The sequence below is a fragment of the Synchiropus splendidus genome, chromosome 2, assembly GCF_027744825.2.
Source record: "Synchiropus splendidus isolate RoL2022-P1 chromosome 2, RoL_Sspl_1.0, whole genome shotgun sequence".
Classification (NCBI taxonomy): Eukaryota; Metazoa; Chordata; class Actinopteri; order Syngnathiformes; family Callionymidae; genus Synchiropus; species Synchiropus splendidus.
The window spans coordinates 18,910,733-19,054,911 of NC_071335.1; the positions used below are offsets into that span (position 1 = coordinate 18,910,733).

General features: G+C 42.7%; 7 protein-coding genes across 8 annotated transcripts; 4 read left to right on the forward strand and 3 right to left on the reverse strand.

Moving 5' to 3' along the window:
- Positions 1-8,860: 8,860 nt before the first annotated feature.
- Positions 8,861-28,335, reverse strand: LOC128754886 (E3 ubiquitin-protein ligase RNF38-like). 2 transcript variants are annotated; one of them, XM_053857844.1, is made up of 13 exons: positions 28,214-28,335; positions 26,777-27,467; positions 18,515-18,576; positions 13,848-14,050; positions 12,956-13,355; positions 12,537-12,680; positions 12,182-12,352; positions 11,838-12,014; positions 11,665-11,768; positions 11,507-11,591; positions 11,302-11,423; positions 11,134-11,233; positions 8,861-10,481 (listed from the first exon to the last, which is right to left on the reverse strand). In XM_053857844.1, the coding sequence occupies exons 2-13, from the start codon at positions 27,375-27,377 to the stop codon at positions 10,419-10,421; spliced, it is 2,232 nt and encodes a 743-aa protein (XP_053713819.1). In that variant the 5' UTR covers positions 27,378-27,467; positions 28,214-28,335; the 3' UTR covers positions 8,861-10,418. The 2 variants fall into 2 exon arrangements, with proteins under 2 accessions (XP_053713819.1, XP_053713820.1); XM_053857845.1 differs by having other exon boundaries at positions 8,863-10,481; positions 11,507-11,588.
- Positions 28,336-39,574: 11,239 nt separating this feature from the next.
- On the forward strand, positions 39,575-42,409 carry zgc:195282 (uncharacterized protein LOC100192223 homolog). The gene is made up of 4 exons (XM_053857208.1): positions 39,575-39,712; positions 41,591-41,685; positions 41,772-41,826; positions 42,307-42,409. Exons 1-4 carry the CDS (start codon positions 39,670-39,672, stop codon positions 42,315-42,317), a joined length of 204 nt encoding a protein of 67 aa, XP_053713183.1. The 5' UTR covers positions 39,575-39,669; the 3' UTR covers positions 42,318-42,409.
- A 2,993-nt stretch (positions 42,410-45,402) lies between these two features.
- On the forward strand, positions 45,403-55,111 carry LOC128754032 (phosphatidylinositol 4-kinase type 2-beta-like). The gene is made up of 11 exons (XM_053856338.1): positions 45,403-45,910; positions 50,517-50,668; positions 50,783-50,863; positions 51,161-51,280; positions 51,389-51,520; positions 51,656-51,809; positions 51,887-51,948; positions 52,679-52,784; positions 52,852-52,985; positions 53,054-53,113; positions 54,179-55,111. The coding sequence occupies exons 1-11, from the start codon at positions 45,577-45,579 to the stop codon at positions 54,350-54,352; spliced, it is 1,509 nt and encodes a 502-aa protein (XP_053712313.1). The 5' UTR covers positions 45,403-45,576; the 3' UTR covers positions 54,353-55,111.
- Positions 55,112-71,124: 16,013 nt separating this feature from the next.
- On the forward strand, positions 71,125-73,833 carry LOC128754486 (G-protein coupled receptor 26-like). Its single transcript, XM_053857141.1, has 3 exons — positions 71,125-71,890; positions 72,877-72,990; positions 73,167-73,833. The coding sequence occupies exons 1-3, from the start codon at positions 71,214-71,216 to the stop codon at positions 73,411-73,413; spliced, it is 1,038 nt and encodes a 345-aa protein (XP_053713116.1). The 5' UTR covers positions 71,125-71,213; the 3' UTR covers positions 73,414-73,833.
- Positions 73,834-75,705: 1,872 nt separating this feature from the next.
- On the forward strand, positions 75,706-82,813 carry LOC128754007 (carboxypeptidase Z-like). Its single transcript, XM_053856281.1, has 13 exons — positions 75,706-75,865; positions 76,144-76,176; positions 76,822-76,873; positions 76,943-77,265; positions 77,337-77,552; positions 77,767-78,002; positions 78,690-78,851; positions 79,965-80,123; positions 80,185-80,320; positions 80,394-80,533; positions 81,349-81,448; positions 82,188-82,333; positions 82,396-82,813. The coding sequence occupies exons 1-13, from the start codon at positions 75,772-75,774 to the stop codon at positions 82,597-82,599; spliced, it is 2,001 nt and encodes a 666-aa protein (XP_053712256.1). The 5' UTR covers positions 75,706-75,771; the 3' UTR covers positions 82,600-82,813.
- A 44,913-nt stretch (positions 82,814-127,726) lies between these two features.
- On the reverse strand, positions 127,727-129,340 carry LOC128754549 (homeobox protein HMX2-like). The gene is made up of 2 exons (XM_053857253.1): positions 129,052-129,340; positions 127,727-128,861 (listed from the first exon to the last, which is right to left on the reverse strand). Exons 1-2 carry the CDS (start codon positions 129,239-129,241, stop codon positions 128,299-128,301), a joined length of 753 nt encoding a protein of 250 aa, XP_053713228.1. The 5' UTR covers positions 129,242-129,340; the 3' UTR covers positions 127,727-128,298.
- Positions 129,341-130,723: 1,383 nt separating this feature from the next.
- On the reverse strand, positions 130,724-132,100 carry LOC128754528 (homeobox protein HMX1-like). Its single transcript, XM_053857220.1, has 2 exons — positions 131,716-132,100; positions 130,724-131,497 (listed from the first exon to the last, which is right to left on the reverse strand). The coding sequence occupies exons 1-2, from the start codon at positions 131,954-131,956 to the stop codon at positions 130,902-130,904; spliced, it is 837 nt and encodes a 278-aa protein (XP_053713195.1). The 5' UTR covers positions 131,957-132,100; the 3' UTR covers positions 130,724-130,901.
- Positions 132,101-144,179: the final 12,079 nt, after the last annotated feature.

Sequence of the window (144,179 nt, forward strand, 5' to 3'; positions counted from 1 at the left end):
AATTGAGTTGATCCGCTTATCTACTGTGACTTAATGGAAATGCAGTGAAGTGCTGACATGGCAGAAGTTATTAAGGCTAGTTTCTCGGCGCGTTTCTAACTGCTCTGACTTGTACGTTTAAATGTTGAACTCTTCACTTGCTTGAAGTGAAATTGACCCTGGTTTTGTTTCCGTCCCTGATGCCAGAACTTCTTGAGAATCACAGAGACTTAGGTTCAATATCATATTTTGAAACATATTTTTAAGACAATAAAACGCAGGGATGGTCATTGATAGGGCAGTCTATAGATTCATTTTTAAATTGAAAATAATTTCTTAAATTTTTAAAAATAATCGCACGAGTTAATCGTTGAGTTAACTACCGTCAATTGCAAATAACTGTTGCTTAAATCGTCCTTTAAGTTGCAGGGTTTTCACTGCATGACAGTGATCATCCACCATGCTCTGCCTTCATTTCACCCATATTTATGCATGAGCAGTACCACCATAAAAACCATGGGGACAGTGTTGCTGTTACTACCCGACACATAGCTCTGATGAGACACAAAGAAGACAGAACAATGGCAGAAATTTTCCATCCTCCAGTTGCGATTTATTTAACAGCCTCACTGACCACCGCTTGCTACAATGCTGCCTCTAGTTCGTCTTTTGTGCAAGAGATACACTATCAATACTTCCTTCCACAGTCGCCATGTTTGTTCTGGAGTTTGTTCTTGCCATAAACTTTTGACTAGGGGCTGCTCCCCCTGGTGGATATATTGGTGAACAGCAATACCAACGTACAGAAGGCATCGAAGCGCGTGGTCACCTACAGCAACAACATTTGAAACGGATGGGTAGCTTTTCGTAGGTAAAGGGAGCAGAAATGGGCCTTTAAATAAGAGCCGCCACGCCTTCAGAAAAATGGTGGCTTTTCAAAGATGAAATATCTTAAGGTCAAATGTACTGGATCAAAGTGGAAACATTGAAACAAGCAGATAAGATGTATCACGTCATGGAGGTGCACATGATTATGATGGTTTACGACGTGTTTTTTACGGGAAAAATCCAGAGAGAAACCTCATAATGACTTGAAGCTTGTGGACCGGACTATTGCTGACTGGAGACATTTAACAGTTTCAAAAAGTCTTGGCAGAAACTTTGGTTTACATTTAGAAGAGATACAAAACCTGTGGTTAATTTCCCATTAATCGTGAGTTTAGTGCGACTAATTCAGATTTTAAAAAATGTAATCTATATATATCTGTACTGGATGCACTTTAAAGTTCTATGGAGTGTTTTCTAAAAATGACCTCTTTGTGGAATACACTGTTTTTAAAGCCTCTTTAATGTGAAAATTTAAAAACCCTTTGTCAGCAAACTTAGTAACAAAAAGCAAAGTAAAAGCTGCTGCTCACTAAGTTGCCAGTGCTCCTGGCAAATTCGAAGAAAACTTTTCTGAGCTCTGAACATCATCTCAGGTCAGAGATGAAGAGATTTTTAAGAAAAATGTAAGAGCCTTCTTCTTTTTTCAATTCTAAATCAGTATTTAATGTGATTTGGACTGAACCTCCAAGTGCAGCTCCAGTGTCCCGCAGGCTTTCAAAGGAAAACAAACACTCACAACATGTTAAAAGCGACCGTGTGCCGTCTTGGCGGATCACATGGCTAAATAATTCATTTAGGATATCAGCAAAGCTCTGCTTAATGGATGGATGCTGTAGAAGAGTGCTCCTCTGTTTTTTCCTCCATTTTTCTCTGCCATTTTTGCCGTCCTCTCATTCTCATTCTAACAAGTAATCCTCAGTGAAGTGTTTAAGAAGCCTTGCTTTCAGATAATAGTGTAAGTAGATCATGACCACACTTTTGTTTTGTCTGAGCTGAAGCAATAGGATTCAACCATGTACAGCCACAGGTCATACATGATATTTGTGAAGTGCATGTTAAGCAATTGTTCATAGTAAAACTCTTTTAATAGTGCGTACAAAAACATCCCTGCAGTCTGCAATCACATTACTTCTGCTGCGTTTCTTTTTTTTTTTTTTTTAGAAATAGAAAAAATCTTGAAATGTTACCTTCATGATCAACTATTTATTCTTATATACAGTATCATTCCCATTAGATCACAAGATATTGTACAAGAGAAAACATTTTTTTTATTGTATTTATTCATTTATTTGGGAACTACTGTATATTTACTGTCATGCTGTTTAATTTTTAATTTTCCGTGAAATCATTTCAGTATACAGCGATAGACAGGACATTCGTTCATTCTGATCAGCATGACTGAATATTTTTTTGCCATTGAAAGGTGTTTATTTTGGTTTGGTACACACCCGATGGTTGCACACTTCCTCCAAACAAACAAAAAAAATAACGTTGTTATGGTTATAAATGTCATTTAAGATGCGTGTAGTATACAGTTTTAGGTCCACACGGGACGAGATCAGTCAGATCTTTTGACATAGTCACTAACTTTGCTGCAAAACAAATGGAAAACTCGAGAAAAATAAAGGACCGCTTACTTGACGAGCAGAGGACGCAGACCAGGAGGAGAGTGTGGGTGCTCATCTTTGGTGGTCAACTTCAAATCCCGTCCTTCTGGAACAGTTTTTGCTAATTCTCCATCACGTTTCCACTGATACTTTCACAGTTCTTAAAACATGTGGTTTTACCAACCTTCAACTGACACATCCCTGCGTCGCATTCGCACCGTAACGTTCAGGTTTTCCCGGGAAAAAAGTAGCCTCGCGCTTTAGGTTTTAAAAAGCTGCAGGAGATCGTGAAAGTTTTACGGAGCAAAGTCCGTCTGTGACCCGCAAAAATGCAGAGGAAACTCAAGTGGCGCTGCTCTTCACCGGACGCGTTCAAAGTCCTCCGCTTGAGCAGCGGATCCTGGAGAAGTTTGGAGCCCATGAAGAAGACGCTGGCGCTGCTCCATTCATGCTCGCAGATGGGAAGGCGGACGATGGGGTGGCGTGGGGAGGTGAGGTGGGTGGAAGAGCTCTGCTGCGATTCACGTCACTTCAGCTGATGCAGTGGAAGTGGCGCGTTCACGGTCCGCTTTTAGAAGAGTCATTGGAGATTATAAACATCATTTAATATTATATTATTTATAGTAAACGGAGCGACAGAGGTCTGTAAAATGAGCTCTATTCTTGCTTTTAGTTGTGGTTGATACAATACCATGACAAAATTGTATACTGACCACTGTGCTCAGACCATTATAGTACAGTGTCATATTGTGTTACTATACTATAATATAGTTCACAGACCATTGAATAGCAGCTGCTTAAGCCAAGAAAGAGCACCTATTGTTATTATTATTATTAGTAGTAGTAGTAGTAGTATGGAATAAATCACAAATCCTTGCCTTAAGAGTATTATTATTATTATTACAGTGGTACCTCGGTTTTCGAATGTCCCGGAATTCGAACAAATCAGAGTTCAAACTAAAATTTCGAGATTCTTTTACTTCAGATTTCGAGCGAAAATCCAGAACTCGAACGCCCCCGAAAAAAGCCGGAAAAAACATAACGGACCGATCAGCTAACCCGCGACATGCTTTGTTATTGTGTATAACGCAGCGTCTGTATGCAGACGTGTCCCGCTAGCTACATTTACTGGCTGTTTTGTCTTCATATTGAGGTGTAAAACCTTTCCTGTCTCCACACTGGACCGTGGTAGAGTGTCACAGGGGAGGTGCTCGCTCTCCACACCACTCCAGGGTTTGATGTCCTGTTGTGGGCTGGAGCTGGGACAGGGATGAGGCGAGTCTGGGACAGAGCGTGACTTGGTTTATGACTTTGTCACAGCCAAACTGCACAGAAGCGCACATTCAGAGCTGGACACGCACCGGGCACCTCTTCACTTCTGGAGAGACATCACTCACTCGGCAACCCCTCCCACATGCAGCGGCCACACACATAGAGGAACAGCGCACCTGCAGCAGACACTCTACATTCACTCCTACAAAAGACTATTTTAAGGCTTGGAACGCATTATTTATTTTTTCATTCATTGTAATGGGAAAAATCGATTCAGATTTCAAACAATTCGCTTCTCGAACGGCCGTCTGGAACGGATTGTGGTCGAGAACCGAGGTACCACTGTATTGTTATTGTTCTTCTTATTATAGAATAAATCACAAATCTTTGCCTTAAAATTATTATTATTAATGTTGTTGTTATTATTAATATTATTATAGAAGAGTGAGTTGCCTGCGGCTAAACTGCATGAGGGCTCTCTCTGCAGGGGTGCTTTTTTTCATGGCGGGAAAGAGCACTGGATCACCACTAGGGGTCTTTTTTGTGCACACCTGATAGTACGCCACACTGTAGTCGTTGGGATAGTCGTGGGCACCTGGTCAAAACTGACTTCAATGCAGAAGCAGGGCATCTCCCCAGCGCTGTGAGACACCAGGCTGCCCAGAGGAACCGTGAGTAAAAGGTGCTTCAGAAAGCTGTTCAGGGTTTCAACAAGAACATTTCTTCTGCACACACACACATATATATATATGTGCAAACTCGAGCCATCACACATTGGACTTGGTGAATATATGATGATGGCCATCAGAGTAAAAGGGGAATCGTGTCATGGGCCACCATCTTGAAGAAAAGCCTCCAAAGGCGATAAAGAAAAGGAGACAGGAGACATTTTTCAAGCTTGTCTCTGCTGAATAATCCATCGCAAATACAGTGGTGAGAAGAGATTGGTGTTGAAAAATGTATCACAATCACAAAATGTCCGTGTAAATGGTGAAAAAATTGGGTCAAGGAATCTCACACTAGCTTAATGTAAAGACAGGAACAGCCAAGAAATATGGATTTGGAGGCAGGTTTATCGGCATTGTTGATGGCCTTGCGTGGACGTAAATCCATCAGAGTCGCGGCCATATTTGTAACACATTACTCCCTTCCACGGCCCAGTGGAGATTTCAATCTAGGTTAATGGAAGAACGTGTCTGCTTCAGTCAAGTTATCCGCCACAAGGTTTTTTACTGCGATTGATAACACCGTCACTCCAGAGTCTCCATCAGTGTTAGTCCCCCTTGTTTATCACACGCCGCTGAGTGAGCAGCGCAGCCATACCTGCGGTATTTATGCGCTTGTAGTGGCCTGTTAAAAGAGGCTGATATTTCAACACGCTCAGAGGGCCGTGCGCTTAGCTTGAGCTTATTCGAACGAAGGTTGTTGAGCGCGTGCAAGATCAAATGCCGAGTTCGCCTCCTGTTGACGGACTGCTGAACCAATCGGTGTTTTTTGTGCTTTATTTGTTATTCACATCCTGGAGAAGAGGGGAAAACACACCTCTAAATGGAGTATTAACGTATCGATGCTTGACTTTATCGGTTGGACCATTTTCTAGTTGGCTTTTGCCTCCAATGTTTATGAAGAAGTCACCCGTCCGTGTTCCGTTCCCCTTCCCGCAAGACGTTCCCAAGGGAAGGTTCAGGATGCACGCGGGATCATGCATGCCACTGAGAATAGAATCATTTGACATGCTATATATACACAACTCTAACTACACTACTAACACAAATGATTATACAGAGTGATAGAGCGCCACCTCATGGCTTACTCCTGACCCCAAGCTCCACCTTCATTATATATATATATATTTATATATATATAGTCATTGCAGGATAAAAATGTTCATTTGAAAATAGTGACCATTTGGTGCCTGAGGAGTGAGAATAGGTTGGTCTTGACTTGGTCTCCGGCCATGTGGTCTGGACTAGAACACTATAATCTGTCTGTCTGTTTCTTGAGGTACATTCACACCAACCACAATTGGCGCAACAAAAACGAATGGTTTGTATGTAAAGTCAACGCAGAGCCGTGATGTCATGCGTCAATGTGTCAGTTTCAAGCGACTCATTTCAGGCGCCAACTGATAAACTAAACGTTCTTATTTGAAAAATCTGAATTCCGATAACAGTTGAGGCATCTAACCAATGCGGGCCTAGAATTTAAGATGATGCACATGTAAGAGAAAAATCATCACCAAACGGCGAAATGAAATGGAAGAGAAGTAGCGGTTGCTGCAGTCGACTGGCTGAGGACCATGTGGCGCATTCATTTTGATATACTCCCACAGAAGATACAAACGTTCCACCCATCCGCCACAGACCTTTAACGCCCTCTGCTACCTTTTTAAACATGACTTGAGAGGTGGAGGGAAGCCACTTGGTGGCAGGATTCCAGTGACTACTCGAGTGCAGCCAAATCATATATGGTATGAACCTAGAGTTAGCATAACAATGTTCCGAAGGTCAGCACCGGTAAATAAAATACCCCACAACCAACTGACTGACTGAGTGACGTGACCATCTTCAGAACTGTAGACATGAAACACCTTGGTTTTCGAGAACTATCACAGAATATATTGACATCCTTAGTAATAGAAGTCCTTCCATGGGATAATGAAATTCCTTCTGATCTCTGGAAATTCCGGCGGTCACCCTCCACGGATTGTATGATAATGTCTGCGCACCACCGCGTGATGATGGAATCTGTTTGAACATCATGTGAACCAGTGAGTGAATGTTCATGTTAGACAGGGAACACGGCGTGTTGAAACCAGACGTGACACATCATCCACTTTGTGTACCCTGGTGTTCGAACGGCGCTGCGTAACATCCCATCATTCCTTGCTTTAATTACAGACTGTCTCTTGGTGTTCAGCCATTGAAAAAGTTCTTCTGGAACACCGGAGGTAAACATCTTTATTCCTGCTTTCATTATTCTCTGATCTCGCTCATGATGCTGAAGGATGTTTGGATTGGTGCCACTTTGTTTGGGAGGATTTATTAGCCGAGTCTCATCGAAAAAAAAAATAAATAAATAAAAAAAAAACAACTCCCACACTGGTTTCACAGCAGGCAGGAAATGTCTCAGGATAAAAGTTATTAAAATACATCTCTTCTCTCTCTCGAATCTGCTGACTGGAGCATGACAACAAAGACTGTTCACTGACCCAAATCACAAACAGACCACACTGTTTTCTAGCATCAACTGTATCCAACTGTATCTGTGTATCATAGCTATAATAACTAATCTGTCTATAAAACAGTTTTATGTATTTAACATTGTATATTTATTTAATTTCACCAGGAATTACTTTCTTTTTTTATTGTGATCTTCATCTTTAATTTATGACTCCCTACCCCATTAGTAATTGTATTGAAATGTTAAATTAAATAAAATTCCTTTCAAGATTTATTTTATTCAGTAAGCGTTCTACTTGACTGTATTAATTGTCTTTCAAAATAAATAAATTATTATTTTAAAATACATAGTTAACTGTTCTTGATTCATAAAAAACGTCCTTGTTCTATGATAATTTGTTTTATAATAATTATAAGAAATTCATTCAAAACAGATCATAGTTATGTGGTTCATCCGATATATTTAATAACAAAATTCTCACAATATTCACGGATTATTTTGTGAATCTTTGAACAAAATGTATCAATAAATGTATTAATATGTCATTTTAAAAAGCATTTTTAAGCATGTGATGTGGTGTCATCACGCTTTATTGATCTTTGGTTAACAATATTTTAGTAACAAAATTTACGTTAAATTCAAGGGGGAAGATACATATTTTATCATCTGACGACCTTTCACAACAATAACGTTAAAATCGTGACGGGTGAATCAAAATCGAGATAAAGCAATTTCAAATACAAAAAAAAACTTTCTCAGTTTTCCAACTGTGATTTGTTTCACCTTCACAGAGACTCGTCACTCCAACGTGACACTCATGTTAAAAGCTCAAGCTCTTCGCGACTTGCTACAAGCTGAGCGCGCAACTGTGCGGCCACAGAAACCGACACAGCGGCTCAACGTGACCGCGCGACCCGGCATCCCTTCGTATCAGCGTGAACTGCTTGGCAGTGACCTTTGCTTTGGCTGTGACTAGGATTTGTGCTCCTGCTGAAAATATCCATGTCACTTGTTTCATAATCGCCAAACAAAGACATCACAGTTTCTATTTATTTCACTTAACTCGATTATTCCTTATATTTTCATAACTGTAACCTGCATTTTGAGCGACTATTACTTTACGTGACGCGTGCGTGGTTTGATCTGCTGGCCTCTGCTGGAGATGTGGTGCAATTGCATGCATGTGGACGTCTTCTTTCCGGAATTTCCGGTTTGTATTTTACTTTTTGTTGAATTTAAGTTAATAATCCTTGTTGATTTAGCTCGTATATTTACTTCCTCACTTTGATTTTTTGATAACTGTGTAACGTAAGAAACTACCAAGACGCTGCAGTTATAACTAGAGTCCAATAGATGGCGCTCTAATTTCTGTGAATTAAAAAAAAAAAAAAAGCGATATATTTGTATCATTGAATCATTGTTATTATTATTATTGGTAGCAGTAGATGTTGCAGCGGTATTGTTGTTGTTATTTCACCAACTGGGAAAGTTTATTATAAAGCGTATGAAATATTTATTGCATATATTCACAAGCAGAATACATGACAAATACAGACTTCAACATAATTGAACCGTCATCCACTGTTCAAATGGTCGCCCAGATGTTCCAGAAGTTACTTCCGGGGGTTTAACGTTTAGCTTGCTTTTGGCGTCCTCTTTCGGTCATATCACGTACTACCTTCCATTTAAATGTAGTGTTTATTGACTGCATTTCTGTTTGTGTTTAAGAGCATACTAGCGTGATAATCCCTCTATTACGATACGATATTTGCTGTTTATTTGGTCCATCATATTAACTGAAACAATATCAGTTATGGAAAAAAAAACATTTATGACCATTTAAAGTGTGGTGCAGTTTTTCTTCTCCAAACTAAGAACTCATTTGTGTGTAATTGTCGAGTGACTTTCCGGTTCTAAAAGGTGCACTTGCCGCCAGAATATTTTTTGAGAGTCACAAATATATAGGCATATGTGAGATTCATTGGTGTTTTTGAGCTTTGTATTTTCTTTGTAGTATCATATGAAACTTTGATCTCTTTACCACTGAACATTCATGAAACATGACGTACTATTTTACCAGATCATAAATATAGTGAGCAATAGTTGAATACAAATGGATTTGATGACGTTTCAGAGTCTTGAAGCTCGACAGAACAGGGAGCCATCTAGTAGGCTTAGAAAACGCCGACACTGTATCATGAAGCCTCACCGACACGTCACTAACAGAGCTTCACTGCCTTCAAAGATAAACATGTTTAAACGCTTAAACACTTGAGAAAAAAAAAAAAAAAAGACTCACTTCTGAAGACTTTATACATTTATTATCGAACCAGCTCTTGTAATCCAAAAGACAGGATAAGGGATTTAAAAAAAAACATTGCACTACTTAATAAAAGTTTCACTAGTAATAACTCTCATACAAAATGTACAAATGTCTTTTAAAAACTCCATCATCACAAGCCTTCAGATCATTTTGGTTACAGATATATTACATCGCACTGAAAATAAAAGCAGGATGAACAAGGTAACTTTTTAAAAGGAGATAAAATATAAATAGTGGGACTGAGGTAATTGCTAGTGTACCAAGCAACAGAAAACTGCCCAACGAAAAACATAACTTCCCTCTAAATGGGTGATTTTACCCAAATCAATTTCAAACAGATGATTATCCTGACGAAGATATTTCAGAAAACCATGATTATTAGGGAGGAATGACAAGGCATTTTTTCATGTAAGACATTGCAGCTGACTTCCGTGGTAGTGAAGTGATCCGCCGACCTCGCAGTGAGCCGTTCCTCTCCGGTTCCAGAACGGAATTTTGAACAAACCGGCGAGTTCAGACAGAGAAAAGAACTGGTTCGGAACTAAAACCGTGTTGGTGTGAAAGGGCTCGCAGACTCTCTGGAGGCTGCTGAAGGAGGAACGCACAAGTGAAGCTCCGGTTTCATCCCTGCACATTCATTTTCATTAATCAGGTAAAAGTAGCAAGAAAATTTGGCACCGACTCAAACGGGAGTCGCTCCTAAGAGCTGTAAAGACTCACACATGACGGCGAACTATAAACACTAAGTCAGACATACGACTCATTCAATTATGACCAAAACCAAACCAGTGAAACAGAAAGGATTGAAGTGACGACACTAAGGATTTGTTGTTGTATCAGATTGACTTGTGTTGATAGGGCGAGTCAGACTAAAGTAGATCGAGTGCGGAGATGACGATGAAACATGCAAGTTCGCTTCGCTGCTTACAATTGTCGAGGATATGAAGAAAACGTGTTGCGTGTAAAAGTGCCCCAGAAGCGACCCCAAGGTCGTCTGTATATAAGGAGTAACAAAAGGTCCCGGCTCTGTCCAGCCCTGTGAGAGCGGCACTGAAAAAGAAAAAGTCCTGGTCCCGATGGTGTGTCGGTGTGCGCCAGACTGAGAGAGGTTCTGCGTTTGGTTGGTGCGTCCACGAAGGTGGCAGGAGGGGAGAGGCGGCCGCCAGTCACTCGGAATCCCGCTGGACCTCGGAAGCATCGGCTCGACAGATGGGACACGTGCGGTTGGACTGCAAACAAAAAAGACGTGTAAGACAACTTGTTTTTACAGTTTCTATGGATACACTGCATTCAGAATTATTTGTATAATTTCTCCCCAAATGGCCCAAAAAAGACAAAACCCCTTTACTAGACTTTACTAGACTTAACAAGTCACCTGGGACGACGTGGTTTTTATGACTGTAGAAATTGCCAAGTGCAACTGTCTCTTTCAATATCTGGCAGTTATTTGACTGCTTAGAAATCAGTTCAATAAACAAAAAATTGTATTTCTCAACTTAATAACACGTTAAGAACTTAATAATGATTGGAATAAGCGAACCGAAAGGACAAAACTGAACCATCCGACATGTTTACAAAAACACTAACCAGCACCGAGCAGCCTGCTGGTCTCACTGGCCTGTTTAAGAGTAAGATCCTTTAGCTTGTGAAACAACACACCGGGAAATAAACTAAAACTTAAACCACATTCAACTCTACTCTCCACCTCACTCCCCCCTGACTCTGTGCCTTAAAATTAGGTTTGGGTTTTTTTGGATGGTAAACACTTTAAAATATGGAAGTCAAATCGAGTCCTGAAGGTCATGGTGGTAGCTGCCATAGCAGATACAGTTGAGATGTCGCTGCAGCAGCTACGACAGGTTTTCATCGCTGATCACTCACCTTCAGCCACTTGTCGACACACTTGGCGTGGAACTCGTGACTGCAGGGCAACACTCGGAGGAGCTGGCGAGACTCGAAGTCACACATGCACACTACACACCTACAGGGCAAGCACAACGTCAACAAGCGCGTCCACCTTGTGAAGGACGACCCGGCGCGGCGGCTTACATGGTCTGCTCTGACTGGTGGTTGTTGGGGTTGAACCTGTACGACGGGAGCTGCTCTATGTCTGCTTTGGTGAGGCCGCGAGGCTTGGCTTCTCCCAGGCGCTCGGCCAAGTTCAGAAGAGCCTGGTGGGTTTCCAACACAGACAGTCAGTACTGCAGTCGACATAAGAGGTGACCTCAGACATTCTGAATTCATGAAGTCTTACCTCATAGTTCTCCACTTCCCCATCGTCCACATCCAGCTCCAGGCTGATGGTTGGGGTCACATTCGGGACGGGGAGCATGGACCTGCTGGTGGACGGGAGGATAATGAGTGGACTGCATTTCCTGTCAAGCTACAAAAACAGAGATGTGTGGCACTTACAGGAAGTAAGGCAGGAAGCTGGGGTGATACGGCGAGGGGGGCACAGCCTGTTGGGATCTGTAGCGCCGGCTGGTGAACCGCCGAGGCATGAAGTGTGGGTACGGCTGAAGAAGACAGATGGATTAGTCCAGCACACCTATGAAAGTGGTGCGACAGCAGGCGTGTGCACCCACCACGGTGAAGAGCTCCTGAGACAGCGGGTCGTGGTGGGACAGGAACTGGAGTGGATTTGAAGGCGGCAGCGTGGACGGAGGCTGGTGATGTTGATGGTGGTGGCTGTAGCCAAAGCCTCCGCCCACCGAGAGCTGCTCCCCGAGAAGCTCCACCTCGTTCTCTATCCTCTGTAACGGCTGCCAAGAAACACCCCACATTATTCATCTCCCAACCATTATTTACTCCAACTTCAATCCGAATTACTTGAATGAAATATCTTTATTTAAAGCTGCAAACTAGGAAATAACTGGAAAGACTGTATCATGGACCCATTATATGATGCCTTGTTTTGGCAAGTACATACCGATCTGGGCTGTTGCGTCTGGAAGGGAAGGAACTGTCCGTGTGCGGGGAGGTGGGGTGGATGATGAGCGATGTGAGGGGGAGGGGGCAGGAGGAACTGGGGCTCACTGGACAACAAAGAGGGGAAGGCGTACGGCACCGGCAAGTGCTGCATGGAACATGCTTGGAGCATCTGAAAGCAGAGCGAAAAACAAAAAGTTATTCTCAGTTTGCATGTCATTTTAAATCCGTCCAGCAGGTGGAAGCAGAGACTAGAAAACTGCTTCTGACTTGGAAACAAATTTCCCTGAGCCTGGCGAGGGCGGCACGACATGTACTTTCCATTGCCTCAGAGACAGAACATATCTGCGTCTCACCGGGTGGTAGTGTTGTCCTGTGCTGAACACCACACTGCAGGGGGGTACGTGCTGGGACGAGCAGTTTGGGGGGAGGTGCTGACTGCTACACAAGGGTGCTGTGAGGCCATGAGGGTAGGAGACTGGCACAGTGGTCTGCTGGAGCTGGAACAAAGTCACAACCAATTACTTATCGGTGACACTTTTGAGTGGCGTTACGAGGTCATCTTTAACACACAGACTTTTTTTTGGGAGACACAGAAACTGAAGAACATGTGGAATATGAGAGGCAAATCTGATCTGGAACATTGGTAACAAGTTCTTTGATAAAATAGCAGTACAGAACTTAAGTGAGACCAGAATGAAGTAATATCAAATATCAATATCAAAACATATATATATATTTTTAGATGCAACAAAGCAGGTGACCAGTCCGTTACCTGATCGTGCAGGTCCATAACAATGGCTCCCTGCTGCTGTGCCGTTGCCTGATGATGTTGCTGCTGCTGCTGTTGTTGTTGGTGATGATGAGGAGGAGGAGGAGGAAGATGCTGGTGATGGTGATGAGCAGCTGGGTGCAGCAGTCGCGGGGACAAGGCCGGCGGGTGGAAAGCTCGGGGCTCCTCTGGACCGGTGGCCCCGTGACTTAAGGGCTGGCCGTAGGCGGTGGGTATTGGGTAGGCCTGGTGCGTGGCAGGGTGAGGGTTTTGATGGACGTTCTCATCCTGGAGTTCTGTGGGTGAGGGTCGTGGTGCCGTCCCGTGGCTGGAGACATGGTGCTGCGGTGGAATGTTTCGGGAGGGACGGGAGAGGCGGCCTCGCTGACGCCTCGCGGGAGGGCTGGAAAATATTTTGAATACCGTCAGCAACTGTAAGTGCCGTCAACGTTCCTCACAGACAAGGTGATGAGTATTCATGAAACAGTGTTCTATATTTAGAGAGGAGAGAGCCATTTAGTGGGCTCTGAAAACCGAGACACTGTTTCATGAAGCCTCATGAATCAATTCCATGAACCCTAACGCCTATAAAGTTCCAGTGGCAAACCAGTCTGTTTACGTGACGATTTTTACCCAGAACTACAGCAAGCAGTACCAGTAAATGTTAGTCGTTTATGAGCGTGACTACATCTGGGTGCCATTATCCAATTACCCCAGGTCCCAACGTAACAGTTATCCAGTGTGAAAAGGGTGTTGGCCTGTTGCCTGTGATGGACAATATTACAATCACTCACTGTTTATCTACTTAACTTGGGCGGGTACTTGTGTTTTATTGTTGCAGTCAGTCCCTTTCTTCATTTTACAACAAAAAAAGAAAAGTGTGAATAAGCGTTACCTCCGTCTGTGCCGGGCCGGAGTGAGGCATCTCTCCTGGTGATACTGTGCGTGGGGGTGCAGCTGCCTTCGACTTGGAGGTCCTGACTCCCATGGCCGGATAGGGGGAGAAGGGGTGGATGGAGGGGGGGCTGATGAGGTTATCTGCTCCAGCACGGACTGGCTGGAGAGCCTCTGGCGCTTCGGACTGGGGCTTTCCTCACTCTGAGATAAAGGAGGGGAGGGAGGGAGAGGATGGTATTGCGGTTACTGACCCATAGCGCTCGATTCAAATACATCTATTTCACTGTCCCCCTGGCTAACACTCGGCTGTAGACACTCGCCTCCTTTGTGACTCGTGGCATTTCCTGTATGTGTGTGCTTATGTGAGCGAGTGTTTGTGTGAGTGAGAGCATGTTATACTGGCAGAACTCAGAGGCCCTCAGGGTTCACAACCACTTCCTCCCAGACTGAGGAAATGTGAACGCAAGACAAGCACTTACAGGCCCGTGAAGCAGTCACGCCCTCCACACGTCAAAAAATGGTGGTGGCAACTTCACTTTTTCCACCCAAACAAACAAACAAACAAAAATATAAGGAAAAGTCATTTGTAAAGCATAAAAGAGAAGCTACAGAGTAAAAACAAAGTACTTCCAGTAAAAAGAAAAATACTGTCGAAGAGTGGGAAGTGTTATCCAAGAATTGAAAAAGAAGTCTCACCCTCAACTTGATCCTAACATCCCAAGAATCAGCACAGACTCATTGATAGTCACATCATCTGATTCATCCAAGTTCAGGTTAATCACAGTCTATGTTGCAATGCTATCAACTCATCTCTGAGTCACCTTACTTACCGTCAAGCAGTGACTTCGGCTTTTGGCACTCAGTGTGCCGTGAAAACACACACATACAGACACACACCCATGTGTCACTTATTAGTCACTCTCCCAGAGTGCGAACCTTTGCTGGCCACTCAGGAACTAACTGGTTGCTACAGAAACACAGTCTCCTTCCCTTCGCTCTGAACTTCCAACGACCAGACGGCAAGTTTGGTAATAAAAAGGTGACTCAGTGGCAGTGACTCGCACACATGCGGCTCACGAGCCGTAAGAGCCCTGCGATAGCTTACAGGAAACAGCTGGCGACCGAGCAGCAGAGAATCACACATGCAGTTATGGAAACTGCCTGCAGATATGCACCAATTGACAGTCACACACGGGCAGCTGCCCCGGTTCCACTTCTGGAAGTTAAAAAGAAAAGCGCAACTCGCTTTTTGGCACGGCGCTGTTTCAATAAATGTCAACTTCTTTTTTTCTTCTAACATCAGGGTCAGACACCCTGCGACTATTGATGAAGACACATGGCGTGCTTGATAAGACAAAATAAATCATGAGACTGACAAGGGCTGGAACAAAAGAAGAACTAACAATCGGAAGCCCAGCTTGCTTAAGCCCTGAAGCAAAGGTCTGTGTGAGTGCTCAATGTTCAACTCCATTTCTGGTCTTCTGAGCCACGGCATGCTGGGAGAGGAGAGTCCAGGCTAAGAATGGTCAGACGCAACATTTAACTCTACCTTCCCATCTGAGTAAACCATGCCAATGTGCCGTCACTTTTTAAATTTTTCTCCTAGAAATAACAGAAACAGAAATATTCAAATCTTTCTGCCAATACATGCAAACATAATTTCCTTTATCAAGATCCATACAAAGACAATCCCAGCTGCAATAACTTAGTAGGCTTCAAAATTAAATTAAAGAAAGTTAGTTGCAGTACAGTAAAATCCAACATGACTTCAACACCAATATCTGATCAGTTCAGGACTATTTTGAGGCATCACCATGAAAACTGGGACTCTTTCCCTTTAATCCTGGATCAGGGTTTCTGCTACATGCATACGATTGCGGTGCACCGCCACGACTTGCTGCCATGTCTTCAGAATAATAGTCTTTTTAAGATGAAATGTCACGTGATCAAACGTATTAAAATGAAGTGAGAACATCGAGTCAAGCGGGAAACACAAGTAAATAAATGATGGGAACCTGTCTGTTTCTCACGGAACTAAAGTGGCACATTCGGCCAGACGTGAAGAGATGGACTGGGTGAGGACGGCTGCAGATTGAGGAGAGATATGACGTTTGTTTTTCTGTCGGATCTTGATTGGCTGCATTCCTTTTTCCTTCCTGGTGGGGGGGAAGCTATCGGGGAGACTGCATCACGGTTTCCAAAAATCCTAGCAGACACCCTGTCTATCCAAGACTCGCATTCCCATCCTGTTGCCATGTTGACGACCTAGGTATGCGTTATGGACAGCACACCTCTGAACTGAAATTTGGGTTAAAGATGGGTGAAATTGTTGGATAAGTTGGATAAGCAAGTTCTGCCAAACTTGCATACAATCCAAGTACATTGCGGTAACACAATGGCAAAACAACTGAGCTCCATAGAAAAACCAATCAGTGGCGACAATAAAAGTCACATTATAGGTAACAGACAGTAATAGATGAATGACTACTTGTCATATGTACCTGCGTTTACAGTGTGTATTTCATAGTGCCACTGACAAACTTAACTTCAACATCATCTGAAGTCCCCAAAATAGTTGATATATTTCAGAAAAAAGAGACAATCTGCTTTTTAAAATGAAGAATAATAAGATACCATGTAGAAAATAGTGGTAGTTATGACCACTACCTGCTACTGCTAATTTAGACAAAATGAAAAGTAAAGGGAAATAAGATAAGCTCAAAGATTAGTGCAGAAGGCACCACATGGGGGAAAAGGAAAAAGGAAATCTGAAAATCTGACTTCCTTCTGCATAAAGGTAAGGACAGCAGGACGACAGAAACGGAACAGTTAAAATGTTTCTTAAATATTTAAGAAGGAAAATCAGTGAATAGAGCAGGAAAAAACAGCACTACAAAGCATTTTAAAAGTGAAAGTAATATTTAGACTGTGTGAAAAAACTGGGGGAATTCTTTAATAAGGAAACTAAACAGGGAGTGGCACTCAAGAAAAAAAAAAGTTTCAAGTTTCAGTCTGTATTTTAATATTTGACATTAGAATGATCAAATCAAAGCTTCCATTTCCCCCTCCATCATGGATGTTATGGTGCATTGAAAAGTGGCAGTTTAAACACGATCAAGTAGGGTTATTTTGATCAATTAATTCATCTTTTAAAGCCCAACAAAAAAAAAAAAACATACACTCTCCTGACAACACAACTGAGTCCAACCTGTGGTAGCCATCTTTACAGGAAACCTCTAAGTTAAACTCCCAGACCACCAGAACTGGCTCTTTTCTACCTGCGGAAGTGGTACAAAGCAGGTACTGGGGCTATAAAAACAGAAAGGAGACATGTTTTTAGCTCAACATTTTGATGAGACAAACTACAAGCTGACATCTAATGCACATACCAACCAAACTAGCAGGTTAAATTTGCATCCAAAAAAGGTTAAACCTGAGGCCGAACTAAAGCACACACATGTGCTTTGTCTCACAGGTACACGGTGTGTGTGTGGGTCGACAGCTTGATTCTCCTCAAAGAGAAGCATGCTTGAACAAGAACAGACAGAGAAACATACGACACATGCGCGCACACACACACGCGTGCGCACACATGATCTAGAAAATGTTCAAGTAAAGTCTGAAGAAACCTCCTGCTGACAGAAGCTCAGCACACACTGTGACTTCCAGCGGCCCTTGAAACATTGTGAACTGTGTCGTGGCTGATATTACAGCACGCTCTGCCCTGCTTATGGTGTGAAGACCACACACACACGACATTCAAAGGAAGAACACGCCGGGCATATCACACACGGACACACACGCAGAATTGAAGCCACACCCATCACGTTCCATCCCTCAGTGTCCAAGCTTGGGACATGGATGCTCTCACTCTGGCAGTCAGCTGTTGTGCCGTCACCGCTGGGGAGCAAAAAATAAAGCGCAGCACCAACCTATTGAATGCTCTCTCTCTTTCTCTCTCTCTCTCTCACACACACACACTCAGGCAAGCTGCCTACCCCAGGTTTTCTCTCTCTGCTGGGGCGTCAACGCAGCGGATTCATTAATATTAGCAAGAAGCAGCTCCTCCTCCCCCACTTGTTTTCTTTCCATCAACAAGATTTCAAAGCTCATTTCGCTTTCTTCACCACGGTTCTCTTTCCCTTCCCTCCCTTCTTTTCTCACTCCCACCAAGTCCCACAGCTGGAGGTGAACACACCCCCCTCTCCATTCCAGCTTCCTGCAACACCTTCTACATCTCACTGCTGACACAGAAGTGAAAGTGGTGATGATTATGGTGAGAACCATATGATGTGTAGAGGACAGAGCCTCAGGCCTGAAACTCACATTTTTTTAAAGGAATTTGATTCGCTGCTACATTTACTATCAGATATACATTTAAAAAAAACATTCTGACAGCAATACCAGTGAATAAATGATTTTGTTTGGGATAGATCTGGAAGAGGAAGAGGAATTTACTGTTTTTGTGCCTGTGGGTATAGTTATCGGGCGATCCTTCTGATTCCACTCCTACCATTTCTTCCTCTCGCAACTTTTTCCTAAGTAACTCTGGTCCCAAGTTGCAGGCTTCACAACTCAATACAGTGTTAACATTGTTTATCGGCATTTTTGGACAGGAACCAGTGAAGCACACACAATTCATTTAGCCTTATGAATAATGGTTACCTTATCACTCTCGTCTCCGTACGCGTGTTCCGGATGGCAGTGGTACAACCCGCCAGAGGCTCCTGTCAGGAGATAAATTAAAAGGTTAGTCTTTGAAAACTTCAAGACTTCAACAACACACACCCAAGATGAACACGAAAAAAATGTTTATACAAAAAAGTATTGCAACACAGAAGTGTAATTCTTGCCATTAAAATATATATGAAGTGTGTTAAATAAATAAATACAAGATCTCACAGGAGGTTGGACCGTCAGCCCTTATGCTAGCCAACATGATAGATGACAAATTTTGCTATTTGCTAGCTGTGCCACGCTCCCTAACAAACTGTCCAACAAAGAGACTTCCTCCCCATGTCAAGATTTTCCGGGCATAGTGGGAGTTTTCTGTTCTTTTTGTCAACCACCTCGCAGTAAAGGAGGACTCTTCCCCTGAAGGAGGGCTGTTAAGGACGTACTCTGGACGTACTGTTCTCCTTATGTCTGTTCGTAAAATAAAATGTTTTCTGTATTACGGCATTTTCCCTCAAATAAAGTCTTCCGGGTTTTCAGCAGGAGGAGTTTTTCCCAGTGTAGAGGGTGGGGTATAACTCTGGGCGTTAGAGACGCAGACTCAGCACATTGTACATCTTTCATGGCCCTTAACAGTCTGCCTTAAAAGGCTCAGTCCTGCTCAAGTGATGTGAGGGAGCGCAAACACTGCAAGTCACATCAATTGCAATATACCGAGAGTATCGTCGCATATATCGTACGCTAGAGGGTATTCACCAGGGTTTTTTGAAACAATGGCAGAGCCCAAATAACCCCATCCTCTCCATCGGCCTAGGGGCCCCCTACACGAGGAGTTTGATCCGCTACCCTGAGATTTTCCCAGGGGAGTTTGTCAATATATAGTGAAGTATCACACGCCATGTTTGTCACCATCAGTCGAGGAGGACTCCGCCTGTTAAGGTAGGTCATTCTCCTAATTGCCCTACCTCCAACCCCCGACAAAAACATCCCCTATGCTGACGGGGGAGAACCCTACGAAGTGATGATTTTTATCTTTTCGGGAGAATCTAGTCAGTGGGGAGCCACTTGACTAAACTCAGCTGTCGGAAACCTGGCAATATACTGTATATATTGCTTTATCTAGAACAGTGATATATGCACCAGGGGGAGAACACTGAAAAATATTTCCATTCTAAATATGTTTTTCTATCTTCCCACACCGGCCAAATTCTTCATCATACTATTTAAAATGTCATAGTTCTAACTTAAACTAGTTCAAGCCAGACAACGGGCAATTCCAGTTTTTCCAATTTACACAGCTCAAATGACAATGTGGAGTCCATTTTCAGTGTCAAACCGGAAAGTTCCACGTGCAAATTTGATGCAGCCTCCACAAACCTGTCATTGGATTATCTGGATTAGCGCCCGCGACTGAAGATACTTATCAGATACGGCAATTATACTCCTGAGTAGAAATGGATCACACCATGAGATCCCTGATTATCTACATGAATCTAATCTGCTTGTTGTCTCTCTTTCAGATGATAAACATGTTTTCGCAAAACATGTTCTGACCATGTGTTCGCAACTAAAGCGAAACACATGGCACAGCCTGGTGAGAGATGCTACTGTGTGTTCACACAAACCAACAAAACAGAGACAATAATCCTGGATTAGAGAAGCATTTTGATCATGGGCCCCCCGAGCTCCACGCTTGAGACTCATACTCTTGTTTTTGCCACAATCCTTTCATTTATATATCGTACTCTTAACTGTTGTTTTCCCCCTCCGTCATGGGCTTGGATTCAGTGGGGACGTCCTCACCACAGATGGTGTCAGCAGTGTACAATGCAAAGGGAAGCGCTCCCAAGGGCACAGCAGCCACGTCTACCTTCACGACAGCAATACCAAAGCTCAACTAAAAAGGAATAAATGATAAAAGAACAGCTTTTTCAACCCTGTTGTTTGTTTGCAGTATTTTTTCTGCTCTCATCCTTCCGCTTTGAAGAAAAGCTGTGATTGACAACAAAGTAGTACCACCGCTTCCTCGTTCTTAACCCTTTCCAACCCAGGGACTCGTAAAATAAAAGGATGAAGGTTATGCTTACAGCAGCAAGCAAAGTAGTGTGAGTAAGAGGACTAGTATACATGAGACAGACAGCACAGTTCTCCTCTGTGCAACACACACTCAACAGTCACAAAAGGCAACAATCCGGCTTCCATGCTGAATACGGTCTCCTTTACACATCACCACGTCCAGTAAATTGATTCAGGGCCGAGTCATTCAGTTGGAGTCATTCGCTGGAGCTACTGAACAGGTTTAAAATGATTCAATGACATCATGCTGGCTGTTGAAGCACCAGACTGGACACAAAATCGTCTGTTCCTCTAGGCCCGATGGAAAGTTGTGGATGATTGTGAGAAGAGTCCTGTGGTCTCTAGCAGACCCATTCTTTCGAACGCAGACGAGTCTGTGTACATTACATTCCAAGGAAAACTACAGTGAATTCGGGACAGTTCTCGTGGAGCAGCTGCAGAACTAGGACCACAATTTTGAAACCACAAAAAGAAAGAAAATCATGGAAAGGAACACAACCAATGGAGAAGCAATACAGAAACAAGGAAGCAGAGGGGACAGTTTTGACATTTACTAAATTGGCGTCAAAAACACTAAGAACTAAGTAAATCTCTCTCCAATCTGCAGCTGTCCCACGTCGTCCATCTCTTTTTTACTTCAGTCATGATGTTTCTTTCAGGAGTTTCCCTGAAAACCAATGGGTATGATACAAGTTGTGAACGCTGCTCTACTGTACGCTTAAAATGTTTTGGGAGGAAACGGGTTAAGAATAAGCACATAAATAAGTAGTGAATAACAAAGAAAATAGAATGATGATTGGACTTGAAAAGCATGGCTGGGTAAGAGACCAAGGGTGAGAAGGAAAGGGGGACGGATAGGGGGTTGCGGCTTCACCCTCTTGACTGGTATTGATTTTATGCAAGTCTCCGAGAGCATCAGCTATTTCTATCCATTTCCTCTACCTCTCCACCCTCCACACTACTCAGACACCCTACTTGCACATTCTTCGTCCCCTCCTCACACTCACCATTGCTTCATCCCCCTCCCCTCCCTGCCAGCAATCCATTTCCCTATCTGGCGGCCTGTCTCTTCCCCCATAGATCCTGCAGCTTTATCTCCCAGCATCCACGTTTCCTCGCTTCCTCTATCTTATCATCTCTCTCTCACCAATTTCAAACAGACGACTTTCTCTATTAAACCACCTTTCCCTCTAAAGTGGCTTCAAAACAATGTGGGTGATGCGTAGCTTTTATAGGGGGCATTTAGGCGGACAACATGAGAACAGTGACAGGAATACCGACAAATGAAAAGCATGAGAACTGCTTTCAGCTTATTGTACTCAATCAAAAAGTGTGCATTTACAGTGCCTTAAATGGCTTCCTGCGCACTTCACACCTTGGCACAAAGTTATGTCAAGCAGTATGTTGGCACTGGAGCTTTTAAAAAGGCTTTCTTGTGACGCCGTGTGGATGACATCTGTCATATGGATCAAATTCTCTCAGGGCAATTAGCAGCGTCTTGACGGCTTTTAGAAAACGGCTGTGGAAGCCTTGGTGAATTTGAAATCATTTTCTGACATCCACATCAGGGTTTTGTGCGACTAACCTACCTATTGTACCTGTAAGTTGGTGCCCACAAGTGGGAATTAAATGTGTGGGTGAAGAACGACAGGAGAACAAAGTGGGGGAAGTGAAAAGAGTTTCTTTACAGTTTTCAGCAGTAGAATGGAAGGAGGTGGAAGTCGATGTCGATGATCTCTAAAAACACGACACAGCTGGTGCATTTGTTGCTTCTACGTTTGCTTTCTAAACTGGATGATCGCGTCTTCAATACCTCTTGGTTTCAAGAGTTGACATTTACCCTCCATAAAACGGCACTTTTCACCACTATTGTAGTAAATGCACCATTCATATTAAATGGATGCAGTGCAAGGGAAAGAGTTACCTTATCAGGTTTGCTCTCAGAAGCCGGGCTCCATTTTAAATGAATAACTGCTTGCATAAATTCTCACTCTCTCTGCCACTTCAACGTGAATAACATGACTACATAAAGTGGCACAACACATCCTTCACTGTATACAACACAAGTGCTTTTGTCTGGTGAGTCCTCCAAGACTTACTTCCACCCTGCATGTCATTCTATCCATCTAAATCAAAGAAGTTGTCCAGGGGACAAGACGAGAGGGAAAAACTGAGCGCATGTGCCCGCTCGTGTTGTGGACACAGAAGTAGTGGACTGTAGCAAAGTGGAGGGGTAAATGTAGAGTGGCCCTGGTGTGTGTCCCCTCTGCTGCTTTGGGCAATCCATTAAACCGATCCGTCCATTAGACCAGAGTGAGGGGAGGAGGATGGAGTGGGCTCACTGATGTATGGAGAAAGAAGATATGGCTGGGAGAGTGTTGTGCTGGGACAGTTGAGAGGCATGAGATATTAGAAGCTGTTCGATATTGCCACCAACATACCATGGCTGAATTGTTTCTGAAACAAAGACGCATCCAAATATGAATGACCAACATTTCTAGCCACAGGAGAAAAACCTGTCCGTTAACAGGAAGCCAGTACCCTCAGTCTTTGAAAGAAGAACGTAGCTGCTGAAACAAACCTCCCAAATATTGTGTCAGGAAAGCAGGAACGAAAGGCAGACTGCAATCAAGCTTTTTTGTTGCCTTCTTCTGGTTTGATTAGCTCCGAACCAACAGGAGTTCTGAAATTATATTTCCCTTCAACGGCCGACAAAGGTAATATTTTAGTTTTCAAAATCACAGGGACAATCAACTGATCAACCAACTGCCGAGTCCATGTGCACACGCTTGCATCTTAGTTTTCGCCACATCAGCAACACACTTTCTGTCAAAAAGCAGACATGACTTTCTCACAATCGACGAGTGGAGGCTGCACAAGCTGTAACGCTGCCAAGTGATATTAGAAGTCAGTGGAAGACACGTAATAAAATAAAAAAAAACTATATTCAACAGCTGTTTAACCGGTTGAGAATCATTGAGAAATCTTGCGACGCTTTATTTGAGCAGGACTAATTGTTCCTTAGTGAAAACCTGCTATTGAATATATTGTAGAAATATAAATAAACATTCTTTCATTTCAGGTGAACGTCAAATAAACAAAGCTTTCAAACTAAAGCAGAGTCTCTAGTCAAAGTAAACACTGAAGAAACGTGCCCAACCAACAACACAAACCTTAAACAGCGATTGGTGTATTAATACAACAAAAACATCTTCTTCATCCTTTTTCTTTTTAGGAACATTTCTTGGCACTGATGGGGAGATGTGATTTTTGCATAATTTCTTCAAAGAGCCATCCAAAATTAAAGCAGCAATATTTCAGACTGGCCCACTTTGACTAGTATTTACCTATTGCCTTCATTGAACATGATCAAATGAAATGAAAATACATTTTATCCAGCACTCGTAGTATTCCCATTAGTTTCAAGCATACTGAATGGACATTAGAACGTTTAAAAAAAGGGGTGAAATAAGTGATAAATTTCTGCTCTTTCTGCGTTTTCCACGAAAGGATGCCAACAAGTCACCCTCTTCCACCTTTGCCCATCTTGTTCAGCCATCCTGGTCACACATATCCTCTTCGCATCTTTAACAACAATGTCTTCCTTGTGTTTTTTTTTCTGGTGTAATCATCTCAAACATTCTTCCTCCAAGTCTTTCCTCTCCAGCAGGCCAAACCATCTCAGTCAGGCCTCTCAACTTGGTCTCCAAACATCTACATGAGCTGATCCTTTTATAAACTCATGGTGACCTTCAAAGTCACTCCCTCAGAAAACCTGAGCATCTTTAACTCTGCCACTTCTGACTCTGCTTCCTGTCTTTTCATCAGAGTTACTGTCTCAAAATCCATAACCAGTCAAATCAATCAGTCTCATATCAGTGACTTGGCCAGTCAATGTTTTCTACAAACGCATGCAGAAGACCTTGACAACTTTCTTGGCAAGTAAAGTGTCACGGATGATTGTCAGCACCGGGAAAAGAAGAGAGATGTACAGTATTCACCTGGGAAGCACAAGGATGTGTTGGTTGATCGTTGTACCAGAGAAGCACTGTCATAGTAGCCGTCCGCCTGAATCTATAAACAAATCCATCTACACATGAAGGAGATCTTGACTCCTACATTGGTCACTATACCTGTGATGATTATGATCTCATGATAGACAAGACCTCCAAGCATTAAACATTTATAGTTTTTGTTCAGCCATCGTTTTTATTTCAGCCAGTCACAGGATGATTTTTAAAGATTTCTAGAAAGCACTTATTCAAAGAAAAAAAACACATTTCATGTCTTTTAATTGAAGTCAACAGGAGGCAAATGCCCAAAGTGGTAACTGAAAAGCTTAGCGGGGGACAATTAGGTGAATAAAGCAAAGTCCTTTATCGAGGAACTCAGTTGGTTGAAGTCAACAGGGGTTCCTGTAGTCTCTGAGCGTGAAAATGGCTGGCACTGTGTACCTTACTGCATGTCTTCCTGGCAGTATTTCAGTACGGCTTCAATACAAACATGGTACAACTTTGCGCTTTTCGCAATACGAGCATTATGTGTCATGTATGTGCTTTGACATACTTGACATCCTTCAGAATTCAGTCTTCCTTTTGATCATCATCAAAACTATGTCAGTGTGTTTGCTTAACACAGACGAGCTAGTACATCAATATAGCGCGGACCCAGTTTAGAAGCGATCTACAGTGGCTTTCAAAAACAACTTGCCATTTAACAAAAATCAAAAATGAGTGTCTCTGACGTTTGACAATTCAGAGACACCGTGTGTTCAACTAGAAAAGGCCTCATAATTATAAGGCTGCTATAGTACAAAGCCATTAGCTTCATGGATTATTGATTGTGAACGCAATTTCTAGATCCAGGGACAAAAGAGCTAAAAATTATGGAGGCACACATAATACGCATCAATTTAAAAGGACAGCTATGCAGCTATATAGGAGCAGTTTTGAGGTTAATGAAAACAAAAAGACAAAATGCTTGCTTAGGTGATACGACAATTTCCTTCATTCATTCAGTCAGTGACACCGAAACATTAACATATTAGTTTCGATCCAGGAGCTACTAATCTATCAAAGATGTTGACAAACATGTTAAGTAGAACACATTGTTCTAAACTGTGACACACAATATCAGAATTCCCTTAAGTCTATTATATCTGTGGACTATACCAGAATCGTAATTTTATCTAAACTCTACATTGCTCATTTCACAGACTAGTTGTTCTGGTGGTATAGATATCTGCCAGTTGATAATCCCATCAACAGCTACCTGACTATTTACTGTACGGTGGCAACTTAACCAAATTATTCAGTTAAACAGCAAACCTGAGAGTATCAACAATGGGCTTTCTGCTATGTGTTGAGAAGCAGAGAAAACCAACTGAACCTATGCAACTAATCGAATGGGATCTGGAGCAGAGATGATGGACTAGGCAGGTCTGTTTGAGATTCTACAAGAGGGTGGCAAGTCTTCAAATAAGCAGACCACAGAGGCTCTAAGCAGAGGAAAACAGGCCTATCAAGCAATTTTATATATTATAATGCGTAAAATCAACTTGAAAGTCCTCAACACTCAGACTGTTTTGACTGTCCGCAGATTACTGAGGTTTAAAGCACTTGTGTCAACTCAAGGCACGTGGGCCAAATCCGACCTATTAAGTTAGTGTGAGCAGCTCGTATGAACCTTAAAGGTACGTCGTTGGCTCAATAAGGTCAACACTTATTTATAAGCGCACTGGTGCCTGTTGATATTGCGACTGATGTTGAGTGGTGGTTTCACTTGTAGTTGTCGACAACGATCCACAAACTTTCAACTGCAAAGTGTACTATCCATGAAAAATGGACTGTTTTATTCCATAAAGATAACTTGAGATGTAAGATGCAGAATAATAGCGTTCTATTGAGGGAGCCAGTAATACACTAATGCACATACAGTTTGTTCTGCCCAGAACTTGTGTGTATATTTTAGTAATATAAGTGGTTGAGTTTGACAGACTGGGTTCAAGTAAGGCCTTTAAAAAAGGAAAATATGGAAAGACAGATATTATCACCTTTGAAATATGTCATTTGCTATACTCAAAGTTATAATTTGAGCGTTATTGTTAATGGCAAAAAGGTTAAAACCTTGCATTGAATGCAAGCACGATCATTTGTAATGACAGGTGGGAAAATGTACCTGCAGCTGGGATGCGGTGAGCTCCAGGGACTGAGGGCAGCCTTTGAAAACCAGGAGAAGTGTTACTTCCTGGGGCTTGCTGCTGGTTCTCCGGGTGGTGGTTATTCTGAGCTCCGAGGAGAAAGCGGCCACCAGGCTGATGCTGAGAATGAAGTTGCTGCTGCTGCTGCTGGTGATGGTGGTGATGATGACTGTTAGATCCTATGACTCCATTTGCTGTTAATCCATTACTATTGCTCCCACCATACTGCTGGAAATATCCAGAACGAGAGCGTGATCGAGTCCTGGGGGGCTCCATGGCCATTTGGCTGGCGTGGAGTGGATGGAAGTAAAAAGAGGAGGACGCTGCCGGGGACTGCGGCGGGGAGGTGTTGGTGGATCCGGGCTGGGTAAAGCCCCTAGCGCCGCTGAGGCTGTAACTATAACCCCCGAGTCCTCTGCCCCCCTCTGCGCCCCCGTACTCTGTCCGCTCGGCCGACTCGGCCGCCCCTGCCTCGTCGAATAAATCAGCCCCTTTAGGACCGGGCTCCGGGGTGGAGGGCAGCCGGGGGCAAACTCGGGGCTCCTGAGTCGTGGGCTGTCCAGTGGCTGCGATTGGCATTTCCTTTCGGGGGATTTCCTCAGTTTCCTCTTTTCAGCTCTTTCTTTTCCTCCTTTCCTCTCACGCGGTGCGGACACACACGTACGTGAACTAAAAAGAAATGAATCAAAATGAAATGCACGCACGAGCGACTTCCGATTAAGTTCAATAACAAACTCGGTGGTTCAAAAACGATGTCACACACTACACCAAAACAGCGCTTTCATTCTCGTAACTTGGCGCAAACGTGTTCCTTTTCTTCCCGTGTTGTTACTCGACGAATTTAAAATAGACAAGAAATAAATTCCCGACTATTTCAGGTCGGAATCAACCGTCTGGCCATTAGCTCTCACGAAGCTATGGCATGCTAATGATAGTACAGGCAGAAATGGCTCGTTTTCGAGACCAAACCGCGCTATTTTAAAAACACCCGACGCCTCGTTGAACTCGAACACAAATGACAGGGTAAGTTTGCGGCACTTTAACCAGTTTAAGGCGTTTTATTCTTGTTTATCCAGTCAGTTTAGCGCCTTTCGCTAGCTTGCGGAGCCAACCCCTCCTCCGCCACTGCCGACCAAACAGGAAAAAAAATCTCCACCCACGCCTCGAAGCCTTTTAAATTATACCGACAGTGTTAACGAAAACATCAAGATCCACTCTGGTGAAACTTGCGCCTTGTTTCCATGAAGGAGCGAGGCTCGCCGGTCACCTCTCCCCGCTGAGGAAGACAGTCGGGAAGCGCACAAAGATTAAAAAAAAGTGCTAAATCTCTATTTAAAAAACGAAAAACGGGATGGACATTAGACACCGTGTCAATGTCGACCTGCTCTCTACGCCTGGTTGTTTTTTAGGCTTACCTTCGGAGCGCTTTCCTGGTTAGATTACGTCGATAACAGCGATCCTGCGTGTGTGCGCGTGTGTGTGTGGATGTGTGTGAGCTCTACTGTTCGCCTGGTGTCAGCGTGAAATGTGACAGACCGTCAAACGCTCAAGTCGGATTTCACCAGACCAAACCAAATGAACACCGAGGAATCCACAACCCTAAATACGTATCTCGTTCTTTCTCAATCCTGACCACACGGATTAGAAGTATCGACAGAACATTTCACTATTAGGCTGAGAACTGCGTATTTTTATGGCTTTAAAAATGCAACAGCATGTGTTGTTTGGCGCTGCAAATCGTTCGACGAATTAGTGTTTGATTATCTTTGCCTGTTAAAACAGCCACCGCGAGTAGCAGGGAGGCAGGCTGCAAGGGGCTTTAAATTATTTATTTACAAATACCAGAGCCTTTTCATTGCAGCTGTTTTCTCAAGAGCTAAAAGTTGCCCGTTTAAAGACGCGTGCTTTAAATTTATTCCCGTAAATAAAACTGCAAGTAAAACGGTACGCGTTTGCCGGGTATTTACTTTATAAAGGAACTGATGCAAAACATCGAGCATAGGGAAGTCGAATTAGACGGTAATTCCTTTCACACAAATGAAGAACATTAGTCATGAAAACGGACTTTGGTAGATTTTCATTCAAATAATTCACATTTTCAACCAGTTTATCAATATATGTATGAGTAAACTGCAAAAACGTGAAGTTGTATGATTATGAAAAGTTGAAATTTAAATGTAAATGATCAACTATTACACATGTCCAGTAGCTGAATACTTATCACTGATAACATTTTGAGACAGGAAAACGTATTCACACAGTTAAAACAAAATTACCATTTGGACTAAAAGGTCAAAGGTCTCGACTTCACACGTGTGATTGTCATTGAAACATCTATTGCTCGTCCAAATTCTGATACGCAGCTCTGCCTTTGCTCTTTTGTATTATACACATCCTCATCCTCTCCTTATTACACTCCCTTTACTACTTTGATCATATGCAAATACTTACCACCCCCCGCCCCCTTCACTCCTCCCTTCTCCCGCATAAGCATCAATTCATAGACATACACACACACACATCACACACAGTCTAATACAGTGTGGCAGTGGGCACTGACAAGTGAAGAGGATGCTCTCAGTGATCTTCAGATAAGGCCAGAGAAAAGGGAAAGAGAGTGAAAAGGTGGGCTAGGCGAGGTGTGGACCGAGAAAATGGTGAGAGGGTGTAATAGTGTCGAAGGCGTCAGATTAAACGGGTGTGTTGGTGGAGAAAAAGGGTGAGAGGTAAACAGAGACGAGAGAGAGAATGGAGGCTGGGAAGTGTGTAGACGGGTGAGAAAGTGGGGAAGTCTCGTGGGTGTGTGGAAGGGTGGAGGCAGGATGAGTAAGTGGGTTAGGGGTGGTAGGAAAGGGGGATGGGGTGTAGAGGGGGCTCTGGGGGATGGGATTGAGAATGGATGGGGTGGAGAGGGAAATGGAGAGATGGTGTGTGGAGGGGGGGTGTTATTTTGCTGACATGGTCTCTTATTGGTCGGTTCAAACGCTGGGGGAGGGGCAGCCACAAACCATACTCTCACCAGCTGTAGGGAAGAGAGGAGAAACAAAGAAGGAGAGAGAGGGGGGGGGGGCAGCTATGTGTTTTGATGTTGATATTCTGGTTTAATTAGATTCCTGTCTAAGTGGCGGAATGAACGGTGCTGATCTGATAGAAACGGGCATTGTGGACCAGGCAGCACCCTTTGTTTGAGTGGGATTGTTCTGTGGCAGAGCACATGCGACGGTCTTGATCTGTAATTCTAATTCACGTAAGGAAACGAGAGGTGTGAATCATCAACGCTGATGCTCACTCCTGGAGAATCCTCCAGGCCTTTGTCAGGGAAGGTCAAATAGTGTGAAGCGTTTGAATTGGGATTCCCAAGAAATACAGATTCCCTTTTAAATGATAATTCCCAACACTTATTTACATGGCTGCACTTCTGAGATTTGCCTAGAGATAGTGATGGTGACTCCACTTTTTGATCAATGCTATTTTTCTCTTTCCAAAAAAAAGTGCATTGTTCACTTAACGTACCAACACAAGGTAGGACTGTGCTGACAAACCAGCCATTCAATTAAGTGTCAAAAACTGTGCGAAAATAATTTGGAGCTCAAGGACTCAACACACAGATGCACTCAGTTTCACACCACATTTTCAGTCAGTCGCCGTGAATACTGGAAGTAAATGTGCCGTCTATTTTTGTCTTTGGGTGTAAAAAGCTATTCGTCAAGGTTAAATATAATCTGTCGCTATTAAAACGGCTAGTGTTTAAAAACAAATCTCTGACAGAAACCAAACCCAAAACAGAAATTTTCATAAAGATAGATAGATAGACAGACAGACAGACAGACAGACAGACAGACAGATAGATAGATAGATAGATAGATAGATAGATAGATAGATAGATAGATAGATAGATAGATAGATAGATAGATATAGTAAATATCTGGTCTCCAATCGAAATAGTAACCAAACTTTCACAATTATCCAGTACAATACGCAAGCTAAAAAGTAAGTAAAAGTAAGTTTTCATATATATATATATATATATATATATATATATATATATATATACACACACACATATATAGATATAGATATAGATACAGTAAATATCTGTTCTACTATCGCAATAGTAACCAAACTTTCACAATTATCCAGTACGATACGCAAGCTAAAAAGTAAGTAAAAGTAAGTTTTCATATATATCTATATATATATCTATATCTATATCTATCTATATCTATATCTATATCTATATATATATCTATATATATATCTATATATATACACACACATATATAGATATAGATATAGATACAGTAAATATCTGTTCTACTATCGCAATAGTAACCAAACTTTCACAATTATCCAGTACGATACGCAAGATAAAAAGTAAGCACTAAGATTTTCCCCTCTGAGTGATTCATTCCTGGTCAGTTTCTCTGATTGAGATGTTGAGTAGAGCAGACGCACCAGTGAGTGTAGTGTTGAGTGAGCATAGATTATGAGCAACAGATGGGACAAATACAAGTCAGAATTAACTCATTCAACTTGTGCCACTGAACCTCTCTTAATCAGACATTCAACTTTTTCAACTCCTTACTTAACTCATTGCAAGAATCTTTTACGTCAGTGAGGGGGATTTGTTGTTTTACCAGAAACCCATACCATTAAGGAGAAACCCAGTCTTGCTGAGTATGTTAAAAGATGTTCTGTTCACACGGTGTAAAGTGAGGATTTAGTGGAACTAAACACACACGCACACGCACACACACAAGAAGGCAGATCGGGAGCCATGTGTTTGTGGAGCCAAGTTGAACCCTGCTTGCTAAACCAGTCAGACTGACAGGCAGGAACATATAGAAGGAGGTTGTGTGTGGGTATTGTGCAAGAGCGAAACAGAGAAACACAAGAGAAAATTAAAACAAACAGTCAGCTTGACCAATGCTGACTGGAAAAAAAGAGAAAGACAGAAAATTAAAAGAAAACCAGATACAAAGGGAGAGGGGGTGTGCGGAGTCATACATGGAGAATTAGAGGGCGAGAGAAAGAGTGGAGGAAGCCAAGCTTTCTGTGGCTTAGCCCGACTGGAGCGGTGGGACTTGGCTGGCTTTGGACCCTTGGCTTCGCTATTAAGGTATTGAAAAAAAAAATCACAGTCAAAAAATGAAGAGGGCACAGAGCTATGCCAAGAATGCTCAGGCAAGAAGCAACACATTAGCTTCGTTCCTTCTGCCTGTGTTTCTGTTTTCTCAAACTGATTCAAACAATAGGTGGGACCCAGTCAAGCAGATACACACAGAACCGGCAGGGGAGCCTACTCTGGAGGCTAGAGACTGGATTTCAAAGGGGTTGTTAAAAGTTCAGTGTAACTTCTGTCAGATTTAAAAAAAAATGTTTTTGCAAATGCAAATGTCAGTCCTTGCCTGTGATATTTGAGTCGACCGAGTATGTTTGTCAAGGTTTAACACCCTTAGAACAAGAGGTCCCTTGGGTCAACGTTGCCTTGGTTTCAGTCTAAAACATGTCGTAAAGGCAATTAGTGTGAGACTGGAAGCCTGCAGTCCCTTTCTGCCTGTTGCCAGACCAAATCAATACCAAACGTATCAATAGCAGCTAATAATCCAAGCCATAGCTCATCTACTGATGAGAAATATGACTTGGTCGTCACTTCATCGATTCACCTTGAGCTGGTCAATGGTGAAGGTTTCAGGTTTTTCTTTTTTTTAGGGTTTTAAAAAAATGGCAGAGCCGCGCAAGCATAAGAGCATATATAGTAAACCAGGTTGTTATGGTGCTATTCTCGGTTTGTATTTGACAGAAATCCGTCCACAACATTATTGTTAATACAGCAGAAATCAAGTGCTTTATAAGCAAGCCATGTGCCGTTCTCCTTTTTAACCACCATCAGATAAGAGATAGATAGACAGACAGACAGACAGACAGACAGACAGACAGATAGATAGATAGATAGATAGAGCTTGTATTAAACATTTAAGTATGGATGGTGAACGAATTCTCTCAACATACTGCACCTTTAAGTGGTAAGAAAGTGAGCTTGTGAATGTCTCCCCCTGGGTCCTCATCCTTATCCAAACCACACTTTTGAATGCCAAGATATGAAGCGGGAGGAGAAGCAATAGTCCACCTGACTTTCGCTTGTATTTTAAACATGAGGAGTGTGTTGCTAATGGTATGTAAAACTGGATAGTTTTATCATAAATTATAGTTTTATGGAAAAAAAAGTACTAAAAACAGACAAGGATCAAGGGCATCATATTGACAATAAAATTAATAAAAAATAATGTGCTAAAAAAACAGGCTTTCACTTGACCTGCTAACTGTTAACTTGATGTGCGACTTTCCGAACATGGGGAAATGTTTTTGAAGACAACTATATACTTTATATTTACGATGACTTGTAATTCAGCGTGATTCAATGAACAGTTTTGATTCTTCAGAAAACATCGAAGAGCTCATGAAATGGACCACGCACAAGCCAGCGGTTTCACAGAATGACTTGGCGGCAGCCTCACGCAGTGTTGACTGTCTTTACACAAATGATTGTGCTGTGTCAACAGAGGTTTTCTTTTGTTCTTTCCAAGTCTGAGGTTGAGTCAGGTAGCGTGTGTCACTCATATTATGAGAGTAGTCTAGTAAACCATTGCATTGAAATGGCGGAAAAAAAAGTTTTTGGACACCTTAAAAAACCCTAAAAATGTGTAATATTGCGTGGTGGTGAACATCAAGCAGTGTATCAATGTGACAGTTAAGTTACAGTAATTTATTTTATTACAAATAATATGGTGTGATCTCAGTGCCAGTTTAATGGGCCATTTTATTTTAAGGACCTTCAATGCTTTTTATCGGCGCTCTCCGAAACAATTCACACTCAAATACAAACAAAACATTCTCACAAACACAGACCAAATAAAACGTCACTTCTGCCCTTCATATTTTCCATACAGAGCAGATGGCTGACTTTGCTTGGACAAACAAGAGTAGTCGGTAATACAATCTAAACGACCCATCACGCTGGGATATGGTCACGGCTGCGTCATAGCATCTATACAGTAAACTATTCGGATATTGAGGATTTTCCAGATTAACCATGGAAAAACAAGGACTTATTTTCCTAACTTCTATATCCACTGATAGCTTAAGTAAAGGATTATAGCATTTAGATCGTGGGCTCCAGAAATCCGTCACAGTGGGAGGTATACGTAAAAAAAAAAAAAAAACACCCCAATAGAGCCCTTCATGGACCAACATAATACTTTCCTTAGATTATTGATTTATTATTCCACCTTCTTGTCTGTACCAAACTGCAAAGTGAATTTCATGAACAAGAGATACATCAAATCATGTGTTGGGAGTTGAATTGACTAACAAGGTTCCCACAGTGTTTCCAGTCGTAGATTTGTAAAGATTTCATTCGTAACTCAATCATTTCTCTTTCATCATACAAGCCATTATTATCATCCAACCAGAAACAAAGGAGGACTTGTTTCATCTGCGCTGTGCTACAACAAAACAAATGTGTTTCTTTGGTTATTCTCCTCCGTCCAAGCCTTGAAATGCTGCTTTTGTTTTTCTGGCCATATGTCTGAGGGAGCGTGTGTACGCAGCTGAGATGCAACCTCGCAGCCGTGTCATATCCTGGGCTTGGATGAGAGCGCAGGATGCCAAGACCTGAAACGTGATGATGAGGGGGTGTGTGAGTGAGTGAGAAACCTTTCCAAGCTGATGTGAGAGTGTGCACTCACAGCGTACACACATGCAATTAGAAGCCCATTTACATGTGGGAAGGAGGACTCCATCCAGCTTTTTTTTTCTTTTTTCCTCTCCTCAATTTTCCAGAACCTCTTCCTGTGTGTGTTTGTGTGTCCCGGCATACAAATTCTCAAAGCCAGCGTGGTTGGGTTTGGTCTCCAAGCCACTAGAGGAGGGGAAGGAGACAAGCCAATGCTGCTCCCTCTGTCTTCACACACGTCTGTGTTTTAGTGTATTACATGCAACTTGGCAGGAATAAAACATGTGTGTTTGCGTGCCAGTGCAGAAATGTGTTACTTCAGAGTTTTCTCATCGCAGCTTTACCAAAAGATCCGCAGGGAAATGTGGTTTAACGCCCCCTCTCTTCTCCTCTCCAGCTTCCTTTCCCACTCTTTCACAATTACCCCTGTATCTCCAGCTCAGCTCCTTCACTTTTTAATTCATCCTTTGTTCTGATTTACTTTTCATTTCTCTTTCATTGAACCTGTTGGACTTCTGGCATACTGGTTTGCTTACTTGTCTTGAATTACCTCTGATGAAACCAGCCTCTTTCCTCTCCCCCCCCCCCCGTGCCAAGCACATGTTCGTAGACATCATAATTTATATCAGGGCCTATTGTAAACATGTAGCCTTCATATCCTGATTGGACATGTGCAGAGATCCATCCACACGCAGTGAATGCTGATGGAGAAACATGATAGGTTCGGCAAGAGCGGTCAGATGAAATAGCTACTTGGTATTCCATTCATTTCCAAACCGTGACACAGAGAGGAAGGCAAGGATGCAAATGATGAAGCACTTTGTATGTTTCTATTCCTTCTGACGTCCTTCTGATGGTAAACACATTTTGACATGTTTGGCTTTGAAAACTGGGCCAAGAAGTTACATGTTTACATGCATGTAGCGTGTAAGTGTGCAGGCCTCTTGCTCAAGATTAGTTTCAATGTAATAGTGCTTTAAAGAAGTAGAAGCTCTATTTCAGCATAGAACAAGTAGTGTTAGAGCATAGAACAACCCAGTACAAATGCTATCTGGGCCTAGTGCAGTCCTGAACCTCAGTTCTAATTCCTTCTGTGACTCACTGACAAGGCAGGGTCAAAGAAGAATTGGCTGGAATGGCATCTCATGTGAAGTACATTGACATGCTTTGTTGTGAAGTCTGTTTGGTCATGAAAAAAAAAGGTCAAATACATTTTTGGGGTTCACTCATTTATCCAGTGGGTAGCCGGAATTGAGAACTCAACAAGCTGAGAGAGACCCGGAGACAGCGTCATCCAAATCTTTTTTGCTTCTTCACCCACTTCCAGAGCAGATAATGGGCTCCAATTTTGTATATCTGGCCTGCCATGTTCCACTAGCTTTAGACTGTTTTTAACGTGACTTAAGTGAAGTTGCCTTGCCAACGTTTAGCCTGTACAGTGGTACCTTGGTTTTCGAAGGTCTCGGACTTCGAACAAAAATTTTGAGATTTTTTTTCTTCGGATTTCGAACGAAAATCCAGAACTTGAATGCCCCCGAAAAAAGCCGGAAAAAACATAACGTGTGCGGACCGATCAGCTGACCCACGACGCGCTTTGTTATTGTGTATAACATGTCCTGTTAGCTACATTTACTGACTGTTTTTTTTCATATTGAGGTGTAAAACCTTTCCTGTCTCCACACTGGACCGTGGTAGAGTGTCACAGGGGAGGTGCTCGCTCTCCACACTACTCCAGGGTTTGATGTCCTGTTGTGGGCTGGAGCTGGGACAGGGATGAGGCGAGTCTCAGACAGAGCGTGACTTGGTTTAAGCTGTAGCACCCGGACTCTCTGGACGTGGATGAAGAAGCAAAAAAGATTTGGATGCCACTGTCTTCGGGTCTCGATCGGCTTGTTGGGTAGTCAATTCCAGCAAGTGGCACCTCCTACTTCTCCTCCATTTCACTTCTTCATCTTGTTGAGGACTCTTTCCTCTCAGCATACGTCATGGTAATATCTGGGCTCTAATTGGTTAATTCGCTGCGACTTGTTTAATCTTCAGCATTTGATGTGAGCGGTGTCGCTTGAAGCAAGTTTGCGTGAAAGGTCGAGAACTCTAACCCTGTCACCGTCAGCATGTCCTATCTCTTCCATATTGTAGTGCGTCAGTTAGTTGCATGTGATCTTTATTGAATTTACTTGTCAATTTTCCGCGTTTCTGACTTATCTCATGTTCCGTGTGAACGTACGGCCTTTGTGAAATTTAGTGACCTTTAGTGACCATGTACACAAAACATGTCACATGGTGCAGTACGTTTGCAAAGGGGAATATGTTCCATCGCGGAGGTCTCCATCCTTTGGACCAGTGTTAAGGATTTTGTGGAAATTTCTTTTGGCTATGCCAGTTTGCAACAGACCACTGGAGACAGACAGCTGGGCTTGTCACCCAGAGGTTTGTCCAGCTGTTTGCAAAATGGTCAGGTCCACTTCTTGGGTCTTTTTTTTTCAAATTTAGCGTAAAGACTTTTGATTTTCCACAAGCACTGCTGCCAGGACTGTTTGATGCCACTGGGCCGAACTCCTTGGCAATTTCCTCGAACATCACTCGATTGCACGCATTGACCGCCCCCGCCATAATATTGATCAGTTCCATTGTCTCTTTTTTTGAGTCCCTGAGACCCTTCACTGCCCTTTCAACCGCCATCGCTTTCAACACCTGTTTGTTTAGTGGAACAGTTGCAGCATTTTAATCGCATATATGTCCACACGATATTATCTTTGGATACATATACCCACGTATAAAAGAGGCCTGGATTGGGTTTGAAATCATGAAAAATAAATTACAAAAAAATGTAAATTCACTTTTACATGAAAAAATCCGATACATGCCACGGGCAAAAGAATAGAACTGAGCGGCTGTGTGGACAAAGCCTTAGTTTGTTGGTGAACCTGACCCACCTTAACAATATATAATCTCCAAACGGGATTTTTTTTCATGTTCTTTTGATTGATCTATGTCCCAAATATGCTGGCTATTACAAAAATACTTTCACAATGAAAATGGCGCCTGACTCCCGGTTTGTGACGAGGGGCCCCAAGCAAATCACAGTGCCTCCCAGGATGCACAGGATTAGCCTCTATTGAATTTGCTTAGATTGAGCATGTTTAAACAGGAATGCAGATTTGATTTAAAGGTCCAACTATAATCAGATTAACTGTAATGAGAGTTGCCGTCATATATATGTGAGTTGGCCGTGAATTTCCCAGTAGATAAAATGGTGTAGACGTGTCGTCATAGACTCACAAATGTCCTTTTCTTCTCCAGTAAACACCCATTCGGGAAGGCGAGATTCCCCCCGGTCGCCTCTGCGCGCCTGCTGTTAAAGATACCCGACAGTATGATTCTAATGAATATCTTTTTACATGAATGGTACTTTGTGTTAGCAGTGTTGTGTCATGTAAACTCAGATTTGAAAGCGTTTGTTGGGATTGATGGCCCCTACTGTCGGAGAAGATTAGGAATTTAAAATTACATTACAGACCCGCTCTCAGTTTGACCATTCCACAAAGTGACTTCAGTGGCCTCATTCTGTTCAAGGAAGTTCAGCAGAGTTCATCCCTGCTGAACTGAGGCCAGCCACTGTCTCGTTCCTTGTCTCCTACATCTCTCCTCACCCCAGTCCCCTCTTTCACGTATCCCGAGGGGATCACTGGCTCAACTCACACATCCCCCCTCCCCTCTGTCTGTCCCAACCTGTCCTTTCCTTCTGCTTTTTTGGCTACATGATGTCAAGTGTGTTCAGGTAGAGAACGTTTGAACGACGGGGTGTCAGGTTTCTTTGCAAACTCAGAGGCTCAACCACTCGTTTTTAATCTGGAAAAGAGGCTAACAGAGAAGAAGAGAAGAGAAGATATCAGGTAATTTGAGCTGGTGACAGCTGCTTTTTTGTTTTCTTCTTCTTGTCATTCTTAGCTTCAGCTTCTCTCTCTGCCCCGTTAAATTTATACACTGAAGTCTGAAGACGGTCCCTTAATCTACCAATAGGCAAGTTTGACTTACAAATATTTGGGACTTGAATATGACTAGAAACTATCAAACATTTGTGAGTCATGTTTCAATGTGTTATTGTGAGATCAGATGTGTCATACATGACAACTGGATTAGACTTTAGACTGGGGAACACATATGAACTACCAACTATACTAAATACGTTTTATTTACATTTAATATTTGGTAGTAATGGTGTTTAGAGTGACGTTTTGGTGACTATTTCAGGGTGAAATCGAGTCAGTCGTCACAAGACACAAACCTTTATAATGACTAATGTACTGGTTAATATGCTGTGATTCACCTTTATTTTTAAAAATTATTTTTGACTATATTTCCAGGAAAAGGATGGATTGCTCTCTCAGGGTGAGGAATGAGCTCCTGCCTCAAGTGTAGAAATTCTTGGGTTCTTGGGGTCTTAAGGGAGCTGGAGATTGGTCGGCGAATCGGCGCAGCAGGGGTGTTATTGCAGTCGCTGTTCCGCACTGTCGTGTGGAAGAGGGATCTGAGCCAAAAGGCAAAGCTCTCTAGTTACCGATCAATCTCCATCCCGACCCTCGCTTATGGTCATGAGCTGTGGGTCATATCCGAAAGAACGCGATTCCAGATACAAGTGGCTGTAATTCTTTTTTTTAAGACGAGAGGAGGGTTTCTCTTTTCCACGTTGAAAAGGAGTCAGTTGAGGTGGTTCAGGCATCTCATAAGGATCCGCCATGGATGCCTCCTTGCTGTTTAGGACTTAAGATTTTCTCCCTCAGACTAAAAAAGTCTGTTACAGGAAAGATTGAGGTGGCAAACAGGGCCTGTACCGAATGATGCAGTTGTTTGGGATGTGGAACACCGTAAGAAATAAACCGCTCCTCGTAATCTTCAGCACAAATGAAGCCTCTTGTTTAAAGCTGTGATTAAAGGTGTCAAACCCTCCTCTCCTCTCTGACAAGCTGTTTTCATTTCTCAAATCACACTCTTCACTCTGCCTGTGACGTCCCCCTCACCACATCCTGGTGCAGACTTCAGAAGACGTCGGCATATTTACAGTTTAACGGTTCTCGCTTGACGCCTTCTCAGGCTTGTGTTCTCACTGCACCTACGTATATACTGTATAGCATCATGGTGGGTTACTGTCCAATCTGTGCAAAACCTGTCTACTTCGGTGAGTAGCTTCATGCGTGGCATTGTTGAAATGTAAATCTGACATCTGTTCCTAATGAATGAAAGCTCACTTTTATATTGATGAAAATGTTCTGACCCTGAATTGAATGACTGGTTTTAGCTTGAGTTATCGGAAATGTATTCTGTTTTCTTACAAAAGTCCCTGTCATTCAAACATCTATGGCTACAACAGGAAGTAGGTTTTACCTAACACATTTGCATAATGCTGTTTGAATTTTCATCACTGAAACATGACATTTGCTGAAGAAGAAGTGGCACCAAGGATGTTAGCAATAATGTCGAGCTGAAAATATGTGTGACTCATACTGTTGTTGCAGATATATTGAATTCATATTCATGTAACGCATGTTGGTGCCTGCGTGTTTCTCGGCCAATGAAAAAAAAAGACTCGTTGATCGATTTGTCTAAACCTTGCAAGCAATAAATAAAAAGCAAATGGTGAAATGCATTGAGGAAGAACAGGCATTTCACAAGCTGAATGGAAATGATTATCAGCCTACAGTGATGACTAATAACAGTGGAAATCATGCGATGTTTCGCTCAGATTTGTCAATGAGCAGCACTGTGAGCTCATCTTGACTGAGACACGTGACTCTGTACGTTCATATTCACTATGCGTGAATTGTTTAGCTGCACAAAAATCAAGTCCTTTTGATGAGCTGCTGTCAAATATTTTTGAAAGTCCAATCCACTTTCATGTTGTTGTGCACAACTATATTAATCATTATAATTATACTTTCACTTGCATTTTCTGGTTGTATTTGTGACATATCTTTATTGTATACTACATCAAACTTTTAGCGAACCTCAAACCAAGATGGCACATTCTGTCATCTGAGTGTAGCAGAGAAACATACTGTATTGTCATAATGTTGCCATTGATATTTTTATACTGAATGTACTGGAAATAATTATATAATTATTTTGATCGCAGACTAAGTGCCGACTACCGTAGTGATTAGTCGACTAGCCAGCATACGGCTCATATGAACTGATGGACATGTCAACATGACTGTAATGTTGTCAACATAAATTAAAATAACTAAAAAAGTATTTTCAGTGTTGTAAACAATAGTGTCATGTTAAATGTTGTCTTGAAACTTTGCATTTGAATTTTAAATTGTTCAAAATGTTTGAAAGATATGTGTCCTTTGATGTGTCCTTTGTGAAATGGTTCCATAGTTTGGGTCGCCATTGTCACTGACATTACTCCTCTTACTGGGGACTGTCCGACGAGAATGATGGCGTCACGACTAGTGGACCAATGAACCTGTCAGTGTCCAATTCATAGTATTTTATAGTTATTAATAGTATAAAATATGGCGGACTGTGTCGACTAGTCGTTGCAGGGAATCGCAGATGAGTCAACACAGCTTTTTCTCTTGCTCAGCCACTTCAGGAAAGACTGAAAATGAGTGGATGTAAAGTGAGGGCAGGTTGGCGGCTCAATGTTTGACTCAATGACCATGTGTACTTCATGTAGTACGATCAGCGAGAGGGAATAAATGAATATTAGGATTAGGGTAACATTTGGAAGAGAGCAATGGTGGAGTTGTGCTTATTAATATGAGTCATGGGCTCTCTCCAATGCGATTTATGCCAAGAGAAACTAAAGGGTGTGCCAAAAATAGGAATCAAAGTGGCAGAAAAAGCATTGATTATGTTGAATGCTGCTCAGGGAACAACATAAAATCAGACGGATGTCGAGAATGTTGCTTTTGCTGAAACATTACTGAGTGAATAAACATAAACGCACGACAAATCAAAGCAAAGTTTTGGTTAAAGCCTTTTCTCCTTGCATTCACCATCTGCATCAGTGCACGTTTAATCTTGATGCTCAAACATTTCGGCGGAGCAGGTGAGAAGAAACGATCGCTGGGAAGAGATTATCATCCGCTGTGTCTGAAGTGTCAGAAATGCAACCGGCAGCTCACAGCAGGGCAGCACGCTGAGGTACCGGAAACTTCAATTGTTGTGGGATACTAATTCAATGAAATGCAGGGATAAATGAGCCCAGCGCTGATTTGACTTTCTTTCAGTATGATGAGAAGCCCTACTGCTCACATTGCTACTTACGGATGTTTGGCCCACGAAGTAAGTGTTTTTAAACCTTTGAAATAACTGTATTTTTTGCTCATATGGCTCATATTAGTCCATTGAATGACTGTTTTTATATCACATATCACCCATTCATTTGGGTCAGAGGGGCACAGCACTGTCGGTTTATGCTGGAGGTTTCTTGTTTTTCAATCCAAAACATTTTAAACAACGATACATTACATTATTCATTTTCTAAGTCTATGGGTTATTTGGATTATTGTACCTAATGTTTTAACATTGTTGAGTGAAGACTCCTCTCTTCTTCACTGTCACTCGTGTAAAAATTGAAATACTTGTCTCTTTATTTTCATGCATATTTTTTTCCTATTATGTTGTGGACTCAACTCAATCTAGTTAAGGCTCAAGAACCCCTGAGCTTTATCATTTGTAAGAAGCATTGTTATAAGTTGTCATACATGACTACAAATATTCATAGCATCTTCTATAAAGGTTCTTTTTTTTCTCCCCTGATAGGTAAAAGGTGATGGATATTACCAAAACAAAAGAGACTTGAAGATTTGCATGTGCAGAGACCTCCATTCCCGATTCATAATGGTTTGGTGCCGATAGTTTGGTGAATGTGAATAAACCTGTTTCCAAATTCTTTGGTCGCTGTGGTCAAATATGAAAAGCAAGCACCTTGTGTGCTGGTCTGGATAAAATAAAGCATAAACAAACACATGGAGCAGGTTGAAATGCAGTAATGTATTAGCCCAACACATTTAATATTGATATATTTATGCATAATAATTCAATTTGAATCCACTGACAAAAGAAGTTGTTGCAAAGCTTGTAACATAAAACTGCGTAATAGAATGAGAACTAAGCTTGCCATTTTTAGAGATTAGATGCTTATCAGTTACTATGCACAAAGAAGGTGAACAGACTGCTATAATCTGAATTAGAAGTCTGCTCCTTGCATGAAACCCACAGAGACATCCACACTTTGGGAGCTCACTGTCAGTACATTGTTCTCCTCTGCCAAATTCTCAGCAACTGCAGACCGAGTTCTAACAATCCTGGAGTTGGCCCAGAGCTGCAGGCAGACAGAGCAGCCTTGGACAGAATAGGTAAGGTGACTGTAAAGAGCAGGCAAAGAAGGGGGACCTTCTCCTAAAAAGGGAATTTTAGGTGTTAAACGTTTGGCAAGACACATTTCTGGCTGCTGGTATGGAATAAAGCAAGCCTTTATTTTTGTTGTTGAATCTGAGACAGACGATTGGTGTTGCCATAGTTGTTTACTGTGTACAGAAAATTTGCCAGGAAGTTCCGACCTCCCTCAGGATGAGAGTTGATGGGACAGATGAATGCAATCTTGCTCATGGAAATGAGCTTTATGCCAAAAGCATTTTTTTTCTTGTCGTGTAGAGTTTACTTTTTTTTTTTTTTTTTTTTTAAGATCCATTTCTTGTCTTGTTTACTTTTAGTTTTTCAAAACTGATGATAATTCAGCATATTTCTTTTCTGTTGAAAATATGCAAATAATAATTATTAGTATTATTATTGTTGTTATGCCTCTCTCCATATGTATTTCAGATGCAGATTTGCATAGGCAGACTGTCCAATTATGATGAAGTGGGGAGGCAAAGGTTAGAGGGAAGTGTTGGCTTGGTCGTGCTGGCACAGTAGTAACCTTGTGTGCTTGCCAAAAGAGTTGAAGTCAGTTCAAGCCATGCCTGCTGCACTGCCTTCTCACCCACTGAAATGAGTGAAATTATCGCAAGAGTGAAAATGCTGAGGCAAACATATTTAATTTGTCCTTGAATGCTTCATATCACCTGAGAGCGTAATGGACAAAGACCGAGGGAGCATGGAATCCTTTTAGCATCAAGGAGGCCTCACTCTACTTTAATGCTTTTGAACCTGGAATTCACTCCAGATCTGGCCTCCATCCGCCCCTCCTCTACCCGTGTCTCCTTCACCCTCTAACCCCCTACCTTGGGAGATCACATGACTACTTTGATACCAGCTGTCTGACGGTTCATTTGCATGTGTCTCAGCTTTCACAGAGGAGATATGGAGTGCGAGGTGGAGCGATGCTGAGAAGTAGAGATGAGGATTGTGCTACGTTTGGCACAAGATTTCTCTCCAGGAAGCAGTCCTACGACAACATTCAGTAACTGGATTAGATTAGATTAGATTGCCTTTATATTTCCCACGGTGGGAATGATCATTTAGAAACAACATATCCAAGCATTCAACTGAAAAACTCCAGAGTACAATATGCTGCAGCTGCTCCTATCGGCTGCACCTGCAGAAGACTGGACCTTCACAGGAGAAAAGGTGAATGTAAAATGTCATGATGACCGTGGCTCTTCTGGGAATATTGGTCAATTAACACCTGACCTGAGTGCTCTGATGTATCGTCCCTCTCAACTGTCCAACAAAATTAAATACAAAATATCATACACAATATCTTCAGCCACCATTGAGCCAGCGGGTGGTTCACCACTTTGCCTTGGCTCCTCGGAGCGCTCCGACTATGTAATGACCATAGGGACACCCTCAGAGGCTGCTTTCATTCTGGCAAAATGAAGAGCCACTTGGAATTAAACAGACAAGTCGGTTGTCAGGTAGATGGATAGATGGAATATTTTATTCTGACTTTGATCATACTGTTTAATGGTGAGCAGTGATCTCTTAAAAAATATGAAACCTCGAATGATCTATGGTCGTTAACATCCATATACTGATGTGAGCTTCCATTCCACACACAAAAAAAAAAACAGGCGTCCAAAAGTGAAAGATTCTGCTGTAAAGGTTTGAGCGAATCGTTCAACCGGTCTTGTATTGTGAAGTGTTACCATCTAGTGGCCAATTCTGAAACTGTTTTTTTTTTCGGCTCTTTTTTTCTCCCTTCTCCACTGTCGCAAGATGGAAAATAAAAACAGAACAAAGCGCTGAAATATTTACCTGCTGGATAGCAATAAAACAATAGATAAAAGTGAACATTTTCCCACCCATTTTCAGGAGGGAAAGTGAAGAGAGCTGAAGGGGTGGTTAGGATCGCCTCATTGGGAAGTTCAGTAGCTCACCAGCCAAAACTCGTGAACACAGGTGAGAGAAGAAATGTAGATCGACCACCACATTGAAAGCAATGCCTTCCGGCTCAACAGCACTGATCCATTCGTTGTTTTCAACCTTCCCCCTTCCTTCATCCGTGACCCCAAGACACTTGCGTCATCCATCTACGGGCATCGACGTACTTTGGAAACAGTTGTTTCACCGTCGATTGTCATCAAACGCTAATTTCGTAAACTGTCATGGTTACGCTTTTAAAAGACGCAGAAATAGTCACAGTTTGAGAGAGAAAAAACAAAGATTAAAACAATTGATCAAAACAAGATCAATAAAATCAAGCTAATACAATTTTGAAGTTATTCGTACAATTTTACGGAAATTGACATCAATTTCACGCACAAAAATGTGCATTTATTATTGTTTTTTTTTGTGTGTGTGTGTGTGTGTGTAAAATGGTGAAAACGCCAGCGACTCGTTTTCCACAATCCGGGATTCACCGAGTTTACCTGAAGGCAACCCCAGCCAGCGGTTCGCTGCTGACGCGCATGCGTGCTGAGGTGACAAGGAAGCTAAGCGGATGTGAGCGCGCATATGTGGACAGATCGGCGAGAGGAAGCAGCTGTTGCTGAATTAAGCTGTTTAATGGGAGCCGTTCCGTTTGGAAATTAGCCGAATGTCGTCGTAGGTGTGTCGCGTTTAATGTGTCTCTACAAGTGAGCGAAGATGATGTCAGAATGCGACCCGACAGAGCCCTGCGAGCCTGCGGACTCAGCCGTCACGCCGCTGTCGCCGGCGGACTCCGGCTTCCAGCCCACGGAGCCTCCAGGTGACTCGTATGGCAGGAACGGTCCGGGGATTCTGGCGAAGCCGGGGGTCGCCGTGCGCTACTCGGACTCCTGTGAAAGTGTCCTCACCGAGCTGGAGACGGACGGATCCAGCGAGGAGACGCTGCTTCTCCCGTGCCTGACCGGAGGATCGGCGCCTCCGCGGGGAGAGAAGCAGAGCCGGCGGAAGAGACAAAGCTCGTCGTCGGACAAGGACACCGTGGCCTCGCCAGGTAAACACTCCGCGCACAGGTGCTCCGGAGCTTATGACGTGAAGTCGAGAGCTCAGTCTGTGTGGGACTACTTCCTCATCGCTCGGTTTTAAACGACTCGTAGTTTCCCGACATTTATAAACTTAGAAGAAGACATGGAAAAACTGTTTTGGACGACGTGTTCCGAATCAGCTCAACAAAGTGACAGCGTTGACATGGAGACTGTAAATGATGTGTTTGTGTGTGACGTCATACACTTTATAGTCGAGTAGACTACTGAGCAAACAGAGTTTTAACCTTGACAAATATCCTTTGTCATCAAGCGCACATCAAACGCGTGACCCGGGGGCCAAATCTGGCCTGTGAGGACTTTTAAGGACATCTGACCTAACCATGTATTTTTTTCTGATTGGTGACGTCATACCCTTAAGTCACAGGAAACAGTGTTTCTGATTCATTTCAAACATCATGCCATCATGTTCCATGTTACCAACAGAAAAAGTCGAAATAATAATAATAATTATTAGCTCATCTCAGACTTCTGCGATTAATCTTAAGCTACTGTTGCCATGCAAGCCTGTATTCGTGATTAAAGTTAGTTAAACGTCAGTTTTATTCATTTATTTATCATGCGTGAACGTTTTCGTTTATTTGATATGACAATGTGGAGGTTGGTGTGCCAAAAAAACAAAATCCAGACAATAAAAAAAAGATAAAAATAAATGAAAAAAGAGCCAAAACAAAGCCTAGTTGACAGCTTTATTAAAATGAAATGATGAATTTTGGTGTTTTTACATAAGTTAACCATGGAAAATAAATAAGAAGAGCAGGTCAGAATGTTTTGCTTCCAGATATACAGTAGAGCCAACTTTTGGAGCAAGAAAATGTGTCTCCTCTGCGGAAGTGAAAGCTTGATGTGATTATGCATGAAAACTTGCCACTTGATCTAAGATTAGACACGGCCTGTACCGACTGTCTTCTAGTTTGTTCAATCATCACTAACTTGTTCATGTCCGAACGCTAACTGAAAGGATTTGGTTGCTTGTAATATATGAGATTCAGTTGCCGTGGAAATGGCACACATATGCTGATTATGTCAGCTCTTGATCTGGGGCGCTAGGAGGTCACAGGTTTATGTATCGGCAAACAAATGCATGTTGTACAAGGTGATCAACATTAAGATTCAAGATTTTTATTATCAATTTCAAGTAGGGTGATATTATAAAACTGAAAATTACGTTTCCCGCTCTCTATTTACACTGAAAGAATAAAATGAAATGAAAATAAATCTATGTATAGTAAAATATCAGTATGTGTATGTACAATATACCTATGTGTCTGTACATGAAAATAATTGTTGGGTTTAAGAAGAATGTAGATTTCAACAGTAACAGTAGCATCTCAACTAATGTTTTGTTTTACTGTGAAAGATCATGCCTCCAGCGGTTTACATCACGAAGGAGAATTGCTTTCTGAATTGAGATCAAGATGTTTTTGTCCATTTCCAAAATGTTTTTTTTCCCCCCAAAGCTTTAACTAAGAACTCGGAATTTATTGAAGTATGTTGCATTTCAATCATTAAAATGTGTCCACCGTTTTTATTTAGAAGATTTAGAACATTGTCTGAACAGAAAGAAAGTTGGCTGAAGACCTTATCGAGATGTCATCAGAAGAAATGGCATAGAAATAAACTACGATTATTTTAAACCCGTTATTGCACACCCATTTTAAAACCGTTCTTCTCCTGGGGCAGGCATTTCCTGTCTTACACACATTTCACTTTCAACTTCCCTGCTGGTCCATCGCGATTGCTTTCAAAATCTTAGTTAAAATTTCAATATTGGGTTGCAGTCAACTTCAGTCTGGTCCCTGTAGGGGGTGGAGAGTGAGACCGAGCTGCTGTCCTGCTGTGAAACCTCTGCCGACTCCATTAACTGACCCAGAGGGCTTTCAGAGACTAGCGTTAAAAATGCATAAAGCCTGGGACGGCCAAACCCACACACCCATTCGACAGTCCAGTCCTCGGCATGCTGATAAACACAGAGTGAATATGGAAATATCCACTTGTGTTGTGCTGCAGAGTTTAAAAAGGCTCTCGATAAGATTCCATTTTTAACACTCTGAGGGTGGTGGGGAATAAAAAGGGTTTCATTAGAAAGCACATTAGTCTGTAATTGCAGGACACGTTGCACTCTCTTGTCTTCCTCTAATGGGTAGGTGAGTGGAAGAGGTGCCCTACCAGGTGTTCACGCATTCCACCTGTGCTGGGGAGGTGGAACTTGTCTGCACAGAGTGTCATTACACTCTGGTCACATGCTAAACAAAGACTTGCTGATGACATAAGCCATTCTCTTAATTGACTACAACCAGTAGTTCAAACAATATTTTGAGTTATGCTGTGGATTCAGCAGCTATGTGTAATAAACATGTTCATAGAGTCATTGTTTTATTTTTTTTCTTTGAGCCACGCAAAGTCAACCCATGACAACACAGTGATGTTTGAGGAAGTAGCTTGCATAACAGCAACAGAGATATTTCAGAATGTCGTGAACTTGGGCTCCCGCCCTGCATAGATTTGGTATTCATGATGCAACTTTTCAATGTAATCTGCCTATGAAAGCTGTCTCTTAGTCGCTTTAGCGCAAGTCTTCCTCCCTGTCGTAATTTGGCGCTCCTTTCCTCAGTTGCCCCCTGGCTTTGTTTTTGTCAGCTGACTCCACTGCTGTTGTTTCATGTCATGTGACGGATGGATTGCTAATAAGAATTTGAAACGGTCCACCATATAGTCCTGATTTCTTTTCGCATCATGTGCTCACTGCATGTTCTGTCACTTAGAAATAATTTGCATACAGAACAAATTAATTTGCATATGGTGGAGACAATTGACGCTTATGCAACCTACTGAGTTCAGTAGAATGGCACCTTTATTTAGTGTTTAGGGACAACATGAACCACATCAATAGAGCTATTCCTGATGGCAGGCATGTCAGCAAAAGACTTTAGAATAACAAGTATTATATAACTGCCCTACTTTTCCAATAATGGAAGCAATATTTATGTGACTGTCCACAAACAGGATCTACTTTTATAACTTAGTTTTTACTTGTCATCCCAAACAGTAAAACTTTTAAAAGTTCAAGAGGTTCATGCTGAAAATGAAGTGGGTAATAAGGAGCTTACACCTGTGTAACTACTTGTGCGGTCGATGTGAGAGACAAGTGACACCATTCTAATTCACTAGTTTTCTGGTGGAAAGGTGGTGACTAGTTTCAGGAGGTTTGAGTCTGTAATAGGAAACGATTGAAACGATGCTGTCCGAATTCCGACTGACGGGCTTGGTCACCCGATACATCAGACTACGCCAGAGAGCTGAGCTTTTCTGTGGACCTGACTCTTAGCTATGGGAAGAGAGTTGAATGACCTCTGTCAAAAAAAATACTTGCTTGTTTCAACGACGTTTTGAGCACTCAAACAGCGAGTTCTCAAGCAAGGCTTTTAGCTCAAACCACATGGGGTTGACCTCTTTTTTAAGAAGCCTATCAGAGCTTTTACTCACTTTGACGTAAAATTTTGGTTCGTTCCACTGAACTCGGAAGTTGGCCAGCCGAGCGATAGTTACTATTGGCACGTTCTGCATATATGGGTTGAACATTTAGAATTACATTGCAGAAATATGTGTCGAACAACCAGAATTCAAACATTATCTGTGGCGCAACTCGACAAGATATCAACAAGCTGGTTTTCACGTTTGGAAAATTATGTTTTGCGTTTTTAAATGCAAAAGTATGAGCTAATACTAGCCGACGTTTCGGCATCCATTCATATGGGGAATTTTTTTCAGTGTTTTTTTTTCAACCAAAGGTAGAAGCCCGTCCCATTATGATTTACGCCATGTTGGTGTGACTCCCAGTTCGACAGCATTACCGTCAGAAAATGTGCCGACGATTATAGAGAGTAGTACTACATGACTTAGACGACCAATCGGATACTTTTGGAGCTCTTCCATTTTTCATTTGTACACTTCTTAATCGAAACCCGCTTCACATGGGGCGTGTCGCTCGGGATGTTGGGCCCTCACTGACCCTCCAGACACAATTGTAATATATATCCCCGCTGTGCTCGCAGCAGGCGTACAATTACCATTCTGTGCCGAAAGAGTGTGGAGAAGTAGGAAATGTCCCATTTGCATCTGAAAAGAAAGCAGCCGAAGAAGCTAGTGATGCAGGTTGGGCTCCTGTTAAGAACCTCAAACAGGGTTAAGGTGACGAATAGTGTTTAGGTTAGGCATTCAGTTTGCTGTTAGAATTAGAAACGCCCTCAGCTAATATGCACATGTCAAAGCAAATGCGGATCAGTTCTAGGTCAGACCATGATAATAGGGACCTCTTCAATACAGGTAATAACGTTTGGCAAGCGCTGCTCTCACTGCACAAACTAGCTTGAAATGCATCATGGATCCTGTAAAGCTTTTCATGAGTCAAACCACGTACGTCAAACTCAAGCCTGGGGGCCAAACGTGGCCCCATGCGCGATCAAGTTTCAAGTCAATTAAATGCTGTGTAATGTAGATGATAATCCACGTGTCTCAAAGTTATAGGTGAGTCAAAACCAACCCTTTTATTTCCAGGAGCCAATGGTGGGGAGTTTAACCATTTCCCTGCCGATCCGGAGTTTGCTGACATCATCCAAAGGGCTGAACAGGCCATTGAGAACGGCGTCTGTCCAGAGAGGATATCCCAGGGGTCCAGTGGAAGCTACTTTGTCAAAGATGCAAAACGGGTAAGGAACTAAGTAAGCTGCACTAGTCGCTATCTTGCCCCGTGGATCACTTATCGGCCTGTTGAGTTTGGAATATTGACTTTAAAACGTGTTGTGTGCTGCTCTTATCTACAGAAAACAGTTGGAGTTTTTAAACCAAAGTCAGAGGAACCCTACGGTCACTTGAATCCAAAATGGACCAAATATTTTCACAAGGTACTGTATTTCATCATAGTTTGCACGCTCCCTCTGAGCCTCAGTAGTTTCCGCCAGGGATTTCCTTCTTCTGTCCAAAAAAAACATACTGATTTTACTGGATGAATCTTAACTAAAGCCTGAAGCCCAGAGTTACCCTGACATCTGGGAACTAGTGGCCAAGAATGACTGAATAAATTCTGCTTTTTTTTAACCTCATGGTTTTACTTTTTCATGGGCAGGCAGTGACTCATGTTGACTGTACAATTGTTTTCTATGACGCTGTATTCCACACTTTTTATGCCTCCTCTCCTGCAGCTCTGCTGTCCCTGTTGCTTCGGTCGAGGCTGCCTATTGCCCAACCAGGGTTACCTCTCAGAGGCCGCTGCTTCACTCGTCGACACCAAGCTGTGCTTGGGAATAGTCCCAAAAACCAAGGTTGGTCTCTAGGTCTATATTTAAACATTTTTGGGAAAGTGGCCAGCTGTGACCACCAGGACATGAACGCTGCTCCCCCTCCGCTCCCCTCCTCTCCCCTTATATTAGGTGGTGTACTTGGCCAGTGAGACCTTTCATTACAGTGCCATCGACAGAGCCAAGTCTAGAGGAAAGAAATACGCCTTGGAAAAAGTGCCAAAAGTTGGACGGCGGTTTCACCGAGTGGGTCTTCCACCCAAGGTAATAAATCTAAATCTCATTAGACAATAAGTCTAGCATATTATAAGAGTCATATCTTTGTCTCGTCTTGAAGTGGATGTGTCATTCACATCAACTGAATTGCAAAGGCTCTATTCGTTTTCCTTGTACCCTCAGGTGGGTTCCTTTCAGCTCTTTGTGGAGGGCTACCGGGAGGCGGACTACTGGCTGCGGCGCTTCGAGGCCGAACCTTTGCCAGAGAACATCAGGAAGCAGCTGCAGTCTCAGTTCGAACGGCTGGTGGTGCTGGACTACGTCATCAGAAACACAGGTGACTGCGTCACTCTTCCACGCTGTCACGTAAACACGCTGGCTCATGCACATTCTCTCTGTTGTCATCGCTGTCAGATCGAGGAAACGATAACTGGTTGATCAAGTATGAGAAGCCGGGAGACTCGGAGGCACCGAAGGTGAGGTTTGACTGCTGCATACTTGAGAACTTTACTGTACTCTTGGAGCAACGTCATTTTTCTGGTGTTCTTGAAAATGTCTTTATTTAATGAAATACTGCCGTTTGTTTGTCTCTTCTCCATCACTATTGATTCTATTGTGTACTACTTTATCAGATTCATTATGTTTGTTGGAAAGCATTATGCTTGTATAGAAACGCTGCCCACCATAAGACCCATATTGCTTCAGACAAAGCCCCAACTACTATCAGTTCATTGAGTCAGTGAGCTGGCTCACCGTCTTCTAATGCAATGCAAGCTAGTCGCTCCAGTTTGTGCCTTCCTTCTTCTGCCATGTTCTGGTCCCCAATACGAAGCCAGTACATCTACCTGTCACAGTGGTGCTTTTGACCCATGAGTCGGATGGATGTTCTAACTCGATTTGAGCCTCCATTTTCGTTGATCTACTCACTATCAAAAGCAAATAGCTTGTGCTGTACTTGTGTGTGTCAACAGGCAGTTTCCCATTGCCTCACTTGTAGAAGCTCATGAGTGATTGATGCTGCTATATCACTTTGCCCAAGTGACCTTCTGCCGGTGCGGGTGACCGCGCATCATCAATCATCATTACCAAATCATTGATGAATGAGTAAAGGTTGTCGTCCATCTGCTCTTTGGACGGTGATCAATAAGTGCCGTGGTGGCCTGTCATTAATCTTGCGCTGCGCTCCTCTCCCGCCTGTCGCTGCAGGACCCAGACTGGCCAGAGAACAGCACAGCAGCGTCCTGCATCAAGATCGCAGCCATCGACAACGGCCTGGCCTTTCCCTTTAAGCACCCTGATGAGTGGAGAGCCTGTACGTCCACCTCTCCGTCTAACACGCCGCCGACTTACAAGCTGACAGCACCGTGTCTGTCTTTTAGATCCCTTTCACTGGGCCTGGCTCCCACAGGCTAAAGTGCCCTTCTCGCAAGAGACCAGAGACCTGGTGCTGACCCGGCTCTCCGACATGAACTTCGTCCAGGACCTCTGTGAAGATCTCTATGAAATGTTTAAGGTAGCGACCTTCATCATTTCTTAGCGATGAATGTGAAGACCGATCTGACTCTGTCTCTCGCTCCTCAGACGGATAAGGGCTTCGACAAAACCATGTTCGAGAGACAAATGTCCGTCATGAGGGGACAGGTGAGTTCTCCTACTCGTTCTTCACACACACTCACAACAAGATGCTCTTAATAGAGACGGGCTTTTTTTTATGGTGGCACAACTCAGAAGCGTCGCCACGTGACTTGAAGGTCGATGGTTATTTGAAGGTCGATATGTCCCTGTGTGAATGGGTGATTCAGTGTCAAGCGTTTTGCGTTCTGACAAAGAATAGACGTGCGTTTTCTATAGCGGAACTGTTTTACCAGTCCACCCCAGATCAGGAACGCTGATCCCTCTGCGCTGGTACTTGAACCACCAGAACCATATTTCGGTTGCTAGAAAAAGTTTCATGTACATACAGAATTATTTGCCTTCATGCTTCACTGTCAATTTACTCCTCTTGGAGTGTAGTTCATGAAAATATTGCCTCTATCTTTGACAATACTTAGCTGAGAAAAGTCCATTTGCTATGTGTAGAAATAAAGTTATCATTTAAATATAGCAACATCTACGTATTATCTAAATTATAATGTACTAATATTTTTAAAAATATGTGAGAAAAAGATTCATAAAAACAGTATTGAACTTAAAAATGTTTGAATGTTGTGAGGAGAGATACGATGAAATGCTATTGGATCAATGAAGCCTAATCTAACCAACCTGGTGTTTATGAAGTGTAAGGTGACATTTACAGGAATGAATGCTGCACTTCACGCCACTGAACAATTCTCTGTCATCCAACTGTTTCCACCCGCTGCAGCAATCTTGCTTCGGTTGTCTTTTATCCTCAATCACAAATTTATTTTAGGCCTCCATCCTCTTCACATCCTATTTTGGATCTCCTCTACTCGCGTGTCTGCAGAGTGACCCACTTGCAGTTGCTCTTTATCAGAACTTACTGTAGTTCTCTGCACTGATCTGATCCCCTGTTCAATAAAAATATTGCCTCACGCCACAAGCCTTCCAACTCTTGCCGGCATGTTGCTGCCACTCTGCGGTATTGTTCTGTGGCCGTAGCCGGAGCCTCAGCGCCTGAAACCTGAAGCCAAACAAACTCTTATGCGTCCAGTGAAAGTGATACTCTGCGGCCCTGTCTGTCCACAGGTGCTGAACCTGACCCAAGCCCTGAAGGACGGCAAGAGCCCCATCCAGCTGGTACAGATGCCCCGTGTGGTGGTGGAGCGCAGCCGCTCGGGTAGCCAGGGCCGCGTGGTCACTTTGGGCAACGCCTTCACGCAAACCTTCCACTGCAAACGTCCCTTTTTCACCTCTTGGTAGAGGAACCACTTGAGCGTGATGAATGAAGGGAATGATTCTTCGCGAGGAAAACCTTGAGCGTGATCCGCAAAGAAGTTGGGCACAAGGTCACTTCCTAATTTATGAAGCTGTCGTTGTGATATCGGCATTCCAACCATTTGTGGTTGCCATGGCGACTTGAATGAATAAGGGGCTTTTCACACAGACTGGGTTTGTCAATTGGTCCGAGGAGGATGGCGTGATCCTCACTCAAGAGCCACAGTGGCGTCTTCAGCGTGCTCCTAACCAGCAGCTTGAGATTCTCCACCGAGCTCATGCTCCCAGTCTTGTTTTGCCTTGCGTGTTTGCTTTTGGAAAATGGAAATGAGCTCACGCTCCACCGGAGGTGTTTGACTGGTGCAGTCAGAGCTCTGCTTCAACCTCGCACCGCGTCAACGAAGCAAACCAGTGTCCTCCACCGTCACTACTGCCAAAACCTGTCTGTGGAAGGACGAGTGCGCAGCCTCTTGATGAAACTTGAATAGAAGCCAATGCAAAAGGCTCGGACTTCGAATGTAAACAGTTTACTCTTTCTAGACTTCCCGAACATTTCAAGACACATGCACGCCGACGTCTTTCTCCTCTCAAGATGAATGTATTGGCTGTCATGCTGTGTTGGATTGCCGGCGTGCACGAGGAGACCCTCACTCTGAGACGCCGCGTTTCTTATTTATGCATCTTGATACTTTTCATGATTGTACCAGAATAGTTGTATATTTAACAGATGATGAATAAAATACATTTGGGAATTAAAGATGGATGCATCACCCCTTTTTTGTGTCGCCAGCGGGTGTCAGCCGTGTTCACATGTGGGTTTAAAGTCAAGACCATTTTGGGATACTCAGTGTCTTCCTTTAAAGGTTTTATGTTCTTAGATTGTTTGACTGTATGTGGTGCAGACCACACCTTTGACTCCACAGTGGGATTCCTATGCAGTAGCTGGGGACTTGAAAGGACTAGGTTCTCCATGTCCTACACAAAATAGGCCCAAAGCTCCGCCTTCTTGAGACACATGGCAACCGATCTGGGATCCTTGTCCTTCTACAGGTGGTAGAGGCAGTTTTCACAGAAGGTATGGGGAGTCTTGCTACTGTAGTCGCGAAAAGAGGAAGTCTCTGAAGGAAGTCTTGGTCGGGTATTCTTGAGCAACTCAAAGGCAGTTGAAACCATCTCTATAACACAAGACTTGGGCTGTAAAGCTGTGTGCAGGTGAAGAGCAAGGCTTTCAGGACAGCAACAGTCAAGCTCCAGAGGACGCTTCACTCCCAGACACATGAAGCTGGTGGGTTCTTTAAAGCAAACTGAAACTCTCTGCAAACTGACCCCATCCCGCTGTATACCATATAACAAACACCTGCTGGAGATGCATTTCAAAGGCTGACAAAAGGAGATGAGTAGCTGGAGACAGGGTTTCATATGGAGGCGGAGCCTACCTGGGCGTTCAGCCACTGAAAACAATTCTCTTAGCAGCTAAACCACAGATGTACGGCATAGAATGGAAACTTGAGCTGCTGGTCAATTGGAAGGAGACAAAAGTTGTTACTAATATGAACGGTCTGGATGTACCTTCACACCATCTTAACTTCAAAAGCCACTGATCTACATGTAAAGCCAGTGTACTAGTATTCGTGCGCAAGGCAAACTCTCATGCTGCTACGATCTTCAGTGCAGTACGACAGACCCCAGATTTCATCGGGGGGACTGACTCACCAAGGGGTCTCTGGAGGATCCAACGGTCCCTAAGATGAGATGTTCAAGTCTTTTCTTGCTCTTTATTACTTTCATTGTCGATCAAGGGCTACAATTTTGACTTTCCTCCATCAAATGGAGCCACTTTTTTGACAGAACTTGAGAGACAGAGGGAAGTCGTGGTTGTCGGTGGAAACCAATCGAGTGTGTCGTCGTGATCACACCCTTTAGTAAACGCTATGTCACAGTCAGGAAGCCACGTTTATCTCACAGATGCTACGGAGGAGGATAAACAAGTGTGACAGAGAATTTCCATGTATGTCCATCAGTTGTGTGTATGTTCGACTCGCGGCCGCCTTTGTGATGCTCATTTGAGTCCAATAACAGTAGCTCCAGGTGTCGCTGGTGGTTATTTCAGTTTTAAAATGTCATCAATCCTGTTATTTATTTACATTTCTTAAAAAAATTGAAGTGTTTTTTTGGTTGAGAAATGCAATTTGTTTTCCATTTTCTCTATATTTCTGGTTGCCATGGTCTTTGTTGCAGGATAATTCCATGAAAAACACAAACATCCTGGGAACATCAACTCGTGATTTTACGGCTGTAAACAAGAGAACTTCCGACACAGAAGCGGCACTTACACTAACAACCCGCCCCCTCGCTGTCACACACACGCGCTTCATCGCGGACATTAATTATGCGTCATGTGACCAGATCAAGCCTCGTCCACGTGCGGAGAAACACGTGGACCAACACGCCCACTGCTCTTCCTTCCCACGCGCCCACCACTCACACGCTCACTCACACACCGAGGTGCCTAGGTGCGCATCTGCAGGAGAGCCGGGCAAAAAAACAAAAAACAAAAACGTGTTGCCACAGCGCCTGCGTCACGTGACTTCTGCCTTCGAGAGACGCCTGCTGCCCTCAAGTGGTTGATAATGGCGTTTGAGTTATCAACATTATGGTTTTATTATTTAGACTTTGCTACATTTGATCATTGATCAGTTGAACAAAATAATATTTCTGATTTATTTAAAAAAAAAAAAACGTTTTTGGAGCCATGTGTTTTTTGGCGCGAATGAAGCTTGACGCTGCTGGAGAACCATTGAGTCCAACAACACAAATCGTTGCCATATGACCCAGTGTGTGTTTGTGTGAGTCTGTCTGCTCTGACGCTTCACAGACTGCCAGATAACTTCATCTGGGGACACGCTCGTTCTGCACAGCCCAACAGTCCAACTCCTGCAAATGAAAAAACACCTGACCTTTCACCTCAAACTGACCACTTTATTATTATTATTATTATTATCTAATGGCAGTGAACCTCATTTTGGGTGCGAATGAACCTTGGTGAAGCCCATTGTATTTGATAACATATGAATTAGTGACCACTTATTGATTTATTTTTTGTTAACCCCGACACTACAATCAACTATCATCAGGTTAAAAAGTGACGTCAGGTTTGATGCTTAAAAAAAACAGAACAAAACAAACGTTCAATTCCAGAAGGAACCAGGAGATGGCAGGGGAGTGTGGCGTTGGATCCCTGACGTGGCAGTGACTGCGTTGTGGAGCTACTGAAGGCCAAATGAAATCCGACCGACGGTTCAGATGCGAGTACCTTTGTGGAACATAGGGGAGAATAAACACCACCATGAATAAGTTGCAATGAGTGGGCACATGTTATTGTTGCGGGCAGGTTTTTATACTTTTTAAATTGCTTTATCAGTCAGATTTCTGTTTGCAAACTCACCATCTTGTGTCTTTGTGGTTTTTGGTATTGAAGTTTTGTTTTTTATCTCTAAAAAGTGAATACTTCTTTTTTCTTAAACCACCTCTATGGACTACATCTTCCTCATTTCTGTTTACATAGTGTCTTTATTTCCAAATGTGTTTTTCCCGCACTTTCTCTCCTCTCCACCTGTAGGAACCATCTGAGTCTGACCTCCCGAACATTCCAAACCTCTCCATCCCAGTCCTTCCGATGTTGTCCATCCAAGCCGCTCCTTATAACAACCACATTATCTGCAGTGCCGTCTTTTTGTCTCTCACTACTGTCATATTAATGTTCATCTGTGCTTTCTTCTGCCTGCTCCACCCTGCCTGCACATGCTTCTTCACCTCCCTCCCATTACTCCTGAGGGCACCGCCATAGTTTTTAGTACCTTCAGTAAAATACGTATACAGGGGTGAGGTTGCTGTCAATCCTTAACTGCATTTGATGTCAGGGTTGATACAGTATCAGCGATATGTCACCCCTGTCACCTAAGCTAGTGGAAAAGTGATGGGCAGATGAAGCTTCATGACATGACTGTCCTCCATGAAATGTTGTGAAATGTCTCCTTCTTCTCTTTCGGCTTCTCCCTTCAGGGGTGGCCACAGCGGATCATCTTCCTCCATCTCACCCTGTCCTCTGCTTCCTCTTCTCTCAAACCTACAGACCTTATGTCCTCCTTCACCACCTCCATAAATCTCCTCTTTGGCCTTCCTCTCCACCTTCTGCCTGACAGTTCCAACCTCAACATCTTCCTACCAATGTACTGGCTCTCTCTCCTCTGTACATGTCCAACCCATCTCCATCTAGCCGCTCTGACTTTTGAACAACAAATTCAACGAATCCTCACATCATGTCTAAACCAAGAGCGCCATCTAGTGGCCTCTGAAAATCAGGACACTGTTTCATCAGCCCTGCAATACTGTTTCATGATACCTCATCACCAGTAGAAGGCTATTGATCCACAAAAATGGATGATGTGGACTGATAATGTGTATTGGTTGGTCAAGAACAGGAGGGGACTCCAAGAGTGCGAAGTGAATGAGGGATTGAAAATGAGAAATCCAACCAAAAAATGAGTCAAACGTCAAAAACAGTCGAACAATCGAAGAGCATAGTCGGTTTAACAACACGCAGCGGCTGCTCTGAAAACGACATCACAGTTTAAAGGACACACTCACGGAACTGAAGTCAGCAAACAGTAACAAAGAGAGGGGAAACGGATGAGAGAGATCCTGGGATCAGAAATAGGCCGCCATCGTCCTGGGCAGACAAATGACGTCCTGGCACTGAACGCGTGTTTCAACGCTCCTTTTGAGCAGAACAGCAGACCAGTGATGAGGTAATTGAGCGCATCTGATGTGAAGCCCACTGAGGGAGATTCTGCCCAAGTCTCTGTCAAGCGCAGGAAAACACCAACCAAAAACAACGGCGCCATATGAAATCAAACCGAATGGAAACAGTTCCTCGCCGCCATCACATGCTTTGATGGATGAGAATCGCCCTCACCGCCGTGTTTGTCACAGTTTGAAGTGGGATCTGAGTGAGACAAACATCAGGCTGCATTATTCATAAGAGACATGATGATGATGATGTAACACTACGTTACACACACCATAGCTGCACGATAACTTCCATGTGCTGATAGAAGTGTATTTTAGGACGTAAATACCAGCATCTGCCTGAAGTCTATTCTATTCAATAATATCAAGGGAGTTGCCTTTTAAATGCGTTTTTATCAGTCCTTCAATGTTCAGCTGCTTTCTTTATGGACTGAACTGTGGGGCCCATCCATCAGTCAGCCTCTGCTCTGTGGACGGTGGGAGGATATTGTCATAGAGTCACTGGAGTTTTCATCCACATAGTCCCCAGTCACAGCTGCGAGGGCGCAGCGCAAACCACTGAGCTACCATGCAGCCTGTGAGACCACGAGAACGCCCCCTCTAGTTTGTCTGGCTCTGTGTCAAAAAAAAAGAAGAGAAAAGAAAGACAGAGAGGGACATGCTTTGTCTAAATTATACTGAATTACTTCACTTACTCATTGTTTAATTATAGTTTAGTTTAATTATATAATTGCAATAATTACAATCTGAATCACTAAACACACACACGTTTTTATTTCCTCATCTATAAAGACATTTATTAGTCTTTTATTTTCCATGATACATACAAGGACTTTCAACTTTTGCCTTTCAACACCACCGTACGTCTTTGCTCCATCTTCACAGTAATAAAGGAAATATTGCTAGTCATCATCATGATGAGGCTTCATGAAACTCTGTCCTCATTTTTAGTCAGTAGGTGGCGCTCACAGTTTAAAATGATCTGAGGGTTCATTGAAATGGTTGTTCGAATCCAAAGGTGGTAGAGCGCCGGCATCTAGTGGGTTCTGAAAATGAGGTCACTGTTTCATGAAGCCTCATAAACCCATCACTAGGTATTTTTTTAAAATAGTGAGTATTTAAATATTTTTTTAGTCAGTTATTTTCGAGTTTCTCCCCGATGTATAGATAATGTATTAAGCATCTTTATTTTGAATCATACACATTAAAATAATCCTCTTTCTACAGTACACATTCATCTTATTAAAGTATTCCACTTTTTCAAGTACTTTTTTATTTGTTTTACATTTTTTGTGGAAGCGCTTTCATTCCTTATTGTCAACTGCACATTCCTGGTGGGATAGCTCCCAACACTCTTGTCATATTTTGAAACGATACTATCACCAGGAATGCTGGTAATGGTATCAGCATCACTGTATTAAATCGGCAGCGAACACCAAAGTGCAGTTTTGGCATATGGCATGCGAGCAAAGCTCCAGAAGGAGTGTAGTAGTCCAGAGCCTAAACACTTCCATCTGTCTCTAGTCAAACTCCTGCTGCATGAGTCACCGAGCAGAACTTACTGAGGAGAAGTAAGCTATTTCTCCGCTGTGCTGATAGTTGGCTCAATAAATTTGATGTCGAAACAACTGATGGGTCATTTAAAAAAACATCTTTGCAGTAAAACGCATCGTGTCTTAAGTGCTCAGTTCCCACACTTACAACTCCGCGATGGAAGTTTACTGCAGGCTGTTTTACAGGCAGCAGTTTGTGTTTATTTCAACTTATGGAGTGGCCCATGTTGGTTTATCAGGTTTAATAAAAGATGGCGTTCCAGACATTCCTGAAAACTCTATCCACTATCCACTCTATCCATCTTTTTTTTTTTTTTTGGAAGACTGCCAGCGCTGCTTAAAGATAGCTTGAGGCAGTAAGACGATACCTATGCAAATAAGAACCCCATTTTTCCTTCCTTCAACGTCGTTCTTGGGATCTTTTAAAACATGAAGTGGACTTTTTACGAGCTTCATTCCTGATACTTCTTCATGATTTAGTTTCGTAAAGGTAGTGGAATGTTAAAAATGTATAGTCTCTAATGTAGTTTTGATTGAAAATAATATATTTTACTTGAGAAATGGGCAAAAGTGCAGTAGAATTATTTGTATTTGATTTAGCGGATGTTTTATCCAAAGTGTGTAAACCATCGTGGAGGGTCGGCTAGCGAACAGTAAGCTTACCATCAATAGAGTGATAAAAGGGTTTTTAAAAATTATGATTTCATTTATTTAGTTAGAACTTTTCCTACTGGACACTATAGTCAGTCAGAGTGCTAGTGTTTCCTGTTTTAACATGGTACGGTTGAAAGGAGTGTTCTTGGGTGCAGCATTGTTGGTGAGCCTCATGATGCCTGGTGCCATCGCATACATTTAGAAAGCAACCAATGACTAACCCCACCAGGACAGCAACAACAACGGCAGTGCCAAAGTGACCATGGTGGTCAGATGAAGTAGAAAGGTTATTGATGAGGATTTAGAAATAAGCATCGCTCTCTGTCATTGGCGGCAGCTGTGTTTCAGCACACTTGGTCAAGGGTCCGGCAAAAGATAGGCAGAGCCATTGGCCCACATGATACACCTTCCCACCACAGTCGTGAAGTGGAAACTGAAGTGGTATGCACGCTTCACCAGACCCTCTGGCCTCGCAAAGACCATGTTGCGAGGCACCGTACATGGTGGCAGGAGAAGAAAAGGTGGGAAGATAACGTCGGACTCATTTGAACCCAGGGGAGCAGAGGGGTGATGGTACATTCACTGGGCCAAGTCAGGAGCTGAGTTAGAAAGGGACGTAGCTTCTGGATGCTACTGGCCATCTGTGGGTCACACCCACTGTTTTATGCGTTCGTGGTGGGGCTACCTGAGCATTGTCAAGGGTGATACTGAATGCAGGTTAGAAGTGGATGAAGTGTATCTCCTCACTCGGCGATGCCCATCAGACCATCCAAGATTCATCCCGCCACCCTCGCTACACACTTCCTCTCCCTCCAAGCCATCTCATTCTCACCTCTAATGAGTCTTGTTCAAGAAGAACTCTGTGTCCTGTGAGGTCCTCAGCTCTGCCCAGCTGTGAGGATAATGCCTTCTTCAAATGGCGCCTCTCGGTTGGCTGAATAAAGGGATTATTTTCTAACATGAAAGAAAATATGAAAGAAAAAAAAAACATATTTTCACTCTAATTTTTGAAATAGATAAGACTTTATCAACCTTCTTTCACGGAAACACCGTTGTCCAAGCGAATTGGCTGGACAGGAGGAGAGAGAACTTGTGTTTACGCTCGAAAGCGGAGATGAAGAACGACGACGGCGATGTCATGTTTCTTGCAGCTGAACAGTCCATTCCTCTTGTATCTGTTGAGTTTGGAGTAAGGGAGGCCAATACCTTCCTGTGGGCTTACACAAATTCCACATGCCAAAGAAAATTATACACACACACGCCGAAAAGAAACAGAGATAAAGGGACAGAGGGAGAGAGATATACACACACGCCTCAGCGAAACAGACTGGGAGCAGGAGAGGAAGCTAAATCCTGCGAGTCGACCTCCCAACTGTCTTTTTCTTTCTGGCAGACATGCTGACTCATGCTTTCTTCTCGTCTCTCTCCGCTTCGAAAGGCTTCCCCACCAGCCCTTCTCCTCTCTCTCACTCCCTCCTTTCTTACGATTTTCAATAATTCAGTTACAATTACCTCGTCTTGCGCCTGGTCGTATTTAAATCCCTCCATCGCAAGGAGTGGTGATGCAATAGGCTTCTCTCCAAAGGCATAGCAACGCTGAACTATTTAACAGGTTTTGCGTAACAACATTGTTATCACTATATTGTAATGCCGCGCGACAGCGGAGTGCCTTAGATGCGTGTTCAACTAATGTGGGGTTTGAATGAGCTGAATGTTTTGTCTGTTTTGATCTGAAAAACAGTTTGATCCAAAGCAGACTGCAGATGAAGTCTTTGCATACAGAGCAAGACGCCGGTATAAATAGGCAACAGCAGAAGCAAAAAGCTATCTTGCCATCAGAATCTCAGCCGTTCCTATCAGCATGTTTGAGAGCAGTATGTCTGTTTGCCAGCTCTGGGCAGATGACTGGAGTGTTGGGCTTCCAAAGCATCTCGGCAGGTTGGGCTGTCCTTCGTTCCCTTGACAACAGTTTGCGAGATTAGAGCTCACGTTTGCGAGGAAATCAATCTGAATCCTGTTAAGTGTGACGTCTCTCCTTGTTATCAAATCTGAGAAGTGTCAAAAGCACCAAGTGATGTAGCAGTATTTGACTCACGCTGAACCTAATTGTGCCGGGGAGAAGTGTCTGAAGAGAGATTACATTAATGCCGGCATCTGAGCGCACGTGGGTTTTTAACAGCACAGAAAATACAGCCACAAATGGTGCAACCTTCCCCTTTACTCCCAGTAGTTGAAAGGAAACTCTCGCCTCACAGCAGATTGGAGGATGGAAGGTTCCACTGTCACCAGCTGTCAGACTAAAAACATACATGTCATGAGGTATTTAATTCCCTTATTGCTCAACCCTAGTGTGTTCTTTAAAGGATGCAAGATGAAATACCTCTCATTAAAACCTGGTTGTTTGCGTGCCAGAGCCAGAGAGAGGGAGAAGACATACCTGACTCTCCATCACAAACACGTGCCTGTTGAACAAAGCAGGGATGGGAGCAGGGAAACCTGACATGAGAGACTGGATTGTAATTCTGGGTAAGTTTTCTTTATCTTTTTGGTCCATTGTTCACACACAAATACATAAAATCTTCTGTTTCACATGGAGAGAGATTATAGATAGTAAAATGATGGATGTATGCGATGGTTTTTCTTAGTGGTGGTAGATGAGGTTTCATGAAACAGTGTCCTGATTTTCAAAGGCCACCAGATGGCACTGTCTGCTGCAAAATGTTTGGACTTCACATCATTTCCAAACAAAGAGCGCCATCTAGTGACCTCTGAAAATCCCAACACTGTTTCATCAACCTTGCAATGCTGTTTCATGATACCTCATCCACCCATCACTAGTTGTTATACCAACGAAAACACTCAGGAAGAGCAGGTCTCTGCCAAGCCATGTGATTTACACCCGACAACATTGCCCATCATTTATTTCATTTATGTAATAAAAAAACTTTCAAAGAATGGGATATGAGCTGGTGTGGACAGGAGGTGGCAGTAGCACTCCAGAACGAATGGTACAGTGGACGAAGAAGAAAGTTTGCAGCCGTCCCTCAGCAGTATGATGAAAAGGGACCTATTCAGAAGAGTCTCTGCACTTTTCTCACTCTGCCTCCACGGCACGTACGAGTTGAAGTAACATCCCAAACTCAAACCCTCAAACACATTTGAAGCCATTGAAACACCTAACATGCAACATGGAGCATTGGAGCACTGGAAAATGATGGCTCTCCTATGACTTGAGAGTGAGCATCTGTTGTGTTGGCGGACATATGAAACTGATTAGCATCCACAGTTGGTTGATCCTTCCAGTGCTTTTCCTTGCCAGTTGGCCTTCATTCCTCTGAGCTCTTCACCTTCTCTCTTTGGAAGTCTGCTTGGGGCTGACAAGCTCTGTGCCGCCTCCTCGTCCATCTGATCGATTAGCATTTATCAGCTAAGTTCTGATTTCCATCCTCACATTTCACGTAGCTTGCGCTAGGTTTTCAGCCACTGCCAAAACACGACTGTTGATGTGAGACTATCCCCTCTTAGCTTCCATCTTCAAACAAAGATCAAAACAAACAATAGTGAAATGGTGACGAATGATGTCATCCAGCACAGTAACTGTCTGCAGATTTTACCGTTGGTTCACCAAACCAAGTGAGATTTTCAGCGCCGATGCAAGAGGTGGCAAAAATGTTGGAGCTAGCGTTTCCAAAGCGTCTCCAACACTCGATATGCAGGAAACAAAACACAGCACGGCAGCCGGTGATACGTTGTTTCACAAAGTGTTGTCCCAATTCTTAGGAACGTCAATCACTTCACTTTATCGTCGGAGGGCACGTCAGAACCAAGTGTCAAGTGCTAGTGTTAGGGTGAGAAATGGGACACAGCCACCGCACCAGATGATGATGCCATCATGGAGGAAGGGGAGCTACTGCTTTTTAAACTTGAAATAAAAACAATGCATAGTGTTCCCCTAATAACCGGAGTGCTGTTTCATACTTGTAAATTCTATGACGCCTGAAGTGGGTGGTGGCATCGAGTGTAAATGCCCCCAGTCTTAGGTTTGCAATATGCAATTCCTCCCTGTATAATTTTGCCTTTAACCAACATATAAACGCATAAATACCGTCACTAATTTGTGAAAATAATAATTCTGCTGACACAACGTCGTCTAAAATACGCCTCAAATCTGATGCGTCACTATTTCCTGCGCCTTTAAATAGCGGAGAGGATGGTTGCCATAATAGTTTGTGTCTTATTTTAGCATCTGGTTGCTACTATCAGCACGTGACTGAGAGTGAGACGATGGGGGAGAGCGAGGAGCTGGAGAGAGAGTGACAGTGGGCATGGATGAAAGTGAGTCTGTGTGTCTGGACATGTGAGTGTCTGTGTGAGTTAGCGTTTGCGCGCAGCGTTTCGCTTGCTCTGTAGCTCAAAGGGCTTAGTCCTATTTTTACACCCTGACTCCCACACTCCAGAAACCCTCACCCGTGACATTTGCTCGCATCCTCTTTGTTCCCCGCATCAGCCCGGTGTCGTCGTCGTCCGTAATCCGTTTTCATCACCGTCAACCGGGGCTGCGGACAGAGGGCTGGCCTCACTCACCTCGCCCCGCTCTTTGGGGTCTTTCTCATGCTCAAAGCGATGAGGGTGGACAGATGAGGGTCAGCGCTGCTGGAAAGGTGTGATTCCCCTCACCCTCTCTCAGTTGAGTCAGACGTTGTAGTGATGAGTCACTGTCATCCCAAAAAAGCATTTCCGTGGCTCGGCCTGTGTTGACTGAACTACATGTTCGTGCTTCCTTTCAAGAACCGGCAGAAGCGGAAGGTCAGTAGTGCTGCACTTGTATAAGCAAGGATAATGGATGGATGAGCGCGCAGGGCATAATCATATTCAAATATAAATCCATTCCTCTTCCTGACTGCGAGGAGCTGGAGTCTCTCCCAGCAATGTCAGGCAAGAGGCAAAAATAGACACCCGTATTTAGACAATTTGGAGTAAGCAGAGTGTCCCCAGGTTTCCCCCTAAACTGGGGTCGGCTCAGCCTGGACTCAGAGTGTTGATCCCCTCTGGTTAGAGATGTTCATGTTTGCAGACAAAAGGCATGAGTCATGCTTCGGTGGGTGAAAACGGTCTGAACATAGTGACAGACTTCCTTTTAGATGGACACTGGCCCAAAGCCACGCCTCCTGATCTACACAGTGAGTGATATCTGCAACTGACTGTAGGCAGAAATGGGTGATGTCATTGCAGTAACTATGCCTGGCCATTGAGTGGCAGTGTATTGCAGTGGGAGGTCACTGTCGAAGTGCCCACTGTGCATGCAACACTAGGGTGGTGTGTTGATACACCAACGACAAGGTGTGTTCCAGCAACACTTACTTCATTGTCTGGCGAGACTATGGAGGAAACGGCTGTGTACGGTTGGTGCGTCGGCCATTGTTGTGAGGAATGCAACGCACGCACATTAGGATGAATGACGATGTGAAGTGGGAACTGTTTTGTCCAGTATTTACACACTCAGGAACCTGGTTTCCAATGTTGCGTTCGGTGACGCTGTCGCCGTAGGGTCAAGCATCCAACCCTTAATGGTGGTGAATTCTATCATTTCCAATGACTAGTATATAGAGCAAGGTCCCGGATACAAGCGGCTGAAATGGGTTTTCTCCGAAGGGTGGCGGGCGTCTCCCTAAGAGATAGGGTGAGAAGATCTGTCACTCAGGAGAGGCTCGGAGTAGAGCCGCTGCTTCTCCACATTGAGAGGAGTCAGTTGAGGTGGTTTGGGCATCTCATCAGGACGCCCTCTGGATGCCTCCCTTTGGAGGTGTTCCGGACACGTCCAGCTGGGAGGAGACTGAGGGTCGACCCAGGACCAGGTGGAGAGATTATATCTCTACTCTGGCCTGGGAGCGACTCGGGATCCCCCAGTCGGAGCTGGTGGATGTCGCTCGGGAGAAGAGCGTTTGGCGTGACCTCCTGAAGCTGCTGACCGTGCGACCCGGCAACAGATAAGCGGGCGACGATGGATGGACGGATAGTATATATATATATATATATATATATATATATATATATATATATATATATATATATATATAACAATATATATATATATATATATATATATATATATATATATATATATATATATATATATATATATATATATATATATATATATATATATATATATATATATATATCCGGGACCTTGCTCTATATATATATATATATATATATATATATATATACATATACATATATGTCATATATATATTGCTCATCCTTTATATTTTGAATTCAAGACTCATTTTTTTTCAATATTAATATTTTTAATGTATATTACATTCAAACACTTTGGTCAACTCCTTGTTGTTAATGTTGTTCTGCTCCCAACATTTTCTCTATGAAAACGACAAGAGATGTGATGTATAAATAATATGTTACGTTTTACCTTTGCAAATTCTGGAATTAACTGTTGTGGCAAATAAAGTTTGACCTAGCAGAGGTTTCCTCTTCCATAATGAGAGCCGGGGTTCACTTAGCTAGGACATGCTGGGAGAGCAGATGGGTGCTTGAAGATGAAAAGAAAAATATGGGTTGTTTCAAGTGATGCAAGCGCTCCATATTGTGCCGCAGACTGAGGGAATTGTGTTGTTATGTAATCCTGCGCTTGCACTGAGAAACACACAGTCATACATCCAGGGGCAGGGGCTGAGGGAAAGTTGGATGGAGTCCTCGCTTGCTAACAGGACTTCTTAAGTGCTCCTGCCATCAGCATTTTGTTGCTTGCATAACCACCACTCCAGCCCTGGGACCCCAAAGGGAACACGTGTCCACTAAGAGGGTTCCTACTAGCTGAGGGGTGATTTCTCTCCCTTTCATATCGCGCTCTATTACGCCAGCCTAGCGAATAAAGAGGGGTTTTCCTGCCATGGCATCATTAACTTTCCATGGCAGCCAGGGACAAAACCAAAATGATCCCCGCCTGTTGTATGTATTGCTATGCATGAGATTTCACCGGAACGGTAAATGGAACTTGCGTAAGGGGACGGCTGAGACAAACAGCATCTGGATGGAGGCTGGTGAGAAGAAGAAAGAGCGTCATATAGAAGAACATACATGCTGAGAAATTCAATGGTCGCTGCACCATCACACACGCCTGCACATGTCGGCAAAAATGAGAACATATGCCTCCTCTCTGTATGATGTGCCGCAACGTGATATGATGCATAATTGCACCCGCAATAAACACTGGTGACAGAGTGTTTTATATGGTAATATATTGTTGCTTCTGCAATGTCTTTGATGAACTTTCTGAGGTCACACACCCAAAAACGCTATTCACAGTAGTGAGTCGGCAATCATATAAGAATATTTTAGAAAATATTGTAAGGTGATTACTATTAAAAATTGAAATAAAAATATTACCATAAAAATAGTGCAAAAATAATTTCCTTATTTTATAAAATATTGTGAGGCGATTACTATAAAAAAACAAATTATACCATAAAAATACTGCAAAAATTATTTTACAAAGGTGATTACTATGAAAAAAAAAAAAAATATTACTATAAAAAATACTGTGAAAATAATTCCCTTACAGTGTTGTTCTTTTTTGTGTTTTGTGCTTGATCGAAAGATATGTTCATGGACTACGCAAGATTTTTCCGGCAGTTAAAACTTGACCATCGCATGGTCATGTGACCAAGATTATTTTTAGTAAACAGGAGTTTGAAGCACCAGCTCCTGAGTCTTTTTACTGTTGTTGCATCGCGATAGATGGATTTCCAGCGCATCCATTAATGCTCCAACGGTTTTCCACGGCCAGATCGTGGGGGCAGCAGCCAAAACAAAGAGGCCCAGGCTTCTCTCTCCCTGGAAATCTTCTCCATCGCTCCTAAGGCGCCTGGAGAGATAAGACACTTGGGAGTGAGATTCTGTATCCACAGACACAAGTAGATGAAGCAAGTTTCCCTGCAGGAACCTTGACTCTCCCTTTGACACAGGAATCGTCTGGGACAGACTCAAATTTAACCCGCAGCTCCATTGATCAGCATGTTGTCTCTCTGTTGAGGTTCAACTGCAAGTTCAGTGTAATCCATATTGCATCACAAACTGCAAAAAATATTATTGCTGCTATTGAAGAAGAAGTTTATTTCAATCCCACATCAAACACACAACAACAACTCTTTCATCTCGCCTTGATCTGAGGGATCGAAACGGAGCAGACAGAAGAATAGTTCTTACGACACGTTTTTTGTATTTTCTTTTCCCAGACAGATTTCCGTGCTTCTTCATTGATGTCCAGTATGATATCAGAGTACGGATTTCACCATGAGGGGGCGTGGCCTGACCCGCTGTGCTGGGTCGGTCACAAACGTCTCTTTGCTCCCCACCTTGTCCTTGTTTTAAACTTGATCTGTAAGTGTAGCCATTCACACATCATCCCCTTTATTTCTGTTTTACTGTCTTCAATTTGGGACGAGTTTCTCAAAACCTTCTGTTTTCCCTGTTATTAAGGACTCTGCTGAACCGTCTACGGTCTATTTTCTTGGACTTACTTCTGGGTCTGTGTCCGACATGATGCCCAGTAGCATTATTTTTTTTAAAATTATGATGACTCATGATATTCTCTTCAGTTGCTTCCCTTCCTCAGAGTCTCGGCCAGTCTCTCCTTCCGCAGTTCTTCATTTCTATAATGCTCCAGCGGAAATGGATCAGCTAGAAAACTTGCAGTGAACCGCTTCCTATTTGTTGAGCATTAGTGATACAGCATAATGTCAGGGTTGAGGGTAAGAATAGTTCATTTAACTATCAACTATTATAAAAAGTGGCCCGACTTGACTGAAACACATGTTCAGTTTTAGATGGAAGCAGTACTGCAAAAATCTCTGCAAGTATGAATGAAAATGAACATGAATATGAACTCTTGATAACTGTTGTTATAGTGATGTGAAGTGTTTTTCAGGTGAGGTTACTTAAATAACAATCAATGCTGTATTGTGGATATAAATACGGGGCTGGAAACTGAAACAAATGTGTGCGTGGTGTATAAATATTATGAATATTCACACAAATGAGCGACACAAACACTGCTCTTCAGTCCAGGAAAACACCATTTGAATTGGAGATATTGTTACTGTTTTTCACGTGTTTCTCCTGTACTCGTCAACATCATGGATGTGGTCACTCCTTGTCACATTTCCGCCCAAGGTTCTTCTCATCCCTCCGCTTTCTCTCTCCTCCTCTCATCCAGCCAAACTCTTGACAAGCAGCTTTTGTCATGTGGACTGTCGCCTGGGTGGATAAACCCTGCAGCTGCACTTGCATGAAGCAAACGGTGTGATCAGACAATTGTGGGCATCGGTTGCTGCGGGAGCTCAAGTTCAAAGAGTGAAGAAGCCGCTGGAGACTTGGTGTTGCCATGGTGATTTGAGAATCTCCCTCACGCTGCTTTGAATTTGTTTTTGTTGGCTGGACGGGCGCGTGTGAGTCACATGACCGAAGGTATGTGAGGGTGAAATCTTGACGGTCTCACCCTTTAATTGGGGATGCGAGCACCGTGACTTCTCCATCTCTAATATTAACTCCTGCTTGTATGAATATTGCTCAAGCGCCACACGCGGCTGCTCCCCGCCGCACGTGCAGGGCGCACGGCACAGCCACGAAGAGGAGGCGCTGCCGACTGCGCATGTGCGCTCTGGCAGCACTTGCCAACCTGAAGTCACCACTCGCAGAGTTTCCAAGTCAGTAATTGGAGGCGCAGCAGCGGGCAGCTCTGTGGTGGAGGCAGCTGGACCATGGCGCTCTCTCCTCAGCATCTTCTCGGCGTCTAACCCTCCTGAAGGATGAGCATCCCGGACTTCCTCCTGGAGGTGTCCATCGTGGTGGTCGCGGTCGTGTCGCTGGTCACCAACTCGTCCGTCCTGCTCTGCTTCACCCAGAGCGCCGAGTTGAGGTCGCACGTCCCCGGCATCTTCGTCCTCAACCTGTCCTTCTCCAACATCCTCCTGGCTGCGCTCAACATGCCCGCCACTTTCGTCGGGGTGGCCGAACACTCTCACCGGCCCTTCGGCGACTTGTTCTGTCAGGTGGTGAGTTTCTCCGAGACTTTCCTGACCAGCAACGCGATGCTGAGCATGGCCGCGCTCAGTCTGGACAGGTGGATCGCGGTGGTGTTTCCGCTCAGCTACAGCAGCAAGATGCGCCACAGAGACGCGCTCCTGATCGTGGCGTACTCCTGGCTCCAGTCGCTCACCTTCTCGCTGACCCAGCTGATGATGGACTGGGGCGGATACAGCCGCACCTACGCCTCCTGCACCGTGCACCTGTCCGAGGAGAGCGGAGCGCAGCTGCCCGCCTTCGCCACTTTCACCGCGCTCTTCCACTGCAGCAGCTTCGCCTTCTGCCTGTTGGTGCTCTGCTTCGCTTATCTCAAAGTTTTAAGAGTCGCCAAGTCGCACTGCAAGAGGATCGATGTGATCACGGTGCAGACGCTGCTGCTGCTGGTCGACATCCACCCCAGGTAACTTCACAACACGCGCAGTTGAGCTAAAGAGCAACACTTTCTGTGCAGTTGTGAAGAAACATTCTTGCCGTACAATTTCAAATCCACAGGTCAATGAGGGTTAGATTTAGCGCTGTCCAATGGTGTCAAACCAATGGTCCGGGGGCCTAGAGTGATTTTATGTGGCTGGTGAGATGGATGGCTCAGTAAATAAATAAATAAAATGAATGGAGCAATCGGTATGGAAGGAAAGAAATGTAATGGAAAGGAGATTCAAAAAGAGAAATAAAAGTTATTAAAACGACTTTCCTGCTGAAGGTTGGTTTAACAAATAATGTTTTTTGATGAATACTTATTTAACAATGGAAGTAAACCATTTTATATATATATATATATATATATATATATATATATATATATATATATATATATATATATATATATATATATATATATATATATAATGGTTTACTTCCATTGTATATATTTTTTCAATTATTGCATTCCTATCAACTTTACAATCCCACAGGCTGATGAGGCTTCATGTGACCGTGTGTGCATTTTCAGAGCTCAGAAGGCCTTGATGAAAAAAAACGATGTGATATTTCATTGAAGCGGTTTTGTAGCACAGTGCCATCTAGTGGAAATGAGGCTACTGTTTCATGAAGCCTCATAAGACATTCAGTTGCAACCAGGACTGGATGAAGGACAATTTAAAATATGTTTGGCATATAAATTTATGAATTGTTCATGGTTCTTGGTGACGCCATTTGTGACATGTATTTCAGGGAGCTGCAGAGCTGAGAATCAGTTGCAACCATGAAAGATTTTTTGACTCTGTCGTCATTGTTATAATATTGTAAATATTAAAAAACAAAGAGTAACTTCCGGATAGTTTGTCTGAAGAATCAGCAAGTAAATCCACATTCAACAATGACGCTTTGAAAATCAACAATCAGTGGAGCAGTCAAAGTAAATATGAATTGTGTGTGTGTGTGTGTCAGTGTGAAGGAGAGGTGTTTGGCTCAGCAGAAAAAGAGAAGACAGCGAGCGACCAAGAAGATTTGCATCTTCATTGGTACCTTCGTCTTCTGCTTCTCACCCTACGTGATCACCAGGTAAATCTCTTTTTTATTTTGGCTGCCTGTCTTTCATCCTCCCATCTGTCTTTCATCTGTCTGTTTTGAACTCACCCACCTGTTCTCATCGGATTTCCATCTGCTTTCTCTGCTCTGCCTTTTAATCTACTCACCATCCATCCACGTTCAGTTCTGTCCTGGTCTTCCTCCAACAGGTTGCTGGAGTTGTTGCCGTGGATTCACATTCCCCGGTACCTGGGCATCACCACCAAATGTCTGTCCTACGCCAAAGCATCGACCGACCCATTTGTCTACTGCATCCTGAGGCAGCAGTACCGAAAGGTTCTGGTGACGGTCATCAGCAGGGTCATGGGCAAAGAACATTACTTCCTGTCCACCCACAGTACCACCAGCACTCTGGACACCACAGACGAAAACTGCGTGGTCGTTAAAATAACTTGAGCCGGACTCACATCTGTTTCTTGTGTTTCGCTACACAATAACCTTCTCCGGAGAGGTCAAAGGTTAGCGGCTATGACCAGCAGCAGCTGCTCATTCGTGACTAGAAGTTTGTGCCTTGCTCAAGGACAATCCTTAAGAGGGCTTGGTCACATGACTGTTAGAGCTCCAATGCGGTCCACTGGGAGGATTGTCAGGGACAATGTATATCTCCACCCGGTCGCTCCAGCCTTGTGTGCGTTCATCCAGAGGGCTGGCCAGTTTGCCTACTCAGGCGTAGCCAAGAATTACTCCAATTCACCATCGTAAACTGCATCGTTGTTCTTGGACGTTTGAATTGTGATCAAGTGTTCTTCGTGTTTCATCACAAACATGTACTTTTCATGTCGAGTGCCATACAGTGAAAAGAAGTTTGTGAATGTGTGTACAACGACACTTAGTAAACAATAAACTGCACTGCCACTGATGCGAGTGTCTGGCTGTTTTTTCTCATGCTACATAAAGTACACACACACACACTCAGTATATATATATATATATATATATATATATATATATATATAATGTACTTCATGGAGTAGTAGCATCCAATGGTCTTCCTCACAGCTCAGCTCCTGGTCTGTGGGAGGAAAGCGGGAGGGACCACTGGAAACCCCAGTAGGCACAACCTTAGTGGAGCTCAAGCACCAAAAATGCCCCTTCTGGTGCCCATTTTTCCCACCAACTCTGGAGAGTCACTCTCTCGCTCTTATCAGTTCCACCCAAAAGTATTTTAGTGTCTGAGGATGACTTTATTTGAGTTCTCACAAGCTCCAGCTGTGGCTCCTCCCACTACTTTCCAAGTAGTGCTGAGCATCTGACTCAGACAGGTAAAAACTGTGATGTTGTTTGAGAACTTAATGCAGTAAAATATGTTGAAAACAACATGCTAATGGTCATACATCAAAATATATACAGTGGTACCTCGGTTCTCCACCACAATCCGTTCCAGACGGCCGTTCGAGAAGCGATTTGTTAGAAATCTGAATCGATTTTTCCCATTACAATGAATGGAAAAAGAAATAATGCGTTCCAAGCCTTAAAATAGTCTTTTGTAGGAGTGAATGTAGAGTGTCTGCTGCAGGTGCGCTGTTCCTCTATGTGTGTGGCCGCTGCATGTGGGAGGGGTTGCCGAGTGAGTGACGTCTCTCCAGAAGTGAAGAGGTGCCCGGTGCGTGTCCAGCTCTGAATGTGCGCTTCTGTGCAGTTTGGCTGTGACAAAGTCATAAACCAAGTCACGCTCTGTCCCAGACTCGCCTCATCCCTGTCCCAGCTCCAGCCCACAACAGGACATCAAACCCTGGAGTGGTGTGGAGAGCGAGCACCTCCCCTGTGACACTCTACCACGGTCCAGTGTGGAGACAGGAAAGGTTTTACTCCTCAATATGAAGAAAAAACAGTCAGTAAATGTAGCTAACGGGACACGTCTGCATACAGAAGCTGCGTTATACACAACAAAGCACGTCTGCTGATCGGTCCGCGCACGTTATGTTTTTTCTGACTTTTTCGGGGGGTTCGAGTTCTGGATTTTTGTTCGAAATCCGAAGCAAAAAAATATAGAAATTTTTGTTCAAACTCCGATTTGTTCGAATTCTGGGACGTTCGAAAACGGAGGTACCATTGTATGTATATATTTTTAAATTGTACAATATATTATTTGGTCGCTAAAAAGCAAACAATTGGACCTTAATTTCAGTTGATTCTGTTTACAAAAGTAAAAAGACGCATGAAAGTCGTAGTTTTATTTCAGCGATTTGCTTATGTTTCTGTGAAGTAAAATGTTACGCTTTGTCCACATTTTTAACAAGTCACATGACGAGAGTTGATAGAAATGGATGCAGAAATATTTGGGTTTTTTTTTAGGAGATTTGAAAATATTAATTAAATGATCCAACAACAACTAAAATTTGAACTAAAAACATTCTGTTTTTTTTCTGGCAGAGGACCTCAGTTCACCCTTAAACCCCTTGGTTGTCTCCAGCTGGACTTGAACCAGTGAACTTCTCAACGTTGCAAAACTTTACAGAGCGATTTAAACAAAATACAAACTTTTATTTTGAGTCACAACAAACCTGAAAAAGAACGGAATTATTTTAGTAACAGAACTCCCGACTTGATACTGTCTGACGTCGAGGCTCTGCGTGTGAAATCTGATCCACACATCCAGTGATCCGAAGATGCTGCGGGGACAAAGGAAGTCAGATCTGCGTGCGTGTGTGTGTGTGTGTCAGAGATAGCTGTGTTGGTGTGCGTGTGTGCTGAGGGTGGTCATTACCGTCTGGGAGAGACGTTGCCACATCACTGACAGCCTCCACGAAGGCGATGGCTTTCGCTGCTTCGCTGCTGTTTCTACTCCTCTTCAAGAGCGCGTGGTGCGCGCCGCAACAGCCCTGTTACCCCGGAGACGAGTTTTTGGGTGAGAGATCTCATAACTTCGAGTCAACTCGGCGTGTGCGCGCGTGCTTCAACCGTGTTGCAGCGTGCTGGAGCAGAAACAAAAGCTTCCACTCGGGGGTTTTCACCGGCATGTCAGCGAGTAACAGTAGCGAGCCAGTGTGTGCGTTTAAGCTGAGTAATGTGCATGTTGTGAGGTTCCACATAAACAATACGTCCGCAGAGTTGAGTCAGGGTTTTTACAATGTCGCCACCTGCCGTCAGTGCTCCGTATTACATCCGATTTGTGCTCTCTTGCAGGAAGATGCAGCAACAGCGCGTCCGATGCAAAACGTAAGTGTACTTGGTTTCCACACACGGATGACCTTTTGAGGTGTGCAGTGTGGAAGACACGGACCTATGTTTGTCCTCTGCCTGGCGCCCCAAAAAAGTGAAACTGACCCTATTGAATTCAGGGGTCTTACAATGAGGTTTAGTGATGGGTCAATGAGGTTTCATGACACAGTATTCAAAGTTAGATGGAGTTTCGTGAAACAGTGTCCTCTTTTTCAGGGGCCACCAGATGGCGCTGTCTGCTGTTAAACGTTTGGATTTGACCAACTGATTCCAGGAAACCTCACATCATTTCTAAACCTAGAGCGCCATCTAGTGGCCTCTGAGAATTAGGACACTGCTTCATCAACCCTGCAATACAGTTTCATGATACCTCACTTACACATCACTCGCGTTTTCGGAGCCTCCGCACAGAGTTTGTAAGTACAACAGAAGATTTACGTTGACTGTAAAAGTAGTCAGGGAAGGTTGCATGAAATGAAAATATCAGTCTCCCTCGTACCATGATTCGAAATGTCCACACAACCGTCAACCATGTCACTGCCACCATGCATGCCTCGCCACTTTTTTACGTAGAGCTATACTCAAAAGTCCAGGTATTGTCCGTGATGATGAGTTGCTCCTGATCGTTCTTCAACTCCACAGCCACCTGCACAGAACTCAACTTGGGCTACTGTAATGACATGGACTACTCTCGGTAAGCTCATGACACATGACCCTAAATGCTCCCTCCACACTCTGGCTTCAGCTTCATTCGTAAATCCAGGACTATATTTCCAAACATTCTCGGCCACCGAACTCGAGTGGAAGCCGAGTCCGGGCCGGAGTACCTCCTCCTCAGTGTCATTCATGGCCTTCTGAACGGAGAGTGCTCGCCCGATATCCGGCTGGTGGGCTGCTCCGTGCTGGCCTCGCCCTGCCGGAACGACAGGATGGTCAAGCCGTGCCGCAGCACCTGCGAGGCCCTCAGGAAGGACTGCAGCCACGCCTTCGAGTCCATCGACATGGCCTGGCCGTACTTCCTGGACTGCGACCGCTTCTTCGCAAGTGACCAAGAAGGCTGCTTTGACCCACTGGCAGGATTGAAGGGTAAAACTCACAATATTCACGTTGCTGACTGGATAACTATTTTATCCTCACCTCCGATGTTCAACCTTCAGCAAGACAGGAGCAAACTTTGTCCAACCTGTCACCTGAGGAACCCAGCACCATCATCCAGTTCACCTACACATCAAACTCTCAGATGTACAGCTTGCTGAAGAGAACGGCCGCCAAGTGCTCCCACATCGCTCATGTCTACAGTATTGGACGCAGCACTGAAGGTCGGGACCTGATGGTCATCGAGTTCAGCAACGATCCCGGACGCCACGAGCTGCGTGAGTCATTTTAACTACTTGAAAATTTTACAGACAATGGGAACGGAATTTTGCTTATATTATGTGGTATTTGGAAGTAGAATTTATCCTAAAACCCTTGACCTTCAAGAGCGTGGCCAGTTATCTTCACACCTGGATGCTCTGAAACTACCTTGAAAACAACAGGAAGAGACCCACTGAGTGCTCTCACCTAGCATGTTTCTGTTCATGCTAGTGGAGCCAGAGATCAAGCTCATCGGCAACATGCACGGGAATGAAGTCCTGGGCCGCCAGCTGCTCATCTACCTGGCCCAGTACCTGTGCTCCGAGTACATTCTTGGTAACCAGCGTGTTCAGACTATCATCAACACCACCCGCATCCACCTTCTGGCCTCGATGAACCCCGACGGTTATGAGTTGGCAGCATCAGAGGTAGCAGACAGCAGCGACCCCGAGCTCGCCGAACAGGAAGTAAATATTGTTAACAGTGTAAAAGAAGACAAACCACCGCTATCTGCTCCTCCATCCTCCTGTCTGCTCTGTCTGCATGTGAGGAGCAAGGCTCCTGGCTAGCTTGACTTATACCACTTCACGCTTCAACTTCATTGTGTTAACTCAACCTAAGCTTTATGATCATCCATCCATTCCACTGTCTTCTGCACATTCTCGTAATGGGGGCTCGTGGAGCGACACTTCTGCCCCAGGTACTCTGGGCCAGAAACTGGAGTGAATGTAAGCAAAGTCATCATGATCATTTACATTGCTGCTTTCTACCTAACAGTAGTGATGGGATTATGAGGCTTCATGAAACAGAGGCCTTATTTTCTCAGCCTACTAGACGGCGCTCGCTACTCCAAGATATTTGTATTTGAGCAACCAAGTCAATGAAATCTGCAAACCAAGAGCGCCACCTACTGAGCTCTAAAAATGAGGTCACTGTTTCATGAAGCCTCATCACTACCTAACAGATGTGTGGTCTTGTCTTTATGTTAACAATAGTAACAAATATTGGCTGAAAGTCTCATATCTACGACTAATATTTGTCTCATTGTCCTCAGTATTTGTCTCTGATATTCAGTGCTTCCTCTCATGACTAAATATCCTACCACCATCACTTGACTTGAAATGCCAACCAGTGTTGTGGACTCATGACTACAGGGTCACTTGCTGAATGGATGGACAAATGGACGGAATAACGCCCAGAACCTTGACCTGAACCGAAACTTCCCCGACCTTACATCCGTCTTCTACTTAAACCGAAGAAGCAGACACTTCCGCATCGACCACATCCCGATCCCTGATTCGTACTGGTTTGGAAAGGTAAGCAAGACTTGTTTATGATTCGCGACAGCTGTTAGTTTTAGTAGTCGAAAAACACTCGTAATCACTTTGCCAGACAAGTTTCCTAAAACTTGTTGATGGGCTTATAAGGCTTCATGAAACAGTGTTCTCATTTGTCCTCATCAGAACAAACAAGATGGCGCTCTCTGCTTCAGAATCTTTTTCTATTTGGACAACCACTTTAATAAAAACTTCACATGAGCATCACATATTCAGCTCAAAAATTGTTAATGGATGAACGAAGCTTCATGAAACAGTATACAAATATTCAGAAGCCACTTGGTGTCACTGTCTGCTCCATAATCTTTGACATTTAACAACTACTTTAATGAAACCTTTTTTTCAAATTTTCAAGCCCACAAAATGAGCATGAAGCTTCATGAAGCTTCATCAGTTCATCAAAACTAATATCAGATAATAACACAGGAGAGATAATAAATCGATCCAACAAACCAGTTATCAAACATGACGGCAAAGAAACACACACACAAAAAAAAAAATCACAGACACGTTGGTATCTCTATTTTTGTTCACTGACTTTACCCTTTCCCCAGCCTCTCACCCTTAATCTAAACATCCAAAACAACTAGCTAAATTTCACCAGGACTCTGAACCAAACATAAAACTAATTATAATGACCTAGTTATTTTGAAGTTTTAATCCTCAAATTGAGGTTTTACTTTGTGGGGACTGGCAAGAGGTCCCCACAAAAACAAAAGGTCCCAACAATTAAAGGTAAACTTGTACACACACAAGAACAATAAACAAAAAACAAAATAAAAGCCAATTACTAATTAATACACAAATATATAAAAATATAACATAGACAACACAAGTAAACCAACACAAAAACAAACTCAAGTCGGCAAATTCAGGATTACCACAATGAATCACACAACGCAACTTATATACGACTGTACCACTAAATAAATAAATAAAGACAGAAGATTTACTTAACACAACTAAATAACAATGAATCACCAAAACCTCACAAGACACTTGCGACGGCTATGACAATCGCACAACAGTCCCAAACAACACTGGTGTTCTGAAGCGGCTGTTGCTGGTGTGATGCGCGAATCTTCCCTCTAGGTGGCGCCAGAGACCTACGCTGTGATGAAGTGGATCAGGTCACTGCCTTTTGTTCAGTCTGCCAGCCTTCATGGAGGTGAGCTGGTGGTCTCCTACCCCTTTGACCTCTCCAGACACCCACATGAGGAGAAGATGCTGTCGCCCACTCCAGATGAGCAGGTGCTGTTGCAGCCCCAATATCCACCGTCCAGATTCTCACGAACTTCTCAACCACCTTCAGGTCTTCAAGCAGCTGGCGCGCACTTACGCGGATGCGCACGCCACCATGGCGAATAATGACACGGACCGATGTGGGGCCTCTTTCTACCGGACCAGGGGGATCATCAACGGGGCGCAGTGGTACAGCTTTGCTGGAGGTGAGACTGAGTCAGAGCTTTGGATGGAACACCAGGATGATCTGCTATGTTTTTCTCTTCACATTCTCTGCAGGCATGTCTGACTTCAACTACCTGCACACCAACTGCATGGAGATCACCGTGGAGCTGGGCTGCGACAAGTTCCCCGCGGAGGCCGAACTTTACCCCGAGTGGAAGAGGAACAAGGAAGCTCTGCTCAGCTTCATGGAGTCGGTACGTGTCCTCGGTCTCGTTTTGGAAATGGATATTTTTGACTGGTGGAGGAAGCATTTGCAGGGGGTCTTGAATATTTGGAAAAGCATGTACAAAACACGGAGCACTTTGAAAACGTGATATAATAATAATAATAACAATAACAATAATAACAACAATAATAATGATAATAATAATAATAATAATATTAATAATAATAACAATAATGATGATAATAATAATAATAATAATAATAATAATCTTATTGGGTAGAGGGCAGGATTTTTCTTTCTCACACATGCAAATAATAAAAATAAATAAAACCATGAACTTATATCACTTTCACTAAAGCTAACTTATGTCAGTTATTTATTATATAAAGAATAATTCTACAAATCACTCGGTTTTACGGACTGTCGTGTATTTTATGTCATATTTTTCTCACCCACTAGAAGGTGCTAGAAATCCGTTCAGAGTACTCTTTGAATTCAACACAAGCGTGTCTTTGTAACAGAAAGAAAACATATTTAATCACCTCCAAATTTCATCAGTTTTTGTCACACGTCTCACATCTGTTGACTGATTGTTGAACCGGCTGCCATATATCACTGATGCTTGTGAGGAGAGAGAGAAAGTTCCGCAGCAGAGAAATTACTGTAACAGAAATTGCTGACTCTAGCGCCTCTGTGGAACCACGCAGCCTGCTAAGCTGTTCCCACACCACAACTTCAGCCATCCTGGGAGCATTTCTGACCTCGGCGCAGAGCTATTCTGGGGAGCAGTCTGAGAAAATAAATACTTAGTAGAGGGTTTTTTTTCCCCTCTCACCTGACCAGGTGCATCGAGGGTTGAAGGGGGTGGTGAAAGATGTGAACGGAAACGGAATAAAAGGTGCCACAGTCACTGTGAGGGGCATCAGAAAAGATGTCACGACAGGTAAGTGTCCATTATTATTATTGTTATTATTTGAAGAAAACTAAACAAAATTAAATTATTTTTAAAACATTTTTTTGCTCTTTGAATGCAATATTTTGATCAATTTAACTATTTCATATTTGCAATTTGATTGTGTTTAGGTTGTTATCCCATTTATTTTTAATTTATAATAATGTCATCATAGCGGTTACTTTTGCATGTGATATTTTGATTGTATTATAGTGTATTATTTAGCTAAAGAGAATAACTTCCTCACCAACTTTGATTACTTAATTTCCATCCAACCACAGTAAGAAACAAAACAACAACAAAAAAAACATGTCATCGATGAGTGTTTCTGCAAGTGAAAGAAGGAAGGGGACAAAAAAGTAGTCAAGCTAATGGCTACAGTGTAAAAACATACCTCATTTTTCTCGAAGAAGCGAAAATTCAAATACACCAGCACGTATTCAGCAACAGTGCGCAATACATTAATCGCGTTGTGAAACACTTATGCTGCTAGATGTATTCATGCGTACAGAAGATGTCTTTGAACAATGTATGGAAGAGAATTCCTGCTCGGAAAAAATACATGGGATTAAAAAGGGTGTTTGTATGTTGTGTCTTAAAATGCCTTTTTAAATTACATTCTATTATTATTTGCCTTTTGTTAACAGTAGTTTTGACTTTCATAAAAACAGCCTGTAGCCGTCAACATCAGCATCTTCTCTTCCCCGTCTCACCCGCTTCCCTCCTGCAGCTGAAGACGGCGACTACTGGCGACTTCTCAATCCCGGCACTCACATCCTGACAGCCACAGCCAGAGGTTACTCCCGAGTGAGCAAGAGGGTCCACCTGCCTCAGAACATGAACAAAGCCGGACGTGTGGACTTCACCCTGCAGAAGGTTTTTGTCTCCGTGAACTCCTCCGCTTTGATCTCCTCTCCTTTTCTTTTGTTTCCCTCCAGGTTCCCGTCGAGCCAGATATCGATGACCACCTCTTCCCAACCGTTGACACTTGGGATCGGTTTGACCCCTACAACCAGTTTGAACGCTTCAACGATCCGGATTTAGCAGCGGGAGGACCCGAGCGAGAGGAGAAGCCCTGGTGGTGGAACTACTTCGCCCAGTCTGGCATCTCACCTCCAAACTGGCTCCTGAGAAACGTATAGACACACTGTGGAAAAGCAGACATGTCGGTGGAGTAGTTCAAATGATCACTAACTTATCATACTCAATTAAAGTTGGACGTCATAATAGCACTTTGTTTCTCACCATGTGATCAACCATCCATTTACATTTGCACAGTTTAGTATCCAGGAAACTAAAGTTAGTTTGGTGGTCAAATGTTAACTTGAATGTGTAATAGTTTTTCATGTTAAGTTCAATGAATAAATCTATTTTAAGGAGTTTGCTTCATGGTGGAATTTGAATTCTGGCATTCACACGCGCCCCGATATTTCTACTGTAGTCAGGTCAAGCGGAACCTGTGTTTATTCAGGACGACCATCAGGCTCTTCCATGAGAGCACACTTTTAAGTGTTGTTTGTTATGGGGGCCCACATTCCGCTCACTACTGACCTACGCTACAGAACAAACTCTTCATCACTCTTTTATTATAAAGTTTTGGTTTAATGTTGGGATAAAAAATATAGATATTAAAAGAAAAAGTACAATAAAGTAGAAGGATTTCAGCTTTTATTTATACATGCAATTTTATTTGATTAGTGAATAGTTTTATTTTGCTTGATACTCCATATTTTTATTTTTACTGATTTATTTATTTTGCTTTATTATCCAAACTACCTTTCAAATAGTGATGAACATTAACTTTTGGCACACACTGTACATAAATATATAGCTTTGAACACGAGTGGAAGAAACAGTTCTACACATTTTCGAGGAAACTCTTGAACTAAAACTAAAGAAATTGACTATTACTAACTGGTGGTTAAACTTCAGTTATATTTTAAAGTAGTCGAAGGTACTATTTTTCATCAAGTACTATGTTTAGTATTTTTTGTAGCTAAACTACTCAAGTTACAAACTAAAATTTTAGGCAGAAACTTGAAATATTTTTTTTTCTTACAGCGCTAAAAACAACTGTTGTCATGAAATGTGTCCCTTGAATCATATTCACAGAAGTCGTGCAATGAGGACGCACGATTTACACATTCTTTGGTGTCAGGAGGACAAATCTCACGACAAATGTAGAATACAAATTTGTGTCAAATAGTGATTATTTTTCAAATGAATTTGATGAATGATCTTCAAGATCACCTGCCCCCCAAAATGTCAGGCCCATGCGTCTACCTACATGTGCTTTTTGTTTTTACTGTGGCACTGTAATGCTGGATATGAGGTTTGAAACATACTCTAAACTGTTACTCACATGCACGTGAGCTCACACTGTTATTTCGCACGTATTAGTTATTTAATATTACTGAAGAGACTGTCAGAGAGTTTGCTATAGACTTGGAACCTTTTCAATGTGGAGTTGACTGCTCTCCTAAATACTTATTCTGGTTTTCACTACCACACACTCTAGTCTCTCCCACCGTCCAAAACAAACAGTCAGGTTAACTGCCGATTTAATAGGCCGTACTCTTGAATTTCGCTTTTCCAGACGGGTTCGAAACCTTCCTCTCGCCCACCCAACTCACATGCCAGAGTGAGCAGAAGAAAATAATAGAGGAATATAATAATTTAAACTCAACTCCCTACACTGGATTCAAAGGCTGTGTTGACACTTTGATAGTCAATGAGGAGCTTCTTTTGTGCCACGCACCAGACCATTGACTACTGGAGGCAAGACTTGGCGCAGACTTGGGAGACTGTCTTCAGTGACTCTTGTTAAGTTCCTGTCGATCTAAGAATTTCTCTTAACTGGCTCTAGAAGCTTCACACATAGTGATTCCAACTATCCAAAAAAGAAAAAACAAAAAATAAAATAATAAAATAATAAATAATAAAAGGAGTAACACAATATATTGAATAAAGGAGTTTAAATAAAGTAAAATGGCAGATCTTCGACTGGACTGTTTTTTTTTTTTCCAATGAAAACTCGCTGTAAAAAAAGCAAAACAAAAAAAAAAGCTTTAATCCTAAACAGACCAACAGTCAACATGGAGAACAAACAAACCTAGATTCTATAGTATTCCCCGCGCTCTTCTGGTTTGCTGCACCCTTACATTACCCATTCGCACGTTCTAAAAAGCATCTTAAGAATGTGCGTCATCCATCGATAAGATCTGCCTGCTTCATCGCGCGTGACCTCCTACCCTCACGATCCATCTGCTGTAAGGCAAACTGACCTGTGATTGACCTCTTTTTTTATTAAGCCTGAGCTTCGATGCGATGCTTAACCCCCCTCAGCGGCAGCTGCACTAGATGGCGCTCCAGACTGTAGCCAGAGTAGATGGAGTCCAAACTAATCACACTCAAGAGCGACAAAACTGGAGTCAGGTCGGCAAAGAGAAGCCGGAAGGAGACCAAGACTGGAACTCACCAGAGTCACGGGAAGCGACTGAATCAGATCATAAAGCTTTGCTCTGTCCTGTATGTATAGTTTATATAGCTGATTCAAATTACAACTGAGCAGTATTATGTCATCATCCGTACATGAAGAAGCATATTTTGGGAATGCAATTTCTGCCAGTTCCAGCAACATTAGTCATCTAGATCTAGGTGGTAGTGAAATGGTATAACCAGGATCCCACTACTGTTGAATTAGGATTTATTTTATTTTAAAAAGAAAAGACTAATTTAATTAAGAAACAAATGTAACTTCCTTGGCAGAAGAGTAGAGTATTCAGTATACTCTACTCTAAATATTCAGATCTACTGAGGCGAAGGACCACGAAGTCACATGGTAGAGTTGTTGCTCCTTCGGTTAAGTGTTATTAGCCGCTACATAGCAACTCAAAAAAACAAACTCTAAAATTGATATTCACTCTAAACATCACTTGGCAACACTTGTCGCAGGACTTATACTTCAGTGGTGGGCGACTTAAGGCCCAGTTATGCTCATTGTTATGTAGGGCTGAACGACAAAGTCAAGCTCTGTGTTCATTTCGTCCGTATATCTGCAAAGCTTAAGGATATGGACCAAGGAGAACGGTACCACTGGACACCGTGGTGGGCAGTGTTGTTGTTACTACCAGACATAAAGCTCTAATAGAGCAGAATAAGACGATATTCCGACCTCCAGTCACGATAAATTTAACAACCTCACCGACCGCTACCTCTGTATTCCTCTTTTCTGCTAGAGGTACATGATCAACGCTGCTTCCACAGTCGCCGTGTTTGTTGTTGTCTTAAACTTTTGACTGTGGGCTGCTCCCCCTGCTGGATATGTTGATGAACAGCAATACCAATGCAAAGAACACATGGAAGTTTGTGATCAGTGATGGTAACATCGCAAATGGTTGATTTGCAGGGGGCCAACATGGTGGACCTGGGTAGCAGAAATGTAGCGATTTATCTACTGCGTCCGTTCCATTCAGCTTGTTTCATTGTGATGGGTTTGTTCTCTGTAAAAGCTGGGCTGTGATTGGTTTCACTTTTTTTGCCCAGCGTCTTTGATGTTGCTAGAAACGGACTGAAGCTGTGACCGTGAACCCCAGGCATGTCACATTCTCCGCCCCTAGATTGTAATGCTACAGTTTGCCGCACGCAATTGTGCCTCTACATTGACTTTACATGTCACTCGCAGGCTATTGCCACATTGAGTTGAACATAACACCATGAATATAATCGATTTTCAGCTGATCCCAGACACTGCTAGTGTCAACACCAGGGTAGTTGTGCTGTTCATTCTTTGGAGAAAGCAAACCACCTGTTCATGACGCCATCCTGATTCAAGAATCCAAGACGTGCCTCCAGGGAGCCTGAAGACAGATTTGACTTATTCCTTCTGTAAACCGTGGCCTCTGACATGAAGGTGCTGACCCTCATCCCGACCACTTCACACTATGACCTTCACTTAACAAATGTCAATAGCCAAGATGCCTGCATAACCACGTCGTCGTGAGAAGAGAGAGTCTACCCAGCGGTCTCTAATGGAGCTGATATTGAGGTGTGGACTTGGAAACGGGAGAGAACACTAAGTAAAAGTTGGGAAGTATCTTGGCAATATTTCAATGACAGAACTTTGCATTACTTTCGTTTTTTCAATTCCAGCCAATGCCCTCTAAATGACTTCCATTTCATATGTCTAGTCTATTTGCCTGTGCCACCCCCAAACTTACTGAAGTATTTATCACATTTTGTGCCTAAAACTGCCCTACATTTCCATTCTAAAGGACCCTAACATGCCTCAGTGGAACAGCACTATCACAAAATGACCTTTTGCTTCTTTTTATTTCATTTAAACCTTTAACGTCTCGCTGAACCTTTTCGTAAAGAATTTGTACAAACAACAAGACCCCACTGCAGAACTGTTTTTCCCCAAGAGCTGGCTCCTTGCAGCAAAACGGTTGCGACATTTTTGTCTTGTATCCTTTTTGAAACAGGCATTTCTTTTTTTGTGTGTGTGCCGTTGCTATAATTATCCCTAGCATGTTACCAGATGTCTTGTCCTCATGTTCCTGGAGTATGATTCCATCTGCCAGACTTTCTCAGAATCCTCTCCCTCTTCTCCCTTCCCACTGCGCCATGTAGTCACTTTCAATCCGACTGCATCACTGTCTGGAACTTAACACTTTTTAACACTCTGCATATATAATGGAAATGCCAAACCACTCTAGTATGAACTCTACCCATCGCTCTCGTCTCGCGTTTCTTTCTTCCCCTCTCATTTGTCGGCCGTGTAGCCAGCTAGCGGTCCTGCCCCAGGAGTGGAGGCCTGCTCAATGTGGCAGGGATGATTTGTTTGCTTTGCAATTATTTTCCATCAGTGGAGACAAATGGATTCATACTGCATAGGTAAACCCGCGCAGACAGGGCCTCGGTGACGAACACGCTGGTATAGACTAATAGGCACTGCTCACAAGACTGGGAAACTTGCGTACGATCCTCAACGCAACCTGCTCCGACAGCCAAAAGAGCGATAGCTTTAAAGTGTTCCTTAACCATGTCATTCTTATTAACATCATCTCGTCCTGGTCAGGCCATGAATGGACAAATGCGCCAGGATCAAAGGCAGCCTGCGCCGAGGAGCAGCTGGTGGGACCCCAAATTGATGCATGCAGAACTGACTTGTGGGAATGAGTCGGCCCTGCTTGCATATTTACATGTCATTGATCAGACTCTTTTATCCAAAAGGAACTTTCAAGTTCATCGGAACAAGGACGGGCTTCAAACTCAAGAGCAGTAGAGACGACTGCCTTCTCACAATGTCACTAGACGAGGTTACTCGAGCACTTCCTCAGCAGTACTGAGTACTGCTTCCCCTTCCTTCACCGTTGGTGATGAACAATTGGCCTAAAAGGTCAATATGCCATCATTCTTCCCAGTTTCCTCTTTGCATTCAGGAGTAATTCATTTTGCTCAGCTTAGTTTAGTTACAAGTAGTTTCAATCGGACACACTTGCTGAGTGTTAAACTATTTCGGGTTCACGTGATGAACAAAAAAATTCAGCAACAAACATCTAAACTCGGTGATATGTGCGTCATTTTTTTTAAAAAAATCACGATTTGGTTTATACTGATCTAAATGCTATGTCATATCTACTATGTTTGTGTAACGCAGGGTTGACCACAGATGAAGATATTCTAGTATATGTACCAATAAAGCAGAGTTTCACGTCTTTACCGTATAAAAATGTTGAGAAGTTTGTACGAGGCTGGTTTGGTCTGTAGTCTAGTCAATAGTAAGCAAAAACATTACTTCAGGATCCATGTACTGTTTTTCAGTAATAACAAACACAGACACATAAGCAACATAAAGTACTTTAAACGCTGTAAGTAATACAGTACTGTACACACTTTTATCTTAAATAGAGAAAGGTAAATGGAAAGAAAATGTAAATGTACTGTTAAAACAATGGAAAGAAAATATCGCTTTCGTTACATCTTCCATCGCTATCATCGCAGTTGTTCCGTTCTCCACTGGTACTTTGCCTTTGTTAGGTTACCAACTTACGACCAATGGTATGAGTTGACCACGCACCGGCCATTTTTGTAGTTCCTACTGCTCTTCCTGTATAGTGACCATTTGCTAAGCTACCATTCACAATATCTACTTACGATAGAAAAGGAAAATAGTCAAGAGGGACCCTTCAACGCGAAGATAAAGAAGTTTTATGATGAGGTTATTGTACATCTGACAACCTCAATTTAAACGGTACAAAGGTAAGAAAATAAGAACTCGGAACACGGATCAGTTCGCTGCTATAAGAAGGCCAAACAGACCGTGCTGGTGAATTCACTTGTCAATGTACAAAACTTGGTTATAAAGCTGCACATGTACTTGCCACCCAGCTCATGACAACTCAATGTCACTCACACTGTATTTCAGAACCAGTTTAAGCAGTTTGTTTTGTATCATTCCGACACTAAAAGTTTCAAAATGTTGATTCTATGTTGCTTTAACCATGACTTTGAGTATATCATTTGTGACTTATCTAGGTTACACATGTATACTTTTTTGCTTCTGTTACATCTGAAAGACCTTTTTTTAAATGTTTTTGTGCTAATAATTGTCTGAAGTTTACATTCCTGGAATGAGTTTCAGAGACACTGGAGGCAAAGGTTTTGGCCAGATCGCTGATAGATGCGACTGGGCTACAGACTTTCCTTTCTCTCAATTGAACTTTGGATCTATCTGGGATAACCTTTCCAGCCAAGCCCGTGTCTTCTTAATTTTTGTGCCTTCTGTCTCCCTTTTCCTCTTCATGACCCTGTCTCCTCTTTCCAGTGTCTCTGTTGACTATCCTTGTCCTGTGCCCCCTCTTCCCGTCCCCTCCCCTTCCTTCCCTCCCTTTATACGAAGGGCAGGTTCAAGGGTCACCAATTACTGGGAGTAGGCTGAGAAAGTTGTATGGGCTCTGCCCTCGGGGCTGCCATGTTGGATTATCGTCAGTGAGATTGCAGGTACACAGCAGCTACTGGCTGCCGGCACAACAAGCACAAGCTCAGCTCCAGTACCGGGCTCTCCAGCCTCCGCCAGGTTCAAGCTCTCCTCATGCCTGAGCGGCTGGCTGGCTCCGAGTCAGGCCACCTCTACTGACCTGCTAGGCAGAACTAATATGAATGTCTAGACTTGATGGGAACTTCACCTAATCGCGTATGTATGGGAACAGTGTGGGGAAGCGTGAGCTGAACCTCCAAATATCTGCCAACTAAACTGACTGGTCCAAGTATTTCTGGATCGTATACAATATCTATCATATCATGAGCAAATGTACAAAGTTTAATTGCCGATACTTTTTGTTGGTGGAACCACAACAACGTAACTTGCAACACTGAACCTATTTGAGGGTTTGAACCGGCACGGTTTACGAACTGATGATTCTTTAGTATATTGTAATGTACTGCAATAAATGGCCACATTGCATTATCTGAGATCACCATGTCAAAACAATGAGCTCCATCCATGACACAAAAACACCATCGCCATGACCATTCTGGGCTACGCAAACCTGGCCGCCAAAACCACACCAGGACAAGACAAAATCGAACCAAACACACCTTGACTTCTGACGAAGATGCCTGGTTATTGTTCAGTTAGCTCTTTCCCACCACTTCAGTTTAGCATATACAGCAAACGCGAGGACAAACAGAAGCATTTCAGCAAGTTGTATTTTAAACGGCTACTGAATAAAGAATCTCAGCGTCTGATTCAGAGTGTTCAGCCAAACCCATGGTAATTGCAAAAACAGCACTTGGTTCACTAATAATGGGTGCGTGTCATCTCCAATCCCCCGGTCCGCCTGTCTGTCCACGCCACAGAGGCAGCAATTACAGGCTCGGGCCATCTACCGGACCTGCGCACAGTAAGGGCAGAGGAACGGTCAGCTATGTGTGGAGACGAAAGGTTGAAGGGTCCAACTGAGAGGGGTGTGGGTGGGTGTGTATTTCTGGGGCAGTAAAACAGTTTTTTTTATAACGCCAACCACTTGTTGGTTGCATCCAGTCATTCGAAATACATACATAGGGACACAACTTTCATGTACTTTTTTATCAGTCCATATTGTTTTGGTTTGGTTGCGAGGGAAGCAACCTTATCAATGAGTCTGTAGAAGTCTGTTCAGGTCGACCTGGAGACATTTATACAGGGTCCTGGGTCTGCCTCCAAGGTTCCTCCCCGTCGGGCATACCTCACTTGGGAGGCAATCTGACAAAATGCCCAAGACATTTGGCGTTTCTTGACATGGTAGAGCAGCTTTTCACCCGGATGGTCGAGCTCACTATCATTTCCCCGAAAGTACAGTGACATGAAGTAAACAGTCACTTGCCTCTCATTCATTTGGTCAATACACACACCACCTGTAACCACATGTGACAATAGGAATGAACCTCTACCAGTACTAAAAGGAGAACTCGGTCTTGTACCTTATACTGCAAGTTTTCCTGACCCAAACAAAGTTACCAAGGCACTTGAACTGACTGGTTTCAAATCAAACCCAGACGATAACCTCATCACTGGGGAAGGAACTCGTCTCCAACCAGGTGACATCTCACCCACTCTGAGAGGACGTCTTTCCTTCACCAGTCCAGGAAGAGTTAAACCTGAATTTTCATATCAGTGATATGTGTTTTCCCTTGTGGCTCAGGAACCTACTGACAATCTGCCCAAAGAGCTCCTCCAATTTCCATTGATGGCTTCATGAAACTGTGAACTCATTTTGAAAAATAATGTCTTTTCATTGAAATGACTGTTCAAAATCAAAGAACATGGCAGAAGGTGCCATCTAGCGGGCCCTAGAAATGAGGACACCGTTTCATGAAACCTCATAAGCCCCTCACTTCCAATATCTCTCCCGAACCAAGATGGAGATGTACTGGTGAATCTAACCTGCGTTGTTCGATCTGCTGGTTTTCCCTGTCACTGGGGCATCAGAATCAGTAACTTCAGAATCTGCAGTTAATCTACATCATGAATTTAGTTTTTCCATTTGATACCAAAGTAAGCAACACCTAAACCAATGCAATACCTTAACTTAATAACAACAACCTTAGACAGTCAGGTCACAAGACAGTTTAAAGAGTTTAAAGTTGACCATCAGAATGAGTGAAACTACTTGCAGCCCAATGTGATGGAAACTAAATACCCGTTCTTTTAACCTGAGTATAACCACAATGCCTCTGACTCAAGTTTCCATCCAAGGAATCAGCATGAACTTTATATGGGAATAGTTTTTTTCTGACCACCGAGGTCCACTCCAAGCTAAGGTCCTTCAACATCTGCTGGAGGATGTTCTGCATGAGTGTCTCTGGTACCCAGCACCATATTGAAGGTAGATGATTCCAACAGTCTGGATAAGCTTGCCCGAAGGAGGTGTGTGACAGGAGGCAACTCTGCCGGCTAAAGGTCATCTTGGACAGTGCTGACCACCCACTGCCACCTGAAACCCTCACAATGCTCCTGTTGACATCAGTGATTCTGTAAAAGTGAATATGTGACCAATTGTTTTCAAACATATGCAGTAGAATGTAGAATTTCAGACTGAATCCCTCCCTCCATACGAGTCTGGCACTTGTTATGAAAGGGGGAGGCTAAGACCTGGTGCGATCCACTTCCTTTACCAAACACTCCCATGGTTAACCATCCATGATCCCAACAAAGACCATCACGAGGATTTGCTAAAACAGCCACTGATCTTTCCTGTAACGCTGCTATTGTTTTATTTGATTTCCTCTGCAGAGGCATGACGAACTCATGTCAGAGTGGACAATAGAACAGAGTCAGGACTTGACCCCAAAACTAATTTGCCAGCTTAAGTTCTGTTCAGCAAGTGGCAACTTCGCCAGAGTTTGTTTGGCCCTCGTTCTGCTTCCTCTCTGTTTGTCGTGGTTTCCCTTTGCCTTTCTTTGCACTGTGAAAGGAGAAGGATTTAATCCTGGATTTCACACGCGCTTCAGGCCGTTCAACCTCAGAGGACATTATTTTCTTGTCACTTCCTACGATGAGAACCTCTGTGTTTCTCATTCCTTGCGAAGGACAGTCTCTGCTTTTGATTTAAGCGTCGGCTTGGGCTGCTGTAGTATTGCGCTACAACACTCAGTGTCTGGTTGCGGCAGGGTCAAAGGGCAGATTGGAGTAGCCGTTAGCATCAGGGAAATGTGTGAAATTGGACACAGCTCCGCACCATTTGTGTGTGATTACGCTGGTTTCCTCAGGCAAGCGCTGTCCGCACCTCTTGGACAGTTGGGAAGTGGAAGCGTCTCATATATCAATTGGCCTTTTAAACATTATTAGCAAATGTATTACCTTAGACACACCGATCTCTATTCCTGTTGGTTTACGAAATGAAGAAATATACCCGACAGTACTTTTAAGATCTCTCTGTACTTGCTCTCCAACCACAACATTTTGGACAAACTTGAATGTATCCCGTTCCACGAGACTCACAATGTCCAGTATTGGTGGTAGATACGAGGTTATACTGGATGTAGTGACAGAAAGTTTGGCCTTTATTCCAAAGTACCTTGTGACACCCTACCATTCTGAACCGACAAATGCCAGCAGACCCTGGAATTCATCTTATGGAGATGAGTTGTTTTGATAATGCGGCGACTTTAATAGAGCCAGTGTACGATACGGGTCCCCTCATGTGTTGTTCTCATAAGACCGGCATATTTAGGGGCGGAGTAGCTTTGAAAAACAACCATACCACAGCGTTTTGAAAACAATGATGTCACAGTCACATCTCTTTTGTCGGTCATGACAAACTGCTTATGATGGAAATAAGACAAAATCTTCTGCTACTCTTTCAATATTATGAGTGGCAGTGGCTGTTTACTAGACTTTTTAAGGACACGCTCCATCGAGAATCACAAACACAAGTCACATCTGTGGATCAAACTATTTTGTAAAACCCACCTTTCATGTGGGACTATGCAGGACCCAAGCTTTGACCCGACATTTATGTTTCACAAATGAAACACATACATGTTAAAAATAATGAAAAAAAACCCCCAAAACAATCATTGTAAAACATTTCGTAAAGTGAAATAAAAAAATAAAACGAAAAAACACTAACTGCGACTGCACTGTCTGGTTACAAAACTAATAAAAACAAACTATAATCATAGCAAAATTGTCTGTTTTTTTTATATATTTCAGACAAAAAAAGACATTTTGAGATTTTTTTTTTTTTTGCAATTGGAATTGCAAGTTGTCAAAGCACATATCTCAAAAAGGGCAGGAGAAAATGTGTTTTATTGTAGAGTCATTGCCTACAAAATACAAGGCAAAATCACATGATATATCCCTTATACTATGGACCGTAATTCAGTTAAGTTAAATTGAAACCTTAAATAACTGTGAGCTCATCCCAGATTGCAGAAAAAAAAAAATCTCATCGTTCCGGTCACCTTCCATTCAGTGGAGTGCTTCAGTTTCTGCTCTCTCTTTTAAGTGCCCAAAACAGCAAGGTAATGCCGACAGGATCTCGCTGAGATGCACGCTCCCTTTTGAGTGCAATATTTTTACTACACCGTGAGCCCGCTATCATTCTCTACTCCCCTCGGCCCTCAACCATTTTTGGTTTATTTATTTATTTGCTGAAAGTAAAATGTGATTCAATTAGGCGCCTCCATGCCTGAGGCCTCTGCTGCTCCCGTTCTCTCGGAACTGCGTCTCTGCTTTATTCCATATGCAATGCTGATAAGTAGACCATGCAATATTACGATCACACTTGACTAACAGCAACACAACACCCTAGTGACATTTGTACAAGCTCCATGTTCCCAGAGTTAACACACTAACACCTTCTTCAAACCTCATGAAGGGCTTGTGTCTTTATACGTTCAGGAAAGTCATGTTTGACCCGTGTTGTTTTAAACGGGGCCGGTGCAGTTGTTGTTTTTGAGCAGTTGATGGCATTAGTCAAGTCTCTTTAACCATGGTTAAATGGTTTCCTCTGTTTGTGAATCGGCACTTGAGCCGTAATCAGAAGTGATGTGTGGAAGTGGATGTGCACCCTGGTGGAAGACACTGACAGCGCCATGATAACTCACTAAGCAGACGCTGAGATCAGCTGCCTTGTACACTCCAAAGCTAGGCTTTGTGGGTCGTTTTTCCACGGGGGAGAATGGCAGAAGAACACTTAAAAAGTCAGCGAGAGAGAAGAGAGAATGAGGAAAAGCCCTGAAGGCAAATGGCAGGGAACATCAGTGCCGTTAGACGGAGCTACTTAAGCTGTCATTCTAGGCTACGTGAACGCATCAGCGAACACAAACAGTCGGCATCAGTGAGCACACATGCAGAGACAACAACGGGGGAATAAGATGCAACACAGTCCTGGTCTGGCTGAGATGAATTAAATAATGGGATGCACTGGGTTAATGACAATGGTGATGATGCTGGTTATTAGCAATAATAACAATGTAGTAACGCGTTAAGCTGAGGGTGCTGAATGTCGACATTCCCGTTATCTGAGGGTGCTGGTCACCCTAAAAAAGGGTGGTTACAATGTCAAGCGCCTCAATAATCTCTACACAAGACGCCACACACATCAAGATTCTGAATCACCGCCCGACCCACAACCTCATCCTCCAAGCTAAAAATCTCACGATAAAACGTTACAACAACTGGGAAACACATGTGACATGGAAGTGGATGGGATGGTGGCGGTCGTTTTTTTTTTTTTTTTTTTTACCAGAAAATCTCAAAACAAAATCATTACGAAATGACGCAAAACAAAAGTTAAAGTCGCACATGCAATTCGGACACCTGATGCAGCAGGAAAAGATGGCGGCAGATGCGCTTAACCCAACAAGATTAAAAGCTAGTGTTTTTTTAATTGTCATTTCAAAACTTCCCCATTGCTTTCCTGTTTCTAAGTCAGCTTGCTTCTTCATTACATCACATTCTACGTCGCAGTTCAAGTCACAAGCCGTCGACTGAATACGTTTAACCACCTTTGATTGTCGTCCCTGTCCGTTTTTGGAGGGTTATATTGGCTTTCAACACACCTCAGACCACAGGATTATCTCAGGTTTTTAGCGCGTTCTGGTTCCAGCGCCTTTCATTCTTCATTCCTGTTCGTCTGAATATTGCTTTGTCTTTGTCCATTAAATTGTTTATTTTATCTCGTCTCCGTGCCTTCTGTCGTCCAGTTACCATTTGCAACTGGGTCCAGTCTCAGACAGCCATGACAATTTCGCCTTTATCTTCTTGTCTCAGAAACCAAGAAAAAAGCAGAAACTCGTCTACAGCAACAGATAACAGAGAAATAGCAGTATAAACAACAGAAAGGTGGATGCTAAATCTTACAATAATCTTACAATAACTTACCCTGACACTTCCGAAAAAGGGGATTTACACTTTATTTTCTCGATTGCAAGACAGAATTTCAGCAAACACTCGTTCTAATTCACAATATTTGCTGTTGGCTTCCTAGTCAGCCCAAATGGTGTTAACTCGGCAGACAATTTGGGTTTGTCAGAGTAGATTAGACCCAAGGATGCGTAAGCAGGCACTCTAGGGTAACATGCGGTGGTGTCACATTGAGCCAATGACCACAGCTTGCTAACTGGCTGATGTGTTAGGACAGGGAGAATGGAGCGGAGAACGTGTGCAGATAGAGACAATGATGATGCTTGAATTCTCTCACACAAGTACACTTTCTCCCTCTTGCTATTATTGAATCACACTTTCGTTGTTTACCATTTTGTCTGCCATGAAATGGAAGGTGGATGGAAGCGCTCATGATGGATTTTCTGCAGATGTTTATGAGAAGTGAGAGCAAGCAACTACTTACTACTACTCTTTAACCTAAAGAGGCTGTCTACCTCAGAATGTGTCGAGGGCTCACTGTTCGGTGGAAGCTTGGGTCCTGCATAGTCCCAGATGTGCACATTCTGAAACTTGCAGCTTAAACAACAATGGATTTTTACATTATTACTGTCAATGTAAATAGATTCATCACATAAGACCAGTGAAATCACAAGGTGTTTTATGGATATTAACACACTCTTTCTGCGTCACAGCTGATCCCAGTTGCAGCACAGAGGTCAGGGAACACTGGAGACATGGCGGAAAGTAAATAAAACACCAATAATTCCATTGGTCTCAAGTGTCGAGTCAAGTTATATTGGAGGCATGATGATCGTTCACAACACCACAGAGTGTTTTCGTCATTAATCATTGTCGATACTGGACTCTGTTCTCTGATCTCCTGCTGCAACTGCTGCCAGTTTTATCTTCACCGAGGAGGTCATGTTTTCGATGGACTTGATTTGTCCGTCGGACTGTACGCAAAAATAACATGAAAAATTATGGCTGAATTTGGATTATATTTTCACAAAATCAACGAAATGAACAAGCAATGCGTAAATCTGACTTGGTGTGCACCTTTAAATATTAGTTTCATATACAGGTATGAGCTCATGAGCTAAATGCTGGGCGGAGGTTTGCACCCCCTGAGTGCATTTCTAGTTTCTACTTGTGCGGTTTATATTCAGATGTGTTCAGTCAAATTACAGTTCCACAGATGGATCTGCAGTAAATAAAGAATAGGTCATGAATATTATCTGAGGTCTGCTTGACTTGAGTGGTAAATTAAATGAATAACCTTAGACTACACTTGTCTAGAGCGACCAGAGTAAATAAACTAAACTATAATATATACACAGGGCATTTTCACAGTTTGAGCTAGATGCTATGCTAAATCCGCCACGGAAGATTTGTCCTCCAGTTCCTACAAGGTGAACGTGTCTCTCCATCATCAAATGTTTTCCACTTTATGCTCCAAACTAGTTGAACACAAATCCTTGGCACATGACCCCTTTAATCTTGCATCAGTCCAAAGTGGTCCTCTGTTAGCTCAGTGCGCTGAGCGTATTATATGATGATGAATCTCTCACGCTGAGTTAAGTCACTTGGATAGGAAATACGAGGCGCACCGGGGGAAATTAGCATAGCTTTAGCTTAGCCTGCCGTGGCCATTGAAAAAGGCCACGTTCGGCTTACAACAAAGTTAATATTAGCTTAGCATTTGTGTTCTGCGTACAGGGGGCTTAATCATGCTGCTGGGCTGTCAGAACGTATAAGCACATGCTTCCCATGCTCTCTTTGGAGTAATAATCCTGGGTCGCGGCGGGCGATGACCTCATGGGCTGGACTGGTGCCTGTGGGAGGATCGGGCAAACTGTGTGCGTCTAGCAGGCCAATCACTTAGACGTGTGTGTGTGTGCGTGTGTGGACTGTGCGTTCGATTGTCTATGTGACATATGACACACAGACAATCTAATGACACAGTTGAGTTGAACTTTACGGAAATTCTTGGGACTCAAAGTCCAGGCATTCCGCCGCAGACGCCGATGAAGATAGTGAGTGTGTCGGCCTGGGGACATAAGAGCAATGATATTTCAATCCTCTCCATGCCACATCTCATTAAAGGCGTGCAGTCCGGCTCATGGCTATGAGATAAATGGAAAGGTTAAGCTGTCACTTTGAGCATGTATTACTTGGCTGCTCTCCGACCAAAACAAAGGTGAAAGATCTATGTGACTGGCAAGAATGTATGTGGCTATTTGCCACTGTTGAAATGTAAAACTTTCGCTCATCCATTTTAATGTTTTTAAAGTGCAAAGGGCTGTGGCTAATTCTCTTATTTGATCATGGGGGTTTAAACGGCTCCGTGGAGTTGCAAGAGAAAAACAAACTAGCGCAGAGGGTCTCTCCGGAGGAAGATCGCTTCTGTCAGTGTCAGACTCTGTCAATCGTCCAGGTCAGCGACGGCCGTCATCCACCGTAAGAACAAAGGCTCAGCGACTCCTCTGAGCTCCTGAGCAGATCTGTCTGTCTGACGCAAAAGGCCTCTGGGATTTCATTTGTCATGAACCTCTCAGTTTGTAGCCTGTGTTTTCTGCGGTAACAGCCAGGAACTCTACCAACATAGGGGGCAGTCTGAAGTTTCTCCGTTCGCAAAACCAACACAGGTCATTATCACCTATACTATCGGCACCACACTTTCCTCCTAACATTATAAACACATAGTATTAAAGGCACTTCTTTGTTGCTTCAGCCCTAAGTTCCCAAATATTCATTCAGCGAACTGGTAGAGAAGTATGTTTTTTCTTGCTTATCCAAATGTACTATCAGCATAACAAACCCATCATGACTTTCTTTTACTTTACTTTTTTAACATATATATATATATATATATATATATATATATATATATATATATATATATATATATATATATATATATATATATATGTATATATATATATATATATATATATATATATATATCATATCCGGGCTCATATGCCAGATACGATATCATATACCAAGAGCAGAACTTGAAGGAGGACGACCCCCTTAGCTCAATCTCAACAGGAAGGTGAAGAGTTTCCGACGGCGTCAGTTGAAGCCAATTGTGTCAACAAGCAATGCGTAAATCTGACTTGGTGTGCAAAGTCTACTTGTCAGTGTGTTGCCCCCTGTGTCTTCCCCTCCAGATGTATCAGGCAATGCCTCCACCCTGCAACCCTGGAGAGGTGGATAACCCATCAGGTTGATATGTATGTCATGGTGTATGAAATTCTCCTATGAGAAACACGTCACGACAGGAACAGCATGAAGTGTGCTACTGAAATGTGCAATGTATTTTAAAGGTAAGAATGTGAAGATGAATAATCCGCGCGTTGGCATGTGTGCTGTTTTAGCCAGTGGATGTGTGTGTCCATCCTCTCACCATGAGAACCGGCCTTCCAGCTGAGTTCACAGATCCGAAGTGGAGCTAATCTGGTTTTACCTTTTGCCCCAAAAACAACATGGGAGTAATCCAGGAACGGCTGAAATCAACCATGAAACCTGTGATGGCTGCAAACTAGTTGGGGTCAGGGAGCACATCAGGAGGAAACCTGGAGAAAACAATCGGACATTGAACTAATCGCCAGCGTCAGACGGAAAGGGAACTTCTGAAATGATTTTGTTTCTCCAGTATCTGCTCCACAACTTTATTCTAAAGTAAATAAATGCATTAAAAAAAAGTGATTTAATGGCAAACGTGTCCATGAGAATCATCTGAAATCGGTATAATGCGATGAGGCTGCCGCGGCTGGTTGGTCTTGGTGCAAGTCATTGGCTGCACGTACTCGTCGTAACAGTGAGGCAGACTGTATACTGTGTACTAGGAACTATTACCACGTTGCTTCTAGGGTGTACAGATAGTTTGCACCCAACATACTAGGTTTAAACCACGTTTTTCTGTCTCTACCTGAACTTTTATGTCAACATTGGAATGAATTAAAAAGAAAAACAAATTAGTGCATTTGTTTTTTGAACGAAAAGGTCCTACTCACTGCTACACACAGGGGTGTTAATGTACACAAACTCTATGGATAAACCTCAGTTTGTACTGATCAAAGACAATTTTTATACGCAAAATACAAATTTGCATTCTATCCCTCCGAGCATTAAAAACATCTTGAATTGCTTATTGATTTCAACCAATTTAAAATAAATAAATAAATACAAAAAAATGCAAACTGATATGTCCTGTCTTGTTGAGTATTTTTTCGGTAAGTGAAGCAGGAGTTTTGAATGAGTCTTTCATCCTCAAACAGAAATAAATAAAAATAAAATATAATAATAATAATACTAATAATAATGATAATAAAAATAGTAACAATAAGAACAAGACAAAATTGAATTAATCTCTTCAAACTGACTGAATACAAAGTCTAAATGAAAATAAATTCCAAATCAATAAATGAATACATAATAAAAATAAAATTAAAAAAACATTGTACTTATTGTGTTAAAAGTTCAGTTTATTTGTATCTGACCAGGGCGACCCTGCCTCCCTATCTAGCTGGGAAAGGCCTCACTGACCCCATTAATGGCATGAAAAATGAGATTATTATATCTGTTATTTGTAGTATACATTTTTTATTGAGTAGTCTGTTTCTCATTTTCGACTTAATATACAGTATAACTGTATCTTAGAGTCCATGAATTATTTGAAACCAAAACAGGATATACAGTCCAAGCAGAAACACAAGATTATTTTCCCCCCTGCGCATCCCAATATAGAGCTGTTGGATTTACACGGATCCTGCTGTGCTAACTGCTGCTGGAACAATCAGCTCACCATAAAGTGTTTGTTATTGTGTTAAGAGGATCGGACCTGAGAGACAGAAAGAGACTCGAGAGGCTGGAGCACACATAGAACTACGCAAGTTAAGTGGAGAGATGGGAATATGTGCTTTCATTTATTACCCCCCGCCTCTCTTTGGACAGATATAAGTGCTGCCCCTTCACCTTTTGCTTCGCTGCACTTCTCCGCCTCTCTCAATAGAAATCACTCTCCGGCATTAAATATGTAAAATTAGCATTTTAAGTAGAACACATTTCTGTGTCGTGGATCTCTCTCCCCCACCGCCTGCCCTGTGCACATACGCCACACAAACTCATGCATGCATATGATATGCATTTGGTCATCTCCATGGTAACACCGGTGGGGGAGGGAAGGGGCCTCAAAGATTGAGACATGAAAGGTGTGATCACTCAAAGTAGACCGGATTGTGTTTATTTTTAATTCAGTGAGTTAGTTCAGTGGGTAATACACACCCACGCCTGACTCATGGAAACGCTATCGACAGCACGCACAGTTCCCAAGTTGCTCTGGGCAGCTTGTGTATGGATCATTATCTTCCAGAAATCCACTAAACATGTTTTATGGTATTAAACGCTTCCTAACGTGTAACAAGAAAACGTTTACCTTCTATGCCAGAACTCCCTCCTCACAAATGGGCGGATCCATTAACCTTTGCCCCGACAATTTAGGGTTAAAGGGGCAGTAGCATGAAGTGACACGTCGTCTGTAGAGACAAGTGACCTTTGAGAGTAAAAGTCGTGGCACAACACCTACATGGAGATGCAGACAATAACATATAGAAACGTCCCCTCACTCGGTTCCAAAGCAGCTCAATATGTGCACAACTCAATATATATGGGGAATTCATGTTTTCAGTAAGGGTGGGGGCTTGTTAGAATTTTGTGGCCCGTATTTGAACCATAGACCACCAAGACATATACACAAAACAGTACGATTTGTTCAGTGTGTCGCTTCAGGAGCATTAATTCTAGCTTCCTCCATGTTCTATGAGTTACCTACTATGTTAGCAAGGTGAGGCGTCACCGTAATGCATAGTGATGTGATAAATAACACTTTTCATCCAAGTAAAAGTTTTTAAAAATAAGCTTACATAATACGTTACTCTTTACGAGATCCCGGTTCCTTTGTAACGTCAGGCGTCTTGACGTTAAGTCGGAAATGTAACACTTCAAGAGAGGCGGACATTTTGCCAACTTCAACTTCCTACAACTTGGAAACATTTAAAGTTTTACTTTTAAGGACTTCGTGACAGTTTCAAATGTAACCTGGGATGTTTCAAGAGATGCTGCCATTTTGCAAACTTTAACGTCTAACAACTTGGAAATGACAAGCATTTATTTATTTATTTATTTTATGCAAAAGTTCACTTTCAATATGAGATTTGATCCCCGGAGAAAAAAAAGGACAATCGGTTGACATTTGAGCCAATAAATTGCCAGTGAAAATAGGCGGGATTTACTCATAAAAGTGTCCAACTTGTGTAGCAATACTGCCATGATATTATATAAAACATATTCTCCATAAAACTACATAGTGAATCAAAGTGACGTCGCGACTTTGTGACTGTTTGAAATGTAGCCTGGAAGGTTTGAATAAGGGCGGCCATTTTGGAAACCTTAACTTGTTATGACTTGGAAATTATTAATCATATTATTAATTACATTATTATTACTTACAAATGTTTAAAATTTTTATTTTGATGCGAAGTTACTCTGTCAGTATGAAACCGGATTGTGCAAGAAAAAAAAAAGTCTAATTCATTCCCTCCATAAAGGAAATTATTTGCTAGTGAAAATAGAGAGATCTGCTTACAAAGTGTTCAACTTCTCTAACAATATAGGTTTGAAAAAAGTATTGGTCACTGTAATAAAGTTGACCTGTCTTAAAGCTTTCATTAATGACTAAGTAGTAAATCATAATATGTTTTACAGTCCCTTAGCATTTGGAGAATGCCCCAAAATCCACCACAAAAAAACAGTTTTTATTTATATTTTTAGATATTAATATAAAAAAATGTGTTTTTGCCTACTGTCTGTCTGTCTATCTATCTATCTGTCTGTCTGTCAATCTATCTGTCTGTCTGTCTGTCCGTCTGTCTATCTGTCTGTCTGTCTATCTATCTGTCTGTCTGTCTGTCTGTCTGTCTGTCTATCTATCTATCTATCTGTCTATCTGTCTGTCTGTCAATCTATCTGTCTGTCTGTCTGTCCGTCTGTCTATCTGTCTGTCTGTCTATCTATCTGTCTGTCTGTCTGTCTGTCTGTCTATCTATCTATCTATCTGTCTGTCTGTCTGTCTGTCTGTCTGTCTGTCTGTCTATCTATCTATCTATCTATCTATGACACCAGTGTTGACAGAGCTTTGGATTCCGAGGCCTGCACAAAGGCCCGGCCCTCACAACAAACCTTGGCAGCCCCTTCCATCTCGAGCGCTCGCATCATCAATCATAAACAGGGTTTACAAATTCATCAACCTGGATCCATTTTGCCGTAGTTAGAGATCAAAAGGTTGTGAGTTGACTATAGGAAGTCCAGGTACTAACCCAGACTAATTCATCTAACATGGGAGAAATTTCGCCGCCTGAGGTGCTGGGGACATGGTTTTTCTCCATCACCTCGAATATCCTCGGCGGGGCTGGAGGGCACTTAGTCCTGCCGCGGCGTATCCTGTACGCCGTTTAACATTCCATTGATCAGATGAATTGCACTTGATTATGTCCTGTTTGAGGAAGCCTGTGAAAGTACACATTCGAATGAAATTATTTATTAGAGGCGCGACGCAGCCCGGGGAGGGTTTGCGCTCTTTAGCGGGGTTGCTGCTTTGCATCAGCTGAGTCAGGACCCTGACAAAAGGACGTGTTTCCATTTAGCAGTGTCCTTTTTTTCCTAACTGGGAATCATTTCTACTGAGTGACGCCAAATATTCCCATGAATAACGGCCGTGTTTTTCCAATATTCCAACGTTTCATTGGGGATCTTTATGGAGTTTGTCAGCCTGTGGCTTTCCGAACCCCCTCTCTCCGTCTCGCTCTCTCTCCCTCGCACACACGTTTCTCTGCAATTATGAATAATTGTGACTGTTAAAATGTGTGTGTGCGCTTTGAGTTCCCTGGTTCTCCTCATTGCTGGAGGGGGCAGTCACCTCTGCTCGATCTCGGTTTCAAGGGTGTGTATGTCCGCACACTCACATACACAGCAGTGAAGCAGCCAGGAAGTGGCGACGCTTTGAAGGCAGCAATTCGTGTTTCCAAGTGTGGAGCACTTATTGGAGGTCAGACTGGGGGTCCATTAGGCCTCTCGTATTCATTACGGAGGGCGAGCGGCGAGAGATCCCGAGAACAACAACACCTCCTAGTTACCATGACCCCAGGACCCAGGATGTTTTTCTGTTGGTTTTTGGGTTCTTTGAAAGAGACTCCAGTGATTACAGGCGCTCCTTCTAAATGTGCCCCGCTGCGGTGTTTTCAGAAACCAATGAGAGAGTGGGGCGTCCTTCAGGAACCAAGAAGGGTGGAGAGAATCTCCATGATGATGATGATCCAGATGTTGGAGCCCAGCAACTTTTTAATTCACGCCCGAGGATGATTTCCAACGGGGGCTCCTGACTGCTCAGACGTGGCATTACCATGCGGCGCAATTTCATTTCTCCATCTCAGGGTTGGCGAAGGTGCCAAAACACGCGTCTCACAATGGAACTCACACTGAAGATCAAACAGCGCAGGAGCCCCTACAGGGACGACATTCAACACTGCTGCGCGGAGCACAGATCCGTTCTTGTGTCCTCCGATACCGTGGTGCGAACACTACCTGGATTGTGAGCATGTGTGTGTGTGTGCGGGGGCGTGCAGGTGTGTGTTGAGCAGGCACGTCAGTTTAGACTAAGGTGATGGGCCCGCTCAGACCCGGTGACCTGCTGCGGGAGAGCCCAGCGCTGGATGAAGTATCCCATAGCGCTGCACTGGCTCCTGGGCAGCAGACAGCTAAATCAGTCACAGGTTGGACGAATACGTTTGAATGCATCTTCCTCGAGAGGAGAACATGAGTCGCGTCTGTCGTGCCAAGGCGATTCATTACCACTCCCATTACGCCACAGACACAACAGCGATAGATCTGAAGCCACCTAACATACTCTTTTAATTCTTCTTTCTTCCTCAGCATTCACTCGCTATACATCTTTCTGTCACCCCCCCTTTTCCTTTCTTTCTTCTCTTCCTCCTTCTCCTCACCCCTCGGGTCATAGACTCAGTTTCAAAGTGTTGATCCTCATCTGAAATCTATTGCAATCAGCGCTGCACTGGACACGGAATACAAGCGCTTGCGATCCGATACGTGAGCAAGTCAGGCTGTCTGCGCTCCAACAGCGTTTCCTTACGGCTTCACGACGAATATAATCAATAAGACACCTGGTTACGGTGTCGGGAAACACAAAAGGGAGCAGCGTTACACATGTAAATCTCAATATCGCCAATACGTCAATGAAACAGAGGGCTCTTCGCTTTTACCTGGGCAGATCTTCCACTCTCAAAACACAAAAACACAAAGTTAAGAATATTTTTCGATATTTTTTACTTGATATATTTTTATTTATATTTATTTACTTTATATTAGTTTCATCTATATTTAAAAAAAAATGTATGTGTAGGCTCTAAAGAAACACTCAACTTCGTCTTCTTCTTCCTATTATTCTTATTGTTATTGTTATTGTTATTATTATCATTAGATTAAATGGCCTTTATTATTATTATTATTATTATTATTATTATTATTATTATTATTATTATTATTATTATTGTTATTATTATTATTATTAGTAGTAGTAGTGGTAGTAGTATTACATTCTATTTACCCTTCAGCTTTATGGATACTTGGTTGCAAGATGTGAGAATCAAGTAAAAACAATGGAGTAATGTTTCATGATACAAATATCGTGCCACATATGGTAAGATCGGGGGAGGTATTTCTGAATCAATAATTGGCTGTTTGATGTGCAGCATCTTATCCGCCAATAAATAATGGCACAGCAGTGTTGTTACAGATTTGAATTTGTATGAAGGAGGAAGTGGTTTCCTGCCATGTTGACAGTGTGAGTTTAATGCATTTCAATTAAAAATGAAATGCATTTCTTGTTCTTTCTATCCTGACAAATGTGAGGAGGAGGAGCACATGGTCAAATGTTATTCAATAGTCACTAGTCACAGCCACTTAAAAGAATATAGTGGTGCAGGAGGCCAGTACTTGAAATCCTGTTAAACAAAAATATAGCAAATATAACTAGAATAATACTTGATACAAGTGGACGTAAGTAAGGTTTGCCTTCTTTTGGATGTTCATTTGTCCATTTATTTTCATTTTGATAATGTTTCTGGTTTTCTTTATTTATTTTCTGTCCAAAAATAGTGATGTAGTAGTATCATTGCCCTCTTCAATACATGCAAATTCCATATTCTTCAAGGTTCAGAAAAACTGTTTTCAGGAAATTGCTTCTTCTGTCATAGAGGTCTAGCCAAAACAAACTTAAATAAAAAACAAAACAAATGTTTTGGAATGTTGGAAAGTTTGCTCTATGGTCATAAAGGTTACATTAAAAATGACCTCAGTTATTTTCAATGTCTTTCTCTTTTTAAAATGAAGCACTTTGTTTCAAAGTTTGTTGTGAGTCGCCAGCAATGCGACGCTTGTGAGAGGGAGATATGAACTTTAAGTTGATCATCAGAGTAACTAGCAAGTTGATGTTGCTCAGCACTTATGATTTCTGAAGAAATGCATGTTTGCTGCATCATCCTTTAATAATAATAATATAAGAAAGCACTTGTATAACTGTCCACTTTATTGAAGGGCTTGGTTTATTTACTGTTAACTTGAAACTGGTAGAATATTGTGGAACTTTTCCAGTGCAGATGTTGTGCTTCTGTTGCGCTCCTGTCAAAATTATAGTTATTAGATGCATTAAATTCAGAAATAAATCAGAAACCATTTATTTTATTTTCAAACTTCCTCCTCACTCTAATCCAGCTCGAGGGACGACGGCAACAGACCATTGCTGAGACTCTGAGCTCTGATTCAGTCTGTGAGTGTCATTTTTGGCTCCAACATTCCGTGCAAAAAAACCCCAGTGCTTTTATTTAGTCAGTTGTCCCCTCACACCGAGTTTCTGAGCATCACTCAGCCAGAGCTGATAACAGTGTTTGTCTCTCAGCACCCGGGATGAAACATTCCTCTCTAATAGTCGGGATCAGACTCTCGGGCCGGTAACAAGGGCTCGGCGGTGACACCAATATATTTCAGCAGATGACTGAGCTCGATGTTCGGTGCCACAAAAGTCTTCACGGCGGTGGATGTTTTTATTCGTTGAACAGGCTTAACTGCAAAGCACATGAATCAATTCGGGTGAAGTGACTCGAGCTTCTCTGCACTCCGCCACTTGAGCCTGAAAGGTCAGACGTTCTCAGCCGCGTTCACAGCATTTCATCAAAGCTGAATCAAAACTGGCTTCCTTTCTTCCCTCCAGGTGAAGCACGTCTGTTGAAGCATGTGGCGTCTCGGCTCGCTGACAGACGTCCAGAGACACGTCTGCATGTCCTTATCTTCATCTGACCCGGCACTCAGATCAACCTGCACATGAAAGAGCGGCTCAGTGAGTCAGGGACTTATTTTACAATCCTCATCTGACGAGTTTGTTTTTTGCCACGACGCTAAGAAGCCGACAGGCCAGGGACACTTTCACCATCATCCTCTTTAAATATAACATCCAAAAAGTTGTTATTATATTTCCAATGTTTTTCTTTTGTTTCTTTATATTTTTTCTAAAATAAACCTGTGACCTTGAAATATAGCAGAGCACATATCGACATCAGTCCCCGTAAATAGATTCCTTTCCTTCCTTTCCAGAGTGTCCCCTGGCTCTCATGCCGCACAGCTGCGATTGTTTGTAATCTGACTAGTGTTGTAATTGAGACTAACTAGCCAAAGACCAAATGAAAGAAACCAAGTCCAAGATCAGGACTTTGATGGGCCAAGACTGAGCTAAGACCGAGACCGTTGTGGGGGGATCAACCAAGCGCAAAACCTTCTTGTTACCTTCGCAAATGCTTTCATTCGGACCAACTAGTTGTTTGTTCTGAATTTACTTTGGCCCGGTCGTGGTCTCGCCCCACAATGGTCTTGGTCTTGACTCGGTCTCGTGCCCTCACAGTTATGGATATGAACCTTGTCTCTGTGTGCTTTGCCGTTGGTCGTGGTCTCGCCCCACAATGGTCTTGGTCTTGACTCGGTCTTGTGCCCTCAAAGTCTTGGATTTGAACCTTGTCTCTGTGTGCTTTGGCCTTGGTCGTGGTCTCGCCCCACAATGGTCTTGGTCTTGACTCGGTCTTGTGCCCTCAAAGTCTTGGATTTGAACCTTGTCTCTGTGTGCTTTGGCCTTGGTCTCGAGTCTCGGTCTTGGGTTATGTGACCTTGACTCCAAAAGTAGCTCTAACATTTTTAAAAACCACCCAAAATAAAGTCAAATATTTAATTTGAAAATATCCCAGTTTTGATTCCGTATGCGGTTATGACAGACACACGCAAAAATACACTTTGTTCCTTCAAATACTTTTCAAGAAGTGGGTTTCAAGATCTTTCAAGATATTGAGAGTACTGACTGTGCTGACTCAGCTGTCTTCACAGTTTAGACGTGTGAAAGGTGATTGCTACTTTTGTTTGATCATTTTTCTTTTATTCTCTGCTAATTTACTTGAGCATGGACAATAAATGCTCGGGCTGAAGCGAAGATTGAGTTACCCACATGGGAATGCTAGCGCTCGCGTCTCCAGTTCCAAGACCATATGCCGACCACTCGCCGTATCAATCATGGCATCGCAGAACACACAAAAAAAGGCGTATTGATTACCAGCACTGTGTTATAAATCACAACTTCTGCTGCTTCTTTATCAGCCGCTCGCTCTGCACGGACCGTCGCACGGACGCGGGTCCTGTATCGAGACAAAGGACGATTAAATTAAACAGAAAACAGATTGAAGAGCAGAAATCGCAAGAATGTCTTTTTGATTCTTTTTTTTTTGCGAGTCATTTTTATTTCATGTTAAAAGCAGTTGCTTTGTGACCTCAGGAGTGGGACACATGTTCCTCCACTGTTTGCCAGAGGGCATACATGGGAACGCTGCTGCCTATAAGAGCATTTAGAACTGAAAATGTGTTTTAGCTTAGTTATTTATTTACACACACAACACGTGCAATATTGATTGACTCCAAGATGAATCTGCAGAATCCTTTTTTTTTTTTTCCTGCGGAAAATCAAACATCTTCAGATTGAGTTGCATTTTGTTTTGAGTGTAGCTGTGCCGTCGGTGGCTGGGCATGCGTGCCTCCCCCTGCGGAGGTAGCCACTTCTCAAACAACAAACGCCACAAGCTTCTTGCAATAAAAGTATGCCATCTAATATTTATCACAATAACTCTACCTTGACTCCGCGAATTGAGTCGAGTTCAGTCAATTTAGTGTGAAGATGGCAGGAGACGGCAGAGTGCTGTTTGGTATTTTTAGGGGCTGGAAATAGCTCGGAGGGACGAGAGCAATGACAAAAACAGACTCCACGGATGCATCCTGTTTTCGTGTTTTAGAGCAGAGTTGACGTTGCTTGTTCTGAATGACAAGAAATACAAGATGAGAAGGACAGAAAACAAAAGGAAATGAATTAAATATGCTGCTCATGTGAGGTGTTCGGAGAGACTGCGACGCTGTTGTACAGACGATGGAGGCACCAGGAATGGGAGAATAGGAAGCGAGCCAATGGTGTTCATGGGTCGTAAATGGAGAGTTTTAGCAGGAAATTTTATTTTATATTATTTTATTTTTAGGGTTTTTTTTTCATCAACCCCTCTTGAATCTAATCCCTAGCTCCAGATAGGTATGGCTCTGACTTGAATCTGTTTTATACTGTGCAACTATAATTTAATAAGAAAAAAAAAAGATCACCACTGGTGATCAATTTGAGTTTGGTCATGTGTAGCAAAAACCCTCCGAAGAAATCATGACAAGCTCATACAGTAAACTGATGAGTCAGCAAAATGTCGATGTGATTCATATATATTAAAATATAAGGCACAATGTGTGTTCAGCCTCGGTGGTTTTTTTAATAAAAGAAGATTTTGGAATGTTGCTTGCATCATGACAAGTACCTCCCTTGAAAACAGGCATCAGTTTCCCAGAGTCATGTGGTCCAACATGTACAGTTTACCCCTGAAGGTCATTGTTTATGTGGAGGGCAAACCCATGCTCAAGCAAATCCTTAGATGCACATGTACAAACTATGTACTTTGTGGTCATGCGCAAAAGATAGAGTTTTCTGACTCAGGATAAGAGCTGTGCATTACGATGCTCTCTGACTTCAAGAGCACCCGACCCCATAATCCTCTGTTCTCGGCCGTGGAATGCAGCCCCCTCTGTAAGAGTCAGTCGTTATTATCCGCTGCTTGTTGTTGAACTTTTGATCCAAATATAAACCTAAGTTTATTATTTATGACTGACTTTACTGTCTCACCTGTTGCAGGAACCAATACGGACAGTCAAGCCATACAAGCCTGTTTCCTGATCACATCTGGCTATAAATTTACTGTCTGTTTTTTTTTTGATCTGCTGGTGTTACCCTTCCTCATTTCTGGCGGGAGCATGAACACAACTGCTCCTCCGCCGCACTGTATCTACTCCCACAGCTTTGCTTTTATTGACAGTCCAATGGACTTGCTGTCACGAGGCAGCGTCACTATGTACTAACCACTATGGCAGCTGCAAGTCTGAGCTCTGGCAACCAACCTCGTCTTCTGACATCGAGTCTGCTACCTGGGAAGACGTTGACTCTGCTAGCATGGGGAGCGACCGTTGCAATGCATTAGCATGAATCTCTCTTCCCACGTGACCTGCTGTACCCAAGGCCCAGCCTCGATATACACCACTATCATCTGCAGCAGCATCTTGGAATACCAATGGTGATATTTAATACACTGAAAAAGAAATCATTTCATGAGTCTTCTATTTTGAAGTTTACATGAAATGACGGCCAACAACATCAGACCATACATTGTGAGCCCAACATCCCTGCTTTACATTGTATAAATTTAAATGATTTCAATAATTCATCCAAAACAAAAAAGTGCCCTAAAATACATATATTCCGCTGTTAAAAAGCAATCGCTCCTCACCCAACCCTTGCCCCGTCAGCCGTGATGAGATGATTTGGCAGCACTTTTCCTCGGGCAAAAATGGCAAGCCTCATTAAATTTGCATTGGGGTAAAAGACAAATGTGCCCGAACACACCGAGGCACATTTAATAACAACTCACATGCTGTTTTACCCTTTTTCCCACTGCAATAGTAGCCAAATAAATGAGATGTATTCAAATATTTATTTGTTTCATGTACACACTACCTTCCGTCTTTTTGGAGCCCCTTCACCCGTGGATCATTAACATCGTCCCTCACGGTTCCTTTCTGCCTGGATGAGCTTGGATGCTCCAGATTCTGACCCAACAAGGATCTTGATATGTTTGGATGACTAATCTGAAGATGGCTATCATCCAGCAGAAACCTTTGCCTTCTTGTTCATGAGCAGCGATTGCTTCATATTTTGGCGAGTCTGCCGGTGGGATGCTTCTGAGCAGGGGACACCCTGGACAGGTTGCCACTCATTTACATGTAGACATACAACCTCATAGCTTTAGTGACAATGTACCTATAGTATGTTCTTGTGCAGTAGGAGGACAGGAGACCCACCAGAAGTATAGGGTGAACATACAATCGTGTCTTTTATTTTCAGATTTTTGTCCTGTCCCACCAATTTATTTGTCCATTTTGATGGTCGCTGCGGCAACACAAGTGATGATTTGGACGGTTAAAGTGTCTTAAGTCACCTCTTGTGCACCGGTACTTTTAGAAGAGAAAGGGAGTAGGAAGAATCCTGTACCCCGACATTCTTGATAGGAGTCTGGAATTGGAGGCAAATAATGTGAATTTAATGATTCTCTTGAGGAGACCACTGGAAGAGTGGAAGTCCGGAAATGTTCTACCTCAGCCGTAACGTTGATTCAGTATGAAATAATCCTAATACTCGTAGTGCAGCGCGGTAGACGAGAGCCATATGCCGGCAAATTCACATTAAGACGATTAGCGAGCGAGATGGTCGGAGGACCTGCAGTCCACTGTGTGCTCCAGTTTGAGCGTCTGATCTGAGCGGAGCAGACAGGCGAGAGTAGCTTGCCCCAGAGTCATGTAAAATGCAAAGCAATACACTTCTCTATTAAAACCTTCCTGATGGCAAAGCGACTACAGATATTCTTGTCAAGACATTTCGCGTTATTTGTCAGGTCCAGACCCAAGAGCTCTGTTATTATCTTGATGGTTATTAACTGTTTATATAATCACAGCCTCCAGATGTCATTCGAAAGAACGTTTCAAAATCTTCTTAACGTTTCTTTGAAGATGAGTATATTTTCCTTCTGGAGAATCAATCGGCGGGTTTGTTAAGCACCATACTGGCACCTCACCGTCCCAGCTTGTCATTTGGTGTCTCTTCCACAACACTTGAGAGTGCACTCCTAAGTGTACTTAACTCCAGCAACTCCACATGTACTTGATCCATTATTAAACCCTCCCAACAGACTATCAACTTTTCATTCTGGCTGCTGCCAGAAGCTGCCTCTCTGAAACGTTCTTCCGCACTCATCCGAGTCCCTAACCCCAAACGACACTTTAAAACACTTAGTTTGAAACTGCCCCTCAAACGCGGGACAAAATATTTACTTTGAGACAGGAGTATTTTCTGTCCAACAACAGGCAGGCTTTGTACCTTTTGAGTGGCGAAAAAGCCGCGAGTAGTGCTGCTCTGAAAAGCCGGCTCTCGGATGACGTGTTCTTTTATTATCGCCAGAGGAGTCCGGGGACGCTTTTATGACTCACGCACATTATTGATAGAAAATCTTGGTGCTTTGAGCAAAAAAAAAACAAAAACCTTCACTCCAATGTCTGTTAGTACAAGACAAACCCGGGAATCTACCTGGTTTGTCTTGCACTAAAATGGGTGATGGGACAAGGAACTGCAGCCATAATCTTACATTGCAGTTGTATACTGAAGACATCAAGCATACACAAGTATGTAGCAGCTCATGATACAACAAGGTGCTATTTATACTGAGTGACATCATATTGAAGAGCAAGACTAGAAGAGCTTCACCTCACGTCTTAACGTCGACCCCAACTGTTCTCTTTCGGTGTGCTGGGCAGTCCGGTGAAGCGCTACGTACCGTTACATCCTCACCTCCATGGCATAATGCAGTGGACTGATGTTGGGAAAGTGGACTTTCTTGTCCGATACTGACACGATGCATAGGCTTTTAATTGAAGGCATGTTCCGCTTTTGCCGTGGGCCGTGCGACACTTAAAGAAAGACGGATGTTGGGATTTACATAAACCATGGGATTGCACTCGCGTCTCCCCCTACCACCTCCATTGCTTTTTTTTTTTTTGCTTCATTGCTTTGGAGTGTACACTCAACAAAATCTAATGCCTTAGTACTGAGACAGTGTTTGACGCATTCAAGGTTTTTGAAATTTGCAATTCACCTAGAGTTTTTCAGGTAATGTTGGGCTGTCCTTTATCATTACTCAGCTACCTGGTTCTCAATGACCTGACCTCTGCACAACCCATATCAGAAGGCAAGATGTTCCACAGACGTATGCAAACATTTCATATCATGTGAAACGCCTGTGAGGTAGAAAGCGTTTCTGGTGGCTTCTTCACAAAGCTCATTGACAGAAGGCCAAGCATTTAGAGCGAATCTAACCCATGACAGTTTTATTTCTCGCTTCTGGATTAGGTCATTCATGCTTCATATATTAACCTCATCAGAATATATGTGAACAAGTCTGCCACTCTGAGATCAATGCAGCAAAAACAGCTACAATAAGAAGCACAATATATGACTCATAACAGCTGCCTTATAGAAACCATGAACCGTCTGAATGTCATCGCTCCTCAGACACAATTCAACTTCAACTTATTCTTTGACAAACTGTTCTGGATCTGGCTGGTTATTTTTTATTCATGAAGCTTTCGTTAATTATAGAGGAGTCTTTAACGTGGACTTGGAGAACAAGTTGTCTCAGAAGTGATTTGTTCCTTCTCTTTGCTGAATGAGCAGCAACGCCTACCAAAGGAACAAGTGTTTACACGTGCACATTTAAAGTGCTAGGAAAACACGTGTGCGTGTTTGAGCTATCGAGCGATTGAAGTAGATTCAGATTCATATATATATATATATATATATATATATATATATATATATATATATATATATATATATTCAAACACAAAACTAGGTGGCAAGGTGTCATTTCCTAGCCGGTGAGGCAGAAAATGAAGGGAAAATATTAATATATGTAGATGGACAAAAGGGAAAAATAAATAAACAAAACAAAATGAACATTTTATTTGATTTCATAGACGTTGTGTTATTGCATTATTATTGCATTATTACTGTTTTTAAACCTGATGTGCCTCTATTATTATTATGTTTTAAAACAAATCATGATACATTTATAGACAAAACATGCTGAAGAACGAAAGACAAAATAAACATATAAACATTTGAAGTTAGAATGAATAGTTAAAAGTACTAAGTGAAATATTTAGTTCTGTCTGAACATTTGTACATTTTCCGAGTTACGTCACGACTCGGAGTCACGGAATCCTCACCACCCTTGGGTAGGGTATCAAAGATGGCTTCTATGCGTGTGAAGAGGAAGTACAAATTCAGTGACAATGAAACACGTTGAAAAAAAACCCCACAAATGTCTTCATCACCTTGTCTCTTCCTGCGGCACATTTTCCAGTACAAGAAGTTCTACGGTTCCATCTGGAAGTAGGTTCAATTCAGACAAGCATGAGAATAGTTTTTGCGGACGCCGTCATTTTCTTATCTGACTTTGATAACTAGAACCTGCCGAACTCAACTGAGGTGCCATTCCTAACCTCTGAAGTAAATGGACCTCATGAGGACCATTTTAACACAGAGGGCTGCATGTTGCCCCCCGGGCCTCTTTTGTCCTAAAGGAACAGAAAGGCCGTGGTCTTTAAAATATAAAACCTTACATAACCTTCAAGTGTGTATTTTTAAAACACTCCCATCACTTAGCTTTATGGATAGAATCTTGAAGTTGATCCTCTTTAATAATATAAGGAAACAGTGACTCCTCAGGCTTTTCTGTGTCTATATTAGGATTCGACAATTGTTGCTACCCTCCTTTTGCCTCAGCAAAAAAAAAAAAGAAGCCGGGTCACCCCAAGCTACTTATTTATCAGTCTAATGTTTGTTCTTGTCAGGGACAATATGTTCTCTCTCTGTAGCCGTCTGCTTCAGTTATTCCTCATCCAGCCCCAGAGCTGTTCTTAGTCAGCTCAGTGTCCCCAGACACCTCTCCACTGACCATCGGAGGGCTTTAACTATTCATGGCTGTGAGTGGAAGTGGAAGCTTCGTACAAGTAAATTAGGCGGTGGGGGTGTGGACGGCACTTCAGGGATAACCATGTGTTAAGGCATTTGGTAAATGCTGACTGAAGCCTGAATGCTGGCTATTTTCCTGAGGCACCAGAGGAAGAGGAATTATTACAGTAGATTTTCTTTTTTTTGTCTGAAAGTCCCAGTTGAGGTTCTACAAATGGATCACGCTTTGAAACTTCCGGGCCATATTTTTTTTTAAATTTCCATCCACTTGGGAAGTGATTTCACACCATTAACCCACTCCACTATCGCCCCAAAACACACCTCATTCCCCTGCTTATCCATAAATATTTCAGCCTGGCAATCTATATTCATTATAAAACACATGCTCCAATGCAATATGTGGTGCAGAGGACACACGCCTTTTATTTATTCATTTTATTTGATTTTTTTTTTTTCTCGGGCGGGGCGTCAGTCTCTGTCTAGATTAGCTGATTGGCTGCTATTAAAAAGCACTTTGTTGGAGGAGAGAAGAATCCTCCTGTGACTCACTTACTTCAGGCCCACGATGAGATTCCGCTGCATGTGATCAAAACGTGGAGTGAACCACGTGGTTCGGCTGTTGCACTTGTGTTTGTCAGTGATAGTATGCCTTTCGTTTACCTCTCCCTCATGTCCACGTCACACCGACTGTTATGTATTTGCAAAAATATTGTTGTTTTATTTTTATAAAATAGAAGCACTACTTTATGTTGGGTACAAATACAGCGATGGTGCATGCGTGATTCGCCTGCCCATTAATACGTATGTGTGTTTGCAGTCCTGCAGTTCAGGAAAAACAAAGAGATGCAAAAAAGTATCACTGGCTGAGTTCCTCATGGTGTGCAAGTACATCTTGAACATAACACCGACAAAGAATGCAGCGCACATGCAGATAATCTTCGCTGCTTTTAGCGATAAATGAGTCTCTTTTGGGTTATGGGTTATTGTGGGTAGAAAATGGGCTTTTTTCTTTTTACGCAAGCTAACGTGCTGTAGCATGGCGTCATGTCGTAAGGCGCTAGACCATTGGCATTTGTTTAGGCTTTCAACCATTAGAACATCAGATGATCACGTCACATCACGTCCAGACAGTAATATTTATCACCCATCTTTCGTTGGAACAAATGTGATATTGCATTTTATGAACTTAAAACCGCACATATGGACCAATTTGTTGTTCAATAGTGAACTTTATTGATGCTTGCACATTTCTCTCAGACTAAGTTATTGTTTATTTATTGTATTTTTACTATATTTGTATTATATTAAATGTATGATAGGTGTTTATTTATTTATTGCCTTGTGTTGTTTGATAGCTTGTGACTTGACTGTTTTTGTAGCTTTGTGTTTTTATGTATTGTTGAATGAACATTTTATTTGTGCACATCTTTGATATTTTTGTGTTTGTGTTGTATCTTTAATGTCTTGGGTGTGTTTTGTATCTCCGTTGTCAATGACTGTGGCTGCTGTGACACGTTGACTGTCCCCACTGTGGGACGAATAAATGACAACTTAACTAATTCGATTACATTACATGAGATGGCCTTTTTTAGTCCCACATCTGTTTCTCCATGTTGAAAGGAGTCAGTTGAGGTGGTTCGGCCATCTCATGAGGACGCCCCATGGACGCCTCCCTTTGGAAGAGGTTCCGACACTGGAACTAAGGGGTCGATCCAGGACCAGGTGGAGGGATTGTATCCCTTCACTGGCACCGGAGGATTCCCCAGTCGGAGCTGGTGGATGTTGTCCGGGAGAAGGACGTTTGGTCCGACCTTTTGGATAAACCGCTGAGAATGGATGGATCAACAAAGAATGGTATTGACGCTTACGTGTAACCAGATTCAGTGGAACACCCTCTTATGTTGTTTGGGTCTTGGATCCTCTTTTCATTTCATTCAACATTTGTTTACTAACAGGTTTTTAGAAAGCACATGGATGCTAAACTGAATCTAGTGATTGACAGGAACCTCAGCAGCTACAGTTTTTCCACAAATAAATAGAGGTTTTTCTATAGGACTTTAAGCACAAGTGCACTTTGGCCAAGGTTCCTTTGGTGGTGTGCCTTGGGATTTATTTTCAATGAACCAAGGGTGTCGTGGCTTGAAAAAGGTTGAAAAACACTGCTCTACACTGTCAATCCCCACAATCCATAAACACGCCAGATGACAGCAGGTCACACTCCACTGGTCTCCAGAGTGTCACGCGGCGTCGTTCCATGACAGAATCATGCAGGTACAAGCAGAAAACATGTCCTCATCTGGTTTGATCCGTGTGACCGAATCCTGTGGAACAAGGCCGTAGAACCTCACATGGGGAGGCGGAGAGGTGTGTTTTACTTACATCCCAAGACGTACAACACTGGTGACCCAGCCACAAGAGAGCATGAACAGAAATGTGTTGGTGTCCCAAAATGTTAACCACAGTAAGTTTATAGGGAAAAATGTTTTTTGTGTTCACCAATAGTGTAGTTATTCAGGGAGCTCTGCAGAAGTCCTTTAAACACTCCAATTCAGTGTTGAAACGAGAGAGCGCCGAAACAAACTTCTTCATTTTAGATCAAACTCATCTGTAAAATCACTTGGCAACACCTTTGACAATTGAGGAAGAGTGGTGGCAGAGGCAAACACTGGACTCCTCTGACACCTATATCTGTGTTAATGGACCCTTATTGACAAGCTGCATGAGACCACACTGCGTATCCCATGTCTCTACGCAGCCCGTCGTCGTATAGTGTTCGAGATAAGTGTGGCTCCCCCGCCCCACTACTCAGACGAGTCCCCTCAGACTCGGAGCGTCTTTCCCCTGCCTCCTGTTCTTCTGCTTCCTTCTCCTCTTTCCTCTGTTACCCCCCTATCGTGAATATTGATCAGCCAATAATGTGTTTTCAGTGGTAGATTAATGGCACATTATCCTGACAAGGGTGTCTGAGGGGACAGGACATGAGGGAGGACCTCCGACACTGCAGCTCTTTAACTGATACATTTCTGCTGAGTGTGTGTGCGTTCTAACTAAGTTGCTAAAAGCTTTGTTTGCTGCACGCCAAACTCGAGTGTGACACCGGCTAATTGTTCGACCGACACCTACAGAACTGAACCGAGCAGCTCACCGGAAAACAAACTACTATGGGCAGCATTGAACAGCAACAATTTCACATAAGTTATTAAATAAATAGGGGAAATCTGTTCAGTTTGAGGGAGAATTTCAGGAGTTATCTTCAAAGGTGATCCAGCATGACTCTACCCCCGTCTTCTTAAAGCTCACAAGTCAAAGGAATCATAACTATAATATTTGGACTTCTGATCTACACCGATGACAAATTTGAAAATGGTCATAATAATAATAATAATTTGTATACCGGAGTCAGAACAAAATCTGCTTTTCCACCACAGTCGATCCAGTTCCATTCTTTTTCCTGTTTGTAGTCGAGTGAGCACAACGCCGACAGAACTCTTGAATCATTGTTTCACTGATTTTACTTTTTTGGACACTTTTGTTTCCAACACTATTAAGTTGCTTTGGATTTTGTTTGCCATCACTTTAAAGATTGAGAATTTATTTATATTTTTTTAAACACGACTCTGTGAACAAGGCAAGAGCATTGATGTTCCATCACAAACCATTTTTCCTGCATGAGAAAGTGCCCTTTTCTCCCCTTCAGGCTTCTTTAACTAAGAGGTACTATCTCTTTTTCTCCAACTCTGCCCAACTGTATAATAAGAAGAAAAAGAAGAAGAAAAAGAAGAAGAACGTCATTGACACTTTTTACCACTGGTGCCCTTTTTTCATGGCTTACCGCAGATCATTCAGCCCATGCTCTAGCGACTCTCTCGCACACTTTCTACTGGGTTGTGTGAGAAGATTTTTCAATTCTACTGCCACCTGCTGTTCCAAAATATAGGGCAGTAACAGCGGGTGGAAAGTAACAGTCTATTGTACGTTAGATTGGTTCACAACTGAGCTCCTGTGGCAGAGGAATCATGTTGAATCAGAATGGGAATCACAGCATTCCCACCCCACTGAACTGGATTGAGCTAAAGCCCTTGGCAAATCTAGTAACAGAACTGACCTGTTGCCGAAAGGCGGACCAACAACAACAGCATTAACACCCATCGTGAAAACAGTCTGACATGACAAACCGTCAAAGTATTATGACATCAGGTATTGGAGCAATACAATATATTAAGTACAATTTCACAGAAATAAGAGAGTGATTTTGAAACAAGGTTTATGGCGGCACAGCAGCAGCATGTTGGACAGGAAGAGCTTCAACTCACGCCGCTAATACATCATCACTTGTGAAGTTACTACTGGGTCAATGTGGAGAAGTTACTGGAAACAATCCAATCAAGCACAATAAAATAGTAATCGTGCACTTACTCTCCGCTCATAAAACTCTGCCTCTCTTTATATAGCCTGGTGTAATGCTGCAAATTAGTCATTTATTCAAATGTATTTATCTGTGCTTTCTCACTTAGCAGGCTTTGGATTTCTTTTTTGGCCACAGTCCAGCTGAGTCTCAACCCGCTTTATGCTCCCTCTTTCCTCTCGTCCTTGCACTCTCTCGGCCTCTTATCTCTGGATCACTGGCTTTTATCTGATTTCATCCCCTCGGCCTTCTTTCAATTTCCTCCAGCAATTTGCATTATGGAGAAGGAGGAGGAGGGAGACTAAATGAGCGGATCAATAGGCCATCAAACAGTCTTTAAGTGTGACACGTACAGACCTCCTGTCTCAGGTTTCCTCCTCTAACTAATAGCCTTGTTGTTTACTCTGCAATGTGCTGTGTCATGTAGTTTGGGTCTCAGGTTGCCCTCGGGTGGATTGGGACACATTGGGGAACCTGTAGTTCTGGCATCGGCGTTGTTCAGCGCGGCAGTGAAAACGGCGCAGATTGTGACTCATAGTGGTGACTTTGTAGTGGTGACCTTTGGTGTCATGTTTTGAAAGGGCTTTAGCTGGACCTATCAAACCTTAAAATGTTTATTGATCGATTGTTTTTAACTGTAGCCATCGATCTGGCGGCCGATTTATCGGCGCCGATATGGGCATTCATGACACAATCAAATATAATAAAAATAATAATATGATGAGCAATGTTATTGTTGAAGAAAAATACAGCACAATATAAAAATGTCAAAATAAACCACCAAACTGCACTTCGCGACATCTGGACCCACAGAGTCAGCCTCCGCGGTCAGACCGAATTCGAGCGCTACCAAGAGGCTAACGAATAAAAGCTAACTGGAGGTAACCACAGGAGAAACCAAAGCTAATGGAGTTTATTGTTTTGGACGAGCATCCGAGTTCTGTCGTCGAAGACCGGAGCTTTCAGCAGCTAATAGCCCACCTGGACCCCAGATACTCATTCCCTGGACATGTAGTCGATGAAAAGAGAAGCAGTCTGTCAGGTTATAAGGCAACATTCCGCTATTTAACAAGTGATGAGTGAAGCATACATTGTGGGCTTCATCTGTTTATTGTTCATAGAAAAGGATAGAAAAGTTGGACAAAATAATGGAAACACCTTAAAGCTGCAGCTTTACTCATGGGCTGTCGCACGTGTCAAGCCATTCAAGTGAATGATGATTCCATCAAAACCTTCCTAAATCTACACGTGACTACTGAACGCCACCGAAATTGAATCATCTGTCCCTTGTCTGAACTGGGAGTGAACTGAGCTGCCCTGAGTTAGAAATCAAAATCAGAAAAACTTTATTAATTTTTATTAATTTTTTTCTTTCTTAATATTATATATTTTTTCTTTATTAATATTAATCCCAAGGGAAATTATGTTATTATGTGTAACATGCTCTGTACTCAACATATCACAATAAATCAAATTATAAAGTGCAAAAAAAAGCTATACTAAAGAGCTTAGAAACCATGTGAACAATGTGCAAGAAAATGCAGGAGAATCCTTCACTGTGATTTTTCCAGAGATGAATTGTAGGTTTTTATTACCACAAAGAAAGGACCTCCTGTGGCGCTCGGTCTTTCTCAGTCTGTTGATCCATGTGCTTCTGTATTGGACCAGGAGCTGATGGAGGGGGTGGGTGATGTTGTCCAGTATGCTCCTTAGTTTCAGGAGCATCCTTCTCACATCCGATCTGATTCAACTGCATTGCATTAAAGAAAGTATTATTTACCTGATTTTGGAAGGGAAAAAAAACAAAGTAACCAAGTCAACAATGATGGTGCCTCATTCAAAATCAAAGTCAAAAGAAAGCAACATTCGCTGAACTATTTGTCACGCTTCCTATCATGGGATGGGACGATTAAACAATTTATGCTTTGTCAGTGGGAGGAAACCAGTGTTCCTACTAGCCTGTGACCAACTCATTCAACTGTGCGAGAAAAAGAGTGAATAGTGATGTGTAATGACATCATTGGAAGTGTTCTGTGACAACAGAGGTGAACCCTACTTTCATGTGGCCTCTGCATGTTCAGGGACAGTCGCTCCCATCGACTTGGGGGATGACCTTTGTCAGATGACTGGGAGAGTTGACTAGAGGTTAAAGTAACAGGCGAGCTGAGAAAGGGGCCCTGGTCTAGTCATGCAGAAGGAAGCTGCCTGAGACCCACGCAGACACACTCGGTCACTCTCTCACACACCCTCTGACCATTAAGACGTGCACTTCCTGGCTGCTGACCGGGCCAGACCTGGGCTATAGAGGAGCACAGACCCATGCAGGAACACAAACGGAATTGCAAGTTCTCCAACACAAACACACGGCCATCAAATGGTGCTCGCCCTCCCTCCGACTGGATCTGGCTGCGCAGTCTCCTCCTCGGTGTCAGTTGGCTTGAGTGCACTGATCAGCTGTGACAGGGCAGGAGGCACCGTTGTAACGGCACCAGGAGACTGTCTGACCAGACGTGCCGGCGCAGGACACGTCTTTCGAGGGCTTTCGTGTGATTCAAACTTTCCACGGTGTGGTTGGTTTCCTTTTCTATGTACTGTGACAGCACTGCTGAGAAGTGGCTTCACAACAGTTCGATATGACGCAAGCATTCGCTCCTTACTGTCCATAGCTGTAAAGCAAAAGTGAACGCCAATGATGAACTATGAACTTTTGTTTTGTTTTTTTGTCCCCACAGTACATACATACTTTTGCATATGGAAAATAAAAAAGATAGCGGCATGATTCTGCAAGAAAGAAAACAAATTACTTTATTACATGTATTTGTTAGAGCACTGTTAGTAGTAACATGTAGTCTGTCCAGACAATGTTGCGATCGCAACTTTTCATGCAACTTTCGCCCACCCCATCTTCATATTCTTTACCACCTTGTAGAGATGAAGTCATGTGCAACGCGAAACGCCTCGAATATTGCTGCCGATGGTTGCGCTTTGGCCGTGAGCGATTCTGATTCAATTTTATTTTATTTTATGACTGTGCATGCCTGGTTTATCCTCACTTGTGGGCACCAATTCTCTACACAACACCTCCTGTTTTTGTGGAGACCATATGACTAGACCCCACAAATCGAAATTACAATTACAATTAGGTTTAAGTTTGGTTCCGTGTCCTGGTTAATGTTTAGCCATGTGTTTTGGATGGTTAAGTTCAGGGTTACAGGCTGGGGAAAGTCTGTAAGTGGTGACTTCAAGTTTAATTTTCAGCATCTCTGACTGTTCGCACCTGATAACGATGACAGGAAGTAGCATGCAGATAAACCCGTCACAGTTCATGAACGGTACACGAGAAGCTTCTGATGGTGGAGAGATTGAGATTATTTTCCAGCTCTCTGAGTGAGCCCGCACAGACGAAGCCATGGCTCTCAGCGTCGAGGTCCTGCTGCTGGTGCCGCTCATCTCCAACATCATCCAAGCTGAAGTCATCCTGGGAGGCAGTTCTTATAACTTCATCCTCGACAACACAGCTGACTTCTGCTCGATCTCAAGATGGCTCGGCGAGGACGAGAAGCTTCTGTGGAATTCCTCAGAATCTCAGAACTCCAGTCCTCATCGGATATCCGGTCTGCGTGTTTCAGACTCAGGCCTGTACCAAGAGAAGTGCTGGAATCAAGGCAGTGTGACGCTCGAGAGGAACACCTCCCTCCTCATCTGCGGGAAACCAAAGAAGAGGTATCTGACCTTCTACATGGAAATTGGACAAACAGAGGAGCTGGCTTGTGGAAGCGTCGGACCAAACCAGAGTGTCCAGTGGGCCTACCGATATATGAACCACAAAAATGTGGAATTCACTTTCATAAATGCTGAAACGTCTTCGGTGCACAAAGTCCAGCCAGTGAAGAACAGCACGTCTCTCCTGGTCACAGCTAAAAGACCGTTCAGTTTCTTCCCTTATTTCTGCCTTGTGATGAGCCATCAGAAGTGTGACGTGGTGAGACAGTTCTACGTCGATGTACGACCAGATTACATTTACCAGTCGGTGGGAGACAGTCTGGAGCTGAAGTGTTCTGAATTGAACAGAAACCAACCGCATGTGTGGAAGATGCCGACTTTTTTGGTGGACGATGGGGCAAGTAACAACTCCACACTGGTGTTTCCATCTCTGACGTTGAACCACACAGGTTCCTACACCTGTGACCACAAAGCAATGGCTGAAGAGATGTACTTCCTGTATGTGTGTCCCAAGTCTGACCCGCCTTCTGTGGCCTACTTCACTGTGGGAGAAGAGCTGACTCTACAATGCGGTGACTGGAAACAGGCTGTAGGGATTGACTGGTTGATGAAGACAAAGAGTGATGAAGGAAGAGTCTCACGTCTAAATCCAAATGGACAAGGCAAAATGTTTCCCTCTGAGCTGAGCCTGCTGATCACGAACGTCTCTGTGGAAGACAGTGGAGAGTTCTGGTGTGTGGTGAGGAAAGACGGTCGCTGTGTGTTCGCATCAAAGACCCTTGTGATGTTGAGAGAGCCAGAGATTGATCATCATCCATTGCGGTCTGTGCTGCTCAGTGTTGCGATCATGATAATGCTTGTTGTTGCTGTAGTCGTGGCGGTGGTCAGTAGAACCAGGAGAAGTGAGGTGCTCCCAGTACCTGTGGAGGAAGTGGAGATGACCGATCTGTCTCCAGCGCCAGACGGTCTGCTGTCTGAAACTCCGGTTTGAAGCCCGAACATGATCCGTGTAAATAGCTTTCCTCAGAGATGAATCAGTTTTACTCGACTTCAGTGGTTTGTGTTGACTCTCGCTTGCTCTTCAATAAAGTGTAACCATGCTTCTGAAAAACACATTCCAGTGTCTTTCTGTGCGGCACTTCATTCACTGAGGAGTGAGACGCAAGATTTTAACTCATTCTTAACAAGCACACACCTACACACACAAGCACACAAATTGTCTTTAAAAATACTAGTCATGTGAATTGTGGTAGACATGTATACTGTAAATGTATGAAATGCAATTTGACTTTTCGACTATTATTGTATTTTCATATGATCACATGGCACATATAGAAAGACAAACACACACTCTCACACACAAATGAAAGTTATCCAGGTGGAGACTTAACCGCTCATCTGAAACCTACAAAAGCACTGGGAGAACATACACATTTTGCTGATGCTTTGAGTCTTTAATGTCTTTGATATGTGTCAGTGTCTTTGCTGTCATTGGCTGCTGTGACATGTTGAATTTCCCCACTGACTAATATAGGTCCTCTAATCTAATCTAAGCACATTTTTTTTCTTTAAGTCAATAAAGCTGTCATGACAAAATACTATGTATGCACAACAAGAATTTCAAAGTTATTGCACAATAAACTTTTTGTTTTCACTGGCACTGCTTCTTGTTTGGGGGTCAAAAAAGACAACCGTTGACTTTTTTTTGGATCACAAATATACGAAAAAGGCAGATCCAAGAATTGTGATCCATTTGGGCAGAATTCAAGCACTTATCGTCTGCGCTGCATCAATATTTCACCGCAGGTTTACAAGGATGTTGGGATAGAGAGGTAATGTCATCCTGTTGCTTTTTGTAATCTGTAAATACGGTGAAAATTCAAAACTATTTAAGACTTGCAGAGAAGTTTGCTTCATCTCATGTTCTATGAGTAACATTATTAAATTAGTGAAGTCACAATTCCATGGAAAAATAGACTAAAATGTTGCCCCAGCAGTGAGTGCTGAACTATTTGTAAAATACTACACACACTTACAGAACAATAAATACATAAATAAACTGCTGCTTTGTTAAATATGTGTGTGTATTGAAACATATTTAGAGAGTCAGAGCAGAGAATAGTATTGCAAGGCGCCAGCAATGATGGGGCTAAGATGACAGTTGGTGATGTGTGGGAGTCGATTGAAGGCAACAGAGAAGAGATTATGAAACCTAATAGCATTGTGTTTGACATCTTCTACTTCTAGCTAATTCTCAGATCAACAGATGGATCGATTACATGTCTTCAGGACTCCGTGGTGAAGTAAGTGCTGATCCAAAAGGCTTTGGCTGACAATTTCTGCTCTCACCTGTGGCTCCCAGCTTTGGGTCGGGGCTGAAACAATAAGTTACCGATGGCGTAGATGAGAGTGAGAAACTCATTTACAGCATCAGAAAGAGAGTCGATGCCAACCTCTGCTCACCAACCAGGAAAACACTTGTGCTCAGGTCAGCCACCCTGCGTGAGATATTCTGGGCTCAGGTGGTGAGGAGGCCCTGGGTCAGACCAAGCACCTGTCGTAAAAATAATGTAGCTGAGTTCACCGGTAATAAACATCAGCATCAAGCGCCGAAGGGAGAGAGACATCCGTGCCTCTTTACTTTCCCCGCTGCCCCTGCATCCCGACCGAACGCTTGGATTTGAACTTAAAATGACATTGTTATTCTGGTTGCAGTATATAGTGGATATCTGCTAACTCAAATGTGTGTGTGTGCAGTGACTCGTGGGTTTAAAAACACAGCAACACAACAGTGGTTGCTCGGAGAATACAGACGGAACAAGACGACAGAAGTGCGTAGCTACATTTAGAATCCATTGGCCACATATGGTAAGGAAATCGCAACTAGAAGAACTTTGCTGCCTTGGACGGTAAACCAAAGCATTTTTAAATTTGTAGGAATTTAATAGTAAATATAGACTTTTGTTCGCTATGAAATTTAGCTTGAACAAGAAGAGAAATCCAACTAGTCACTTGTTATCCTTTCAGCTTGATGCAGGTAATAACTAGGCTTCCAATAATGAGTTTTTCAGCTGTTTGTGTTGAGTTTGAGTAGCGTTTTCCCCCAAATCTTCCGCAAGCACGGCTGACCTGACACTTCCCCATAATGAACCAGGCTTGGCCTGACATCAGACGAGCGCCAGCACAACTTCCCTTTGTGTAAATTGTGCTGATTCTGGTCTATACGGAGCAGCAGAGTGGCACCATCAAGGATGAGGAGGAGGAGGAGTGATGGAGAGACACTTTCTCTCACACAAGCTTCATCACCCACTTCCTGTCTGCATTAGTTCTTTGAGATGTTTCCGCTGCGCATGAGGTACACTCAGGTATTCACCACGCCAGACCCAAGTGAATTTATGAGAGGTTCTGACAACTCAGACTTGCAGGCTCCCTCCTGAAAGTGGGCGCAGCAGGTCTTGGCAATTACACCAAAATATAGTGAGGGATACTCATTTGCTTTTTCCACATCTTCTTATCAGTCAATTGAAAACGGCGTTCTTCCTCGAAACCTGATCGATGTATGGATCCATAAATGTCATTAATCACGTTTGACAGTTACTTCAAAACTATTTATACCGCTGTTTTTCCACATATAGTTTTACTATTACACACTTTCTAAACCAAAATAAAACTTTTTAAAAACACAATATCGTACTCATTTTATGGAAACTGTATATTACACTGAGAGTACTTGAAAAAAAAAAAACTTTTTTAAACAATCTTATAGCAAAATGGATTTTGCTCCAAACCGTCAGTTTTTAAAGCAAATGCTCAGTTTCGTTCCTCTTATATTCTGACTCAAAGCAAAATAAACAACAGAAAAACAATATTTATATATTTTTGAAAACACATGACCTGACTATTTCACTTCTGTTTTCCATGTATAAATGTTTTAATGTTCGATGCAAAGTATTTACACCTTATTCTAATCTTCAAATAACTGAACACCTGCTATAGCATTTGTTTCAATTTACATTTCTCTTCAATTTTAAAACGTCCTGTATGTATAAAATCACGATTTACCCTGAATAAAAGAGCAATAGTCATTTTCTTCATAAACATATTAATGTTTTACGTCGCTTGTTTTGTAAGCACACTTTTAGGAACCTAAGATCAGTATCATATTTAATATGAAAAAATATATGTGTGAAAATGTGCATTTTACAGAACTAATTACTGACATTTTCTTCAAAAAAAAAAGACGTGAAAAAAAAGAAAAAGTTAAATACAATTAGATGATTTGGTTTCTGCGTCTCACCCTGGACATTATCAAGACTCAACATAAAAATATGTCGTTTTGAGGGCATTAGACAAACGGCCTTGTCCAATACAACCTTTCGCGTTTCAACCTCAGTTCATGACATGAGACGAAACCCTGAGATAAAGATGTGTGTATGAACGCCCACCGTCTTTCAGAAACTATCACCGTGTACACACCAGAAGCCCTGACCGAGGAACGAGTAAATAGTTCTTGCCGAGTGAAGATGTTTAATGGAGTAAATTGTGCGCCAAACATAGAATAAAATAAGAGTATACCTTTATAAAAAAAAAAAACGAAAAAAAAAGAAATAAAAGTAGTCATGCTTGCAAACGAAATGAAAGTGAATTACATTCATTTAAATACATATAGAAGTCTTTATGATACAGGAGATGCATGCAAGTATAATTTCTTTGGTGGCTAAAGCTGCTGGAAATGCTGTTGTCGGTTAAAAACAATAATTGTTAAAAAAAAATATGATTAAAAATACTTGAGTGGAAGGTGGTGAATACAATGTTGGAGTTGTTGTAGGCCACAGTGCGGCTGCAGCAGCCCAGTCCGGTGCTGTGTTTATGGCAGGTCCGTTATAAGGCCTTTAAGAAACAATGAAAAATAAATAAGCTTTGAAATGTGATATGAAACTAGTCCTCTGTCGTCCTCGCGGGTCGCTGTCTTAAAACTGGAAAGAGCTCTTGGCAACAGAGCGCCATCATCATAGGTCTCTCTCATAGAGGCTGAAGTACTTGCTGGCGTTGGAGAAGCAGAGATAAGGCGCACTGCTCCCCGGGTAAACCACCGGCAGCGGCACCGGCATCAGGCATCTTCCCAGCAGGTTGTTCTCTTTATACAAGGCCGGCAGCTGGCCCACCACCACGGGCTTCCCCACCTCGGGGAACTCAGTCACAGGCCCGTCCAGTTCATTGGAAATCTGCCGTTTCAATTTATTCCTGCGGTTCTGGAACCAGATTTTCACCTGTGTCTCGGTGAGCTGCAGCGAACTGGCCAGACAGGCGCGCTCCGCGCTGCTCAGGTAGCGTTTCATGTCGAAGGTAGACTCCAACTGGAAGATCTGTCTCTTGGAGAAAATGGTGCGCGTTTTCTTTTTGGCGATCAGTTTGCTTTTCTTGGCTGAGTTGCCCGCTTTTTGTGACCCGGTCGGAGCTCCAGCTGTGGCGGAGCTGCTGTCGTCGCTGTCCCCGCTTTCTGCCGCCTGGATCGGCTCTCCGTGGGAAATAAGCTCCGATTCTGTCGCCCGGGTGCAGCCAGTGACGAATTCTGAGGCAAAATAAATACATTATATTCCAGTTTTTTTGCTTATTTTTTGGCTGCTTCCGCTGCGTAAATCCTGGTAAACACTTTCATTTCCAAAGATATGAACCCAAACAATGCACAAACCGAACACTTCTATCGCTCAAAAAAATGAACAAACTTGTATATAAACAAACATCTTCAGACTGTCACTCACCGCTTCCGTGCAGCCTCCTCTCCGGAGCCTCTGCCTGACTTTGGAAACCGTCTTTACGCAGCTCCGACTCATCGCGCTCCTCCACGGAGGGCTGACCCCAGTTCCTCCCGCTGGTTTTCAGGTTGAGGATGTTGTCAATAGTGAATTTTAAAGAGGCAGCCGGTCGACATGGTGCGTCCACTTTACTCATATTCTCCCCCGCGTCAGTCCGCTTTCGTCGTTACTTCCCAACCAGGTCGTTGACGTGTATACGGGTGTCTTCTCTCACCATAGCAGCAGAGACGCGGCTGGCCGGAGACTCTGTGGCTGCACCGGGGTCGCTCCCGCCGGATGGAGCTGCGCCCGGCCCGCTGTGATTGGCTGAGAGCGGGACTCTGTGGGGACCAATGGCAGGTGGCGCCCGGGAGGGCAGGGTGGGGATAGAACCTCCCTCTCATCCACGCGTCCTCAGGCTGGAGCCTTCGGTCTGCAGCCCTTGACTGTGGCCCCATCGAGGAGCAGCTTCGCGTAATTTCAAACCTCATATCGTCACCGCGCGCTGGATGGAGATCAGTTACATCATTTGTTAGGGAGTTTAAGCGAGGATCAATTATGATGATCTTTAAAACCGCAGAAAACTATTACATTTTATATTTGTCTGCAGCCACTAACAGACTAATAACTGAAGTTTATGAAATTATTACACCAATTATATCCTGTACAATATCATTTCATGACTATAAAGTTTATTTCGAATCCAAATGTTTTAAACTGAGAATAGATGGTTTGAATTCATGAATGATAAACCATATTTTTGGATACACGCTTCGATGTTTTTGTTGCATTTGGACGACGCTTTTTTACGTCTATGGATCTGCACTGTATATCTTCATTTTCTGTTGTCAAGAAATTGACCATATAGCTATATATCATGTGGTTTATCGGAATACTTCTCAGTTCTCAGGTGCGTGAGAGAAGATCTCAGTCACATTTTGGCAAAACAGAATTCTGCCAACTGAACTAGCAGTGTGGTTCATTATGAATTATATATTATGATCAGATATAAACTTAACAAAAAGGCATATAATGGCTCACATGTTCGCCATCAAAAGCTCAGGAGTTAAATGATCTTATATATTTCTATGTATCATTTGACGTCACATTTTCATACACGCTCAGTACGCAAACACACAGTTGAGAAGTACGTTCGGAGTTAAAACTTAAATGCTGAATTAAACTTATCTTCACATATAGCTGGAATAAAAACTATCAGTGTGCGATTTCTCACTTCTTAAGAGTCTAAAACTTTCAGGTGTCGTACAAAGATTTTGTTGTTTCTTGAAAACTCGATTTCATAATAATTTTGAAACTTTATTTTTACATCATTTATTTAACTGTACCCTGAAGGTAGCAGATGTTAGAAGCGTGTTATTATTCATATTAATGTGGCGCATTATGCATTTTAGAAATTTGTCAGGATAATTTTTCGGATTAAAAGTATCCACACGCGGCTCAAGCCACAATCGCGGGTGTTTGGTTGAATGCAACACCTAAAACTCAGGGTTATATTGGTATCAATTTAATGGCAATATACATATTTTTAATTGTTATATTTGAGTGAAACTGAGCAAGTTTGTTTCCCACTTTACAACCAATGATGAGACACAACTGTGCTTGTTTTTTTATTCATCTATTAGTGAAAAAAGTGACAAAATTTCAAATCTGTGTGCATTTAAATACAAAAGTTTGCAAAAATATGTGTTGCTTTCGACAGACATGAGCGGCTTTATATTTCTATTGTGGGAAGAGAGTCTTTGGATGCGTCTCCTGCTGGTTATTGCACTGTAGAAGGTGAAGGTGTGTCCGGGTCTTCAGACCAAACCAGTCATCTGGGACCTCAACATGCTCATGGAGTGAGCGAACGACGACAGCGGGTAGTTGATGGAGTTGGAGAACCCCACCAAAGGTGGGGAGACCGGGTGCGCGCTCAGGTTGAAGCCCATACTCGCAGCAGGTGCCGGCCCCTCATGATAGATGATTGGCACCCGCACAATTCTCTGGGATGAATTTGGGATATGTGCGGCCTCCAGATCTGCTGCCAGCTGTCTCTTCCATTTATTCCTCCGATTCTGGAACCAGATTTTGACCTGTGTCTCGGTCAGGTGGAGCGACGCGGCCAGTCCGGCTCTCTCCGAGCTGCTCAGGTACCGTTTGACGTCAAAGGTGGACTCCAGCTGAAACACCTGACTGCGGCTGAACACAGTCCGTGTCTTCTTCTTGCGCGTGGAGCTCGGGTCAAAGGTGGCGTCTTGCTCTGAGCGTGCGTCGTAGCTGTTCGGCGCGTCCTCGTTGTCGTCCGTCAGGCTGCTCTCTGCGGCTTTCTCGTCGCTGGCTTCCGTTACAGTCTCGGACGTCGCCGGGGAGTCTCTGTCGCTGGTGGAGCAGCAGTGGTCATCGACACTTGGACCTTGAGATGGAGAAGAAACGTCTGGATGAGAAGATATATGACAACTCTTGAAAAGTTCCCCATAGATCTAAACACAAATAAGTAGATGCTTACACATCTGGATGGATGTTTCAATAATATTCCAGGTGGTTTTACTTACACCGATCAATACAAATCAGCTTCCGTGCGTGTCGGTGAAAGTATTCTGCATTAGATGAAGTTAAAAGCCATCAACTCACTGTGGAGTGGGTAGACCACCGCGGGGTTCAGGGGTATTCCGCCCCCGCTCGGCAGCGGGACCGTGAAACCACAGATGCCTGGGACTGGCGCGTGCTGCTCGGCGTGGAGTCGCCGCTCCGCTCCGCTCCCGACACCGACCTCGTCCGCCCCATCCCGAGCTCTCCCGAGTAGGTTCTCGATGAAAAACGACGATGCCCGGGACGAAGTGGTGGTCCGTGGTGTCGGCAGCTTCTCCTGCATCTTTACTCGAATTTAAACCCCAAACCGAGTGGATCCACTTGTCCGACTGGTCATTTCAGACGTCGCAGCGCGGGACGCGGAGTCATCGTGGAGCCCGGGACCGGGGAAGCCCTGCTCAGCCCGCGGGAGGAGACGCAGACAGAGACGGTGGCGGCGCTAGAGTGGGACGTCAAGTCAAAGGCTCGACAGCATCCAGCGATTGGTCGAGCGCATGAGCAAATGGGATTTTCCTCGGAAAGGAGGGCTGCTGTCTCAGTGTGCGTGCGTGCGTGCGTGAGTGCGTGTGCGTGCGTGCGTGTGTGTGTCATCCACACGCGGGCCTCCGAGCAGCAGGATATGCCCACGATCTTTATTTGGGTCAATTAGACAAGAAATCAAAAATAAAAGATCCCACAAGAGCAAAGCAGAGGCAGCGGGGTCGCGACCCTGCAGCACGAGGGGTCTGTGGCGCATGAGGATATGGATGCGTGTTCTCTGAGCGCGGGGGAATGAAGCCACCACAAATTGAAAATCGAAAAGGTCGAATAATCATATTATTATTATTATTATTATTATTATTATTATTATTATTATTATTATTATTATTGTTATTATTTCAAGGCTCAGAACACACACTGTGAAAATGTATATATTCTAGTGCTTATAATCTCTGAAATGAAAACGTGGTTTGATCAATAATAACAATGCTTGTGAGTCAGTTTATTTATTATGTCAGTTTATATTTACTTGGTAAAGTTGGTGTGTGCTGGCACTACGATGCAAGAAAACCACACTAATATCAGATTAGTTTGCAGGTATTTTTCAACCTTTTTTCTGTGATAAGTCATCGTGATGTCAGTGTGTGTACTTGCATGAACATATTAAAAAGTCAACTGTGGTGGCTCCTAAATGGAGAAAGTACAGGATTTAAATTCTAAATGATCAAATATTATTGATGTATATTACGCACTGTTATTGTTGCACTTTTGTTGAGAAGTCTAGAGAACTTCAATGACTGCTGTTCTTGTTAAATATTTCCACAAACTGAAAATTGTTCGTGACCATGTGTCAAGTGTCATAGTGTAAGATGGTTCCTGTAATTTAGCTTTGCTCACTGATCGAATCTCTATCAGTTTAAAGGAGCAGGTAAACAGACAACACTACACTGTATCTGAAAAGTGAGTGGCTGGGGAACATTACTTCAGTTCATAGACAGTTGTTTGATTTGTTGGTTTGGTGTTTTGAATTTTTTGTTGTTTCAATTTGTGATTATTAATATCTTGAGACGTTTTCCTGCTCAGTAGTTCTTAACTTTTATGAGGAAACACTTGCAGATAGACTGGGATCCTGACCTTATGTGTGTTATTTTTTCCCTCACCACTTTGTTCTACTCACTTTCAGATCAACTCCATGGAACTTGGAGAAAAACAAAAGAAAATAACTTTAAAAATTCTTCAAGACAGAATGTAAACAGAGAATTTAGGGTAAACTCAAAGTGATGGGTTGTAAATTTCATCAACAAGTCATTGAGTCATCCTGAAGTGTGGACTTAAAAAGTATAATATTTTAGGAGAAAACAGTGTGGAACCCAGTGGTTGAGAACCTCAACACCAGGTTAAACACCTCTCATGGTGAAACACAATGGGCCGCTGTTTGTTACTAAACGCTGTGTTGGTAACATAAGGGGTGAATTATATCAACCAAAATTCCAGTCTCCATCCTGCAGCCGAAGATGTATCACTATTAGATCATCTGTGGGATTTAAATAACTGCTGACAGGCGTCTTTACCCTTTCCGTTGAAATGGCAAGACATTTGAGCTTTTTATTTCCCTGAATGGAGTCAGCGGCTCTGACCTTTAACTCCAGTCTCTCTCTCCCTCAGCCAGTGTCTGTGTCTCTCGCCTCCCCTCCCTCCCTCCCTGCCTCCCTCCCTGCGGCCAGACGTAGCCTTTGACAGGAGATCAGCACCGTGGTTGCTCTTCATCCTCACACTCAAGGCGGTCAACGGTAACGTGAGCCGGGTCCTGCACCTGAACTTGCTTGTGGAGAGGAGCCCAGCTCTGATGCTCCTTAAATCCTCCCAAAGGTCCAGTTCAGAATAACTAAATGATATTGTACTTCATTAGCAAAGACATTTCTTTTATTTTTATTAAAAAATATATTTTTAAGTAATATAAGTATGTGTCCTTGTGATGACCTTAGGCGTTTTTATCGCTGATGCAATCATTTTTATTTTACTGAATGCTTTTCTTCAGTCACATTTGATCACATTTTCTGAGTTTCAATGTTCTTCTCTCGACTTTAAACACAAATTTAAGACAAAAACATTCTTTACTGTATAATCTACACCGGCATCTGCAGTGAGAAACTTGATGTGTTTAACTATTATTAAGTTTAAGTGCAAAAAAACACACGGCTGCTACTAATAATCGCTTCCAAATAATTGCTTTGTTCTGAAGCGAGTGAACGCCTCTCTGGAGAGACTCCATGGAAGGAGTTGCATCCACTGCCATAAAGTTGTGGTGTGGTGTGTGCTTTGGAAAATTCTAGAATTGTCCTGTATTTTTAAAAAAATTGTAACTATCATGAAATTTGTAAACAATTGAATTCTATTATTCTAGAATTCTATCATGTGCTTGTTTGCTGGGTCATCCTGAAGAAACACACTGAACACACACAGACACACACACACATCACATATATATCGATATCTATATCTATCTATACACTTAGAGGACACCTTCCCTTCTTGAGGACAAAGGGAATAACTGGCTGTTAGGGGGTGTGACATTGATATAGAATGAGTCTCATTTTTCTATATCATATCAAACCAAAGCCTGACCTGCTGTGTGGACCATGTGATCCCATTTCCCCAGCATGTTAGCGGGTGTTACATGTAACTTCCAAATGCCTTGTTGTGCGTCAAAAATCCCACATTAGATCAGGTTTCTCTGTGTACACCCGCCCGTCTGAACGATATGGCACCCCGGCCGGCACAGGTCTCCTTTGGGGGCCGACAGCCAGGACCCACAGGCCCCTCTCACGCGTCCCTTTCCTCACTCTCCACCTTGCTGATTCTTATCCGCCGTGGCATGCCCTTTGCTTCATCCTGCCTACTGGTTTGTTACCACAGTCGCTGACCCCCATCATGCCTCCGGACTGTTTGGTCACACGGACTCCTCTCAGCGACGTGTTTGCCAGGAGCGTACTTCAGTAAATTGAGCATGTTTCAGTGTTTGGCAGAGGCGACAGTTGTGCAGCTGCTGATGGAGCGAGGCCTCTTTGTTACGCTAGTTGACTCGAGGAAAACAAACTATGAAATGAGACAGCAAGTGCTGCCGTCCGTCCTTAAAACGCTAACTGCTGATTTATTTCTGAAGACCTCGCATGTCGATTCATACAGCCCAGTTTATCTGCAGTGCTCCAGCAAGAGCTAAAAGCACACTATTAGCGCACACCCTCTCTTGTTTTGCAACTTTTAAAGGATCCGGCAGCACACTGCAGCCACTTTAGGGAGCAGGGCTGAACGGTGCGGGAGCAAAGGGCTTTCAAAAGTCAAAGTCAAGACACTAAAATTCATGGAATTTAGCTTTTTTTATTTGCCAGACAATTTCCTTAAGATTCTGTCAGACACGTTTCCATCTTTCACTCCTGAAATGAGTAGTTTAATTTTAAAAAGATCAGGATCAGGACAATCTCAAGGCCACTTTAAATCTAGTATCAGATTGTATATATATATATATATATATATATATATATATATATATATATATATATATGTTGTTTTTTTTTATCATGCAGCTCTTTAGTAAACATTTGGTCACACTTTAGATTAGGGAACATATCTTAGCAAAAATAAATTACTTATACATAGATGTATTCGGAGTATATCAGCTTGTCACTCATTAATATAAAGTACTTATTGACCTCTTGTTAACCCTTAAAACATTTTACCTACTAGTCGGCAAATGTTCCCTCTAGACAACATCATATGTACTGACTATTAACCATAAATACGGAAGTAATTTGTTTATCAATAGTTGTGTTCCCCAGTCTAAAGTGTTACCAAACTTTCATAAAGATATGGCTACATATCCTACATAGAAATACCATGATATTTTTGGCTCATGAAACTCAACTTCCTTTTCATTTCTTTTAATCACATTTTCAGTCATTTCCACTTATTTTTGTAGCTCATTCCTTTAAGTTTGTTTATAAATAAGAGCTTTTTAGGCAGTGATTTATTGCATTCGCCTCTGACAGAGTCAACATCCCAAATGTTCCAGGGAGTCCAGTGTGTTTTGTTGTCGTTTCATCCACATCATCTTTTGAGGTTACAAGCGTTTGGCCTGCCAACAACCGTCTCTGCTGAAGTCTGCCGCTCTCCTTCAGGTTTCACAGTCAATGAACGTGAAGACGGTTTGACCCACTTCCTCACACTGGAGGCAGTGGGACACTCAGACGACGGGGACGAGCCCTTGTGCTCCTCTGGGGCATTTCACAGCTTTCTTTACAGAAACACTTCCGCGACCTCAGCCGCCCGGAACTGGATCACTCCCACAGTGGAGACGGCGTCTGTAAACACGGTGATCCAATAGAACCGTTTCCAGTCCAAACTAGTTTATTTTAGAGTTGTTGAAAAATGTTGAAATGAACTGCAAATTTATTAATAGAAAGAACAGGGTTGCTATCACAGTGACAAGTCACAATTTTAATCCTCAACACAGGTGCAAACATTCAAGATATATTTGTTTGAAAAGTGACTTGTGAATGAAGGCAATAAATAAACAAATAATACAAATTTAGTGAGCAATAAAATTGCTCTAGGCTCCACTCCGGTAAGAAATATAATGAACCAAGGAGGCCAAAACTGAGCTCACTACCCTCACGCCATGGAATCCCTTCACAACTTTTTTCTGAATTTGTTGCTTTTTTATTACAGTTATTATCATTATAGGTACATTTCTTTCTGACCGTTCTGTTAAACAAAGCAAAAAGCAAGAGGTCTGATATCCATGAAACTAGTTTTGGACTGTCGACCTGGTCTATCTTTATACCCATGATTCAAAAAGTAAACATAATTTTATGGTTTATATTTAAGAACACAATTTTCTCTGACGGTTGGGTCACAGCTTCCGACGACAACAAGACCTTGTTCAGCTTTGAAGGTCATCTCTAGCATGGTCAAGACCCAGCACCTCGGGTCCGGACATCCTCCACTCTCACTCTGTCTTCGTCTTAAAAGAGTTTCCCGAAACCTCCCTTCTTCAACCACAAACTTTTATTTACACTCCAGCAGGGAACTTCAGCTCGGCCATCAATAATTCACCGTCCATCAAAAGTCACGGCTGCGTTTTGTTCTCCTTGATAGTATGAGCTGAGGTGAACGTCCAGGGGCAGACTGTGAGACGCCGACGGCCCAACATAGAGTGGGGCTTTAATTGCCTCTAATCTGGGCCTTTCTCGTCGCTCCTGCTCAGCAGCGCCGACTCCACTGACTGGGACAGGACTTGTCCGGCTACAGATCATGGCTCGCTTCTCCGGAGCAGGAATGCTTAGAGGAGATTTTCAACTCAGAAATCAAAGGACTTAAGAGGGTTTGTGGACTTTTACTCTGAAGCTTACAGTATAAGTCAGAAATTTCATATTGCAATCCTCAAGCAAACCAGCAGCTTAGCAGGAGAGAGGGAGAGAGGGAGAGAGAGACTCTTTTATTTTGTGAAACTTGCTCTGATGGCGGGAGGATGGTTATTAAAACTAGCAACATGGGTTTAGAATCAGAAAGTGCTTTGACGGCCAATATAACAAGGATGTACAGTACATGAATACTTTTTTGGTTAAGTATCACATATTAAGAAGAGCATGCAATGATGGATATTCACAATATGTACACGCCTGTATACAATATACAGGACAAAGTCTCAGAGTTTGTGAGGCTTATGGCGGAGGGGAAGAAACTGTTCTGGTGTCTGGTGGGTTTTGTCCATAAATCACCAGGTAGAGTCCAGTGCAGAATTTTCTTGAGATATAGAAGTTATCTAGCTCTAAAACAGGAATCCTTCGCCACAGATGTTGAGTCGAATGTACCCAGAACCTTCCTGTAGTTTTGTGTTCCACTTTTTCCTTCGTGCATATTTGTATCGATTTACACTATTTTACATCACAGGAAAATTGAAATAGCAGTGACAATATAAGAGTAGCAAAAAAGACTTCTGAACAAGTTTATACAAAACATCAGAGCGACATTATTTATTTTATCAGTTATGGTTTCAGTTTTAGTATTGTAAGCACATTAGAGGTAACAGACCTCTAATAATTGCAAAGCCCTAGTAACCCGAGAGAGAAAACATCAAAAGCGGAGTGATAAAAGAAAGCTTCTTATTTGAGGCAGAAACCTCAAGAGAACCAGAGGTGGTGGCTGTTTCAGACCAGTTCCAGTTATCTAGTCGACTGAGAGGATGTCAAACAACATATTGTAAACATTATTTACTATGATACACTTGGTTTGGTCTAATGATGGAGCTGAATAGCAAAAACAAAATTCCTTTTTTACCAACTGCGGTAAAAACCTTTCACTGCAGCTTGCATATTCATAAGAAAATTATGAGCATATTAATTTATTTGTGTACCATTTTTGTTTCCCCAACGGAAGCCAATTTTGATGAGCACTATTAAAATAATAACATGAATTTGATAGTGGCGATGACATGATCAATATTATATCATGATATTTGGGATTTGAATTGCCAAGTGTAACACCATAGAAATACTTTATTTGTCTCGAGAAAAAAGCGTGTCGTTTTTACAGGTGGGTCTTAATGTTTCACAAAACAATAATAAAATTCATTTTTTCTTATTATTATTACTGATAACTAACTGCATTGTAGTATTTGAGGCTAGAGTTCTGTTCAACTGTGTACATATTTTTGTGCTCTTATTCTTACATTTTAAAACTCAAATTTCTCAAATCCAGGTACGTCTCATTTACTCTCCTTCATCGCTGATATTCTATAATGCAGTGCACAAGCAAAGAAACTTCAGACACGACCATGATCATCACTAGAGTATTTTGATCGATTAGTTATGTCTGTAGATCAAAATGAATCTCTCGCGTGTTCCGACCGAAAAACTGCGTCAGTGCAGGCCCTTCATGAATTGAAATATCCTGACTCTGATATTAACTTGTGAAGTGGCTCATGAAACAAATCCTCAAAATCATAGTGGGTTTACATATTTGGCATTCCATACGCTCGGCAGTGTGAGCATAACTCCGCTAACTGGATGTTTTGAAAGAGTGACAGGTCGTTCTAGGAAGCCTGTGTTGGAGATAAAACAAGTCAGGCTTAATGAAAAATAAATCCAGTGAGGGAGCAGCAGTCCATCAAAGCGCATAACTACATCCATATTTACACAGGATTTAACTGGGGGAAAAAAAAAAGATTCTATTGTAGCAACTCACACCAGCTTACTTTTGCAGGATTTGACGACTTCATTCACACAAAGAAGTCTATAAATGGTGGCTGAGTTTTGAAACGAATCAGGCAGGTTTATCCCGGGTTAAATACCCGAGAGCACCACTGCCAAGTTCTCCACTTATAAGGCCTTATGTGTCTGGAGGATTTCTACCGGGAATGTCCGTTTGTTTAACCTCTTCACGGTACGTTAACCCCTGTCAGGACGCACTCGTCAGACCAGTACAAAGGGGCTGAGAAGCGAGGACCTTTCCCCCTTTTCAGACCAAATCTCCGCTGCCTAAAGTGCTTAGGAAGCCCCTTGTAAGAGGAAAGAAAAACACTGCTGATTTAACTGAAGAAATCACCTGCCTCACCCATGAGTCCAGCCACCATCAGACAGCGGGATAATAATTCATTTTCCTCTTCAGAACCTTCAGAATGGCGGTGTAGTGTTTCTGTGAACATTCTCACTGTATTGAAAACACATGGCCGCGAGACTCTCTGACCTGCCGTAAGAAGCTTAACTACATATATTAGAGAGTTTGGAGCCCAGCTCCGCCGACACGCTGGTATTTTGTCAAAGAAAGAGAAATGAGCTGAGTGAAACTGACGAAAGCTATTGGATTCAGTTTCGCAATGTTGAGATAAAAAGGTAACTTTTACAGGCAGATCGACGATCGAGTTTTAGGGTTTTGTGAGTTTGGATCGACACGAATGAAATTGATGTTGCAGATGTTCCGTTGCTGCCTTTGGTAACTGGAACTAGATCCATTCGGAGGGGTTGTTCTAGCTTCATGACGCTATGCTTGGCTGGTCGGTAGCACTGTGTATTGGCAGGTATTTCACAGTACGATACGTATCAGGAGTGGTGATACGATACATTGCGATATATTGAAATACTGTAAGTTCAGGAATATATTATAACACCAAACACAATTTAAAAGGGGAAAACCAGTTAATGAAGTACAATTTTGTGTGTATGAAAACGGGTTTATTGATACGATCTTAATCCAGTTTCTTTTAAGTTACATTTAGGTTCCACAGTCCAACAAAGGAAGGACCTGCTCACTTTATCAATGAAATTACTCCAGTCAGCAAACGTACAAATGTAGCAACATATCCAAGTATAGATGCAGTAAATATCCATATATATATAACTTAAAATATAAAGGCAATATCACACAATCAAGTATTGCAATATATCAGAAAAAATATCGCAGAATCATGTATTGCAGTATTTCAGTGTATTGATATTTTCTTACACCCCTGCATTCCTCACTGCGGAACCAGTATATTTTGTCTCTTATATTATAATACAACTTCTGTCTCTTGGAAGATGCTTTCAAAACTTGAGGTCAGATTTGTTGCCGAACTTTAGTATTTCTGGGATGCATCCTGGCCTTCACCTCTCAGGTCAGGCTGAGGTCCCTGTGGTGACAGGTGTTATGATGCCGCTGTCAGCACCGGCTGGACCACCGAACTGGACCTGAGCAGACAGCAAAGCTGAACAACATCTGTCCTTGCTCAAGGACAGATTCAGGGTCAGAACCTCAGAGTCCCACTTTGTCCTCGCACTTCTCCCTGTGGTTTGCGCGACAGAGCACAGCTGAGCTTTCGGATATGATGATGAAGTTTAAATAGCAGATGAGGAGTTAGGATCAACTGACTGTCTCTGTCTTGGGATCCGATTATTTTATTTTATTTTATTTTATTTAAGCGCTTTCACACATTAATTTCAATTCATTAAATACAGGAAAAATAACATGCTTAAAACTTTCCTCCGGACAGAACATTTTTCAGGGCACCACATTAAACCATGTGAAACATCCATGATGGAGGAAGCTAAATGAGATTGCGGTGGTCAGAAAATTCAAGTACAAAAAAAAAGAGCTGACTCATCACTGGACCATGTGACCAGATCCAACTTAGCTTTGATCATTCTGGAGTCAGATACTACAATGCAAATAATCGTACTTAATTCATCATAAAACGTTATTAAATGAGGTCCAAAATAGTGAGCAATGTAATGGGGCTTTTTTATATTGTGTATTTAAAGTTTCTTATGAAACTGCTCGAGTTTTAGAATTGCTATACAACTGAGTTACATATACATTAAAAAGAATGTATTTTATATTATTCCATTTCCTTTTCTTAAAAAAAAAAAAAAAAAAAACATAAAAAAACCCAACAAAATAATTGTTTACAATTAATTTCAAGTGTGAATAGAAATATCTGGGAATTGGTAAACACAATTTTCTGTACATTTTATGAAAACGTTGCAGTTGAAGATGGAAATCACATTTCTCGTACGACTAAATTACGTTAAAAAAAACAAAAAAAAAAACGACATGCAACAATGACTCAGAGGTTATGAATCCACATGTACGGCGTCTTGCCAGCGTCACACATCTGCACTTATGAACCTTTTTGCATCTTTTAACATCAGATGAGAGAAATTATTTTTCCATGTGGTAAAGGTCCCGTTCGCCTCAGGTCCAATTTAATGAGTGTTTTCCTGTGTCAATTCTAATCTGACAGAGAAAGTTGAAAACTCACAGTGGTTCTCGCCGGTCACATTTTTTATTCACTTTAATTACATTCTGAGGTGTGTCGGAGTGGAAGTAGCCAACAGTGAGCGAATCCAAGTGTGGAAAAAATACTCTTGTTCGACCTGCTGATACGTCTTTAGAGCGAAAAACAATAGAAATGAAAGGGGAAAGAAACACTGAAGAACATCTATATGCACAAATAAATAAATACAGAAGGACCATTTTTATTTTTATTAAGGAGTAGTGGATGGTAGATAGTATAATCAAATACATGACGTTGTAAATCTTTCAGTTGTAGAAAGACTTTTTTGACATTAGGCACCACATTTTTTTTTTTTTACATCTGACGTAATAGAAAAAAAGAAAACAGTCTTTGATAGAAAAAAACAAAGCAAAAATATTGCACAGGTACTTTGCTCATATTTTTATTCATTTTAAACAAATCTTGAGTAAAAAATATATATTACCAGCTATAATAAACCCTTTGAATATAAATTTCAATAATTAAATAAATAATGAAATTACATTAAAATATTTCCAGTGGGCAATAAAAGAATTATATTTATGCATAACAGACATCCAGGCATATATCGATTTTCTACAACACTTTGAACGTGTGTGTTCGTGCATGAGTGTTACTGCACTCTTGTTTTCTTCAGTCTTGTCACGCAATGTTCACCGAGGCTCCGCCTTCTTTTCGTCCACTAAAACCCCTCCTGAATGTGTGTGCGGTTGTGGACTTCTAATGGCACCCACACACACTGACAATAAAACCAATGGCCTATTTTCTTTTTTTTTTTTTTCTCCCGCAGCCGTGGCGATTATGGTATGGCATCTATAGTCGTCGAGTGCAGGAGATCATGTTTAGCTTGCTGTGAGTGAATAGAGGGATCACCTTAATCTCGGCTCCCCCCTCCTCTTCCTCCGTGTCAGAGCCTCATTCGGCTGCACAATGCAACTGATGTGAGACACGACACTCCTAAGCGCCTCATCTGAATGATGTGATTGAGAATCAAGCGTAATATCTATATGGTCTGGATGTCAGCGTGAGAGGGGCTGTGCGACCACACTAATGAGACTATTGGCGATGGGTTCATGTAGCATTGACTGGAAAAAAAAACCAAAAGTTACTCAAGAAAATATGTCTAGCTCATGCACAGTTTATCTCTTCCCAGTATTTAATATTTTTATTTCCTATTTTAGTCTTTGCTTCAACTATAATGTAATTTTGTTGCAGCACATTTGTGTCAAACTCAAGGCCTGGGGGCCAAATCGGATTTATTGTGTTGTCCATGTGGCCCTGCCACAAGCTTTAGTAGCTGAATCAAAACTGAACATATTAGACTGAATACAGACCCCATATACTATACATGGTGCCACACGAAGTTGACAGTGACAAGTGTTGCTGTTCGGTGAGCGGCTGCCTTGAAAGTGGAGAGACATGGATGTTGAAAAAGACACTGATGTGTTCCGGTCAATGGACTGGCTTCTTCTCCACTGTTCAAAATAAGTTGTTCAGTCGGTAGCTGGACTGCACCATATGCTTTAGCCTCTCTCCAACTACAGTTTGACACCCTTTGTTGTGGGATCTTTTTTCTTTGTAAAGCTTTCTCTTTAAATCTTTGAACTGTGTGATTCTTTTCTCATAAATTTGTCAGTTCAAAGAGGCCTGGTTAGATCACTTGATGCTATTTAAATGAAGGCACGCTGTTGGGGAAATGTAGATCACAATAGTTAATAATAGAATAGTAATAACAGGACAGTAATGAATTCACTTTCAATTCAGATTTCTCCGTTTGAACACACACAGGTTTGTGGGGACCTCTCATTGCCATGATCTTTTGTCCAGCCTCTCATTCTTAACTTAACCATCCAAAACAAATGGCTAACCTTAACCAGGACTGTTTACCAAACTTACACCCAACTATATTGACCCAGCTATCTTAAGGTTCTGATCCTAAAATTGAAGCATGGCCTACTGGATTTCCCCCACAGAGCAAAATGTCCCTCAAGTATGTGTGTCTCCAAGAATTGGTCCTCACAAGTATAGCTAAACCAGGTGCACACACACGTATGATGATGTACACACACGATGAGCAGACTGCAGCGCCTCGTACGTTCTGCTGAGAAGGTGATCGGTTACAGCCTGCCGCCTCTTCAGGACCTGTATGTCTCCAGGACCCAGAGACATTCACATCGGATCAGAGCCGACCCCTCTCACCCTGGTCATGGACTGTTTG

Bases quoted from the DNA above. Each gene is read 5' to 3' on its own strand.
- LOC128754549 (XM_053857253.1), bottom strand. From the start codon at position 129,241: ATGAGTAAAGTGGACGCACCATGTCGACCGGCTGCCTCTTTAAAATTC. The intron at 128,862-129,051 runs GTGAGTGACAGT...ATTTTGCCTCAG, and splicing joins GAGGAGGCTGCACGGAAGCG to AATTCGTCACTGGCTGCACC.
- LOC128754032 (XM_053856338.1), top strand. From the start codon at position 45,577: ATGATGTCAGAATGCGACCCGACAGAGCCCTGCGAGCCTGCGGACTCA. The intron at 51,810-51,886 runs GTGACTGCGTCA...CATCGCTGTCAG, and splicing joins CTACGTCATCAGAAACACAG to ATCGAGGAAACGATAACTGG. The intron at 52,986-53,053 runs GTAGCGACCTTC...CTCGCTCCTCAG, and splicing joins ATCTCTATGAAATGTTTAAG to ACGGATAAGGGCTTCGACAA.
- zgc:195282 (XM_053857208.1), top strand. From the start codon at position 39,670: ATGGTGGGTTACTGTCCAATCTGTGCAAAACCTGTCTACTTCG. The intron at 39,713-41,590 runs GTGAGTAGCTTC...TCGGCGGAGCAG, and splicing joins TGCAAAACCTGTCTACTTCG to GTGAGAAGAAACGATCGCTG. The intron at 41,686-41,771 runs GTACCGGAAACT...ACTTTCTTTCAG, and splicing joins CAGCAGGGCAGCACGCTGAG to TATGATGAGAAGCCCTACTG.
- LOC128754486 (XM_053857141.1), top strand. From the start codon at position 71,214: ATGAGCATCCCGGACTTCCTCCTGGAGGTGTCCATCGTGGTGGTCGCG. The intron at 71,891-72,876 runs GTAACTTCACAA...TGTGTGTGTCAG, and splicing joins CTGGTCGACATCCACCCCAG to TGTGAAGGAGAGGTGTTTGG. The intron at 72,991-73,166 runs GTAAATCTCTTT...TTCCTCCAACAG, and splicing joins TCACCCTACGTGATCACCAG to GTTGCTGGAGTTGTTGCCGT.
- LOC128754886 (XM_053857844.1), bottom strand. From the start codon at position 27,377: ATGCCAATCGCAGCCACTGGACAGCCCACGACTCAGGAGCCCCGAGTT. The intron at 13,356-13,847 runs GTAACGCTTATT...AATATTTTCCAG, and splicing joins CCGGCCCGGCACAGACGGAG to CCCTCCCGCGAGGCGTCAGC. The intron at 11,769-11,837 runs GTGGGTGCACAC...TGTCTTCTTCAG, and splicing joins CTCAGGAGCTCTTCACCGTG to CCGTACCCACACTTCATGCC.
- LOC128754007 (XM_053856281.1), top strand. From the start codon at position 75,772: ATGGCTTTCGCTGCTTCGCTGCTGTTTCTACTCCTCTTCAAGAGCGCG. The intron at 77,266-77,336 runs GTAAAACTCACA...TTCAACCTTCAG, and splicing joins CCCACTGGCAGGATTGAAGG to CAAGACAGGAGCAAACTTTG. The intron at 81,449-82,187 runs GTAAGTGTCCAT...TCCCTCCTGCAG, and splicing joins CAGAAAAGATGTCACGACAG to CTGAAGACGGCGACTACTGG.
- LOC128754528 (XM_053857220.1), bottom strand. From the start codon at position 131,956: ATGCAGGAGAAGCTGCCGACACCACGGACCACCACTTCGTCCCGGGCA. The intron at 131,498-131,715 runs GTGAGTTGATGG...CTCCATCTCAAG, and splicing joins GGTGGTCTACCCACTCCACA to GTCCAAGTGTCGATGACCAC.